Source organism: Xenopus laevis, chromosome 6S, assembly GCF_017654675.1.
Source record: "Xenopus laevis strain J_2021 chromosome 6S, Xenopus_laevis_v10.1, whole genome shotgun sequence".
NCBI classification, from domain to species: domain Eukaryota; kingdom Metazoa; phylum Chordata; class Amphibia; order Anura; family Pipidae; genus Xenopus; species Xenopus laevis.
Genome location: NC_054382.1, coordinates 33,022,610 through 33,166,788, shown reverse-complemented (window position 1 = coordinate 33,166,788; position 144,179 = coordinate 33,022,610). Strand labels below are relative to the sequence as shown.

Genomic DNA, 144,179 nt, shown 5'->3' with positions numbered 1-144,179 from the left:
GTTATATTCAGTAGAATGTGCATTTGCTTGATATTTTCACTGTATATATCAAAGCTGTTAAAAGTTTGCTGAATTGAAATTTGAAACTCCCAGCATTCAATTAAGGGGAAGTAGTTGCCGGGTTGGTAGGCGGAAATGGCGTCACGCGCACACAGGGCCTGACGTCAGTTCCGCAGCGTGTGTGATGTCACACCATACCTCCTGACAATTTGGAAATAAAAAGAGCTACAAAAAAATTTGTCACACGTAGGTGAAATATTTTTGACCATGCCCATTTTTGTGGCCACATCACCTAATTATCATGTTCATTTTATAAAATTTGCCAGGTTATGAATGTTTGAACATATTTCTGTGTTTTTTTTCCAGTTATTACAGTTTTGATAATGAAGTTGAATTGCCCTATATGCTGTGGCTAACCTTTCTCAAGGGACCTCCTCATCTTAAATGTTACAATTGCATATTTCAAAATTGTTACAAAGTATCTTATTTGCACCTGTTAGCTGTTCTGAGCTCTCTGCCAAAAGACAATTAAGTTAGAAACTTGTATCTTTTTCTGGCAGAGAAAGTCGGGACTTTCCAGTACAAATGCGGGACTGCAGGTTGAGCCGTCAAAAGCGGGACTGTCCTGCTGAAAACGGGACAGTTGGGAGGTATGTCACACGCACAACATGCTGACATCACACACGTGGCGTAGGGGGCGTGTTTAGGTCTGGTGCCTAGGCATCAAACCTAAATACAGCCCTGAGTGGACACACTTCAATAAACAAGTGTGTTATTCCACAGAATTCATTTAATGAAACCAAGGAATACAAAAGCCAGTCTAGCGTTTTATATTAACTTTATTATGTAATATATTTACTTATACGAACAAAGGGAACTGCTTTGTATATCTGGCAGACTTCTGAATTCTATAACTTGTACCACTGCAACATGGAGGAACGTCCAAGAAGAGCAGTTAAACACAATATTATATCCCAAATAAAGGTTTATCACAAGGTGATATCACAACATGATGGCTACAATTTTTCCCAGAATTCTGTAATGGATAATACACCTAATAAAGCTTTGTCATAGTTTTGCACATCCACAGAAGCCATGTTTTGGTTGGCATCATCCATGTGACCAGCAAGATACCTCCCCTTCAGTATTTGTGTAAAGGTCACCACATATTTTGTACTGCTCATACACATCACTGCTGGTGACCAGAACAGGACTGAGAATTCTAAGGGCCTGGGGAAAAACTTATACTGGGCCTGTTCTCCAAAAGGATTTAAATATTTTAACAAAACAAGATGATACAATTTGCACAGCAGTGCAGTACATTAGGTAAATGCACTGGCAAATTTGGACACTCTGCAGTATTATTCAACGTAAGAGGTGGAGATCTATACTGCATGAATTGGGGAATCTGAACAAAAGAATTCATATTCCAGAGCCACCAGTCTGCAGTAAAGGGAGATTATATTCAGTGGCGTAACTAGATATTACTGGGCCCCACAGCAAATTCAATTTAGGGCCCCAAAATATTGATAAGGTGGTCTGTTCTACCCTGATATCTTAAAATTATTCATTAATTAGAGCCTCACTGGGCCCCCAATGCTCCTGGGCACCACTGCAACCGCAGGGTCTGCTTCCTCTGTAGTTACACCCCTGATTATATTTACACATCTTGTCACTGGTTTACTTGCATTTGCTAATCCTTTAAACTCTGACCAATGAACACCAGCTCCAGATTAACCTGTTCCTACAATAAAACTCATTATCACTTCAGTCTTTGTATTGACTTGTGGAGACTCTTCTTTTTTTGGGGTAGGGGGGTATTTCCATGTTTTTTTCTTGCCTATGATTAAGTGCCTTTTGATGACATGAAACGCGTAAGGCTTTTTCATTTATATATCCATAATAAAAAAGAATTCTGAATTTGTTTACACTATAATTAATGGCTCCTGGTTTCTACTACTTGGTCCAGTTTGGCGCCAGCCAACAATGATGTTTTCCAAATTCCTAAAAAACGGTCCAGAGCTTGGTATAGAAGATAACAGATGTTAGATAAACATTTGGCTTTAAACTTCAGAGCCTTTTGTCTTCATTTCAGTGACTTGGACTCCAGGTAAGTGCTGATATAATTCTGCCCCAGTTCTATATGACTGTACCATATTTTAGCGCTGTTTTGTTGCAAGCATGACAATCCTATTCAAAACATAAATGCAGCTAAATAATATTGTTTCCTTTGAGCACAAAGGGCTTCTAATAGAATACAAAAAAAGAATGGTACCCAGTATATAATTGACCCACAATAATGTGTCATTGTCTTGCATTGCATTCCATTTAAATAGGCCCTTTGCCTTGTATGAACTCTTTTGAATTGTTTCCCTGTACATTCAATACACATTTCATTTTGTGTTTTTTATGACATAAAAGTAAATAAGACCCTTAAAATTGGGCAGCAGCTGTGAATTCTTCTGGCCTGCCTGACTCATTCACTCTACATAGTAATTGTAATTCTCTGGAACTGATTTGAGTCAGGACTGACCTCCAGTATGTCAGATTCCAAAATGCTAATCTCTGCAAACGCTCGCTTCATCATTATCTGAAGACTTATATTTTAATACATGTAACAGCTTTTTTTATGTCAGAAAGACAATGGAAGCCAGAATATATCCTTTCTTTCCCATGTGCAGGTGGGACTTCAATATAATTATCTTCTGTGGCTGATATACCGTCCACCTCCGCTTTATGTTCAGATAATTAAATGCGCTTATGGATATATTCCAAGGATCAAAACCATGGAAGTATGTGTGTTTGTATGAAACATCAGTTCCGGTGAAATCAGGTTGATAATATAGAGACTGTTTTAATTTCATGTATTCCCAGATCAACTATGAAGGGAGTTTGCTTTCAGATACAAAGATTCTCATTAAGGCACCCAGATTAATAATGAAGTTTATATCGCTCTTTTTGTCTTGGGGGATGTAAATGTATTTACAGAAATCATAGCCCCCTTCACTGGGTGCAATATCCATATTGGAAAAGGGAAATATATTATATTGTCAAAATGATCTGTCCAGCACCTGCCTGTCCGAAGGGAAACAAAAGTATTAATACAAAGTTGATGCTCCTTTTTTGTTATAATATTAGTTGTATTTCTGGGAAGTGTCTCTGTTAGATGTTAATATAAGTGAGTTTGGGCCTTGAGGATTGGTGATCAAACCTGACTCACAGTTAGGTTCTTGTTCAACTGTATTGAGGTTACGGCTCTGAGCAGGACAATTATGTTCTTTCACTTATATTTCAGCAAACAAATTCTCTGCAGGCCTCAATTTGCGCATGGAGAGTATTATCAAGCTGAAACAGGATAGAGCCTTCCCAAACTGTTGCCACAAAACATGAAATACAGACAGTGTCGGACTGGCCCGGCGGGCCACTGACCCTCATGGGCCCCCACCGGGCCAGACCCCCTTTCCTGATGATAAATACTACAAAAAAAATGTCTTTTACGGTGCCGAGCGGCAGTTTGAGCATGCACAATGCGACGTTAGCGCAGGTGTTCACACATGCGCATCGAGCACGCTTTCATAATAAGGAGGCGGCGGGGGGAAGCAGGGAAGGCGGCGGTGGGGTCCAACCCTGAATACAAAACTGCAAGAATGCACTAGCCCAAGCCCTGAGAAACAGCCCTCTAATATTCCTTCTCCAGCAAACTTTACAGTCTATGTATATTTTATTCCAGAGACCAATGGAGATGACCTTTACACCAAACCAGCCAATGACTGACAATGAGCATAGTGATATTAGGCTTGGGGGCACCTGCTCTTCCATAAAAAAAACTTGTGATCTCAACTAAAGGTTTTTGTGCTGATGTTGCTTTCAGAGACAATTTGGAAAAAAGTAGAGTGGTCCAACATGTGATATTAGAAAAGGTGTCCACATACTTATAGTGGTCATACCCTACAATTTTTGACTGGAAAAGGTTTTTTGCAGGAAATGGTAAATCTTTTTATGCTTCTGTTTTTTTTTTTTGGTAGTGTTTTAATATTGAAGAGTATAAAGAATGATACCTTAATTTAGAAACTATTCAACCTCCTGATTACACAAAATTCTAGAAGTGTACTGGAGTAATGTGGTTTCTCAAAATATTGTCCTGACCTGACTTGTTGCTAGCAGTGGACATCAAACACAATGGTTATCATATTGTGATGGCTAAAGGTTTGTGCACTCTGCAAAATGTTGGCCAATGCTTTACAAGTCATAGATCACAGAACTGAGAATGGGAGTTAAGCTCAACTAGAAGGCCAAATGAGCAGTAGAGGATGGAAGAGAGAAGAAGATGTGAGCTGGGGGAAGCTGCCATGGTTAGGAACATTACATGCAGTAGATACTGCTATTTCATCAGATAGGTTTCTTTAGCACTACAGCCATGGTCCCCGGATGGGCATCTTATTGATATAGTTTCTGGTTGGGTAAGGAATAATTATTAAGGGTGCATATCCCTATCAGTGCTAGGGTTGCCACATATTCTGTTTTGACCCGGACAGCCCGGTTTTTTGAAGGGCTACTCGGGTCGAAACTGCCTGCCCGGTTTTCCAAATTAGGAAAACCGGGTACGATTCCCTATGATTGACAAGACGATCGACCAGTCAACGATTGCCACATCATAGCCCCACCCCTGATGTCATGACATGCCTCCTGCAGTGTCACAGCCCAGTCCCCTGCCCTGATTCAAATGGGCCAAGAGGTAGCAACCCTAAGCAATGCCCTTTCTAGCACTCCAGATTATTCTACCTCTCTAATGTGATACTTATCTGCTAGTGCAGGAAAGACCAAAGTCACTCTGTCATTGTATGGAGAGAGAGTAGATATCTGGTACTTGTTAGTACAGTACAGAGCCATCACGCAGTGGTATATATTAATACACCTACATCTGCCCCCACTAGGAAGAATAATATACACAGTATTTTATAACCCAAATCTAAAATGAAATGGGAATTTGGCAAATTCCACATCTGTCTGATGACTGCCCTAAGCCTGATAGTTGTGAATTATATAATATTATACATGCATCCAATTTTCTAGCTTTGTCAGAATTCCTAGCTACAGCAATGCTTAATTTAAGTAGTACAACAGCCTGCCTACACACTACTGCACACTACACACTACAAATGCAACGGGATTTCGGGTTCCATGAAGCGTGAAGGAGATTTTTGATAAGTATGATAACTGTATTGGAAACACAAGAAGAACTAGATTGCTTTTGTGATACTGAAATAAAAAAAGATCACCTGCTGGGGTGGGTGAATATAGTACAGGTATGGGATCTGTTATACTGAAGCCTGTTATCCAGAAAGCTCTGAATTACAGAAAGGCTTTCTCCCATAGACTAAATCTTTTAATCATTAATAGTGTAGTTAAAGGAGAAATAAACCGCTGTAAAGAAAAAAGCCCAATCCACTACCCTCCATTGCTCACCCTTCCTGCATAATTTATTACTTGAAAAAGTGTCTCTGGGTGTATTACTGACCTATCATTGCAGAGTAGCACAGGGGTGCCATCTTCTGTATCGGATTCTTTCCAATCCCTACGGAGCTTTCCAGAGCATGTGCAGTTGGACACTGGCTCAGTGTCCACAGTCCCTTAGCTAAGAAATCCCAAGATACAGAAGATGACAACCATGAGCTCTACTATGCTACTCTACATTGATAGGTCAGTAATACATCCAGAGATACTTTTTCAAGTACTAAACTATGTGGGGAGGAAGTAGGGAGAGGGGCCAATTGAAGGAGGTGGATGGGGGCTGTTCTCTTCATGGGGGGTTTAGTTCTCCTTTAACGATGATCATGAATCAGTTTCCATAATTGTTGCATCTCTTCTTATAACTTAGGAAGTTGTTTTTAAAATCTATTTTTGTATAATTATATTTGAGTCTGCTTCAAGTGGCTGCAACATTTACTGATACTAAGGCCACATCCTCATAGGCAATGTATCTGCACCTGGGCTTTTTTCCTGAGCCCCCACACAAGAGCTTATTCATTGTAGGTTGTGGCTGGAAGATGTGCATATGCAGTAATTTGGTGCATGAATGCTTTTACCTGTGCCTAATGCAGCTACTTTGATACCAAAGTGCTAACCCACATCTTCCTTCCTCCACCAATAATAAATAAACCCCACAGAGTTCAAATACCCTTCTACTTTTTTCACTTTTTTAAATGGAGGACACTGACCAAGCAGCCAAATGAAAATTTTCTGTGAAGTCATAATTATTTTTATGTTACTTTTTATTAACTGCCTTCTATTCAGTTAAAGGTGAACTTCCATTTAAAGGGATTATGTGATGAGAAAAAAACTCATCAGTTAATAGTGCTGTAAACATATTTATATATTTAGACATGTTAGTTTCCCAGGTGCCCTTGGTCATGTGACTTGTGCTCTGATAAACTTCAGTCACTCTTTACTGTTGCACTGCAAGTTGGAGAGATATCATCCCCTTTCCTTCCAGCAATCTATCAACAGGACAATGGGAAGGTGAACAGATAAATACAAGAAGCACTCAACCCATTATCAATATATTTAAGACATTGAGATATTTTGTGCCTTAAGCTACTAAAAAATGCCTTACCCTTTAATCAAAACAGGGATTGTTTGTCCATATATTGCAATATATTTAAGCTGGCCAACTACGTCAAAGTCATCCCATATCTGGCCTGTCCCACACTTGAATTGAATCTGATTCATTAAGAATTCTATTGCTTCATTATACATTTTACACAGGGACTAAGTTTTACCTGCAACTTACTTGCTGCTTTCAAACTCCCACTAATGGCTGATAAAAGGGCAACCAAGTTTGGGAGTTTTGCATTTTCCATTCTCAGAGTGTGAAATTAGTGTTGTGCATTGTTATAAAAGCTTGTGTACATGCCGCAAGAATTCTGAAAGCATGTAATTTCTAAAGCAAAGGCAAAGTTCAGATCTTCAAGTGTTAACAGAGTTTTCCCAATTCTAAAGCTTCTTGTTTAGTTAAAGAAGATCATATACAGAGGACACCAGACATTTCTCTGCAAAAATCTCTTGCCATCAAATAATTTATAATATAATAATTAGGTATATATATGTACTAAATATGATAAAACCCAAACAGTTGTACCTGCTAAGGAGAATTTGCCCATTTGTCAAGTTCCCTATTATTTCAGACCATACCCTGGGCAGCTAGTTGTACCCTCTTCCGGCTTCTTTATTGTGATTTAAAGCACAATAGAAAAGTCCTAGATAGTGATACTGGTCCTACACCGGGAGTCACTTTTCAGTTAGTGTAATTAGGTGGTTATTCATAGTTATATGCTAATTGGGATAATCCTGTGTTGCACAAAGCTTTGTGAATCATACATCAAAGAAATCTCACGAACATAGTTTACATTTTCTCATATATCCGGTGCACTAAAAGCCAGTGAAGATGAAGAGCAGTCTCTTTATTATTAACATGTATTTATATAGCGCCAACATATTGCGCTATATAGGAGCAAAGAAGCACACTCATAATGCCCTACATATACACTGAGGTTATATAATCTATTTATATGTCTGCCTACCGTGGGTTGCATGATCTATTTACCAACCCTGAGGCATCAAAATTCATCTCATTAATGTTTCATTCTTTGTTTCGTTGCACATTTCTTGCACATTTACCAGTATGGTACAAAATAATTCCATTCCAGTAGCCCGTAGCAACCAATCAGCAATTGATTTTGGGTGCTCTACTGCAGTACACCATGTTGTAAGTTGATGATCCAATGACTGAATCTAATAGGATTCCCCATAAAACTTAATTGAATCTGCCCTCTAGACTCATTCTGATAGTAGCTTAAAGGGGAACAGTCACCCAGACACAAAATGATGTATAATAAATGTCCTTTTCAAATTAAGCATGAAACCCAATTTTTTTTTATAAAAACATCCATACCTGTTATACATTTGTTTAAAAGTCTCAGCTGTCAATCATTTAATAGCTGCCCCTCTTCTATGATTTAGGTATAGAGGCAATTGCTTTTACCTTGTATTCTGCACTTCCTAGAAATTACTACACTCCACCTCTCTCCTCGCCATCTACAGTAATTGTAAAGCCAGTGAATGGGCATGGGCATCAGGTGGCCCATTCTGGCACATAAACAAGATTATGGTGTGATGCAAAGCTTGCCTTTATAACAGTGTTCACAAAATAGCACCTGTAATGGCACTTGTGTGATTGTGAATTCCAAGACTAATAAAAACAAGCTTTAAATATTTTTTATAGTGCAAGTAAGGTTTACTTTGCTTGACTAACATCAAAAAATAGGATTTGCAATTATTTCTTAAGGGGACAGTTCCCTTTTAAGGACCAGGAACAAGAGCAGGTATTAAGAAGGGTTAAAAAAATGTATAAAATAATAATTTGTTTTATGAGAGCCTGCATTATTCTCTGTTATATGTTCTAAGCCCACCTGTCTATCTTTCTTGTATTTTACTTCGTTCTGTAAAGTGCTTAAAAGATTTTCTATGGTGTCAGCCTGTGTGGGATTATGTGCTTTATAAAGAGAAATTATTTGTATGGGTGGTGGTAAGTGCTTCATTCTGCTTTCCCTGGAGCACTTGTCATAGTGAGTGATGTCCATCAATATATTTTTTAAACAAACTAATGCATCAGATGGTGTCAGTTTTTTTTCTTCTGTGATCTCTGGGTTTGCCGTTGATTTAAATGTCATTTAAATATTTTCGTGCCAGAAAGGCAGACGGCACATTAAAAAGCATTAGAGATGGCAACTATAATAAAGAAGGGGTGAATCTGAGATGGTCACATAGAGAAATATTTATTGCAAAGTCCTTTTTATTTGTCTAAAAGTACAAGGCCACAAAAATCAACTGTCTTGTGAGATGCTAATGCACAGAAATGCAGGCTTGTATGCTAAAGTGCACATGATAATGACAACAATATATGCTGGTTACTATATTTTGGCCTTCACTTTAATAAAGCTCAGTTTCTTTACAAAAAATATACAGAAAAATAGCAGATAAACAAATCAGGAGCTATAAGTACCCCCGAAATCCTGCTGTAGCTTCTTTTATGAGAGGGCAATGAGTTAAGGGCATATTGTTATTTATTCATTTCGCTTTGTACATTTTATTTAATTTTTTCACTGGTCTAAATAATGTCTTTCCATTTTCTGTTGCAAAAATTATACAATTAAATATGTTTGTATTTTGCCTTTTTTTAACCTTTTATATCTTTTTTCTTGTACTTTGGCCTCTTCGTGACATAGTGGTATGAACAAAGGACATTTTGTAAGTTTTAGATTGATGATCTACGACTTGTTTGTTAACACCTCCAAAAACATATAAGATTTTTTTTTCCCCCATAAGCAAATCAGGACTGGGATCAGGGGTAAGATGACTTTTAACAAACAAAAAAAAGAAAGTCACAGCAGCAAAGACTAATCACTGGAGATTATAGTTTCAGAAGAACCAGGGTGCTGTCCATTTATCAAGTTAAGGCTGAAAATCCCTACCAATTCCTATAAAGTGCAATAATGGCTAATGGCTAAGTGCAGTTTCTCATAGTGAACTCTGTAAGTACATCTGCCCTATACCATTACTGATCATGTCATAGGGGCATACTTCTCAAAGGATGAAAGGCCAGTCCCCACATTTTGCCAGAGGGGAACTCGGCATCTCCCTATGCACCAACAACAGTTTCTATAGCTGTAAATCAGAGGTGCTTACTGAAGAAGGAAAGTCATTTTAACTAGGGGGTTCCAAAACTTAGGCACTCCCAACTGGTTGTATTTACTTACCTGACACTCTGGGCCAGGGCTCCGATCAGCAGGAACAGGGACGATCCTGGTAATTTTGCCGTCTGAGGCGACCTTCCTTTTGCTGCCCCCACCCCTCTCCACGGCACTCACCTCTTCAGTGCCCGAGGCGGTCGGGAGTGGTCCACGTTGCACCGGAGGGGTCAGGGGTGGTCTACGTCACTAGTGCAGAGAACACGATTGCGCTCTCTGCACCAGAAGAGCCGAATTTCCGGGTTGAAAATCGGAAATTTGGCTCTTAGTTACCAGGAGAGCCATTTTTGCTGCCCCTGCCACCTGTCTGAGCACACAGGGTGGGTTTTTTTTTATCTAAAGTGCTTTACAATCTGAAATCTGTCCCATATGTGGGCTGACTTAAAAGCTACTAACTGATGAGCCCACATGCTGCATAGTTAAGTAATTTTTCACTTGCCATAGACAAAGCCCAGACTATTTTGAAAATAATACGCATAGCACTCTCTTGTTATCAACAATATAGAAAAGTTCAGTTCATCCACATTACTGGAAATTAGGACTAGTATTTGGGTTTTTTAACATTAAATCATATTTATTGATCTTACATATAGAAAGTATAATGCAGATATATTTTGGCCCCCTTGCAAAAATCAGTAGCTGCATTTTTACTGCAATTTTAAAGTAATACAGTATAAAAGTAGATGAGGTTGAAAAAAAACTTGCATTCAACCATCAACTCAAAACGTGTGTCTAAGTAAAAGTAAACTAACTGATCTGCTAGCTGACCCGGAGGAATGTGGAAATAAATTAAAGGCATATATGCTATAGGCTAAGCTGTGATACAAATTAAGGCAGCACTCCAGTATGAAGGAATGGTATATTTATTTGGTAAGCAGCTAAGGATACAAGGCCTTTAACCCATTAAGGAAACAGTCACCAAAATTCAATCACAATGGTTCCACTGAACTATTCAGGTAAGTGTAACACCCTCTTGGCGACGCCCCTGGTGCCAAGGTTGTACCATCTTACCAACTCGGGTCCTGAGTCCCCTTTGCAAGGTGAAAGGCTACTGGGAAATTCTTCTCTGGCAGTGCCTCCACCTAATGGGATCTGGGAATACACATGTGGGTGGCCCCATTAGGAAAAACATTCAACACACACTTAGTACTGTGTAACAAATATCTTTATATAAGAGAAAGTGCAATTTAAAGGGTAACTAAAACTATCATAGTACACATATGCATTTCAAATAGCATGACACACTACCCGGGGGATCCTGTAACAGTCCAGTCCTGGCACTTCCCTACCAGGCAAAGTCCCGCACTACTCCATTGGCAGATACAGAGTCTCAGTCCCTTATCCCCAATGAGCACAACTGGTCCCAGGTAGCATTATTGCCCAAATACCTCTCCACTGGGCAGATTTGCTCCCACGTGGCAGGTATACAAAAACCTGTATCTCAAACATGGGTTCCGCTGGATCCTTTCCTTTTCTACCCTCCCGCAGGCAACTCACCCGGGGGCCAGGCCACAACTTGCTTGATCCATATGACAATGGCTCCGAGCACTGTCCATAATGCTGGTCAGAGCCGGGCCAACCCGGCCAGGCGCCCTAGGCAACCTGGCCGGCCACGGCGCCGGCTTAGTGTTTGCTCAATTGCGCATACGCGAACCTACGTGCCAGCGCGCATGCGCGAACGTACGCGCCAGCGCGCATGCGTGAATGCACGCGCCAGCACGAATGTACGCGCATGCGCACAAGCGCATTTAAACGTAAATTACCAGGGGCAGCCAGGGAGACACAGGATCGGACATGGGGTAGGCGAAAGAGCAGGTACGTGCCTGGCGCCCCCTCAGCTTTGCGCCCTAGGCACGTGCCTACTCTGCCTACCCCTAGTTCCGGCCCTGATGCTGGTACACGGTTGCTTAATCCATAGCTGAACTTTAGCTCCCAGAACTGTCTATAGTGTTAGCACTCTGAATCCAGATTTGGAATTAGGGAGCTTCAGACCCTCCTGGTCTAGCACCCAAGCATGGGGCTGCCTACCCCAGCCTCAGAGACCTCCTGCCTCTACATCTTGGCTGCTAAAATCATTCTCTTGTCAGTGAAGTAGTATCCAGCAGTAAGACATTAAGATCAGTAATGGCTGTGTGAGCACATGGCTCTCCTATTTATAGTCAAGTGGTGCAGCAGCGACACCTAGTGAAATCCTCCGGTATCGGCCATGCTGCACATGCTCCACCTAGTCAGGATGATTTCAGATGTAATGTAAAATTGCACATACCAGACAAGCAGGTGGAGGATTAGCAGCTGCTTTTCTCTTGGCCCTGATCACCAGCACAAACAACCATCCTGGGTAAGCTCAGTCACACCTACTCCCTAACTGTGCTTGGCACACAGATCAGCTCTTAAACTTTCCTATTCGAAATCTCCCAGGATTTTCATGGCAAAATCTCAAGATGCCATAACTGGAGTCAGCAGTTAGGGATTTTTTTTTCTAAAGACACAAATCAGCAGCACCCCCTGCCCCTCCCCCCAGACAGGCTCATATAGGCACATTGATCAATCAGGGGATTTCTATGTTTTTTTATTTGAAATTTTCTTTTAATTGTTTAGCCAAGCAGGTTTGAGGTAGGCTTAGCCTCCCCAAACCATGAAAATCTGCAGTTTTATGGTACGATCATTTTCTTTGCTTTTTCATACTTCAAATTTCCCAGGGCAGATACATGTGCAGTAGAATGAAATAGCCGTCTTTTTCATTAAAGTTGGTTTGTAATTCTACTGAGCATGCACAACCACAAGAAGAAAGAAGAAGCAGGAAAAGGATCACTCAGTGGTGCTCGCTGGTAGAAACCTGGGCTGGTACATTTTTTTGCTGTTAGGAGCACTGACCTGAATTTGCCTAAGGCTACAGAGTAAACAAGTTTGTTGTAAGATATTAAACTCTTGCCTCCCTAAGTCATTCCTTTTGCTAATTCTAGGTGTTAGGTAAGATATCCTAGCCGAGAACCTAGCCTGGTTAGGATGAGACCGGCTAAAAGGAGCCAAAAGCCCTTCAAGTGCAAGACATGCAACATAGTCCTACTGATCCTGTCTACATCTTTTAACTCCTCAGCATTTGAATATTCACTTGGATAAAGATGCATCTTAAGAGTGTGCTGATTATAACTATGCTAAGTGGAAATGCGGGGACTATAAGTTCTCTCCACTATTTGGGTTTCCATTAGGGACATTATCATTCTACTACCCAATAGGACCAGAGAGGGAAACTCCAAGTAAACAAATTCAAAGGGCACTCATTTTATATAATATGAAACTAGTAAACCAAATCAACCAGAAAGATGTTTTTATTAGCAAATCCAGATTGCCATCAACTAGTTATGAGTACAATTTGATGCCCATAAAAAAATTTGATGAGCCAGATCGCACAACAAAAAATTTTGATGCCCATAGACTTTCATGCATTTTGGTGAATTTTGCCCATTTCGCAAATTTGTTTCCAAGTGAAATGGGTCAGATTCGCCCATCACTACTAGCAATATCATTGAAACCTTAGAAAGAGCACCTTAAAGTTTGGGTTCTGTAGAAAATCAAGATTAAGACCCTACCTCTAAAGGTATTTATGTTTGTTAAATGGGGGGGGGGTAGCTATGGGTAAAAGAGAACTGGAATGATGTGCTTGAGATGGCTGTACAGTTACCATCCATATGTTTACTAAATAATAAATTCATGAAGCTTCCTTAGCATTACAAAGGCCATTATATCAATACATGCAACGCCGCAGCTCTTCCTTTATCCAGAAATCCCTCAATAGAAGTAAAATCTCTGACGTACGTGAGTGACCCTTTTGCAAGCACGCGTGATACGATTATTCTGTAAACTGTGGTTGATAAGATCACCTAGACAGCTGAGTTATTCCAGGTAGTGGCGCTTATCTTTTATTTGTTCTGCTTTGGGCAAGCAAAACAAAAACAACAGCTGCAGCTGGAAAAGACTCATCCAGCAATTACATCTCACTGAACACGTATATATATTTTGTGGGAAAAAGAAGCAGAAGGACACAAAATGCAAACAAATGACTGTTTTTATGCAGATATCATTTGTGTGGGACAGAGAACAAAACTACGCAGCCACACGTAATATTAAGATCAAACTAATTGCAGTGTATTCAGCTGTTTGCAAAGTAACTCCTCATTTAGAATTAGGGTTGCTAGAATGAAGCTTTACCAGGGAGGACTATTATCAGTGTATGAAAATGTGATAGAGTTCCTCTCAATAAATTAGAACATTTGTAATTGCCCATGAAAGAAATTATACTTTCTCACATAGCTTTCAAGACTTCTTTTTAAAAATCTGAAGCTCTTAAAATATTGTTTCCCATAAGCAGGGTTGGACTGGGCCGGCAGGACACCGGGAAAAAAACAGGTGGGCGCCCGGCTCTTGTGAGCCCAGCCAGCCCAGATCCGCTTCTTAATGCCGCAACCTCCCTTTGTTGGGTGGTTGTGGCAAAAAAATTGCATGCATACTCATCGCAGCACGCAGTTTGCAAAATGAACTGCTGAATGACTTCAAAGCTGTGAATGTGTTCAAATAGAATGCTTACATTGCACCTAATTCATAATCATCTGCACTTTACATTAAAGGGCACCTGTTGACTAAATATATTATCCCCAACCAAAGGTGTGGGCTAATAGAGTCTGCACTCTGGTTGGGGGTAACAATAGCTTTTTTTTTAATTGCCCTCTGCTAGCGCTAGGGCAACAAATGTACTTCTGACTGTTGCTTAAGTACTAATTTTGGGGGTATAGTTTTCCTTTAAGCACTAGCAGTGTCTCTATGACCTAGATGTGCCTCCCATTTACAGGATGCTACAGCGTTTTTTAAACTAATCTCTGGCCATTTCTTTTTATGCTTTGTATTCAACGAGCAGCTGATAAACAGTGTACGAATGTAGCATTGATTTCTTACAATTATGTTGTTGTGCTAGTTATTCCCTGAATTACTGATGAAAATTAATAATTATAGTGGAAATGCCAGAACAACTAAGCTGTCATTCTTCCCCTACTCACCTATTCGAACCAACAAAATGGCAACAAAAGGACATTTAATGTGACAAACTGTCACCAGGTTAATATCAAGGCAAGAATTGGCAGTAATATTTTACAGGATACCTTAAAGCAAAACAATGTAATTAATTCCAACTCATGTTTAGTTTTATGTTGTCTGAATTATAAGATTATAAAACAAATATGATTCTGTCATATAACAAAATATATAACCAATATAATGTTAAGTATAAAAATGAGATTTTGGTTGTTATCATAGTGTACTTATTCTATCTTGGCAGTTTAATGTTATAGCAGCAGAATATATGATTTCATAATGTTTTGGTTATGCTCTGTCAGAAGAATTAACCACCTATTGTATGTCCATATTCCCCTAACAAACAGACCCCTCTCGCTAATATATAATTATAAAGGTGGCCATACACGGGCCAATAAATGCTGGCCCCTTTAGACCGTTATTTAAATAAACTGTTTTGGGAGATGATGTGAGGTGGGGATCACATTGGTATTATGATGGGGTCCACACCAGAATGGTCTGGGACTGCATGGCAGGCTTCTAGGGGAGATTATAATAATAATAATAATGCTCCCCTGCTGGAATACCATGACAGCATTTTTACATTCACCCAACAAGTGATATTGACAGTAGGTTGATTGAGAAAACAATACAGAAAAGTGGAAAGTTTTCAGCTAGATCTAAAGGTGTTATAGCAAAAGGAATCAGAGAGGGGCAACAACCCCCAAAGAATTGGTGGAAAGCCTAACTAAAACAAGCAAGGAGGTGACAAGACTGCTGGAAGCACTGGTGAGACCAGCAAAATTCCAAAAAGTGACTGGTAGGGGCTCAGAGCTGAGTGGGGAACATTAGTACTATTTTAAGACATTTTCTTGAAAGATCTATTTAAAAAAAGGCTCTAATATTTTTTTTACAAACTGATATTTGCTCATATTCAAGTAAAAAAAGTTATATTGGTTTGTTACTCTGAGCAGGGTCAGACTGTAGTGGTGGGACAGGTGGATGGAGAAGGCTTGCCCTGTTTGAGGCTGAGGCAGACACATGCAATGAAGTTGGCAGGGGGCTCAAGTGGGTGCGTATGGCCCCTGATATGGCAGCCCCGGACCCCCTCCAGTCCAACAGTGACTCTTAGACAATTTGGTCTTTATTTTGTAAAATAATTTAGCTTTTTTTATTTAGCAGCTCTCCAATTTGGAATTTCAGCAACTATCCTGTAGTCTCACAGAGCAATAGATTTTGGTTGCTGGGGTGAGTGACACCTGACAACCAGGTAGCATTTTAAATTACAAGCTGGACAGAGGCAAAAGAGGAGGGCAAATAATTTGAAAACAATTAAAAATAATGTTACTAAGAATAGGATGATCATACTGGATGATCGAACATTAACAAAGACATTCATTAGTTGAGTGTTTTTGGAGTTCTGTACCTGCCCAAGACAACCACATACCTTTGACTACTACTAGTTCCTCTTCAACTTTTTATTCATTCACGGCACATGCTCTGTGCTGCTGTCAGTTACCCAGGTCCAGATATGTGGCCACAAAGGCCCAAGGCCTAGGGCGCCATGCTGCCCAGCGCATCTGAATGGGTTCCAGGCATCGGAGACATGTTTGAGATTTGCTAGCTAGCCACTCCCCAGTGCTCTAGACCTGACAAAACAGAACTTGCACATACTGCATGCGTTCACAAGAAGGGATTTGTGGACTGACTTACAATATACTGTATATGTAGAATATAAATTACATGGTTGAACAATAATTAATTAAAATTTTCATTACATGATACTGGCAGGTCATCTTATTTGGTATCGCACACCGGAGTTCAAAAAACTGTAGCCAGGAGTAAAACTTCAAATGTTTAGAACATCCATAAAAAGGTCATAGAGTCAGATGTACATTTCATGCTGACACATTTCCTCAGCGACTCTTAAGATGATACTGGCGGTTTAATTTGCACCAAAATGTAATAATCAGCTGCTATCATGGGGGAACTCATTTTCTAATTTGTAACAGCCCCTAAGCTTAGCTTCTCAAAAGATGCTCAGAGTACACTGAGCATGTGCAGGGTCACTGACACTCCTTACAAAATTTAAAGGGGACCTGTCACCATTATAAAGTTACTTAAAAATCTCAGCTATGCATCATATATTACCTGCCCTGCCTCTATACTTTCACTTTTCATTCAACACTTCCTAGATATGCCTGCAGTTCCTTGCATCCCCCCTCCCTTCTCACCATCGAATTTTGTTGCCGTTGCATGGCCATGAGCACTAGGGCCACCATTGGATGATGCAAAGTTTGTCTTAATAACAGTGCCCACAAAATGGCTGCTGCTTGCTTGCTGTAATTGTGAAATGCAAGACTGAAGGAAACGAGATTTAAATAATTTACATATTTTAAAGTTTATTTTACTTGATGAACACAATAGAAAATAATTATTTTTTTAGGAAGACAGTTCCCTTTAAGATGGTGAGCTCCTATGCACAGCTTCAAAGCCCTGGACATTTACGGATATGCAGATACTTAACTTTTAGGCTAATACAGTAAATTCAGTGTCTAAAATTCAAAATGTCTCCCCATATTCCTTTATTAGGGTTTAGTTCTCCTTTATGGGAAAAACTCAGCTGCTAGTAAATAACCCTCTTAGTGTTACAATTCTTGGTCCTGATCAAGGCTTTATTCTCCATATCCTAACTGTGTTAGCTGGTTTAAACAGTACATTTTTTTTTTTACGTAAGTAAACCAATTCATTATGTAAATACAAATATACTGTAGCATCTGTAAGACATTTTTATTTAAAGGATTCCATAATTCAGACACAAAACACAGAAAAACACAGCCTGCATTATGGATAGTTTTGAAAAATGTTCAGCATCTCCATCCCAGATTTTCAGGAAAGTCTTTTTGTTGACATATTTTCAGCCATTGATGATATATTTCCATCAACTCATCTCTGTAACTTCTGTTTCTGTCATTCTACAGTCCGTTGCCTTTTTCTCATTCTATTTTCTCCTATTCTTTATCTTAACCCGTCATTATAATAGACTTCCTTTTGTGTATGTGATGAGAATTTAAAATAAGATGTAGAAAAAGATGTTTTGTTTATTCATAGTATTTAATATATTCCTCCTAAACATGCTGAGAAACAGATATTTGTAATATTTCTTTACACTTAGCAACATGTATTTAATGACCATTCAATACATGACCTACAACACGTGTAACTGAATGAATTACAAATGTTCCCATAACAAATTTTGAAAATAACTGTTATTGTATTCCTTTGTTTGCAGAGAAACAACACACAATAATTTGGCTAAATCCAGATAAACTTAGTGACAACTTTTAGAATTCAGGCAATTTGCATTGTATGAGTGCACCATGTTATGTTTGGAGAATTGTAAGGCAGAAATTTGTAAGAGTACATGGCTACAAGCTCATTTTCAGAGATCCTAATTTTTTTGTGTCCAAAGTTTTATTGAGAATTAGAGGCCCATGGTACTGTAGCCATCTCCCATGACATAAAAGAGAAAAATGAATAAACATACTTAGATACTGTAATTCAAATGTACTAGTTCAAGAAACTCCAGGGGACACCCATGATCTGAGGTAACAGGCACTTAAGGTAGCCATACATAGACCAATATAAGCTACCGACAGATTAAGTCGGCAGTTTATTGGGAAGTGTATGGGGCCCTCCGATGGGCTTCCCAGATCGATATCTGGCTGAAAGTCAACACGATGTCGATTGGGCCGGTTTTAAAAATCCTGTCGGCCCAAGGACCGCTTCAGTTTGTTGATGGTGGTCCTTGATCTGATCTCCTCGTTACGATCAGATTGTTGAAAATATTGTTACTCCATCTTCTACTTCCATTACGGGTGGTCAGCCTAAGAGTCTGTCTCTGTTTTCAAGACCATAGAGAACCTTTAATAACATGTAAGAGACATGGAGAACAACTCTAGTAGAACATATATAAATCATATACAGCATATAACTGTTACAATGATGTTACTAATATGTTCTATAGCAGGGGTCTCCAACCTTTTTTACCTGTGAGCCACATTCAAATGTAAAAAAGAGCTGGGGGAGCAACACAAGCATGAAAAAGTCCATTGGGGTGCCAAATAGGGGCTGTGATTGGCTATTTGGTAGCCCCTATGTGGACTGGCAGCCTTCAAGAGGCTTTACTTGGCACTATACTTGGACCCTGAGAGCAACATCCAAGGGGATGGAGAGCTCATGAGCTATGTTGCTCATGAGCTACTGGTTGGGGATCACTGTTCTTACTTATATATATTAAAAAATTGTTCTGTGACATAACAGATGTATTTTTATCTGGCTTATTGCTTAGTTCAGTTGCTACAATTCTAACAATTCCCTACAGACAATTTTACCCCTACTGCTATGGGCTGGAAGTTCGGCCACTGTAATGGATGTTATGTTGTTAGAAAATCCCCTGTTACATGTTCAATCTTAACGGCTAAAGGAAAAAAACTAATCTGAATTTACAGTATATGATTTTTGGCTTGCTAGTAGCACTCTTATGCACATTCCCTGCAAATGGTAATTTCTGGAGCAATTGAAGGATGCTTTGGAGTATGCGTTGGTTATATTTAATTGCTTTACCAGGAGATGATTAATTTGTTGCATCTCCTGCTGAACTCTGCCTTCCAGCCATATGCTCTCCATGGGACACACATATAAATCAAAAGCTGAGATTATTTGCTGAATTAATATGAAATACTTCTGGTGGTTTCCAGCGATTGAAGTGTGCTGAAAAGAGACAAGTGGATGTTAATAAAATGTATCAAAAGGCTTTGAATAAACTTCTAAATACATACACCTTTCAGCGCTAATCTCATGCTAAGACCCTAAATCACAGACAGGCAATAATTATCTGGACCTTTATAATCAATGTCTGAAAAACATTCAGCCAAGATGGATGTTCTCTAAGAATGCAATGCATCTTTTATAATAAGGAACACATGCCCTGCAGCAGTGGCATTAAGTGTTTGGTGATAAGTGTGACCCTTTCACAGGAACGCATATTATAACATAATATTCTACTTCACATATCATGTAGGCTATATTATAGTAATCCATTTTAAATGGATTTTGTCTTGTTAGATAACTTTAATGGATGTCAATATGAGTTGGTTAGGGTACAAACCATAGTAATGTATGTATGCTTTTTTGCTACATTTGCTCTAATTAAATTATTGGCATGTACACATAGATTTGCATGTTGTATATATTTATACACAGGATACAATCACTGTTGATCAGTGATTTGTACAGGACCAGACGTTGATTGTGAAATATTGGAAAATCCCTGGCTTGAGTGACAACATTACTAAGGGGCAGAATTACTAACATTCGATTGGTTAATTCAAATTTTCTAATTTTCTTTGGTCAAAACTCACAATTTCTAATTTAAAAGAACTAACTCGGATTTGAATGTGAGATTTATTACACCTCGACCCTAGAAACAGTTCGAATATCTGCCACCTAAAACTTCCTGTAAGTTCCTGCAGAAGTCAATGGCAGAGGTCCCTTGAACTACTTGAACTAGTAGTAATAAGCCAAATTTTTGCAACGTTTGCTGCGAAAATGACCCTCAGACTCCAATGGGAGGCAACAAAAAAAGTTGCATGTCAAAATAATTTGTTGGATTTTTTTTTCCAAAGGAAAACTATTTGAATTTGATTTGAGTTTTTGGATAGGGACTATTTGACTTTTAGATGTTTTAATTTTTTCATGAATAACACCATTCAAATTGTGAATAAAATCTAAATTATTCGACCTTTGATAAAAAAAAAACTCCCTAAAAGGAGTTGCATTAGCCAAAGTATGGGCACTCCTATTCTAAACCATGGGACCAGCCTATTTAGGAGGTCCCAAAGCTGTGGATGGGAGACTGAATGTGAATTAGGGGGAGATTTGGGATGAACCATTACATCTAGAAGTCAAGCAATCCAGAGGCACACAGAACTGATGCAAGCAAGGAACACCTTGCACGTTTATTGCGGTAATGCAGTGCAACGTTTCGGGGTCTGGCCATTTTATCAAGCATGAACCATTACATAGCTTTGGTACAGTAGTTTTGCGCTGGGATATGCTGTCATATTTCCAAGTGCCGTTTTGGTTTTCATACCCTAACAAGGACACTATCTGGCAGTTGGTTTCTATTTAGTTAAAATATGCCACTTCAAAGCTCTCAAAGTTAGTACCCAGTAAGGTGACGACGTGGAAAAGATCTTTGTACTTTTATCTCAGCCGATTATTTATTGTAGCAAAACATGGCAACCACTAAAAATGCCAGCTAGCCCTATAACACTAGTTTGTTTAATTAATGCAGTATCCATTCCAGACAGATAATAACATCTAAATATTTGCATAAAAGTACCAGAAGAAAAACCGCTGCGTGATTACTCAGAGCCCTAAAATGTACATATAGAAATGGCAACCTGCTGTGATCTTATCCACAATTCTTTAAAGTTTTAATTCTGGTCTCTACAAAGCAGGTTATCTCTGCACTGCAGATCGTGATTCCGTAGGGCTGTATCTGAAAGGAAACAGTATCCGGATGCAAACAGAAATTTCTGTATTTTACTGAAGAAAATGAAGGCTTTGAAAACACAGCGTACACAACAGTGGTTTACAAGAATCATCCTACAATGAGGCCTTGGGATTAGACTATAAAACAGCATTCTGCATCTTTCTAATTAAGAATAAACTGCATGAACAACTACAAAATTAGGCATCTTGTTGGATTGCACATTTAGAATGGAATATGTACACAGTATTACCTAGATACATAAGCCTTATACCTTATTCTGTGTATATAGGAAAAGTCAATACCCTCTAGAATGCCAAACATGTTTCCCAATAAGGCTCCTGGCAATTATACTGAAAGGGGAACTATTGCGAAAATAAAAATTTTATATAAGCGTCAGCATACTGAAATAAGAAGCTTTCTAAAAACAATTAAAAATCCTGTTCTGTTTCTGAAATAATCAAGTTTATCTTCACTATTCCTCTCTCAGCATCTTTCTCCTCATTCTGTCTTCATTCAGGAGTTGGGTTTCAGATGAATGATCCAATATATCTTATAGGGGGGGGGGCTCCTTTTATCTAGAAGATGTATGTAGAAGAAATCCAGCCTCTCTGCATGCATAATTTGTGCAAAAGGCAGTTATTTTATTAGATTTTGTTTGTACTGGAATCAGTTATTTGAGTGAACACACATACTTCAATTTGGAATGAATCCTCCCTGGACCAGCACTTCCCTTAGTGAAATCATTGATTTTTATTTAAATACACTGAACAGAAATATATATATATATCAACTACAAGAGGTCCTCTGCACTCAACCCATTATTAATATATTTAAGACAGAGACATTTTGTGCATACTGCTACTGAAAAATGCCTTACCCTTTATACAACACAGGGATTGTTTGTCCATATATTGCAATATATTTAAGCTGGCCAACTATGTCAAAGTCATCCCATATTTGGCCAGTCCAACGCTTAATTTTCATCTGATTCATTAAGAATTCAATTGCTTAATTATACATTTTACAAAGGGACTAAGTTTTACCTGCAACTCACTAGCTGCTTTCAAAGTAAACCTCCCAAACTTGGCTGCCCTTTTATTAGACACCAGTGGGATCACCTGACTATAGTTGGGAAGGGTGGGAGCTACAACATGGAGCTGGTCACTGCTCCTGTATAACTATAACAAACAAGGGAAAGTTGTGCTCACCACTATTTTTTAAAAACCATTAAAACCCCCGCCTAATGGTTTTAAAAAATAGTGGTGAGCACAACTTTCCCTTGTTTGTTAAAGTTATAGTTATACAACAATAATTGTTATATATATATATATATATATATATATATATATATATATATATATATATATATATATATATATATATTTAGCAAGCTTCTTCAGTACATCAGTATGAGGATGCTTATATTAGATTTTCATTTTCGCGATAGTTCCCTTTGAAGATGGAAAAGTTCTGATTTAAATTTTATAGATCAATGTATCTCTTTGGAACACTGCAAGATATTGCATTTTATTCATAACTATGCTCCCATGTTCAAGCTGTTGCTGGATACCTAGCACTAAATCAGTTTTATCTAAAGAGAAAGTATCAATAAGATGCCAGAGTTCCTAAAATGGTTGTTACACTTTATGCCACTGCATGAGTAAAGACCTTGAGCAAATTATCAGATTACTCTGTATATTCAATTGCCAAGAAGCCACAGTTAAAATTGCCTGACTACTGCACTTAACATGTTGAAACCAGGCAAACAGTTCTCCGTGATATGCAACAGACAAAAGCTGACACACAAAGGCTGTCGACAGATCTCGTTCTAGAACTGGAAGGCAGATGTTTGGACATACCTATTCTCAGTATTGGACTACAGGGATTCAGACGAGTCCTGGTCTTAATGGGCCCTTTCTGGAGCACAGAGCATGAACTATATTCTACATTTTTCTGCCAGGGGAAGCAGACCATGAGGAACTGCAATATACTGTAAATTGGTAAAAGAACCTCTGGAAATTTTGGGGGCCCTAAAATAAATTTGCTGTGGGGCTCAGTAACATTTAGTTAAGCCACTGGGTTCTGTTTCCGTTTACATTTATTTCCAGTGGTGAGAAAGATAGGAAAGATGCCACAGATAAACAGGAGAAACAATTACACAGGGCTGGCAAGGAGAGTTTGACTGTTAATAGGAGAGCTTTTTAAGATAGTTTATAATCTCTGCTGTAAGCAGCACAGGCATAAAGAAGTTTGGAATACACTACTGTCTTGCATATAGACATTTTTACCTTATTTTTTGCTGTTGATTTAAATGCATTTTACCAATACTTAAAAACTCATTATTTGTATCTGCTCCACTTAACAAAGGCCCACAGGGCAGTGAAATCTTGCATTGTTATTAAGTGGAAACATGTTGTTCCCCCATTTTTTGGGGAAAAACTGTGAAATTATGGGAAATAACTATGGCAACACAAGTCATGTCAAAATAAAATTCTGCATTCTGATGCTCATACAATAAAGGCAAAAGAATGGCAAAGTCACAACATAATTGATTGTACACAATGCATTCTATAATTAAAATAAGAGCCATAGGACCTGCATGAATTATTAAAGATGACGTTTTAGTGCTGCACGGTAAATGTAGGTTAAAGGAAAATGTCAATAGAAAAGGTGCTGATAAAATAGATTGTGCTGACATCTTGTGATCATAACTAGGTACTGAAGGTAAGGTACTTGAGGCCTACAGTGATCCTTATTTTTAAAATTCCTATTTTTGTCTTATAGAAAAACTATTTCAAAACAAATTCTGAGAATGTACACACAGCCCATACTTTCTCTTTGAATAACAGACTATTTGCATTACTATTGTACAGTTGCTTTAGAAACTGGCTTAACTGGTACACCTCGCAACACAACAAAAAACATTAGCTGATGCTGAAATCACAAACTGGAAAACTGCTGGATAAAAAGCTAAATAACTCAAAAACCACAAATAATAAAAAATGAAAAACATTTGCAGATTGTCTCACTCTCTGCATCATACTAAATGTTAACTCAGAGGTGAACAACCCCTTTAATGCGTTGTATTAAAAATGTATGCAAGAATAATGCATTTAAGTATTATTCCCTATAGAAAAAGCAAGGAGATGCAATCTGATTGAACTCCTGCTTGCCCCCTCTGTGATGTTTTTGTATGCAATGCTTGTCTCAAGCAGCAGATGGTTTCTGCAAGAAGAATATGTGCAGAGCTTGCCTGGGCACAGTGGCGTACACCCCAGCAGGGCCCCCCCCGGCAGATCACGCAGCAGCCGCAAAGAAAATGCACACGTAAGAGGGTGGGGCCCAGCTTCACGCTCCCCCCCCCCCCGTTACTGCCTGGGCAGTCAAAGCAATTGGCAAAAAATGTATTTTAGTGAAGTGATTCTGCAGAGATTTGCTCATCACTATCAAAATTGGTGTTTTATGCTTTTAGTTGGTCATAATTCTACACAGCCTTTTAAATGGGCAGTATCTTTTTTTCAGCATCAGTTATATGGATACGACTTGTGCTTAAAATACTTTTTGATGTTTTAAATTAGGAAACATGTATGGTTTTTGATGTTTCCTGCACTTAGGGCAAAATCAACTGAGAAGCCCTCGTTATCAACAAACCCCTCTCTTTACCACAGCTGCAGCTGGTATTAGGTACTAATAAGTTTTATTGTGACATTTATATTCTGTATATACAGTATATTTTGTGTTGGTCCCTAAGCTCAGTAAATGACAGCAGCACAGAGAATGTGCAGTGAATTAGCAGAAAAGAAGATGGGGAGCTACTGGGGCATCTTTGGAGACACAGATCTTTACTGCTAAAGGGCTGTGGATGCCTTGGGCAGGTACAGAATTCCAAAACATAATGTACAACATTTCTAGCTACTTCTTTAGTTAAGCTTTAGTTCTCCTTTAATATCACCAGACATTCAGCACACTCTATAGAAACATGATGGACAGCCCTTTCTAAAATAAATTTATAGCAGCATGCTAGCAACATTTAGCCTTCACACCTTGAGTAGAACGTTTCCCATTTATTAAAAATGTAAGCAATTTAAGAGCAATGTTAACAATATGTCAATATATCCTGAGAGGGGAAAAAAAACAAAGCTATAAAATACTACAAATTTATCACTGACCTTAACAACTGGTAAGCTAAAGGATACAGTAGTATCATCAGAAGGGCATGGTGAAATAATTCCTATAATTATATCATAAAAAAATAGTAACATATACAGGGCTGATCTGGGATAACATAAGGGATAGGAAGTTGCAAGGAAAAACAAACAATCTTCTTTCCAAAGTAGAGGTTTCTGTGTAGAAAACAACAAGTACTAACATCTGAGGAAAGATAACTTAACAAACCGACATGTGTACTCAAAGTCATTCTACTATTTTGCTAATATATCGCTTCTAAAGTGGATTCTTTTATTTGTATGTGGCCTAGTGACTTGTTTGGAATATTTCCAGGATTGCAGGTACTTCATTCCAGACTATTTACTTCAATTCAAACAAGATGTGTAATTATATAACAGCAAAGGTGCTGGTGACATGTGAGACGTAAAAGCGAACTGAAAAGAGATGCTTAAATCACACACGTTTCCGCAGCTTGTTTAAACTTAGAAATGTCCTTTAATTAAATTTGTGTATACCACCCCATACACAATATGTCGTTACCAGTTCACACATCATTTGCATTTTGCAACAAACATAAGCAATAATGGGAAATGTGATCTTCTCTTAAGGAACAGAAAACAATGAAGAAAGACACAAGTAGGTCTGCCCAATAATAGCTGAATAACTTAAATACAAACAATATATGCTTAAACTAAGCAAACTTGAAAATACTGAAAAAATACTAATACATTGCAAGTTACAAGTAGAAGAAAATTTGGAGAATATTGATTTACTAGGCAGGCTTAAATTCTAAAAGAACAGAGAATGTGAGAATCCATCTAACAAAAATGAAAAGCTAAAGAGCAATTTTTTGTAAGGGTTTGCTTGAACGTGTGTAATACTTAAGCAAAATCTGCTGGGGTATTTTCAGCTGCCTCATCAGAAGTACTAGAATACAAAACAGAGCCTGCTTGAAAACATTCATGGGCTTTGACTTCTTCTGCACAAAGGCGATCTCCACAACAAAGAAGACCAGACAATAGACTTTTCACTTTAGGATCCTGGGAATAAAAGAAAAGTGTTATTATTAGACCTAAAACAGGCATGTCCAAAGTGCAGCCCATTTTCAAATTTACACTGCCTCCATCATGAAATTAATAATAATGAGGCCCCCCAGCACAGTGTGATCAGGAATCCCATAGCAATAATATTAAGCCACATTAGTGAAAATGATCAGCCACTTCTATACTGCTGCCTGTGTGCTGAACGTATTAGCAATATACAGGTACTGGCACATAGTTACGCACCGCTCTCACATACTTCTGTAGGGCTGAAGGTGCAATAGACATACCGACGTGCCAGTTCAGTAGACTAAAGAAGTATGGTGTCACTACGTTCCAGTACATGTCTATTACTAACACCTTCAGCACACATGCAGCAGTACAGCAGTGGCAGATCATTTCACTAATGTGCCCAAATATTATTGTTACGATTAGTCGATTCTTGTAATTTAATGTTAATGGTTCAAAGAATGTCGGGCTGAATGGTCGGCCCCCACACATTTTCACCTCACCAAATCTGGCCCTCGTTGCAAAAAGTTTGGGCACCCCTGACCTAAAATTAGGTATACAACATATCTCAGACAGGTCAAACAAACTCAAAAAGAGATTTAAGAGATGTGCATGAAAATATCAGGCTGTTCTACCATTTCATATATAACGTTTCCCTAAACAAGAGTTTTTGGAGATATATTACTTACATTTTGAGAAAGTTAGTCAACCTCAATCAACTGATTAAAGGGGTCTGCCTCCCAAAAACATATTTTGCATAATGAAAGAAAATATAATTCAAAGAAACTTTCCAATATACATTAATTAACATATTGAATAGTTTTGAAGTTATTTGTGAATGTAAAACACTGAAGGTGAACTACAACTCCCCTCTTGAAAATCTTAGTATAGTAATTGACTATAAGCACAAGAACCATAAGATGTAATGCAGATTTTATTTATACACCACTCATGTTAATGTACCTTGTCCCCTAAAAACCAAAGCACAGTAATAGGAGGGGCCGTTCAAGTTAATACATATATGATATGTCCATATTGCCTAAAATTTGGATAATGGAAAGAGGGACAAAAAGATTTGATGTGCATGGTATGGTGAAAATTTGACCATATCTATTTTATGGGCACACCCCCTGATTACGATGTCCATTTTACAAAACTTGGCAGGTTATTAAAGTTTGAACACATTTCTGGGAGTTTTAGGGCCATGTTTTATGTGTGAAAACACTTAGGGCTAGTCCACACGGGGAGATAGCGACGCGTTTGCGGTCGCGGCGACAAAGCGCCGCGACAGTCGCCGCGACCGGCGCAGGCGACAGTTTTGTATGGGCGCCTATGTAAAAACGCCTGTGCTAACCACACGAGGCGATGCGCTTTTCAACAGTCGCCTGAAAAAGCCTGGCGAGGCATTTTCAGGCGACTGTTGAAAAGCGCATCGCCTCGTGTGGTTAGCACAGGCGTTTTTACATAGGCGCCCATACAAAACTGTCGCCTGCGCCGGTCGCGGCGACTGTCGCGGCGCTTTGTCGCCGCGACCGCAAACGCGTCGCTATCTCCCCGTGTGGAATAGCCCTTACTTATGAAGCTGAAATTTCCCTTTAAGTTGTGAGTCACAATTCTCCCAAGAGACTTGTTTATCTTAAAGGAGAATTCCACCCCCCTCGGTGATAAGTCCCCACTGGGCCCCCCTCCCTGCTAAGTGTTAACCCAGAATTGTGTCCCCTGTAGGATTACTGAAAGCATATGCATATGTATATGTGCATGAGCCGATCGCTTTACGAGAGTTACCGGAGTACCGAAGATGGCGCCCGTGAGCTCCGCAGCGCTCACTCTGCAGCGCTCACGCTGCATGTACGGTCAGTAATTCTACAGGGGGTGCAATTCTGGGGAAACACTTGGTACTTAACACAGCAGGGGGAGGCAGGGAGGGGGGGCTAGTGGGAACTTATCACTGTGGGGGGTGGTTTAGTGCTCCTTTAAATAGTTACAATTGTATTTTTGCTTAGCTTAATTTGTTACAAATGTACTGTACTGTATCTAAGTGCAGGCACTGAATGTGCTGGGCTCTCTGCCAAAAGCCTCTTATTTAATTACGTTTCGGAAAATGTGTATCTTTTTTTCTGGCATCAGTGCAGGAGATCAAAGAGAAACTTTTTTATAAAAATCCTGGACTGTGGGCTGAGCTGTCAAAATCAGGACTGTCCCACAGAAAACAGGACAGCTGGCAGTGGCAGAACTACTGAGGGAGCAGGGGGTGCAATTGTACCAGGGCACCCCCTGCGGGCCCACCGGTAGTTCATGTGTGCTTTAAAAATTTGCATCCAGAGCAGCGCACGCTCTAAAAAAACGCTTTTGGAGGGTGGTGGGCGGTCCTGTCTGCACCTGGACACCCCTCCGTCGTTACGTTACTGACAATTGGGAGGTATGTATGCCCATATATAGCCCGTTCATAATTGCCAAATCATTGTTTTAATAGCTGCAGCTGGTATTGTGAAGTTATTAGTTGGTATTGGGTATCATATCACTTAAAATCTGTCTCTGGCTTTTCTGACAGTGATCAGCGCATGACACTTCTCGGCCATGTAGTTTTTTAATTGCATTAAATGGAGAATAAATGCTGAGTGGTTCAGAAATTCAGTCACTTATTTGTTTGATTACACGTGTGTGTGTATATACAATATATATCATCTGATTTTCAAACATAAAAGTACATGACTGGAAATCTAGCTAAACGAATTAAACAAAAATTATTATATTTGGTCATGAATTTGTTGAAAAAAAAATAAAAAACCACTAACATATCTGCGTGTGGCAAAAGTAAGTGATTCAGCCAATGGGATGACAATCAGGTGTGAGCTAGAGATCCCTGTTTTATTTAAAGAACGTGGACTCCACCAATCAACAGTTCGTCAGATTGTGTATAAAGATCGTAGACCATCAAAGAGAACTCCAATGCAAGGCATCCGATAGAGGTAAGAGAGGTTACAATGGAACCCTGGGTGACTTCTAAGCAACTGAAGACCTTTCTCACATTGGTGAATGTTCATGAGTCCACCATCAGGAGAAAACTGAACAGCAATGATGTGTGTTGCAGGGTAGAACAGAGAAAGTCACATCTCTGTTCAACACTGACCAACACTTACCACAAATGTTTTGTTGCAATTATTGCTGCACAAGGAGACACACCAAATACTGAGTGAATGTAAGTGAATACGGATTCACTTGCTTTGCCCCAAAGAAATGTTATTGGATACGTTTTTTTTCAATAAATAAATGACCAAATATAATCATTTTGTTTCATTTGTTTAACTAGGTTTTCGTCATCTACTTTTAGGACTTTGTTTATTTTTTTGAAAATCAGATGAAGTTTTAGGTCAAATCCATATAAAAATATAAAAAAGTTTAAAGGGTTCACAAACTTGCAAGCACCACTGTATGTACAATATTAACTTGAGGTGCCCCCATATATTACTTTGCTTTGTTTTTATGGGATAGGGTACTTTAACATGAGTGGTGTATAAAAAAAAAATCTGTATTACATCTTATGGTTCGGTGCTTATAGTCAATTACTATACTAAGATTTTCAAAAGGGGAGTTGTAGTTCCTCTTCAATGTTGTTTTAAAGCTGTGATTAGGACTAGTATTCCCTAATTGAACTTGAATCGAACTGCAGTTCTTACATTAGACGAGAGTTAATAGCATTTGTAAATGTAATTGCTGCTGAAAGTAAGGTCTGGCTGTCCCCTTTCTGTTCTCTGGTCTGACTCTTAATCAGTGTAACAGGAGTCATTTCACTTCCAGCTCTTTAAATCAGTGTTTATCAGCTGGCTTGCAACAGTGTTTCAGAAGTCAGAGCCAGGAGTGCAGAAAATGTAAAACAAACACTGCTTTCAATAGCTTTAAAATCATTGGAAATGTGTAATAAATGTATACTGGTACATTTTCTAAAGGGCAGACCGGGACTGGGGTGACAAATCTCCCGAAAATGCCTCTCCATTTGAAATAACTGAAATCGCTGGTGCTATGACCAAAGTTTCCTCCAGAGGCAATTTCGGGCGACTTAGCAATATGTTGGTCATAGCACTAGCGATATCAATTATTTCAAATGGAGAGGCATTTTCAGGAAATTTGTCACACATAGTCACTCAAATAGTTGTGGGCGACAAATCTCCCAATCTGCCACAATGCAAAAAAAAAAAAAAAAAAGCAAAGGACGCTATCTGATAAATCTGCTTGTAAAGTTAGTCCTTCCTTAAGAGATATATAGGACCTAAATGCTCAAAATCTCACCTGACTCCTGCATGAATAGAGATTGCTAAGAGGGGAACTGTAAAGATTAACTTTATTATTTCATAAATGGTACAGAATTCTAATTGATTATATTTAGAATATTTCGTAGTTTCCGTGAGATGAAGTTTATATTAAAATTTTAACCTTTAGAAATTTTTTTTTACAGTGAGAGCTGTGAAATTGTGGAATTCTCTCTGAAGCACTTGTACTGTATAAACTTTTCTTCCAAAGCATACATATAAGCAAATATAAAGAAACATACTTACTAAGGTAAGCTGACTTAAATCAGGCGATCCATCTTGTTTCATTGTAATGTTATTGTTTCCTAAACAAAGCTAAAAATATTAACAATTAGCACAGACATAAGATGACAAAATAAACAAGACTGAGAAGAAAAACAACAAAAAACACCAAAAAAAAGCATTTTTTCGTACTGTGTCAGCCAGTAGATAAGAAAAAAATATCAGTCTGAAGAAGTGGGCCTCAGAATCCTCTAAGCTTGTTTTGTAATATTTCTATATAGTTAGCCAATTAAATGTAAAGTGATTAATTAAAAACATTAGCTTGTTCACAAGGACCAAATCTACAAGTACTTTAGTGAATCATTAGGTTCAGTGATGTTAATCTTACAGCGGCAGCATAAAAGTACCATGATGCAATAAATTATACAGTTCTCGGTTTCCTTTTCATAAATTTAACATGTACCTGCTTACTGGCAACATGTGACACAACAAGACCACAGAAAGACTTAAAGGAACATTTCAGGGTGAAAATAAAAACTGGGTAAATAGATAGGCTGTGCAAAAATAAAAAATGTTTCTAATATAGTTAGTTAGCCAAAAATGTAATGTATAAAGGCTGGAGTGACTAACATAATAGCCAGAACACTAATTCCTGCTTTTCAGATCACTAACTCTGATTAAGTCAGCGACTTGAAGGTGGGCCACATGGGATATAACTGTTCAGTGAGTTTTTAATTGATCCTTAGGCATGCAGCTCAGATCAAACTGTTATGATCCATATGGCCAGGGCAGGGCCAAGCTGACAGGAAGCCCTAGGCATCCCGGTCGGCTACCCCTCCCCCCCGTATGTGTGTGTGCATGCTCTCGAGTGCGCATACACCATAAGAAGAGAAAGGAGGGAGAGCAACGAAGGGGAGGGAGAGGAGAGCAGAGAACTTTCATTTGAAGCAACGTAGAGGGTTCTTCACAGTCAGGACAGTGAGGTTGTGGAATGCACTGCCGGGTGATGTTGTGATGGCTGATTCAGTTAATGCCTTTAAGAATGGCTTGGATGATTTTTTGGACAGACATAATATCAAAGGCTATTGTGATACTAAACTCTATAGTTAGCATAGGTATGGGTATATAGAATTTTAATTAAAAGTAGGGAGGGGTGTGTGTATGGATGCTGGGTTTTCATTTGGAGGGGTTGAACTTGATGGACTTTGTCTTTTTTCAACCCAATTTAACTATGTAACTATGTAGAGAAGCAAGAGTAGCAGGGGATAAACCCAGACTAGGGGTGGGCAGAAGACCTTTGACCTGCCCAGCGGCTCCACATCGTTAGGCCCTAAGCAGGTGCCTCTTCTGCCTATCCCTAGTTCTGCATGTGCCCCACCCCTGCCTTGGTGGGACACATGGGTCATAACCGTTTCCTTTTGAATCTGAGCTGAATGCTGAGGATCAATTGCAAACTCGCTGAACATTCATGTTCCATGTGACTCCCCTTAAAGTCGCTGACTAACTCAGAGTTAGAGAGCCGAAAAGCAGGAAGTTGTGTTCTGGCTATTATGTTAGACAAATACAGTCACTCAAACATTTTATTTTTTTATCTATTTACCCAGTTTTTATTTTTATACTGAACAATTACTTTAAAGTTTCACTTCACAGGTAACAGTATATCAGTCGAATGTCTAGCTGAACTAAAGAAGAACATACCCACAAGAAGAGGCAACCATAGGCATACATATCTGAGGCTTCTGTAGCAGCGTGTCCGAGTTTTAACTCAGGGGCAGTAATGTGAGGGAACCCAACCATGGTTATGGAACTACGCTGATTCTAGAACAGACAAATACAAAAACACAATCACAACTTATTAGAAATAAAATCACTATGGGAAGCTAGGATAGACGGGGAAGTGGGATAAGTAAGGGGTCATGGGGGAGGAGTAAAGGGGGCATACAGTTCACCAGCTAAGAAGGTCCCTCTGTTACAAGGAAAGCAGGCTAATACTAACTTAACATATAAATTCTCCATTAAGTAATGTACATTACAAAAGGAAAGTAGTAACCTCGCTGTATGCCGCCAAATGAGTTTGTCAGGTAAAGTAGGAGAGCTAGAGTTAATTGCAGTGTTTCTCTTACCTTATTTCCATCGCATTTGATTTGTCGACAGCGTTTTGTCACGTCGAGTCGGATTGCTCCAAAAACGTCTGTGTAGTCATACCCTAACTCAGAGCTCAGAGTTAGGGGCATGTTTACTAACATAGGAGAAAAATATTGAGAGATTTCTGGAGATGTTGCCCATAGCAACCAGTCCGATCTTTGCTTTCTAACTTAAAGTTAGCTGTTTTAAATCTAATTGCTGATTGGTTGCCATGGACAACATCTCCAGAAATCTCTCCAGATATTGATCTCCAATGTTAGTAAACATGCCTCTTAGAGAGCTGAAAAGCAGGAAGTAGTGTTCTGCTCTTTTAGACTTCCACTCACTCCAGCCTTTATACATCACATTTTTTGGCTAACTAATTATATTCAAAACATTTTTTATTTTGTACAGCCTATTTACCAAGTTTTTATTTCACACTAAACTGTTCCTTTAAAAGAGTGGAGCCATGCACGAAAGAAATATCCATTGATGTCCTTGGGGAGGGTGTGGAATCCCTATGAGTAGATACAAGTGATGAGTGACAAGAATGAAGCCCAGCTACTTTTACAAAGAGAAGCAGCTCCACAACTAGGTCAAGTTATTATTATGGGTGACTAATTATACAGATATTGACTGGGTTAATGAAGTTGCCAAGACAGAAAAAGATAGCAGGTTTGTAAGTATGCTAAATGAATATACTAGTAATCAGTCTCTTTTGGATCTTGTAATAACTAATAATACCAATATAGAGGCAACTCTATAAGGGAGCAACTAAAACACAAAATTTGAGATGTGCCAATATAAGGGCATCTCTGCAACATATTGAGAGGGAAATGCTTTTTACAGGGTTTAACAGAACAAAAATGGGACGTTTTTTAAATGCTGTTTAAAGGGGTTGTTCACCTTGTAACAACTAGTTTTCAGATAGATCATCAGAAATAACTTTTTCCAATTACTTTCTATTTTCTACATGTCACCGTTTTTCTAATATTTAAGTGTAATTTTTCACCTTCTAAAGCAGCTCTGAACAGGGGGTGTCGCCGACCCTGTAAACCATTCTAAATTGATACATTTAGTTGATACATTTCTTATCTTTGTCCCTGCTGAGCAGAATCTCTGGGTTTCATTACAGGCAGATGTTAAAATTGCTGCTGAAAAATGTTTCAACTAAATGTTGCAAAATTGTAAGTTTGTAACAGTCTGCATCTGAATTACTGAGCTGTCAGACAAACACCAGACAGGATCATTGAACTTTAATCTTAGATTGTGGAAAAATAGTAAAAAAATGGACAGTGAATGAAAAAAAACTATTTCTGGGGAACAATCTGCAAAAAATGTTTGGAAAGTGAACAACCCCTTTAACAAATATACATGTCGGTATATTCCCCTTATGAGTAAGGAACAGTGTTGCAAAACAAAACCTTTGTGGTTCAATAGAAGTGTTAGTGTTGAGGTGGCTAAGAAAAGATGTGCTTTTAAAGGAACAGTTCAGTATAAAAACTTGGTAAATAGATAGGCTGTGCAAAATAAAAAATGTTTCTAATATAGATAGTTAGCCAAAAATGTAATCCATAAAGGCTGGAGTAACTGGATGTCTAACATAATAGCCAGAACACTACTTCCTGCTTTTCAGCTCTCTAACTGAGTTAGTCAGAGATTTTAAGGGAGGGGGGTCACATGGGACAAAAATGTTCAGCAAGTTTGCAATTGATCCTTAGCATGCAGCTCAGATTCAAAAGCAAACAGTTATGACCCATGTGCCCCCCCCCTCATGTCACTGATTGGTTAATACCTGGTAACCAATCAGTGGAAACCAAGAGAGCTGAAAAGCAGGAAGTAGTGTTCTGACTATTGTGTTAGACATCCAGTCACTCCAGCCTTTATACATTACATTTTTGACTAACTATATTAGATATTTTTTTTATTTTGCACAGCCTATTTACCCAGTTTTTATTTTTATTCTCAACAATTCCTCCGTTCTGTGAGCCTCCTGTCAAATTGATCAGTGAGTTATAAGAGTTATCTTTTCTCTCCATTCTCTTCCTGAGCTTCCTACTCACTGCTCACTCGCAGGACTAATTGTGAACACGCTGTTATAACTCAGTGATCGATTTGACAGGAGGCTCACAGAACTAATCGAGGGAAGATGCTGGCAATTTATGAGCGACTATGAGGGCTGGTTGGAAAGTATCGCACAAACTTTTACACGTACTACAGAAGGTTGGCTATATAAAAAGGACCGTGCTTAAACTGAAACTGTGATGTACGCTTCTTATGGGGAGTCAGGGAGAAGGGATCTTGCTGGCCCACAATCTATTAAAATGCTTCCTATTACACAGGGCTAGTGAGTCGGATCTACTGGGTAAAACAGTACTGGTATGGGGCTTGAAAGAAGGGAGCGTTCTGTAGCCTAACAATAATCTTACTGCTGGTAGAAATTATATGCTTGCATATCTAGCATTGAGCACTAATAACAGCGCGATAGTTTCTGTCCCTCCCTTCCCAGCCTCAGCACAATATTTTTCTGCCGTGCCTTGATGTCATATGCCAGCCCACAGTGAGCCCTTCTCCCTAGTCCCTGCCATTACTGTGCCAATTCTGATAATTCAACATTCTCTGTAACTCCTGCTCCCTCACCTATTTTCTTGTTGTACCATTATTATTCCCAACTCCACATGATAACTTTGCACCAGAGTTTCAGTGCTGCCCAGTCTCCTTTGTGCTCATCCATCCACTTGTATCACTGCCAGGGCTGGGCCAAGGTATTTTGGCAAGGGCTTCAATCAGTGCCCCCCACCTGGTCCTGCATTACCATTGCCAGAACCTATCATATGCCCCCATTTGTACATGTGCCAATGCCAGTCAATTCCTCAGATTGCCCCCAATCTGTACCTGTGCCAGCATAAGCCAAAATATCCATCATATTGTTACCCCCAAGCTGCACCTATGCCAGCGGCAGCCAAAAAAGTCTATCATATTGTCCTGTATTTGTACCTGTGCCAGCAGGAGCCAAACATCCATCATATTGCCCCAAACATCTGTGTACCTGTGCCAGCAGCCACCATATCGCCCCATGTACCTGAGCCAGCAGCAGCCAATCTCACATATTGCCCCCGATCTGTACCTGTGCCAGCAAAAGTCAAAAATCCATGATATTGTCCCCAAATATGTACCTGTGCCAGCAGGAGCCAAAAATCCACCATATTGCACCAAACATCTGTATACCTGTGCTGGCAGACACCATATAGCCCCATTGTACCTGAGCCAGCAGCAACCTATCCCTTATATTGCCCATGCAGATCACATTTTGAGATCCAGATCACTGCAAAATGACTTCTGGACTTTAATAGAAATCTTCTATTTCCCATCCTAAAAGGAACCTCACAAAGACTGAATTCCTGTTTTGGGTCACCTATCAACCTACCTTTTTAAATTTTAAAATCTAAATATAGAACACATTTAAATGATCATCTGGGTGAATGCATGAGGCTGGCTTTAACAAACTACCCCTCAGATATTCAAAAACTGGCAGAAAACATGCAGTGCCAGATTTCACATTGATTGATATTATATGCCATTTTAATTTAGAGTATATGCTTAATATTAATGATGTTTGTAGTACTCTTCACTTATTGTGTTGCTCACGGACAAGTTTTTCATCTGAGTGTGGCTCACGGGGTGAAAAAGGTTGGTGACCCCTGGTCTACACAAATGAGTAACCAGTTAATGAAGGTTTCCTCCTTAATAGTCCTGATTCTAGTAATACAACTAATGATGCATGGTTCACACATGAGGAAATTCAAAAGAGACTAGAACATGTTAAGATAAACTAATGTCTGGGACCGGATGGTATTCATCCCAGCGTACTTAATTTTTCAGGATTCATTGATTTTTGGCTAGGTGCAGACAGACTGGCAAATTGCTAATGTGGTGCTGCTATTCAAAAAGGGATTCCATTCTCAGCCTCAAAACTATAGGCCAGTTAGTCTGACATCAGTGGTACGGTGAGGGATATTAAGAGATAAAATACTGTACTTCATAGCAAATTATAATCCTATGAGTTTGTGCCAGCATGGTTTTCTGCATAATAGATCTTGCCAGACTAATTTAATTTCTTTTTATGAGAAGGTGAGCAGGGACCTTGATTCTGGAAAGGGAGTAGATGTGATTTACTTAGACTTTGTTAAATCGTTTGATACAGTGCCACACAGATGGTTACAGGTTAAATTAAGGAATGTTTGTCTGGAACATAGTATTTGTACCTGGATAGAAAACTGTCTAAAAGATAGACTACAAAGATTGATGGTAAACTGAACATTTTCTAGTTGGACCAGTGTTAGTGGAGTACCACAGAACTCTGTACTAGGTCCTTTGCATTTCAACTTGTTTATTAATGACCTGAAAATTAAAATTTTAGCCTCCGGATTTGCTTGTCGGATAACACTTAGAGGGGAGCTCTACTTTGGCAAGTCTAGCTACGTAGCTGGTTAGACCACGCCCCCCACCTTAAGCAATGTTTAATTGTCACTTGAGTGAAAATTCTGATGTGGACTATATGGCATTATTACATTATTATATTAGCTTGATTCACTTAATACATTTACAAAAGACATTACTGTAATGATACATTATTGACCCATTGTTCATCTGTATTGGATCAGCCCAATTTGGCACTGTAAACCCCTAGAACAGCAGCCATATTAATCTGCATATTTGACCCAAACCATAGGCCAAGAAACAGACAATAAGTAATACACACAACAAAGTGAAGTGGGTGGGTGGAATCTGTTCTTGCAGTATTTCAGTGTATTGCCTTTTTTTAGTTCTATTAAAGGAGAACTAAACCCTAAAAATGAATATGGATAAAAATGCCATATTGTATATACTGAACTTATTACGCCAACCGAAGGTTTCAACTTGTCAATAGCAGCAATGATCCAGGACTTCAAACTTGTCACAGGGGGTCACCATCTTGGAAAGTGTCTGTGACACTCACATGCTCAGTGGGCTCTGAGCAGCTGTTGAGATCTAAGCTTAGGGGTTCTTGCAAATGATCAAGCAGACAAAAAGTTTCACCAATAATATAAGCTGATGCTACAGGGCTGATTATAAAATTATGATGCTAGTTGCACTGGTTTCTGTGCTGTCATGTAGTAATTATCTGTATCAATAGCCTTATATTGTGACATTTATATTCTATGTGTACAGTATATTGTGAGTCTGTCCCTAAGCTCTGTAACTGACAGCAGTACAGAGCTTGTGCAGTGAATCAGCAGAAAAAAAGATGGGGACTGAGGCACCTTCAGAGGTGCTAAAGGCCTATGGTTCCCTAGGGCTGATAAAGAAGCCCAAAACATAATGTACATTTATAGCCTACTTCTTTACTTAAGCTTTAGTTCTCCTATAAAATGCCCACATATTTGCACTATTGTTTACCTACCACATTAATGCCAGAGCGTTAATCAGGGCCATTCTTTGGGTGAATGGCAACAAAATGGGCATTTATGCACTCAAGGATTCCATAAGGGCCACAAACAAAAGTAGAAGATCTTTAAAGGACCAGTAACATCAAAAAGTTTTTAAAAAAATTAGTTAGAATACAACAAAAAAAACCCACCAAGACAAATTAAATTTTAAAATAGCAAAGCATTTATTAAGAAATAACTTACCGAAACTCCACTTCCTGTCCTCTACAGAAAAGGCGACACGGCGACCATCCATACTGCATCGCTCGATTTCTTCTCCCTGGCTATTCACTGACAGTGTGTCCTGCAGCCGGTCCCTGATCTTCAGGCGAATATCCCCAGGTCCCTGTGTTTGTCTGTATGTGTATCAGCGCGATGTACGACCCCGCCGTGCTCCTGCCGACCCCGCCGCCTTGTATGTGTCTTTGGTGGAGGATCAGCGCGGGAAGCGGGGCATCAGCAGGTCCCCATCCTCTTCTTCCTCTGCCCGCCGTTCGTCCTGCATGATCTCCTATGCTGTGCGAGAGCCCTATGCGATGTGCTTGGGAGCCGATACCAATTCCTGCGCAGGGTTAGTAGCTCCATGTGATGCGCTTGGTTTCGAGTGATCCCCAACACAGCAGCTCCCCAGGGCTTTTTCTCTGCCTGCCTCTTCTCCCAAAGCTACCGGAGAGCTGAATGAATGAGCAGCCAGAGAAGTGGCACGGGGAGCAAAGGCTCGTCCACTTCTGCTGATCCATAACTTAGCAGTGACTGCAGCAATCCAGCTGGACAGCTGTTTGTGCAAACCCTGCGCTCTCGCAGGAATTGGTATCGGCACCGGTTCGGCTCCCAAGCGCATCGCATAGGGCTCTCGCACAGCAGAGGAGATCATGCAGGACGAACGGCGGGCAGAGGAAGAAGAGGATGGGGACCTGCTGATGCCCCGCTTCCCGCGCTGATCCTCCACCAAAGACACATACAAGGCGGCGGGGTCGGCAGGAGCACGGCGGGGTCGTACATCGCGCTGATACACATACGGACAAACACAGGGACCTGGGGATATTCGCGAGAAGATCAGGGACTGGCTGCAGGACACACTGTCAGTGAATAGCCAGGGAGAAGAAATCGAGCGCTGCAGTATGGATGGTCGCCGTGTCGCCTTTTCTGTAGAGGACAGGAAGTGAAGTTTCGGTAAGTTATTTCTTAATAAATGCTTTGCTATTTTAAAATTTAATTTGTCTTGGTTGGTTTTTTTTGTTGAATTCTAAGTAATTTTTGTAAAAATTTTTTTGATGTTACTGGTCCTTTAACGCTACATTAAAATAGTCAGCATCTCCATGCCTTAAATGTCATAGGCCTATGAAATGTTGACTATTCTAATGCAGCTTTAAATAATAATTCATTTTACTTTTTAGATTTACTTTTATTGTTGTGGGTCTATTGGAATCCTTGAGTGTCTGAATGTCCTTTATTGTTACTGTTTAAGTTTAAACACTGCATTTGCTTTAGGTCTGGGACTGACACACATGACACACTTCTTCAACTTGCTGACTTGCTTACACTTGGAAGCCTACACCCATTTTCTTTTGTCAAATGAACTGTCCATTCTTGGGTGGTCAACCTATGTGGTTGATAATACTGAAAGCTAAAAAGGGAATGGCCATCTTTCACCTAACAGGTAATATGAAAATATATATGAAGCAGACCCTGCAATTGCAGATAGGCTCAGAAAATATCGCAGGGGGTAAGTAAAAGAAAAAGATTACATTTAAGGGAAGACAAAAAGACAGAAAAATATATGTAAAAGATCCAACAGTAGGGTACAAAGAGAGCGGCCCAGCCACTGGGGACCACTGGTAACTCAGCCCAACACCGATTTGTTCTACAAAACTTTCCAAAAATGATCATGGATGATTTTAAAACTCAGGGGACAACCTGTGATTCAAGCACCTCAAAAATCAAATACAAATGGCATCAGAGTATAACTTATGGCTGTAATAGATTAGACTTTATACTTACTGCATCCCTGGTAAAGTCAAAGTCTCCAATTATTCCTTTCTCCCGATTAAGAGCAAATACGTTATTCCTATGCAGGGCCCCAACTATGATACCAGCAGCATGCAGAATCTGCAATCCTTGTGCAACTCCGCTCATCACTTTCAGTATTTCCTAAAAAACATAGAAAATTAGCTGATGTCACTATAAAGCAACGTAGCATGATTATTACTCTTATTTCACACTATACTGTAGTGTATTTATTAACTAAAGACATCCAGCAAATAAGCAGGGAAGTACAGCTACTATACTAAGCAGGGTAACCGTTATACAAGTAAGGGACTCCTTATCCAGAATTCTTAAGCAAGCTGGATAAAGGGCATTCACCCAAATTTAGCAAATGATGCAATCTAACCTAATCTGGAGTAGCTCTGATGATCTGGCAGGATTTTTACTGTTAAAAATCTGCACTGCTGATTTGGAGGATTTTGTCTCCTCTGCTGCCTCCTGCATTCTGAGTGAGCAGGAAAAATTCCTGCTTTGGTCTGGATTTGATTGGTGTGGAATGCAGCGTCCCCATCCACCTAATTTTAACAGTTCTCTAAAATTAGGACTCAAGATAACAGGTCTGACAACTGTACATATTTTGTGTAAATTCTGGATTACCATAGAAAGAATTATACAATTAACAGCAACTATGTTCTTTACTCCATGATCTATTGATAGTATGTACTGTAATTTATGTTGTTTAAATTGCTAGGCAGTTATGTCATGCTGCACTATACATTATAAACACATGTACAACAAAACACTGCATACATGAGACATCAAAGTATTTTTTTCTTGTACAGCACTCAGAGACTCTTCCGGATAAAATGGAACAATCAGGTATACAACTGGGTCAGCCTGTGATGAAATAAAAACATTTTCACTCTGATTAAACAAATCATAACATACAGGGAGATACGCAGAAACAGAACAGCTTCACATAAACTCAGATTGTTTAGGGTGCACTAAAAGGCTTTATTAATGTCTCATACCATCACTGGTGTGACTACCACATTAACTGGCTTGGTTTCAAAATCAAGCAGAAAAGTTTTATTTTTCCTTTATAAATTAGGCTCTCAGCTCAATGGCTCTCAAAAACTGAAACCTTTATCAAGTATCCAAGACCATTTGCTACCCCCTCAATTACAATTTTATAAAATAATATTATGATAAAGATATTGGTCTAATGAAAGTATCTCTTTTATAATCAGTTGATGAGGCGAAAAAAAATAATAAAATGTAATAATGAATGGGAAGGAAACCACAGCGAGTCCTGATCCCTTACTCTGTAATGCAGACCACAGCCTACCACGACCAGGTGACACAGACCTCAAACCCCATATGAAAGCATAGCAGCAATTAGTATTATTGTTAAACAAGTATCCTGTCAACATGAAAAATGTCTAAATTGCACACAAAAATATATTTAGAAGTAATTTACCTTGCAGAAAAAGAGGCAGATCAGTTCCATTAATCCAGAATCATCTTTCAAACTAGACCATACTTGATGATATTTAGCAGCTCTTTCAACCACTTTTTCTTCTGTGTCCACACCAACAGAATAACCCTTATAAGAAAAGGAAGTTCTGAGAATTACAAAATTTTTTAAATCAAAATCACCCCAAAGTTTCTTGCTCTAGATAGAATCACAGCTCCATTCATTTAAAGGGATACTGTCATGGGAAAAAACATTTTTTTCAAAATGAATCAGTTAATAGTGCTGCTCCAGCAGAATTCTGCACTGAAATCCATTTCTCAAAATAGCAAACAGATTTTTTTATATTCAATTTTGAAATCTGACATGGGGCTAGACATTTTGTCAATTTCCCAGCTGCCCCTTGTCATGTGACTTGTGCCTGCACTGTAGGAGAGAAATGCTTTCTGGCAGGCTGCTGTTTTTCCTTCTCAATGTAACTGAATGTGTCTCAGTGGGACATGGGTTTTCACTATTGAGTGCTGTTCTTAGATCTACCAGGCAGCTGTTATCTTGTGTTAGGGAGCTGCTATCTGGTTACCTTCCCATTGTTCTTTTGTTTGGCTGATGGGGGGGGGGGTGATATCACTCCAACTTGCATTACAGCAGTAAAGAGTGATTGAAGTTTATCAGAGCACAAGTCACATGACTTGGGGCAGCTGGGAAATTGACAGTATGTCTAGCCCCATGTCAGATTTCAAAATTGAATATAAAAAAAATCTGTTTGCTCTTTTGAGAAATGGATTTCAGTGCAGAATTCTGCTGGAGCAGCACTATTAACTGATGCATTTTAAAGAAAAATATTTTTCCCAGGACAGTATCCCTTTAACTTTAAAAACTAATAAGGGCAGACAGTCTCTGTAATCAAGGCTTACAATAACTTCCAACAGATGTTTGTCTACTTACAAATACAGGTACGGGATCCTTTATCCGGAAACCCTTTATAAAGAAAGCTCTTAATTAGGGGAAGGACATCTCTCACTCAATTTTAATCAAATAATTATTTTTACAATTTTCATTTTTCTCTGTAATAATAAAAAAAGTATTTTGCACTTGATAGTAACTAAGCTGCATGAACTCAAATTGGAGGCAAAACAATCCTATCGGTTTAACTAATGTTTAAACAGTTTTTTAGTACACTTAAGGTATAGAGATCCAAATTACATTAAGACCCCTTGCCCGAAAAACTCCAGGTGTCAAGCATTCTGAATAACAGGTCCCATACCTACAATCTGTACACCTGCAAAATATTCCAGAAGAATGAACATAACCATGCCCCTAAGTAAGGTTTAACCTACATTAAAGACTGGGTCAGGCAGAGCAATGGTTAAGGTAAATATTTAAACTCGCATACTTAAATCTTGCTTCTGGAATACAGTTATATATGGCACAACAGTGTTCTTTGACAGGAGTATGAGAACATTTTTATTTTCTAAAGAAGGTATACTGCCTATTATAGATAAAAATATATTACAAAAATAAGTCAACTAGAGTAAATTACCTTCAACAAGACCATTCTATTTTCAATTTCTGCACGTACTAGTGGACGCTTGCTACTAAGTTCCTTCATTGGTTCTGCATCAAAAAGGTCTCGCTCTATAGAACCAAACAAAAGACCTCCAGAATTCTATGTACCAAGATATAAAAACAATGTGAAAAAATTATGTGAAATAATTGTTAAGCAAATTGTATTAATTATGGAGCAACATGGAATATTAATTAGCATACAGTTTATCAATTTTAACAGCTGACTTTAATAAAACTCAGTAGGTCCTAACAGTTTACAAAGTTGGTGATCCATCCCCACCCAGAGTTACTCAAGGGAGACATAAGAACAAAAAAATATAATTTTGGATTTAAAAATAAGAAAAACAGTCAAAAGTAAAGTTTACAAACCAACTGAAAAAGTTATTTTTGGTAAACTGAAAACAAGTCTACAAAATCGGACAGATTTAAATACTAGGTAACTGAAACATTGTATTGCAGGGCAAGTGAGGTGAAGTCTTGTTGCAGTAATACATTCATAATTATCACTTGTATCAAATAGACATCAGCAGAATGCAATGATTTTTGTTTTGTTAAATGGTTTTCTTTTGTTAGATTTAAGGAAGGCGTTTAGGTCACAGTTTTATGCCAAAGTCTGTTCCATGAACTATTTTAACTGTGATTATCAATCTGACTGATCATTTTAGTAGATTTAATGGTAGCGGTGCTACATTCTAATGGAATTAATGTAGAAACATTCAAAGATATAGATATTGACAAAGAGTTAATACCGGCCCTTATTAACAAGTATCCTTCGTCTAATGTATTGTACGTAGTACTGTAAGATGGAGCAAAATCCCTGAATTGAAAAGGTGTCCAACCTCACTGGTGCATTTCTGCATGCTGAATTAGAAGCCACTAGATAGCTATTAATAATAGTATGAATAGTTTTTGTTCTCTTAAAACCATATCTATCTACCAATTTATGTCAATCATACAATTCCAACACATTTTTAAATCAATTCAGTTTTTAATGAATTGAAAAGATAACATCCGTAGTACACAGGTAGGAAATACAGTATTCATACAGGCGAGTACATTAGTGTTTATCCATCGATTGCTGAATACAACAGCGTACCTAGAAATAACCTAAGATGTTGCCGTGACTACCTCAGACGATAAGTAGTGGATGGTTGTTGATCAGATTTGTAATCCATGTGGGTAAGGTGGCCACTTACCACCTTGGGTTTATGTCTTGTAACAATTATAAGAGGGAAGGGTTCAAACAATAACTTGGAATAAACTCCTGTCATGGGGTCCCAAATTTTGTTAAATTTTTCAGGGCATCCTCTCCTGATATAGATTTGTTTATAAAGTGGGATAATCGAATGAACCTGTTTTTGCCACATGGCAAGTGTAGGAGGATCCTGTGCTTTTCATGGTTATACACTTTTCTGGCTGAAGTAAAGAGCATAGCTAGAAGGGTTCTCGTCGCTCTGGTAATGGCTAGGTCATCCACTTGATTAAGCAGCATCATCCTTGCTTGAATAGGAGCATTTACAATGTCAGGTCTACAATCAGAAACAAAATGCCAGAACTGCTTTATCTAATTACAGAACAATACCACATGTATGTAGAGAGATTTTGTGCAACCTGGAAGGGGTAAGATATATTATATGTAGAAATTTAAAGTGATGTAATTTGTCTCTGACCTCTACCAGGTATTCATGATGACAGTCCAGAATATGGGGCCAAATGTCTGCGTTGATGGACGGGATATACCATTGGCAAAAAGGTGTGAGTTAAAGATAAATATGCCGAAATCAATTGAGCATAGAACCTGAAAAGCAGTTTGTTAAGTTAGGGATTGTGGGTCCCATCTTCTATATGCCTTGGAGATCCATCAATAGTGTGCCCCGAACTTGGGCGCTCAGCGCATGTCCCAGTTGAAAGAACCCATCACATCATGTGATTAAGTACCTGGAAATTGTCGTTAAGATGTTGGAAGTCACAAATGCCATCATTAACACAGACATCTTTAACATTAAAGCTGGCCCATAATTGGGGATATGGAACCGTTTGTAACCGAGGTAAGGTTGGGTTGCACCACAGTGGGGCATAGGGGGAATTATGGTTAGGGTGTCTCAGGAATAAGTGAAGTGCTGTGCGCCAGGCTTGTACTACAGCTTTCATTAGCAGTGCAGTGTTGGGAGAGTATTTGTTTCCTCTAATAGAAAATTTTTGAGTTCTTCATAGGAGCCCAGCACTAGAGCCTCCAAAGTAGTGGCCAGGTTATCCCTTTCTAAAAGCCAAAGAGAGTCACAAAGAGGCGAAAGAAAAAAAACGAAAAAGTTGTGAAGCAAAGCATATTGTAGAACATGCTAAAAGTTCACTTAAAGGTGAACTACACCTTCAACCAAGAAGGCTCATTCCAGATTTTATCCAGAAAGTGCCGAACATGTCATCAACAGAACAAAATTCAAATATTTAAAGGCTCTTTGTGTAGTTTCATTGCCCAATGTAAAAGGTATTTTCTTAAAGTTCCAGGGTGTGTTTCTACTGTGAATTCACATTTTTACTGATCCTGCCTGTCCTTAGTTCTTTTCATGTCTGCTGCCTGCCCTGATTATTGCCCGTTTTTGACAACTCTTTCGGATTCTGATGTTGTACTGGGAATTCTGGTGTGTTTGACCTGGCCTGTGACCCCGACCATCCCTACATCTCCTGTATCTGTACCGTATTGACTGTTACTGATCTGGCCTGGCTTTTGACTACACTCCTCCTTTCCCATTCTACACCACTATGCTTGGTTTCCTTGCTCGCTCAGAACTCTGTCCTTGGTCCTCCCACAATAAGACCTGTCGGCATCTGAGTAGCTGAGGGCTCCACTCGAAGCCAAAGGCGGCTGCTACAGGCGGAAGAGTGCGCCGAGACTGGAACCTTGGGGTTTGTTCTGGGTTTGGGATACCCTGCGTTACAGTAATTGAATGTGCAGAAGCCTTTCTGATATTACTGAACTCACACTGAGAATAGGCCTTTTAATATTTACTGCACATGTGCAGATCTGAACTTTTTGGAATAACTTTAAAAAATAGGGGAATTGGGTATAGTGATGGAAGGCTGATGCAAGGGTGTCAAGAACAGGTAACACCTGGGATATCCAGGGGGTTGACAGCTCTGCACATCTCCCTGTACAAAAATCTCATCCCTTTATGGATCCACCACTGGAGTTTGAACAGCTTGGACAATAATACCCTCCTGGCATAATAAATGTTTATGCTGAAAACCAGTCCCTATTTTATCTTTTGGATAAAATTATGAATCTTGGGTCAGGGGTGATATATGTAGAATAGTTAAACTTAGGCAAAGCATTTCTTTCAGAATTGGTAGTGATGCCCACTCCATAAAAGAGCATCCAAGATATCCTGGCTACTTACATGACCTGTGGATAGCCACCTACAGCAATGATATCATGTTACAGTATCTATCAGTATTTTGATGTCAAGCACCCAGAAGGACCTCTCTCTGCCAGGTTTCTTGATACTCGTTCACTGTAATGTTCTTGTGCAGAAAAGGAGACCCAGAAATGATGAACTGTCCCAGTAGTTAAAAGTTATGTTAGAATGTATATGTCAATGCTTATACTGTATGCTTATACTGTATGCTTACACATATTGCAGCCACCAAGTGACCAAAGCTATACGGCAGGCTCTGTATTGCCTTGTTTGTAAACCCTCATGTGTGATGTCAGTTCCTCCCATCATCCTTTGTGTTCCATGAGAGAGGAGCTACTCAGATACTCACTGAGGTTAGGAAAGAAATATTATTTCTGACCTGTAGCACACACATCCACTGCTACATTTGTCCATCCAGCTCAAATAAAGCAGCTTTGTGGATTCCAAGTGTCTGGTGAGTTCAGCTATCTGGCAAAGATTGCCCTCAGTGGTTGTTACAACTCCATACAGAACCAGCAGGGGTAAATCAGCCATTATCACAGCAATTGGAGTCATAATAAATGTTCTGAAATGTGCATAGTTTAGGTTTACTTAGGTGCCAGAATCCAATCTCCTATACAACATCATAGTAATACTTTGGCAAGTGCAGAAGTAGTTCTGAAATAATAACCCCTTTTCAAACCATCCAGAGGGAAAGACATTGTTCCCTGCAACCAACTGCCCTTTACTATTATCTTGTCATTAGCCAACTTTACACCAGTGAAAAGAAAAATATGGTTGTTTCCAGTTTTCTTAAACTTGTGCCAATCCCCACATAGAAGTATATAGCAAATATTATCCTGCCTTCAACTTTCATGATCTCTAGTATGGTTATTTATTCTGGCTTATATCTGACCCTTAGAATATACTAACAAGAGTAGTCTACCCACCAATTGCAAAGTTCGGTAATAAAATATCATCCAACACTTTAATGATCTCCCTCCTTTACTTACCATATAGTTTAATATCCCTGCTTCAGGATGAATTAAAGGAAGTTCAGGAAACCACTTCAGGACCAAACTGCCAAGAGTCCTCTGAGACAAAAAAAAAAAAAAAAAAGGTTTAATAGTATTATAAGTTAGGATACCTGGGTGTGTGTCTGTGTGTATACAAAAAAAAAATCTTAGTTTGCTTAATAATCTTGCTGTCATTTAAGTCATTACATATGAATTAACATTTCCAAAACCAGTAAAATCAGTACTTACCACACAACAGTAACATATGCCAAATAACATAACCAAGATAGGGATCCGATTGCCATTGTTACATCAGTTTAGACATTTAGTGGAACTAGTAGATGTTGTGAATGGCTGGTTACCAGGATGTAGCAGCTGAGGATTCAGTACTGCCGTATTTATATACAATATACCTCAAATGCATACTGAATGCTGGATATTTTCAATAAAATCACATACTTTATTTATTCACTTCTCTATGATTTTATTTTACTTTTCACAAACTGCAGGATATTTTTTTTTTTTTTTTTTAATAACAGATTTTTGAATAATTACAGATTATTTACCTGGAATGTATTACAAAATTCTCATAATATCCCCTAAATGACCTGAATGCAAATCACTGAAGATGATGAGCGCACCTTTGTGTTAGAACACAACACACACTGACAAATTTGCTATAACAAATTTTGCAATTTACACAGTTCTGTTCCTCAGCTCCTGCTTTAGTTAAAAATAGGGATGCACCGAAGAATCCTTTGCGAAAGATTCGGTTGAATACCGAACCAAATCTTAATTTGCATATGCAAATTAGGGACAGGAAAAAGTGTGAACATTGTTTTCACTTCCTTCTTTTGTGATGAAAAGTCATGTGATTTCCCTCCCGCCCCTAATTTACATAAACAAATTAGGATTTAGTTCCGCCAGACACAAGGATTAGTGTGAATCCTGCTGAAAAAGGCTGAATCCTGTTTGAATCCCGAACCGAATCCTGGATTTGGTGCATCCCTAGTTAAAAACACCAAAAAAGCATTCCACAATGGGCCACATTCACATTAGTTTTGCACCTTTTGTGTGCACCCAGTGCTAAGACTCAAGTGAGCGTGATACAGTTTGTCCATGTATTACACTGAAAACAACTCTAATTTTTTTTTCAGGTATGAAGAATTGTAGGTGTATAAATTAGTTAAATCATTCAGCAAAAGAATATTAGTGATTGTTTCTTCATATTGTCTTGTTATTGGCATATCAGTAAAAAAGTGAATAGATCAGAGAATACCTTTTAGATATTTGGGTGAATGGAGAACACTGTTTGTAAGCAAGAGATGGATAGAAATTCTCATGTTAACTGTTATAGTAAAGAGTCAAATCAATGTACAAGTGGGACAACAGGTGGCCTGAATACAAAAATGTATGTTTGGAAAGACAATGCCATAAAGACTTGTTAGCAAAAATAAAAAAATTAAATGAAAAAAATAGATAGAAGACCCAAAAACACAAAGTAAGTAAATAAAAATCAAGAAATGAATATGTAAAATTGAATGAGAATAAAGGCATTATGTCTTTACTTAAGACTTTAGTTGTAAATGTGTATCAAAACTTGAGTAACGTAATGAGTATGTTTGTGCTTCAATAAAAAAACACAATTTTATAACACTTGAATCGGAGTTATTTCCACTTTGATTAATTTTTAAAGCAGTTACTTTATGTGCCTTTCTATTCTTTGCACTGTTGTATCGTACTCGTGAAACAATATAGCAGAAACAAATGTATTTAACAGGAGTGGGGAGCATAAAAAAGGATACGTAAAAACTGCATTCAACTGCAATTACGTTAGCAAATAACTGACAAATTTAAGTCTACTTTTATTATTCAACAGGCTAAGTAAAACTAATTTCAGCACAATAATGCCCCAATGCATAATGTGAGATCCATACAAAAGTCTGCACATTATCTGTCTGTTCGAATCATGGCATTATGAGTTGTATACCTACAGTATTAGCCAGCCTATGGCTGCCTTAAAAGGTGGACTTAAACGCAAAGCAGCTGTAAAACTAATGACTAAGGCACAGACATGTTCATGTTAAATATTTATTTTAGGTTTTTATTGTCAAGATTTACAATAATACATTATTGTACTCCCTTATATGGGTATTTGTGTGCAATTCATTTGCTGCCTCATTATGCTTTTCAACAGAAAATAAAATCTAATATGTAAACTTACATATTCTTCTTGTTCTCTCAATATTTCAGAGAAAATTGTGTTCCTCAGTGTTCTGATTTCTTCCTTTAGTTCTGCTAGAATGGTTTCATTGCTTTCATCAGTCTGCAAGACAGTTCAAAATAGTATCTGAAATAACTCAACAGAACAAAGTTATTCATTTTAAATAATACTAAATGCTTCTAACCATTTGGCTAAATTTCAGAAAAAATGAGGTTGAGTGAGAAGAGGAGGAATATTAAGTTTGAAAAATGGGCCCATGGTACAAGGTTTTCTGGGGGGGCCCTGCTATCTCAGTCCGACACTAACACAAATTACAAATTAAGATGGAAAGACTACAGCTAATCATTGTGTAAGTGTTCAATATATATGCACATTAGGTCAGTTTAATTTTGGGTAACGGTACAGGTATGGGACCTGTTCTCCAGAATGCTGGGGTTTTCCAGATAGCCGATCTTTCCACAAACTTGTATCTTCATACCTTATGTCTACTAGAAAATCATGTAAACCTTAAATAAACCCAATAGGCTGGTTTTGCTTCCAATAAAGATTAATTATATCTTAGTTTAGACCAAGTACACGGTAATGTTTTATTATTGCAGAGAAAAAGTAAATCATTTTTTAAAATTTGGATATAATGGAGTCTACGGGAGACAGCCTTTCCATAATTTGGACCTTTCTGGATAATGGGGTTCTGGATAATGGATCCTATACATGTGCTATGAGATACAAGGAGTTCTCAAGGAGTACTCCTTAGATGGACTTTGTCCATCTAAATATTCTTGTCAGGCAACTTCACATGAAAGATCTATTCTTCATTATCTTGCAGTGTATTACAAGTCCACTAATAAAATACCTTTCTCTATTGTATGATGAATTGGAAACCTTCTCTATGCAGTCTTTTGTGCCTATGGAAAAGTGTGCAGCTACCAAATATAATTTCTATCCTTGCTGCTCCTGTCCTTTTTCCTAATCCTGCAGAAATAAACTAAAACCAAAAAAAATTAACCCCAAAATAGTTGGCCAAATGAAAAATGTCATTCTGAGCAACTTTTCAGTTTAAATCCATTACACCTTTTATATTAGTATTTGTAATTTAATTTCTATTTAAATCCGTTCCTTTCTTGTTTCTCTCTGCCCAGTTGCTTCTGAACAAGGGCACAATACAGCACAATCCAGCTGATTAACAGACCTGTATAGAAGCACAGAACATACGTTTTTGTGGCATTCAAGATATTTTTCCAGACAGCCATTTACTAATGTTATTAGATTATTTGATTAATAAAGCACATTACCCCTCCCTTATCTCAGTCTGTGTCCTTTGTTTTTGTTCTAGCACAAAACATTGTAGACATTTATAATTACACATACATCTTCCATATTACTTCTTTCAACTAGCTTCCACCGGAGCTGAGATTTTAATCCTTTGATGGTCTTCTTTACTGACATCAGTTGATTGATATTCGGACTGCGATCAATCCATTCAACAATGCTTTTTTTGAACTATAATGAAATATTTAATTAATAAAATGACATGACAGGTAATACATTTTTAAAGATTTTTTTTTTTAAATTAGGAAAAAAAAAGTCCTATAAATCTTATAAACAGGTTGTATTTAAAAATGCTAACATAATGACTCTACATACAGGCACCGGTCATATTTTGAAGGTATGCAGCTTTCTTTAGCTAAAAGATACATTTTTTTCTTTCCTTTTCCTTTAAAACTCTTACAGGGATTCTCATAAGATGCCTTCAACGCTCAAAAGGCCTTCCAATAATGTGAACACAAAGTTTTTCCCGCTTCTCTCCACCTAATGAATATTAATGAGGCAGAGAGAATTGATTGTGCCGAAATCAGCACTTCCTTTAAAAGAACAGCCTGTGTGTGGCTACATAGAGCTGAGTGAAGTAGAGATCGGCTTTCAGATGCCTGCTTTCGTGTATTTCATGCAGTTCTCTGCTCAGCTCTGTGTAGCCCCACACAGACGGAAAATGTTATTTTAAAGGAAGCACTGATTTCAGTGCCATCTCTGTGCATTGCGCCTGATTCTGAGCTTTGAGATTTTTACATTTTAAAATGTTTTCCCACCACAGTATCCCTTTCAGCACAATTTAGATAAAGGAGGCCGCCAACAGTCTAACTTACTTCAGCACTAGTTGAATACTTAGACACCACAAGAGAGATTAGTTGAAGCTCCTCATGAATACATTGTACAACCCTGTTGTAGGCATGTATTATAATTTGCCTGTCTGCTTCGTCATGTTCCTGAAAATGAAGTAGAAACATAATGACTGTATATCTTATGGGGGCATTCTAAAGGTGTATTTTAATTTGTGTTCAACGGCTCTCTTTGGAAGTAAAACTAAATACATTTGCATCCACTTTTTTTCTGACTACTAAGTGGTAACTGGTGATACATTAGCATTGCTAATTATCATTATTATCGGAGATAAAAGAAATCTGAAAACTTTGTGACTTTTGGCACATGCGAGCTGAACCGGCAAATGCTCCTACTGCGCATGCCGTGTTATCCAGGAAGAATACCGCACGGAAGAAGATGGCGCCTGTGAACTCCGTGGACAGGACCTGCGCCGAGGGGTAAGTAGCAACTTAGGGGCATTTGCCCGGGGGGGGGGAGGAGGGAGGGGCAACACAGGGGAGGGGGGAGGAATTTTAGCGCCAAAGGGGTTGACTTCTCCTTTAAGATCCTCCCCATCATTATTTGTCTCACCTTCGACCCATGGACTTGTTACCTTACCCATTTTGTTTTTGTCAGTCTCCTTTTCCTAATATACTTTTAGCTCTTCGGAGCAGAAACTTCATCCTAACGGTGTATTGAAGCACTTAAGTATTTATTTTCACAGTTTAATTTCTATTACACCCCTCTTTGTGTTTATGCCTGGTAAAGCACTTCTAACATTTATGGTGCTATATAAATACATGCTTTTCTCATGTAGCAGTTACTTTATGTGCCTTTATATTCTTTGCACTGTTGTATAGGACTCGTGAAACAATGTAGCAGAAACAAATGTATTTAACAGGAGTGGAGAGCATAAAAAAAGGATACGTAAAAACTGCATTCAACTGCAATTACATTAGCAAATAACTTTAGCACTGAAGCACTGACAAATGTAAGTCTACTTTTATTATTCAACATAGCTACATTTACATAGTTAAATTGGGTTGAAAAAAGACAACGTCCATCAAGTTCAACCCCTCCAAATGAAAACCCAGCATCCATACACACACCCCTCTCTACTTTTAATTAAATTCTATATACCCATACCTATACTAACTATAGAGCTTAGTATCACAATAGCCTTTGATATTATGTCTGTCCAAAAAATCATCCAAGCCATTCTTAAAGGCATTAACTGAATCAGCCATCACAACATCACCCGGCAGTGCATTCCACAACCTCACTGTCCTGACTGTGAAGAACCCCCTACGTTGCTTCAAATGAAAGTTCTTTTCTTCTAGTCTAAAGGGGAGGCCTCTGGTACGGTGATCCACTTTATGGGTATAAAGGTCCCCTGCTATTTGTCTATAATGTCCTCTAATGTACTTGTAAAGTGTAATCATGTCCCCTCGCAAGCGCCTTTTTTCCCGAGAAAACAACCCCAACCTTGACAGTCTACCCTCATAATTTAAGTCTTCCGTCCCTCTAACCAATTTAGTTGCATGTCTCTGCACTCTCTTCAGCTCATTTATATCCCTCTTAAGGACTGGAGTCCAAAACTGAACTGCATACTCCAGATGAGGCCTTACCAGGGACCTATAAAGAGGCATAATTATGTTTTCATCCCTTGAGTTAATGCCCTTTTTTATGCAAGACAGAACTTTATTTGCTTTAGTAGCCACAGAATGATACTGCCCAGAATTAGACAAAGTGTTATCTACAAAGACCCCTAGATCCTTCTCATTTAAGGAAACTCCCAACACACTGCCATTTAGTGTATAACTTGCATTTATATGATTTTTGCCAAAGTGCATAACCTTGCATTTATCAACATTGAACCTCATTTTCCAGTTTGCTGCCCAGCTTTCCAGTTTAGACAAATCACTCTGCAAAGTGGCAGCATTCTGCATGGAACCTATAGTTCTGCACAATTTAGTATCATCTGCAAAAATAGAAACAGTACTTTCAATGCCCACCTCCAGGTCATTAATAAACAAGTTGAAAAGCAAGGGACCAAGTACAGAGCCCTGCGGTACTCCACTAACAACACTGGTCCAATTAGAAAATGTTCCATTTACCACCACTCTTTGTAGTCTATCTTTTAGCCAGTTCTCTATCCAGGTACAAATACTATGTTCCAGGCCAACATTCCTTAATTTAACCAGTAACCTTTTGTGTGGCACTGTATCAAAATGCTTTAGCAAAGTCTAAGTAAATCACATCCACTGCCATCCCAGAATCGAGGTCCATATACCTTTCCCCATTGGGTTTTCAAACCTACTCAATATATGTTTCCAACTAGACAAAGAATATAATGTTCAATATTTCAACAATATATATTTATATATTGTTCCCATATACAGTATAATAATCAGCCAGGACAGTCTTGAGTAGCCAATATCCACCTATGTATGGTTCAATTCAGCCAACAATTTTCCAGTTATTTAAATGCTAATAAAAGCTGCGATCAAAATGATCTATATTAACATACCATCAAAGAGACATCCAGTTCCTTGGATACATGGCACTCCACTTGGTCCAATAATTCATCAATATTGCAGACGACTTCAGAAGATTCTAATGAGATCTCAGATGACAAGTCAAAAAACTGTGAAGACAAAGTGAATGCAGATAAAAGGTGGATGCAGATAATACAAAAATACGTTTTACTAAACAAGCAAACTTACAGTATTCATCTCTAAGACTAAGAGGCTGGTAGAACAACCATAAACTGACACACGGAACAAGGATTTCCTCTGATCCTTTAAAAATAAATTAAAGCCGCTCAAGGGTTTTGCTCATAAGAACAATAGCATATATTGCTCTCTCTGTATCTTAGAACACTGCATTTTGAAATAGCCCAAACAGAGAAATATATGATAATTACTCCCAAAAACCCAGCTCACCCTGACAAGAGTGAATCAGGCTTTAATTTGAACACTATTTATTAAAATTGGTGGCAAAAATCACTGGTAAAATTGCCCATAGCACCGATCAGCACTTAGATTTGAACATTCACTTACAAACTATAAAACAAAAGCAAAGATCTAAGGGGTTGCTATGTGTAAGCCTCTTAGTCTGTGCTTGGCTGTTCTAAAAATTATTTTTATTTCAGTTTTGGAAGCCCACGCATGTTCTACTGACCACATAGAAAGCCCTTTTTCCTCACTATTTTAGATAACACCAAGATTACTGCTGTAGTTGTAGTAGATCTGAAATTAAGTTTGGAGCACTTACATTTAAGATTTTGGGGTAAAAGGAGTCTCTTTTAGAAAAAATATACAGTACATGAAGTTTCCTATGGAGTTGCACCCAAAACTTTCCTGCATACTCAAGACTCATAGCAGAATTCTACAGTGGCAACGTTACGTTTCATTACATTAGCTTCATATAATAAAGGCGTACACCCAACTTGTGCCCAAATGAATACGTTTTCCTGATCTGCATGAAAAGTATGCCTCTGAATGTGTTTTTTTAAAAATAAAGAATCCATTTAACCATGACATGTGGGTCCTTGGAGAGCGCCTCCGATTGGTATAAGTTGAATCTTGCCTCTATGTGTTGACTCTCCAGGCACTGCACCAGGACCACCAAAGCAGCAGGGTGAGTGACCTATTTGTATGCACAATTTCACTGATGGTGTTGTTGGTACACGATATGCAAGTTAAGAGCTAAACTCTTTATATAGACATCAAAATGTAAAAATAATTGTAAATATAAGGTAAAAATAATTAAAGGAGAACTAACCCACCCAATCTTTAAAACTCTTTAAAAAATTCCGACTCTTAAATGCACAGAAGTGCAGCAGAGCTCCAGGTCGCCATCTTCCTGATCTTTGTGTAGTCTCAATGCCGATTTGCGAATGCGCAGTTGAAGCCGATTGCTGACATGGCCCAACTGCGCACAGGCCAGCAGGCTTTGTGATGGGGAAGAGACCTGGAGACTACACGAAGATCCAGAAGATGGCGACCAGGAGCTCTGCTGCGCTTCTCTGCATTTAAGGGTCAGAATTTTTTTTTTAACACTAAAACACATTGCAGGAAGGGAGTGGGGGGCAATGTCTACAAGATTAAGGAGGTTTAGTTTTCCATTTAAGATTAACACTTTTACTGGGCATACATGCTATGCAGTAGTTGCACAAAATGGAGATAGAAACAGATTTCACAGAATATATTTACCGACCCACCTTCCATTTGATACCCAAGTAGTATAAAGCTACAAGCAGTGCTATACACATACCATGATTTGTGCTGCCAGAATACATACAGTTGTGTTCAAAATAATAGCAGTCACACATCAGTAACCTGATCAATCAGTTTTTGGTAGCAGTTCCAGACATTGTTCAGAAGAGCAGTGTACTTTGAAGTTGTTTGGAGAGGGAAAACTTATGAAGTGCAGAAAATGATAGCATGCTCAGCTAAAATTATCTCAAATGCTTTAAAAATGGCAACCAGCACACCAGTAAACGAGCAACATCTTGATTCCAGACTATAAGATTGAGGGGCAAACTCAATCTCCGGACCTTAATCCGATAGAAAACTTGCGGGGTAATATCAAAAATGCTGTTTGAGGCAAAACCAAGAAATACAGAAGAATTGTGGAATTTAACAGGAGCGAGCAGTTGGTCGACTCCATGCAAAACAGATGTGCAGCAGTTCTCAGAAGCACTGCTTATACAACTAAATATTAGTTCAATTATTTAAAGGAAAGCAAAATCTTAAAACATTTTTCAGTTTACAGTGAATCTTTGCATTTGAATCTTTGCATCCGTATATTTTTTTGCGTCTTTTTTTGATCAGCCTAATATTCTCCTTTTCCCCACTTTTTGTAAAGAAATACCACAAATTAGATAAATAATAAAGCTATTATAAGCATTTTGGGCTTCATTTGCTTTTTTAAACTCATTGTTATTATTCTGAACACAACGGTATATGTTACATATCATTTTTGGTCAGATATGCCATACTGCCAACTCTAGACAGAAATTCTCAGCTCTTTTGTCAGTAAGGCTTTTAAGTCGAGTGTGGAAGTGCATGTAAGAGAGCTCATTTACATAAAATAAAAATAATGTCTGCTCACAGTTTTCACAGTCCTTTTTTTGTACCATGCCAAAATTTCCCAAAAAGTTTGTACCTGCTCTAATCAGCCATTACTCTAATATGTATACCATAACTGCAACCAAAACAAGAAAGTCAACCTACATCTGAACCTGTGTAGGCCAGAACAAAAAAAAATTAGTAGGTTTCAAATTGCTGTCAGTCGAGGAATACATTTGTACATTCATGTGCTCCTTATCCGACAGGTCTCTGAAGGCCAACTGAAGGTGAATTGCCATCATCTGTAGACATATATTAACCAACATAAAGTGGTACCTCCTTAATGCTACAAAACCAAGATGACAGAGCTCCAAGAGAATTGTCAGTATCATTTCTGACGCATTTGAATTGCTCCATTTTGGTCTGTTTCCACTTATGAAAGTCATCAAACACTGCATCCGTTTCTTTGCGGTCACAGGGTGCTCCATAAACAGATTCAAGTGCTAACAGCAAGGCCTATGAACAGAAAAAAAGGCAGGAACAGTGAGGCTGTGAGCATGGGCGTCCACAAATAGGGGCAAGGGGGGCCCTGTACTTAATAATAAATGATTTTCTCTTGCCATATATATTTTTTTGTTTTGTTCTTTGTTATATGAGCACGTTTCTTAAGATTTCCATTAAAGAGCTGCCACAAGATTAAGCAAGGCTTAAACCCTGGGGTTAGCATCCCATCAAAAATGGACCATCCCAACGCTATTCAGCTGTTTGCTGCTTATTCTCATGCAGATCCATCTTAGCTCCACCCCTTTAAAGGAAAACTATACCCTCCAAACAATGTAGGTCTCTATAAAAAGACATTGCATAAAACAGCTCATATGTAAAACCCTGATTCATGTAAACAAACCATTTTCCATAATAATATACATTTCTAGTAGTATGTGCCATTGGGTAATCATATAGAAAATTACCATTTTAAAAAATAAGGGCTGCCCCCTGGGATCGTACGATTCGCTGTGCACACAAACATACCAAAAAAACTATACTTCTTAGGTCACATGAGCCAATAAACAGACAGAGTTGTGTCTTTTGCTTCAACACTTCTTCCTGTTACAGTTAAGAGTTGTGTTATTTCTGGTCAGGTGATCTCTGAGGCAGCACAGAGAACATCATGAAATAGTGGTTCAAGGCAAGAGATGTAAAAGGACAATATTTACTTAAAGTGTATATACCAGTTCATTTCCAGTATCATAGTAAAGTTAGAGTTGTGTTATTTCTGGTCAGGTGATCTCTGAAGCAGCACATAGACGTCTCATTTTTCAGGGTGATAGGCTGAGAAAGATCGTAAATTTTTTCTGGGTTAACCGGCTTCCCCCCTACATTTCCTAACATATGGCACATAAACTATAAACTGGGCTCATGTGTAGGGCAATATAACAACTCTTTTTTATTTTATTAAGGTTCCCTGGGCTTGTGTAGTGTAATATATTGGCTGCAACATATACGTCCATTCAACTTTAACTTCCCACCGTATGCAAATTAGCCAACGCTAGCGTAACTTCACTTTGCTTGCCGCAGTAACGCTAGCGCAACTTCGCGTTGTCCTGGTGAATCTATGCCTGGCGAAGCGTTGCGATGTGAGCGAAGCCGTCGCTGTTGAATTTTCGGAGGTAAGTGAATTTGCCCCCACTTAAACAGGACATTATTGTATTAGAGAGGGTACAGAGAAGGGCAACTAAGCTGGTAAATGGTATGGAAAATCTTAGCTATGTAGAAAGACTGGCCAAATTGGGGATGTGCACGCTGGAGAAGAGGCGTTTATGGGGTGATATGATAACTATGTATAAATATATAAGGGGATCATTTAATAATCTCACTAATGCTTTATTTAACAGTAGGTCTTTCCTACGGACGCAAGTTCACCCATTCCGTTTAGAGGAAAAGAGGTTCCGCCTAAATATTCGGAAGGGGTTTTTTACAGTGAGAGCTGTGAAGATGTGGAATTTTCTCCCTGTATCAGTTGTACTGGCTGATATATTAGATATTTTTAAGAAGGGGTTGGATGGCTTTTTAGCAAGTGAGGGAATACAGGGTTTTTGAAGACAGCTCATATTACAAGTTGATCCAGGCACTAGTCCGATTACCATTTTGGAGTCAGGAAGGAATTTTTTCCCCCTCTTGAGGCAAATTGTTGAGGCTTCAAATGGTTTTTTTTGCCTTCCTCTGGATCAACTGGCAGTTAGGCTGGTTAAAAAAGTTAAAAGTTTGAACTTGATGGACGTGTGTATTTGTTCAATCTAACTTACTATTTTACATGCCAAAGGTACGGATTTCATTAATAAATATGGCTGCATTAGCGCAGAATAATGTGTTTAGGTGTAATGCTGACTAGCTTTGTGAAAGAGCAAAAAGTCAAAATGTAAATCCAGAGGACACCCTTGACCCTTACTAAGCTGGGGTTTAAAAAAATACTCTTTAAATTATAGACCGTTATGAAAGAATTCAAAATAACCTTGTAAATGGTTTGTTGTAGTGGCCATACACTGCAATATCTGCTCGCTTGGGAGTGGTCACTGAATGAGCATATCTAAGCCTGATTAGGCCACCCACATTCTGGAATGATCCAATTGATGGTAAATTGTCCGTAACAGAACGGCATCTAAAAAATTTCCCCCAGCCCCAGAATCCTCCAAGGCCGAAACTTTAACTGAACCCCCAGGCCAGGACAAAACTACAGGTACTAAGTTTTTTTTAGGTGAATTGGGGAGAGAAAATCTCTCTACCCAAATCGAGCTTCCCTTCTCCACTTAGGTTTTGAAGACTTCCAGGCCTCTTGGGACAATGTTTAAGGAAATGCCCCTTATCCCCACAATATATGCATAGACTCAGGGATCGCCTACGGGCCCTTTCCTCAGGGGAAAATCGTGTAGCCCCCAATTGCATTGGTTCCCGCCGGAGGGTTAGGAAATGAGGGAGTTGGCGATTCCTCATTACATATTATAGGGAAGTCTGTATTCCCCTCGGCCCGTCTCTCTCTTTGCCTCCTATCAATTTGGATGGCTAACCTCATGAGGTCATCCAAAGTGGATGAAGGAGGGCAATTAACCAGGCTGTTTTTGACAGAGCTTGAAAGGCCCACCCGGAATAGACTACGAAGAGCTGTATCATTCCACCCGGTCTCAACTGACCAGCGGCGGAATTCTGTACAATACTCCTCAATAACTCTTTTTCCTTGACGGAATTTACGAATAGCTGAATCGGCAGAGCTAGCACGATCCGGGTCATTGTATAACATGGCCATGGTAGCAAAAAATGCTTCTAGGGAAAGACGTGCAGGGTCAGAGGGGGGTAATCTTAGTGCTTAGACTTGTGGGTCACCCTGTAGTAAGGTCATAACAAACCTTACTTCATCCTCACCAGTAGGGAAGTTGTGAGGGAAAAAAAACTGTGGTATAACTTACATGCCTCTTGAAAAACAAAAAATGTACTCCTATCCCCACTGAACTTATCAGGGAAGGGGATTTTTGGGTCATAGGAAAAAACCTATTACCCGGAGTAGATGACGGGGAAGACCCCTCAGGATTCACAGAAGAGAATTGCTGAGCTGCATCCAAACTCTCGGAGAGAGACCGCAGACCTTGAATAATAAAATTCTGTTTTCCCTCTTGTTCATCAAGGCGCTGGAGGAGGGTCGAGTACAGCAGTTCAGAGGTTTGCGGAATAGCGGAAGCTTCTTCCATTTTCTTCCATCTCATGGGCCTGTTGTACTGTCACGTACGGCACCCTATATCCAGAACCCAAGCTAAGCTCCCTGGTCTCGGATCTCACTCCTGCCTCTAACCACTGCCTTTCACCTCGGGAGGAGCCCTTGGCTAATCAGATGCCGCCAGGTCTTATTTGAGAGAGGAGCAAAGCAAACGGTTCTGGATGAGCAAAGGGGCACGATCGTCTCACCAGGATACTGGAAGGAAGTACACCACCAGAAACAGGCAGGCAGGGCCAGCACAAGCAGAGAATCATCAGACAGGCCGGAATCAGCATAGGAGAACATAGAATAGTCAGTGGACAGGCAAATCGTCAGGATTGGAGAGTTCGGAGTTAACAGGCAGGCAAGGGTCAGGATTGGAGAGATCAGAGAAGTCACAAGCAGGCAAGGGTCAATACACAGAAGAACAATCACGATTCAATAGAATAAGCACCCAGGAGTCAAACTGAATTGAATCTAATGGGCAATGTGCAATAATACAAAGCCCCTTTAAATACTTTGAATTTCGTGCGATTGCATGATGGCGTCATCACGCCAGCGCATAAACCCGGAAGCATGCACCATAGGAGAACCGGCGTTGGAAGAAACAGGACGCATGCGGCCGGCGTCCCTGCCGAAATCCCCTGCTTGTTATAAATTAATGCAAAGCTCTGCATAAACTTGCTGGAGCTATATAAATAAATGATGATGAGGAATACTGGGAAGCTAGGGAAAGACGGCAGCGGCATGTTCTTCAGAAAACTATCAGAGGAAGGTATGATTTTTTTTTAAGGAAAAGAGGTTAAAGATTAGAATAATCGTGTGATGATCAACACATAAGTAAAAATCCAACAATTATGCAAAACACTGCACAGGTATGGGACCTATCATCCAGAATGCTCAAGACCTGGGGCTTTACGGATAATGGGTCTTAGTGATGGGCAGGTTGGGATTTTCCCAACTCTGCACCCGCCCGCGCCTGACTTCCCGGGTTCCTTTTATAGACCCGCCGATGGCGTCACAAAAGGGACGGGGCGTGTCTATAAAGGTTCAATCTGGAAGTCGGCATTTGTAAGGTCAGGGATGCAAGGTCAGCCCAAACCCGCCCGACCAGCGGGTATCAAGCCGGCCCGCACATCACTAATGGGTCTTTCCGTAATTTAGATCTTTATACCTTAAAGGGCAAAATTATTATCCCTGACCAAAGGTGCCTGTCATGTTACACATGCATTGTTTGCCTTTTTCTTATGTGTGTCTCATCTCTCTTCCCTTAGCCTCCTCTCATCTCTTGTCTCCTCCCCTACTTCTCACTCTAGCTCATTCCAGCTTCAACCTGCATTCAGTTACATGCTCTGTTAGCTGTTCACACTATGATTTTTTGACCTATCCATTTGTTCATCGGTATTTGATCTACACAGTTTTAAATAAACTTCTTCATGATCTTCAAGGTGTCATTGGATCGAGTCACTGTCCGCCAATCTACCTAAGACTGCAGTTATAGACATCTCAACACAACCGTGAGTTAAGACGAGATCACATTGTAGTGCTTAGACTGGAGAGGCAGAACACTGCCGGCTAAAAGAGCCTGCAATCCAGCACTAGGACACTCGAACCAGGAGGGAGCTCCTGGTGCAAGCGGCCATGACGTTTATGCACATAATGAGCAAGACGTAGCTCATTATGCACATGCCCCAACATGGGCAACTCATACTGGGAGTTCCCTCCCAGTGCGGGTGGCCAAGCACTGGCTACCGTTACCCCCAACTGGAGTGCGGGTTCTATTAGTCCGCACCTTTGGTTGGGGAAAACATTTTTGCCAACAGCTGCCCTTTAAGTCTACTAGAAAGTCATGTAAATATTAAATAAGCTCAATAGGCTGGTTCTGCTTCTAATAAGGATTAAACAACAAAGGTACTGTTGTATTACAGAGAAAAAGGAAATTATTTTAAAAAATGTGGATTATTTGGATAACCTGGAGCCTATACATAACTCGGAGCTTTTTAAATAATGGATTTCCCGATAATGGACACTGCCTCTGAGGTTGGCACTGGTCTTTCTCAAAACTTTTTTTCTATGACAATTATGATATTTCTCGAAGAACAAGGCAAGCTTGGTATACACCTAAACCTGATCAAGTTTTTAGATAATTAGAATAAAATGATAACAGTCACACTTCTATACCTTTAAATCTGCAGCACGAGAATCAAGTGGCATCACTATGTGCATAAACGTCATGGCCGCTTGCACCAGGAGCTCCCTCCTGGTTCGAGTGTCCTAGTGCTGGATTGCAGGCTCTTTTAGCCGGCACTGTTCTGCCTCTCCAGTCTAAGCACTACAATGTGATCTCGTCTTAACTCACGGTTGTGTTGAGATGTCTATAACTGCAGTCTTAGGTAGATTGGCGGACAGTGACTCGATCCAATGACACCTTTAAGATCATGAAGAAGTTTATTTAAAACTGTGTAGATCAAATACCGATGAACAAATGGATAGGTCAAAAAATCATAGTGTGAACAGCTAACAGAGCATGTAACTGAATGCAGGTTGAAGCTGGAATGAGCTAGAGTGAGAAGTAGGGGAGGAGACAAGAGATGAGAGGAGGCTAAGGGAAGAGAGATGAGACACACATAAGAAAAAGGCAAACAATGCATGTGTAACATGACACTCCGCGTCGGAATCTATGATTTCTAATAACAATAATAACTTTAGTTCAAGTCCGGGTATAATAGATATTTTTTCTGCTTGGAAGACCTGCAACAGAAGAAACGACAAAGAGCAACAGGAAACATTACTACAATACTTGTAGAAGTACTTTTCAAGTGTGGACACCGGACTTCAGAGGGGAAGGCAGCAACAGCACCAATCCTTCTTACCACATAGTTACACGTAAGACTCGTGGCGGAATCGTCAATAATAAGCGTTGGGCTGTGCTATTCACCTGTTTGAGTATTCGCACAGTGCACATTGAAGTTATAGAATCAATGGACTCTTCTTGCTTCATTAACGCCTTCAGAAGATTTGTATCCATTCGTGGGCCTGAGTTACTCAGATCCGATTGCGGGACAGGAGCAGAGAAGATAGAGAACTTCTTCTATATCAACAAGTGTAAGTGGGAATTCAACCCGCCTCATTCTTCACATATGGGAGGCTCTTGGGAACGCATGATCGGGATTTCGAGGAAAATCCTGGACTCTATGCTGCTGGACCACAAATATTCTCATCTCACACATGAAGTCTTGGTCACCTTCCTTGCCGAGGTGTCTGCCATAATCAATGCGAGACCTCTTGTTCCCATTTCCTCAGACCCAGAGTCTCCAGTTTTGCTAACTCCAGCCACCCTCCTAACACAAAAGATTGGGATAGATACTAATACACCTCAGGCTTTCGATTGTACCAATGTTTACAAACAACAATGGAAACGGGTTCAACATCTTCCTAATGCATTTTGGAGCCGTTGGAAGATGGAGTACCTTTGCAACCTTCAAAGTCGCAGAAAATGGCAAATCTGTAAACCCGACCTGCAAGTTGGGGACGTTGTTCTCCTCAAAGAAAAAGACACTCATCGTAACAATTGGCCTATCGGTCTTGTCACAAAAACTGTTCCAAGTAACGATGGCAAGGTGCGGAAAGCAGAAGTCAAAGTAATGAAAGAAGGTTCTGCAAGACACTACTTCAGACCCATATCAGAACTGGTTCTGCTTCTGCCCAAACAGGAAGATTCCCAACATCGACCTGATGCAAAGGGAGGTAAGAAGGATTGGTGCTGTTGCTGCCTTCCCCTCTGAAGTCCGGTGTCCACACTTGAAAAGTACTTCTACAAGTATTGTAGTAATGTTTCCTGTTGCTCTTTGTCATTTCTTCTGTTGCAGGTCTTCCAAGCAGAAAAAAATATCTATTATACCCGGACTTGAACTAAAGTTATTATTGTTATTAGAAATCATAGATTCCGACGGGGAGTGTCATGTTACACATGCATTGTTTGCCTTTTTCTTATGTGTGTCTCATCTCTCTTCCCTTAGCCTCCTCTCATCTCTTGTCTCCTCCCCTACTTCTCACTCTAGCTCATTCCAGCTTCAACCTGCATTCAGTTACATGCTCTGTTAGCTGTTCACACTATGATTTTTTGACCTATCCATTTGTTCATCGGTATTTGATCTACACAGTTTTAAATAAACTTCATGATCTTAAAGGTGTCATTGGATCGAGTCACTGTTCGCCAATCTACCTAAGACTGCAGTTATAGACATCTCAACACAACCGTGAGTTAAGACAAGATCACATTGTAGTGCTTAGACTGGAGAGGCAGAACAGTGCCGGCTAAAAGAGCCTGCAATCCAGCACTAGGACACTCGAACCAGGAGGGAGCTCCTGGTGCAAGCGGCCATGACATTTATGCACATAATGAGCAAGACGTAGCTCATTATGCACATGCATATGCCCCAACATGGCAACTCATACTGGGAGTTCCCTCCCAGTGCGGGTGGCCAAGCACTGCCTACCGTTACCCCCAACTGGAGTGCGGGTTCTATTAGTCCGCACCTTTGGTTGGGGAAAACATTTTTGCCAACAGCTGCCCTTTAAGTCTACTAGAAAGTCATGTAAATATTAAATAAGCTCAATAGGCTGGTTCTGCTTCCAATAAGGATTAAACAACAACGGTACTGTTGTATTACAGAGAAAAAGGAAATTATTTTAAAAAATATGGATTATTTGGATAACCTGGAGCCTATACATAATTCGGAGCTTTTTAAATAATGGATTTCCCGATAATGGACACTGCCTCTGAGGTTGGCACTGGTCTTTCTCAAAACTTTTTTTCTATGACAATTATGATATTTCTCAAAGAACAAGGCAAGCTTGGTATACACCTAAACCTGATCAAGTTTTTAGATAATTAGAATAAAATGATAACAGTCACACTTCAATACCTTTAAATCTGCAGTACGAGAATCAAGTGGCAATTCATCCACTTCAAGAATGAAGCAGTCTACAACTGAAAGTAATTCTTGTTGTATATTGTCCCTCCTGTTTATAAGTAAACTGAGCTTCGTCTGTGGAAAAAGGGACAGGTTAACCAAATTTCTGTTCAGATATATGCTAAGGTGTATGGCAATACTGTGCAAGAATCAGCACAGTGTTCACTGTGTGCTGCAGAATCGTTTCACTGGAACGCTGGGGCATAATTTTTGTGGTATAGGTACACAAGGTGACTCTTGGCATTTCCAATTAATTGGCCCATGGTAATTAGTAGGATTAAAAAATTTTTTTATCATTGATTGTTATAGGTGCACATATTCCCACAGTTTATAAATGACCCCTCCACTATCTGTTAAAGAGTTTGGGTCACCTTTAAGTAAATTTTTAGTATATTATAGAATCGCTAATTTTAAGAAACTTTTCACTTGGCCTTTTTTATTTTTTATTTTAAATAGCTTTTGATTTATTTGCCTTCTTCTGACTCTTTACAGCATTCAAATGGGGGTCACTGACCCATCTAAAGAACAAATGCTCTGTAAGGCTACAAATTTTTTGTCATTGCTACTTTTATTACTCATCTTTCTATTCAGGCCATCCATATTCGAGTCTCTTTTTCAAATCAAAGCATGGTGCTAGGGTAATTTGGATCATAGCAACCAGTTTGCTGAATAAAAAGCTAACTAATGCAAAATAATATAAATAGTGCACAAATAGATTAAAAAATGAAAATCAATTGCAAATTATTTCAGAACATCGTTCTCTACAACATAAAAGTTAAATCAAAGGTAATCAACCCCTTTAACCTTTTTGATTGTAATATGTATGTAAATTGCTGCAATACCCCTCATACTGTATATCGGTCTTCACTTGCGTTTTCGGCATAATCCGACGCGCTGTGACAAAAATAAGGTAAGTAATAGAATTGTTGCATAGTGTTGCATCGTTGATCAGACGTGACACGACTGTCGGATGCAGAAGCTGCGTCTGTATCTGACAGTCGCGTCGGATCAACGCTGCGACACCATTACTATTACTTACCTTATTTTTGTCACATGCGTTTTGTCGCAGCGCGTCGGATTGTGCCGAAAACGCAGAGTTCTATCCCAATAGGTTACAACAGTAAGGGCTTTAGCATACGGGCAGATTCGGGGAGATTTAGTCGCCTGGCGACAATCTCTCCAAACTGCCTTCCACCTGCTAAAATGAAAAACTGCACGCAGCAATGCACTAGCGGCACTTCAATTTCCGAAGTTGCTGGAAACTTCGGAAATTGAAGTGCCGCGAGTGCATCGCCGCAGGCGATTTTTCATTTTAGCAGGCGGAAGGCAGTTCGGGGAGATGGTCGCCCCGAAGAAGGGCAATTAGTTGCCAGGTGACTAAATCTCCCGAATCAGCCCATGTGCTAAAGCCCTAAAGTGGCAAATATAAACAAGCAGAAACAAAAATAAACCACAAAAAGTGTTATTAAAGAGCATTTGGTAATATACAGCAATTTGTTATACTGTATTATATCATACAGTATATTTCTAAGCAAGAAATGTCAGTTTAAAAATATTAAATATTTTTTACATGTGTTGTGGTAAAACACGGTCAATACTACAGTTAATAAAAAAATAGAAACAAATGAAACAAAATAACATATTTGTTAGCTTATCTTACCACATCTGAGCAATATTTGATGGTTTCCTGTGCCAGATTGTATTTTTCCCATGTTTCATCTAGATTACTTAGCGATGGTGGAGATACAAGTTTTTCTTCTGTTACATCTATGACGGCCTGCAAAAGATCATCTTCACTGTGCACGTTTGCATTTTCACATCTGTTGGTGAAAAGATTTGTTAAAGTGCACCAATCATGACCAAAATCATTTACTAAGTAAATACACTATGTGAAAATTCAAGAAATACGATTTTTTAAAACAGTTAGAATTGTTTGTATAATGTAAATTATCAGCTCACTATACCTTCTGCAAGATCCCCCCTATCTCCACTGCAGTTCTAGCTGAGGCAGGCATCTTGGATTTCACTGGCTCCTCCTACCTATATCTTCCCAGCCAACTGTAGCTCTGAAATCTCGCACATGCTCAGATGAAATTCCTTGCTTGCTTATCAACCCTTCTAAGCTATTTTCAAATCAGACAAGCCAGTGTGTTAGCTGCTGTTCAGTAGTGCTGCCACCTGCTGGAAGTTAGTGCGTGTCCTTCATTTGCATAAATGACTTTACCAGCAGGGGACAAGAGAGGGAAATCTCATGATACTTCTAGTGGAGGAGTTTACTTAAACAAGGCATTCTGGGTAGAATACTCAAAGCAGTGTTACAATCTGAGTATGCTCCTGAAATTTGCATATTAGAGTCTCTGTTATAGTCACAGTATGACCTCTCGGTGAAAGAACCCATTTGACAAAGTAAGGGATTTTTTTAAAACCTGCAGTTTTTTCAAAAAACTATATATGTAGTTTGATTAAACGTGTTTAGCTTGTACTGGTCAGATTGTTAATATGTGTTTGATTTTGGCTGTGATAGGTGCCCTTTAAAACCGGACACTATAGTGATTAATATAACAGAAATCTGTCACTTAACACCTTATGCACAAACGTTGCAATAACTTGCAATTTACTGGCAGATCAGTGCAAGTTCCAGAATTTGAGGTGGGGATTTATACAGACTCCATCTTTCCTTAAATGTCTGAATTGAGAATAAATACATGAACTCTCTTCCCCTTTACCACTCTCTAAACAAACATATGCTAGCAATGCCATGTTCATTAATTCAAACAAAGGCAGCATCTTATAACTGATGCAAATTTTTTCCTTGCATCATCTTTACAAAGATAGATATAGGTTTTCAATAGGTCTATTAGCAAGATTAAAGCAATGCACATCGTTCTAGTATATAGGAAGATATTAGAAACAGTAGTCATTTTCAAGTATGTGGCACAGAAAGTTAGCTATTTTAACTAAAGTACAGTAGAATTCCTATAGTGCTTTTCAGGGGACCAGAAAAAAAAGCGTGTAACTTCTGGGAAAATGTAAAATCAGGGAAATGCATCATGCATGATTTATTGGTGGAACCACAAAAATGCTGTAAAATTAAGGTACACTCAGGGCATGTGAAATTAAGTACATCTTTAATGTTGCATTTGGTCTCACCATAAACTACTGATGTCCACTGAATATCCATTGAGATGGATGGGGTTTGGAGGGGTCTAGCTCAGTACCCAGCTCAAAAATGAGGTTGGACAGGTACCATCTTGCTCCACTTTGGGTCCTCTTCTTTACAAGCTTGCCGCAGGAGCATATACAGTGAAAACGAATCTAGACCAAGCTCTAACTGTGCATGCTCTGTTCCGGTGATCTCAAAAAAGACCTAAATTGGAATAAGATGGTGCGGGACAACCCAGCTGTGCTAATCTACATTTTTTAAGCCAGCTACAGATATTGTTGCAGTTCTGAGAATCCCCTCGGTGATGTGGTATGGGAGAGGAGAAAGAGGCATGGGGTTGTCAGTAGGCTTTACCCGTCACCACAATTTTATTTTTCATCTATTCAGCATCTATCATATAATTCACCCAAATCATGTATTTCACTAGACCGATGGGTAGAACACATTTAAATATATTCTTCTCTTCTAGCACTGCTAGAAAAACGCATTAAACAATCTAGAAATAAATATGTATTAAGAAATTAGCTGTAGCATGCAAGCACAGCAATAATAATGTTTGTGAATACATAATTGAATTTTGCTATACTGCCATTGTACAATTAAATATTAAAACCAGAAGTATCTCACCTAACAGATCTGAGTATTTCAATTTTAGAAGCTAAACTGTTAAATTTGTTTCCTACTGCAGACTGCAGATTCCCCTCTAGGTCCCGAATAGATTCTTCAGATACCTCCTTTTCTTTCTGTGGTTAAACCAAAAACAGGAGGAGGAAAAAGTGAATAGTCAGGATATTTACCATTTTATGGCAGGTGAAAAAACATGATTAATCAATGAATATGTTAAACATAAAAACAAAGATGTAACGTATGGGGCCAAGAATTAGTCGTGGAAAGGTTTGTTTTAGATAGAACTACTTCTATATAACTGCTTACTTTTTAATTACTTTTAATTAACTTTGTCTGTATTTTACAATAAATTATTATAAACAACAGTAGTGTCTTCATTTTCTACTATTTGTCACAAGAGGGCAGTGTAATGCAAGTTGTAGCACGATGTCTCCATTTAACTAACCACCTCCTTTGATCTCCAGCAGTGGACAATACAAAACAATCCATTAGGATGGTCACTTCCTAAATCTGGTCTTTACTAAAAACCAAAATCTTTCTGCATTTAAAGGAGATCCCTTTCCACTTTCTGATATCCTTCATTTCTCTTTTTCTATTTTGCACACTAACCCCTCTACTAGCCCTCATCCAAAAATGCTGGTTTGTAACACCCACGCCGTTAATATAACTGAACCATGGGATTCCCTCAGTTCTAACTTCTCCATCAGTTCTCCCTCTGATCCCGATTCACTGGTAAATACCTACAACTCAGTTCTGTCTGCTGCTATCAATACCCATACCACGTTCCTGGATGAACTCTCTGCATGGACTTCCTCTGCTATAAATTTCTTTTGGCCTGCCTTTGTACTGCCCTCTCCCAGGCTAAACAACTGTACTATAGTACACTCAAATAATAATCAATCCAACCTACGATGCTTTTCAAAATTAAACTTACTGCTTCATACCTCTATAAATTAAACATTAACATCTGAACAAACCCCCCAGGACTTTGCAGATGTCTTTAAAAGCAAAGTTGATTCTGCCCACAAATTTCCCACCTTTCAGATACTAATATTCTCACTCTTCCTAAATCTCCTCTTTACCTTTTCAAATCTTGATCTTATAACAGAGTTTAAGTCCTTTCCATCAACAACTTGCTCACCTAATCCCATACCATCATCTCTAAGAGAACAGTGTGCTACTGTCCTTACTCCAGTTCCTCCATAACTTCTGCTACTTCCCCCTTGTTATTCAAACAGACCTTTTTTAAGCTCATTCTGAAAAAGCCCAAACTGGCCATCCTGTTTAAGTACAGGACTGTCTCTCTCTTACTGCTAGCCTCTAAACTTATGGAATGTCGGGTCTATTCCCTTATTACAATTTCTCTGCACCAATAATCTTCTTAACCCTATGCAGTCTAGCTTTGACATGCACACTCCACTGAGACTGCCTTATGACAAGTTGCAAACGTTCTCCAGGCTGCTAAGGCCAAAGGACATTACTTTATTCTCATTCTCCTGGACTTATCTTCTGCTTTCGATATGGTTAACCATTCTGTCCTAATGCAAATTCTCCATTTAATTTGTATCCGAGATCGAGCTGCATCCTGGTTCTCTTCCGAACTTTCTGACCGATCCTTCTCTGTTAACAAATGTCTTCTGTTTGGCTAACAAATCCTCTCCCCTGGTGTATCTTAATATGGGGGTGCCTCGGGGTTCTGTCCTTGGTCCTCTGTTCTTCTTAAACACTCTTCTTAGGAGACCTTATATCTTCATTTGACCTTAAATATCACCTCTATGGCGATGACATCCAGCTATAGACACCCCTTTTCTAACCACTGATGTTCAGACCCAAATTGCAGACTGCTTAGTAGCCATTTCCCCCTGGATGAACCAACCTCACCTCAACTTGGCCAAAATTGAGCTCATTGTCTTTCCACCCAAACCTAGCCCATCTCTTCCTTTTAACACTACTATTGATGGCATGACCTTTAACCCTGTTAACTCAGCACATTACTTGGGGGTCATCTTTGACCAGTCCCTCTTCTTCTCTAATCATATTAGTAATACTGCCAAACCTGTCGCTTCTTCCTCCCCAATATAGCTAAAATAGGCCCATTTCTTTCACAAACAACAGCCAAAACACCAATCCTTGCCCTTAAGCCCTTCACTCCTCTGCTCCTCACTACATGTCTTCACTTGTCTCACTGTACATTCTGGTTGTCTTCTCGGCTACTCTCAGAGCCACCTTCTTTTCACACCATCCACTGCCACCTCTCAAGCAGCAGAGTGTCCATCAGAAGTGGAACGTCTATTTTTAATCAGAAAAACAACCTGCCCCCAGAATAAATGGATTGGGGGTATTCCCACACAATGTGAATAAAGCCAGCTGTAGAGTGGTGACACCTGGGGCATTAAACACTGGGTAGGGTTCAATGTAGTGGGGTAAGATACACATGATGGCGGTAGTTTTGTTGCATCATTTTGACTTTTGAATCAAGAATGGCTTCCCAGTGTTCTGCTGTAATCTGAGGGATATCCTGTTGCCACCTTGCACATAATTTATATAAGTCGGTGCCTTCTACCTGAATTAGCGCGGTTTAAAATTGCCATAGGTGTTTATTAAGGTTCTCGTTGCACACTCCTATCTCTAAGGCTCTTGGGGTAACGTCTATTGTTCTCTGTCCAAACTGAGCCTTAATAGCACCTCAACCCCATATTTGTGGGTCTGGATTTTCTTTAGATGTTGTAGGTGAGGGTTGTACCACAATGGGGTACAGTATACCCAAACATTGGTGTTGCGGTCTGGGGTAGAATTAGAGTATAGTCTGCCACACCTGCACTGATGCTATCATCAAATAAGGTGGTACCCTGTAAAGTAAATTTTTAAGCTCCTTAAAAGAGCTTATTCATTTTGTCTGTAGGAGGGTCGTGGATACATCACTACTCATGAACCAGACATGTCAATCTGGTTCATCTTCATTGGTAGAAAAAAGATAACATACATGTATATTACTTCCCATGTGCAAAATTGCCCATTGTTGATAAATGTGCCCCACTAACTTGTTTCACATGCGCTTTTGGCACATGTAAAGGCACCAACTAAAGCGGACGTCTTCAACTCATTTATATGTTATTGGCTAGATCAAGCAACCCGATACAATAACTAGAGAATAATGTATAGTAACTCCATAATTTACAATTTATGGCTGGGACTACAGGGGTTGCCAGGTATGTCCTTATTTGAGGTGGCTAGCTTCAACACCTAGAGGCACATTTATTAAAACTTGAATGTCAGGAAGACTAGTAAAATTTCCAAATTGGTCCCTGGACCTCTTCCATTGACATGAACTCAGCAGGTTTTAGGTGGTAAATAGTCGAATTTAAATTAAGGGCCAGAGTATGATAAATCTCGAAACTCGAATTGAAACTCAAATCGAGTTTGGATAATTCACAAATCAAATTTGAGAGTTTTGACGAAAAAATATTTTCTTGAAAATTAGAATTCTAATTTTAAATTTGAAACATAATAAATCTTCCCCCTAATATCCAATTAACACACTATAACAAAAAAATCTAGTTCCAGCAGCAGTTACCTTACTGAACAAGTGTTGAAATGAAAATCAAATAGCCATTTAATGAGGCATAAGAAATAGCATCGTGCAATTAAGTAGGAATCATTGTTGTATTTTAATCCAATCTACTTCTGTACAAGCAAGAGCGAACATAATTTCCATTCTACTTTCTATTTCTACTTTTACATGTTAGTCATGAATACTTACCTATTCTTTTCAATATTTTTAGTTTATTGAAGAACTTCACACATTTCATGATATTTATGTACCTGCAAATCAAGTTGTAGCTTGTTGATCTGAGACTTAAGCATATTTGATTTTTCTATTAAAGAATCTCTCTCATCTTTCAACAGTTTATTCTCTTCTAATAATCTGGAGTCATTTTTGTTTGTATTTCCAAAATTTACATCAGGAGACCATACCCTAAGCAGATGCACAAAGAAAAAACATTAAAGGAAAACTATACCCCTCAAACAATGTAGGTGTCTATAAAAATATATTGCATAAAACAGCTCATGTGTAAAACCCTGCTTCATGTAAATGAACCATTATCATAATAATATACTTTTTTAGTAGTATGTGCCATTGGGTAATCATAAATAGAAAATTGCCATTTTAAAAAATAAGGGACGCCCCCTGGGATCATAGGATTCACGGTGCACACAAACAAACCAAATCATACATGTTAGGTCACATAAGCCAATTAAAAGATAGTTCTGTCTTTTGCTTCCTCACTTCTTCCTGTTACAGTTACAGCTGCAGTATTTCTGGTCAGGTGATCTCTGAGGCAGCACACAGATCATCATGAAATGATGTTTTAAGGCATGGTGGTTCAAGGCATGGTGGTTACTAAATATATATTCCAGTTTATTTCTATAAACTACCTGTTGCTCAAGTATTCATTTTGTCTACATTTCGATACCTTTTTTTTTTATATCAGCAGTTTTACTTGGCAAATGTCATATTTAAGAAACAAGAGTGCCCAGTTTTGGATTGGGGACCCGAAAAGAACGACAAAAGCTTAAGTTACTGATACAGAACAATTTCCTGACACTTTTTTGCTCATTTCTTTGGCACTACAGGGCAGATTTATCAAGGGTCGAGTTTCAAAATTTAAAAAAGACCAACCAAAATGTTGATTTGAAATTTAAAAAAAAAAAAAAAAAAAGCTAAAAGGTCTAACTAAGAAAAAAAAAACGTGGTTCTCTGCCATTCACACTCACTGTGCTTCTCATTCCCACCAAATAAAATGGATGGAGTTCAAAACACCTTGTGTACCCCAAACCTAAAAAGAAGAGAGATTAAACTGGGGCTATTGCTGAAACCTTCGTGCAGACACATCAGATTTAAATAAATGTCACAAAATATATTTAAAGGTTTGGGAATATATTTGAACATGGACTTTTATAAACAATTAATTGCTATCTTAGATTCAAAATCACCTGAATAACAGTGAATGAAACAGTCAACATTGGATTACCTTGGTCCTGTGAAATGGTTACCACAGTTGACTTCCTTCCAGGTGTCCGATTCTTTATGATTAATAGTACTTAATACAGGTAAAGTTTTTGGTTCACGCATAGGAGGTCTTTCAAGTTTTCGGGAAACCCATTGAGGTGTTTTTAAACCACATACAGAAGAGCCTGTATTCCCTTCTGGACTGCTCACATTTTTGCATTTTTCTGCAAATCCTTTATTTGCAACCTCTTCCCCAACATCAATGTTTTCATGCAAAACCTGGCCAGCTATAGTTCCATCTTTATAAGTCACTTTCTGCTGTACAGAAACTTGCTTGTCTGCAATTAGTTGGTTTAGAAATTTCAGGCCCTGGCAGGGGGTAAAGACATTGAAGTGATCAAACTTTAACACCAATTTTATTATCATTTATTTCAAATGTACTTAAAAAGAGGGAGGGGATAGACCAGATTTTTACAAAATGCCTTAGTTAATATCATTCCTCCAGCATAATCCTGCATTCTATTTTTGAAAATAGCAAACAAATGTTTTATTTTATTTTTTACACGGGGCTAGGTTAGAAACCTGCATTGCTAAAAATGGACCTAGTGGTAGATATGAGAATAGCACTCATCTGTGAAACAACTAAGCCCAATCACAACTCCTTCAGTAACATTGAGGAGGAGAAACAATAGATTATCTGAAAGCAATTCTATTGTCAAGTGCTGGCTCTTTCTGAAAGATCAGGACCTGACCTGAGATCATTATAATAACTAAATCTAATTAATTTATTGGCTCAAGAATAACAGTTAAAATGTATTATTATTTTGCCATCTACATTCGTGTGTGCAACCTTTTTCATGAAAAACACAAAAAAAATCCACAAATATTCTGCCCCCGTTTTCTCTTAAATAAACTAGTGCTCGAGGAAAGTAAATTGTTAGTTTTGTCCTTTTTTTAGGATTTCTATTTTTCCCATGAATTCAAAAACTGATAAATCATCCTCACTCTATCTGTAACACTTAAAAACTAAGCATGTCTTCCAAGTCAAGCCAGAAATGTTTTACCTGTTCTATGTTGTTACATTCCTGGAGCTGAAGTCCCCAAAGTCGATATTTCTGAGCGAAAGCTGGAAATTGTAAATCATCAGGAAGCTCAACAATGCTGGCCTGATTTAAAATTTCTGAATTTCCATAGTCAATATATGTTGCCAGATACTAGGGGATATGAAAATACAATCCTCAATATAGGCAGCAGCACACACGCTATGCATTCAATTTATCCACAAGCCCCAAATGTAATTAAAGGCACTACGTTTGCCCAGGGGCAGTAACCCATAACAACCAATAAGATGCTTTTAAACAGGTTACCGTTAAATGCTACTTGCTGATTGGTTGCTATGGGTTTCTGCTCCTGGGCAAACTTAGTGCCTTTTTATATAACCCCCAAGGTGTTTTATGCATCAAAATATGTGAATGCAAGGGAAAAACAAAAATCTGATTCCTATGTACATAGATGTACACACCGGGACTCATCAATACTTCTTGAAGGAGAAGAAGTGCCTTTACTGACTGTCACCACACAACTGCTTTTCTAGCATTTGGAGAATGTATATTGCCAGGAAGCCTCAGTGACAAAACAAGGAAGAAAATGGGAGTTTTCATTTTTTAGTTAAGTCTCTGTATATCATGGGCATGACATTGCTGCAAAAGCAATTAAATGTGAAAGGTTTGTATATTGATAAATGTTTAAGCTTTATTTTTTTTAATTCAAATCCTGCGAAGGCTCTCTCTCTCTCTTTATATAGTGTGACAAAACAACAACAACTGTGTTGTGGTCTTATGTGAATATGCCTTTTTTTCCCACATATCAACTACATCAGTGTAATTTTAAGTACAGGTATGGGATCCATTATCCGGAAATCCGTCAGAAAGTTACGAATTACGGAAAGGCCACTATAATCAAATAATTCAGATTTAAAAAATTATTTCCTTTATCTCTGAAATAATAAAACAGTACCTTGTTTCCTTCCTTATTGAAAGCAAAACCAGCCAACTGGGTTTATTTAATGGTCACATGATTTTCTAGTAGGCATAAGGTATGAAGATCCAAATTACAGAAACATCCGTTACCCGGAAAACCCCAGGTCCCGACAATTCTGGATAACAGGTCCCATACCTGTAATGGCTTCATTTTGCTACTCTCCCAGTAAGTAAGCGGTCCAGAAGTTTATCAAAGGACAAAGAAACCAGGTATAGAAACCCATCATAAAGAACACAGTAAAATATTTATGAATCCAGTTACTTTTCCCCCTCTGGTCACTTGATAGCCTTAATTTTCAGTCTGCAACATGTTTATTACTAGTACAGGTATGGGATCAGTTATCCAGAAACCCATTATCCAGAAAGTTCTGAATTACGAAAATGCTGTCTCCCATAGACTCCATTTTATCCAAATAATCCACATTTTTAAAAATGATTTCCTTTTTCTCTTGTACTTGATCCTAACCAAGATATAGTTAATCCTTATTGAAAGCAAAACCAGCCTATTGGGTTTATTTAATGTTTAATTGATTTTCTATTAGACAAAGTATGAAGATCCAAATTACAGAAAGATCCATTATCCAGAAAGCCCCATGTCCTGAGCATTCTGGATAATAGGTCCTATACCTGTACTACACATTATAGGCTTGCATAAGCATGCAGGCTCTGGCTACAACAAAGACACTGATTCAATGCAGACTTTTTAACCTCCCTTTATACCTTACAAGGGGAGGGGGCATTAATATGCTAGCTAATGGCAAAATATGGTTTGCAAGATTAACTTTTACCCTATAATAGGCATTATGTTTTTTGTTTTTTTATTAATTTCTCCTAAAATCCCCCACATGACGAGAAAATAATCTTTAAATGCTTAAAAAGAACACCTGCATGCATACAATTTTTTCATATTATCTTACCTGATCATCATTTAGCATTCTCTGCAACTTACACCTATACCAACACTTGTCAGCTGTAAACATTCCACCATATATCTAAAATGGGAACAGATACAGATTTGAAATGTTTTCAACAACATTATCAAACAAACATTTTTTCATAGGAAATGAAGACCACAAACTTGATCACAAATGTGATCTTAACATCTACATTTAGTTAGTATAGCTATTGGTATATATAGTTTATATATGCGAGTAGGGCTAGGTATATATGGCCAGAAATTGGCTCTTAAAGGAGAATTCAACCTGTAATGAAAAAAAAAACTCCCCCCAGCCTACTTGCCCCCGCCCGGGCAAATGCCCCTAATTTATTACTCACCCCTCCGTGCAGATTCTGGCCTTGGAGTTCACGGCAAACTCAATAATTTCTCCAAGGCATGCTAATAGGTAAAAAAAATATACTTTATTTACATCAATAGTTAAAAGACATGGAAAGTATCCCCTCTAACGCCTAACGCGTTTCATGCTTACCCAGCACTTAGTCATGGGCAGAAAGGAGTTCACGGCAGCATCTTCTTCTTCTCCGGTAATCTTCGTGTCTTGACGGTATTTTCAGCGCATGCGCAGTTGGGAGTAAATTTCTGGTCTCAAGCAACTTCGCATGCGCCGAAACTTTCGAAAAAGACAGAAGAAAGAAGATGGCGCCTGTGAACTCCAAGGCCAGAATCTGCACGGAGGGGGGGGGGGAGTAAAAAGTTAGGGGCATTTTCCCGGGGGGCAGGTAGGCTGGGTTTTTTTTTTATTACAGGTTGATTTCTCCTTTAAAGGGAAAAACATTTTAGTAGCTTTTTTTCATAAAATATCTTGTAGCGTTTATCCATCTTCTCAAGCTATAGTCTTCTTCGGGGTCCTCTTCCTTCCTTTCGGCAATTTTCGCGCATGCACACTGCTCCAACTGCGCATGTGCCAATATGGAGCTCACTTACAGAAGAAGAACGGAGATCCAGAAGATGGCAACCATTAACTCCGCTGTGCTTACTCTGCACTGTTACGTAAGTAAACTCTCACAGGCAATTTTAGGAGTAACTAACTATGCGGGGGGAAATCAAGGAGGGGGGACTACCTAGGGTAGTAGGTAGGGGATTTTCTTATGGGGGGGGGGGGTTATTTCTCCTTTAAACCATATCTGATTTCCTGAAGGTAAGAAGGCCTGAAATTAAGAAGCCTCTACACCTAGTCTGGCTTCTGAGCTTGGGTATTTTATTTTAAATTTCTGTTTTCCTTTCTGTGTTCCTCTCAGAAACAATGACATTGATCCTCACACTCTAGTCCACTCAGTCGTTTCTGATATAACTGAATGGTCAACACAATGCCCATGCCACAGGCATCATTAGGGAATGCTGAACTGATGAGAAATGTTCTCTGAACATAAGGAGATATAACAGCACCATTTACAATTAGTGACCATATCAGCCGCAATCTGCACCGGCCTGGGGTACCTTCAGCGAGCACCACGGATTGATTCTCTTCCTTCTTCAGTTTTAAAATTTCCCAGGGCAGACAGATGCGCAGCAGAAAGAAATCGCCATCCTTTTTGTTAAAGTTAGGCTTTTCGCTCTACTGCACATGCGCAGCAGTGAGAACACAAAGGAAGCAGGAAGAGGCTCACTCTGTGGTGCTCATTGGTAGAACCCCAGACCGGTGCAGTTAAAGGAAAACTATACCCCTAAAATGAATACTTAAGCAACAGATACGATCCCACGGGGCGGCCCTTATTTTTTTAAAATGGCAATTTTCTATTTATGATTACCCTATTTATGTTTTCTACTACTAGAAAAGTAGTATTATGAAAATGGTTTATTTACATGAAGCAGGGTTTTACATTTGAGCTGTATTATGCAATATCTTTTTATAGAGACCTACATTGTTTGGGGGGGGTATAGTTTTCCTTTAAGTAAATATAATCCCTTAGGGGTGCCTAATTTTTTTGATCTCCGTCAAGAAATAATAGGGAACACTTTTCCTGTATGGGAGGATGGGATTAACCGAAAAGTTGCAAGTTATGGTGAGGCCCATTATAAGCAAATAATTAACTCCATTTTACTCTTTAATAATAAAACCATATGCTTCTGTACATTTCTGTGAGACAATGTGATACTAAGCAATTCCCCCCGTCCGAGCACATGTAGCTTTGGGCTAATGTCACACTGCTTATTTTCTACCCCGACGTATATATACCAATGGAGAAAAGCTGATCCGCTGCCTTCTGTACCCCATGTGTGATCCCGTGCCTGTCAGTGAGCACACGTGCAAGGTGTAGAATGCTTTGAATTTACTTTTCTCTGCTTGCATATAAAAACCAGAGAGAAAAAAAAATAACTGCTGCCCAAATATTTTCATGCAGTGGCCTAGTAACCATATAATAAAACAAGGACAATGTAATATAAAGATGGCTATGGATTGTTTGAGCAGGGGAGACATAAAAATTCTTTGAAGGGCCTATCATCCTCCAATGGGATAGTCTTGCTGCACAGCATTAGCTTAGTCATATTGCTGCTGTCTATAAAACCAGACCAATAACCCTTAACAATAATCACAGCTGTTTGCAAACTGGCTGCTTCAGGTTACTGGTGCTTGATGTTAATATATTATGACTGTAAAGCTTAGGCCTATTATATCAAAGATGCTAAATTACTGGAAACCAGTTATCCAGAAAGCTCTAAATTACTGGAAGGTAATTTCTAATAATGGTACCGTATATACTCGAGTATAAGCAGAGTTTTTCAGCATCCAAAATGTGCTGAAAAAGTCTACCTCGGCTTATACTCGGGTCAGCGGGCAGTAGCTGAGATTGCAGTCACTTTTAATCATTCCTATACCAACAGTTCACTTGGGGAGAGACTGCAATATCCCACAATGCCCTCTGTTGGTTTTATTAAAGAATAACAGTGCGCCCTCTGTTGGTTATATCAAAGAATAACAGTGACTGCAATATCACACAGCGCCATCTGTTGGTTGTATCAAAGAATAACAGTGACTGCAATATCACACAGCGCCATCTGTTGGTTATATCAAAGAATAACAGTAACTGCAATATCACACAGCGCCATCTGTTGGTTATATCAAAGAATAACAGTGACTGCAATATCACACAGTGCCCTCTGTTGGTTATATGAAAGAATTAACAGTGACTGCAGTATCACACAGCGCCCTCTGTTGGTTGTATAATGGATTAACAGTGATGGCAATATCACACAGCACTCTCTGCACAATTCTCTGTCACCATCAACTTTGCAAAGAAGTCCGGTTGATCGCTGGGGGAGTCTCTTTGGCGGAATGTGCGCTGCTGGGAGACAGGGCTGTAGTTGTGTCTAGGCTTATACAAGAGTCAATAAGTTTTCCCAGTTTTCGTAGGTAAAATTAGGTACCTCGGCTTATACTCGGATCGGCTTATACTCGAGTATATACGGTAAGTTTTAAGAAAAAAAAAAAAAAAAATTATATATATATATATATATATATATATATATATATATATATATATATATATATATATATATATATATATATATATATATATATATATATATATATATAAAATCCATATCAGTGGCAAAAATATACATACACGGTAAGTGGGGGGTTGTGGGGGTATGTTTCAAAAGATGGGTGGGCGCATACCTTCTTTCTTTATTTTCTACTCCTTCCATGCAGCAATGTACAGCACTGGTTGCTGTTTGCAATTGTTGTACAGCTTTAATTCTAGATGAGGAAGATCTTACACACAAATTTAATAAAACTGTAGCACAGCTACAATAATAAAATACATTAGTTAAAAGATTTACCTTATCAGGGTCAGGAGTTGCAAGAACAGGGTTCATTTTAGGACAAGTCCTGGCCAATGAATCAGACAGTTTTGAAATATCATGTATTTTGCCAATTGCCTGTAAGAAATAACAAATATGTTTATGTAAATAGAAAGATTAATTTCTTTGCAAGCAGCAATCATATACTTTATATACATATACATATTTTTTTGGGGTGAAAAAATAATTGTTGCACATCAAAAAAAAATAAAAAAATTTGTCAACCATAGACTACAACACATTTGGTGAATTGGTTGCCCTTTTGTTAATTTTCAGGCAAAGCAAAATGAGTCAGATACACCAATCACTACTTCTAAGGACTCAAAGGCATAGATCTTATCAATAGTTAAAAAATTATTTATGATTGTCACGGACACAGTACTTCCAACCGCAGGTGACTTTAGGTGTGACTATCAGGGGTCACTCACTCAGTCTCTAACCCACCTTGCACACAGGTTAGACTAACACGAAAGCACCCCAAATACCAACCAACACCCACAAAACTCATTCGCTGCCACCATCTATCATTCACAGGCGATAGAAACCTAATGTGACTATTCCCCTGTTCTCTCTAACAGGTAATAACTTACAATACACCAATGCATTAAACACTCTCACTATAGTCAGTTAGTTCCTACTGATTCAACAATTACTTCAGCATGCAGAGGGTTAAGGCTCACAGTTACACTCTTTCAGGCTAGGTTCGTTTAGAGCACCAAAGACAATCTTATTAAATTCTCTTTAATATTATAAAAGGTATAACAGTGCAATTAACAAAAAGATGTTACAAAAAGAGACATATATTCAATAATGCAATTACAAACAGTTGTAAAAACTATAAAAACATGGAAAACCTATACTTAACTCCAAAGATATAGAATTCCTGGTCCTGGAGGCAAGAGGAAACAAATGGGATAACTTCCAATCGCAATTGGTCCTCCAAAGTAAATCCAAAATTTAGTCAGAAGAGCTGACGATTTATTAGTGATTTCAGGGCATCAGGTAACTGCACACTCCCCCCTCAGGAATGTAAGGGGGCATGGCCTAGCAGGACACAGATTGAGTTTTTATGACCTCCTGTGAGTAGGAACTGGACCAAGAATATATAGTGAATAAAGTACCCCCTCTTGTAAAATATAAGGATATTATAAGTTACCGAAGAGTTTCATGACCATATAAAAACACGAGGCTGAAGGCCGAGTGTTTTTATACAGGTCATGGAACTCCAAGGTAACTTCTAATATCCTCATATTTTGCAACTGGGGGTACTTTATTTATTATAATACACAAATTTCAGTGAGTCATGTGACAGAAATTACATCAGAACTCACCGTTTATAACTGATGACATCAGAACTCACCGTTTATAAGGATATAATTTACAGGATATTCATGGCTTTTATGTATTATAATGAACATAACGCTCCATTGGAACATAGGAGAGAGATGATATTATATTCATAGGTTATTAATTCTCTCAGGGATTCCATAGATACTAAACATCAATACTGTGTGACCTGCCCCTGCCCAGATATTCACATCTAATATACAGAGTACCAAACCTAGTCATGTTTGGACTCATTGGAAAGATGAAATTGCCTTGAACCCTTAACCAGTTAGGATGTTGGTACAACAGGTATGGGTTCTGTAAGGATAAATATATTTGAGTATACATTATATGTGACCTTCACTTCACCTTTGAGGGTCTTGCTGGGAACTTTAAGTTGTCACTCCTTGTGCTTCCCTCTCCCCATTGAATGGCTCTTATCAGCCAGAACATGGAGGAGGGCATTACAGCTCTGACCCCTCTGACCATAGTGAAAAGAGGCCTGTTATGTGTCTGATTTAGATGTTGGCAGAAATATTTCTCATGATACCTTTGCCTGTTTTATTAACTATTACAGGCCTGTATCATGACAATGATTGATAATTTTTTGCCACTAGCTATCATTTTTTAACTTAATAACCTAATATTGTGCAATGCCACTCACAATCACTACTTCTGAGGACTCAAAGGCATATATCTTATCAATAATTAAAAAATTATTTATGATTGATAATTTTTTGCCACTAGCTATCATTTTTAAACTTAATAACCTAATATTGTGCAATGCCACTCACAATTACTTTTTCTATTTACTATCTTCTGTGCATATTAACGCTTACCTTATTTTTCCTTGTTTATATCCTACAAATCATTGTTTATAATAGAGTATTTCGCTGTATTATTTTAGGAATCATAATAATCTTGCTTTCTGAACCTAATTTCAGAGAAATTGTATACCTAAAAAGTTGTTCAATAAAAATAAAGAAAAAAGAGAAAATATAATAATTGGAACTATGCAATGTATATGCTAAACATATATTGGGGCAGCAATAAGAATCACAGCAGCATATATAAAATGTATGCTAAATTCTTTGTAATTAGAAATAGCTGTTGTAATCCTTGCACTGTGAAGAGAAGCCTATCACAGGTGGTATTCACAGAATGCATGTAAAGAGGTGCCTACTATTTGAGTCAGCTCAGGTCTGGACTCTGGCATTTCAAGTACACAGAGGCGCATACAGTCACCACAGAGTCGATAAATAGTGACTGCTTATGACATTTTACAGCAGCCCCTCTGGCAACTGCCAGAATCCACAGATTGCCAATCTGGCCTTGAGTCAGAGCACAATATAACCTATTACAAAGGGCAAGTGAAAAGGCAAAGATGTTACAGCGAAGTCTTACACACTAACACTGACTGTAAGAAAGCTTAATATGTACAGAATTTGAGCCTTTTAAGAAGTAAGCTTGACCTATAAACATTGTTAGCCATATTATCTTGTGTCATCTTTGCATTTGTCTTATACTATTTAGCCACTAGAGGGCAGCAATATTTTTTTTCTTTGGAAACGGACAATGTTGTTTTGCAGCTATTTTACAAATATCAATGAGCAGATTTTGCAGGATAATTTCCAACTGTAATTAATGAGACACACAGGGGCAGATTTATCAAAATGTGACAGAGCTCACCACAGAAAAAACTCACTCACTTTCTGTTCATTCCTAAGGGATTTTTAAAAGCATATTTATCAAATGGTAAACTCCATTGATAAATACGACGCCCCTTAAATAGAAAGATGGGCAACATTTTTGAGGAATGTTGTTATGTATGTTCCTAATTCACAGCTAACAGTTAGACAAGGCTCCAGGAAAACAGGATGCAGGATACTGTGCATAGGACACCCACTGTGACTGACCTCTAGCTCTGCCCAAGGCCAACAATGAATAATAGCAACACAGTTTCCACCTTCCCAGACTTAATGCTGCATAAAAGGGAAAGATCATCTATGCAGAGCTCAAGAGGAAAAGGCATACTTCATGTTTTTTCATTTATACAAAAAGGAAAAAAGTGTCAGTGCCCCCAGTTTATCAATGTGCATATATATATATATATATATATATATATATATAGATGCACCGTATCCACTATTTGGGATTCAACGCATTACTAGTCCGAAGACAAACCGAATGCTAATTTGCATATGCAATAGGTATAAGGGAAAAAGTGGAAATAACATTTATTTGTGATTTTCCTTTCTGCCCCTAATTTTTATATACAAATTAGAAATCGGTTCGGCCAGGCACAAGGATTCGGCCGTATCCGAATCCTGCAGAAAAAGGGTGATTTCTGGCCGAAATCCAAACCCCATGTTATAGTGTGGAGTTATGTTGTCCCATAAGGTGGTAGGTAACCTCTCGGCTGAGAATATTAGCAAAAGTCTAAGTGCAGGTGTATTGGGGGGCACAAAAGTGCTTTTGTCTCTAACCACAGGTCTGCTGTAATCTGGGGAGTTCTTAAAGAATAGTTTCAGTTTCAATTTCCTCTGAAATTTGTATACATCTACCAGTAAGTCAAAAGTGTGGTGGAGCGCTGGGGACAAAAGAAAGACCCTTGGATAATAGAGATATTTCTCCGGTGGAAAGTATACGCTTAAAAATTATATTCTCTTGCCCTGGGGGGGGGGTTTCCCTCTTGAATGTATGGCCCCCCATCTTATATGTCCTCACTGCCTTCTATTTTCTTAATTTTGTTTCGACCGCTAAAAAAAAAAAAAAAAAGATTTGGAAGGCCTATTGTCAGGTCCTGTATCTGAGTCTGTAGACTGGTCCAAACTGTCCATCGTTTGCAGCGTTCTAGGTATATGTTTTCTTCTCTGTAAGGGTGTCCTATAGTTGTCGGATCTAAATCCCATTAATCACCCATACACCCGCTTGGTTTTATAGTCATCTGAAACTTTTTCAATTTGTTTTATTTGAATACAGTCCTTTTTATATTTGTCCACCACCTTTTGAAGTTTCTCCAACCAGTCAGCGACAGTGTCAGTTTTCAATGATTCTAAGTATTAGTTTCCTACTCCCGTAATCTCCTCCCTTGTCACAGCCAAGTCTTTACCTACCTGTTCCACAACATATAAAATAAGGTCAAATGAACATCTGTTCAGAATACCACACCATTTAGCACAAAAATCTGGATTGCTATACCCGAAGGTAGGGATACTGTTAATTCTAAAACCCCTGGGAATGAGACGTTGTCTGTGTGAGTTAGAGAGGTAAATGCCATGAAGTTGTAAGTCCAGTTCTTTTTTTCTTGAGATTTAGAAGATCATGGTTAATGTCAATATTTGGTTTACTCACGGCTATACTGTATATAGCGGTGTTTCTGTAAAGAGAATCCTGTCTGCACCCTGTATGGTAAAGGCAAAGTCCGAATTAGTGTCAATGTCAAATGGCAGTTGTGAAGAACTCTCAGCCATGCCACCAAGGATTAAGCTTCTAAGCCAAAATAGAACACTCCTGTCATACATACTGAATCAGTGTCTCTGTGGTCGATCCGTTGCTAAGACTTTCTTGTTGGAAACAAGCAGGTTCTCAAGTATAAACCCGTCACAATTTACTCCACTTTTATTTCCCAGGAACATCTGAGTTCTGGGGGTTTTTCTGAACAAAGATTTTTAGTGAAGCAGTATTCAGTTTATGAAATTAAATCAAATGTGAAAAACTGGCCGTGCAAAAGTGTGGGTACCCTTGTAATTGTGCTAATTTGAATGCATGTAACTGTTCAAAACTGATTACTGGCAACACCAAATTGGTTGGATTAGCTCGTTAAGCCTTGAACTTCATAGACAGGTGTGTCCAATTGCAAGTTGTGCTTCTGTTTGACTCTCCTCTGAAGATTGATAGCATGGGATCCTCAAAGCAAAAGTTCTGAAAACAAAGATTGTTCAGTATCGTGGTTTAGGGGGAAGGCTACAAAAAGCGATCTCAGAGGTTTAAACTGTAAGGAATGGAATCAGGAAGGCCACATGCACAGTTGCTGTAAAACCCAGATCTGGCAGGCCAAGAAAAATACAGGAGCGGCATATGTGGAGGATTGTGAGAATGGTTACAGACAACCCAAAGATCACCTCCAAAGACCTGCAAGAACATTTTGCTGCAGATGGTGTATCTGTACATCGTTCTACAGTTCAGCACAATTTGCACAAAGAACATCTGTATGGCAGGGTGATGAGAAAGAAGCCCTTTCTGCACTCCACCACAAACAGAGTCACTTGTATGCAAAAACTCATTTAGACAAGCCACAGTCATTTTGGAACAAAGTGCTTTGGACTGATAAGACAAAAATGTATCTATTCGGTCATAACAAAAAGTGCTTTGCATGGCGGAAGAAGAACTGCATTCCAAGAAAAACACCTGCTACCTACTATTTGGTGGAGGTTCCATCATGCTGTGGGGCTGTGTGGCTAGTTCAGGGACTGGGGTCCTTGTTAAAGTCGAGGATCGGATGAATTCAACCCAATATCAACAAATTCCTCAGAATAATGTTCATGTATCAGTCACAAAATTAGAAATCTACAAAGGCATTTATGCAGAGGGAGAAGTACAATATTCTGGAATGGCCATCACAGTCCCCCAACTTGAATATCATCGAAAATCTATGGGATTATTTGAAGCAGGCTGCCATAAAATTTAATTGAACTGGAGAGATTTTGTATGGACGAATGGTCAAAAATACCGCCATCCAGACACTCCTCAAAGGCTATAGGAGGTGTATAGAGGCTGTTACATTTGCAAAAGGAGTCTCAACTAAGTATTGATGTAATATCTCTGTCAGGGTGCCCAAATTTATACACCTGTCTAATTTTGTTATGATGCATATTGCATATTTTCTGTTAATCCAATAAACTTTATGTCACTGCTAAAATACTACTGTTTCCATAAGGCATGTTATATATTAAAAGGAAGTTGCTACTTTTATAGCTCAGCCAATGATAAACAAAACTCCAAAGAATTAAGAGGGGCTCCCAAACTTTTACGTGTGTATATATATACCCATTCTATTACCATTTAGCGACACGTTTGCAGACTTGAATGGTGGATATATATATATATATATATATATATATATATATATATATATATATATATATATATATATATATATATATATATATATATATATATATATATAATAGATCGATAGAGAGAGAGAGTGCGTGCGAGAGAGAAAAGGGTGTAGCTAGAGCTCAAAATTTTATATAGAGGTAGAGCTAAAATGGATTCGGACTCTTGATACAATTGCTCCGAAGTGACTCAGTGAAAGTATTCTCTATCATGCTTCTTATAATCTGATTAATTATATTTATGGTTTTTAGAAATTTTAGATGAAATAATATTTATATATATATATATATATATATATATATATATACACACAAAATATGTAATATATACACACACACACGTACATACACACATAAATACATACATACACAATCAAAATCAATCGATTTTGGAAGACTGAAGCAACACACGGGTATTACCACCTGCGATTCGCCAGTGGGAAAGCATTTACAGGAGATTAGTCGCTCGTAGAAAAGGAAATTTATCGATGGTGATTAATCCCTCATTATTATTCACTAGGTGGAGACAACCAGAGCAAACAAATGTGTGCCCTCAGGCTTATTAGCAATTACCATGCAGTAACCATCACCTTTTATGCAGATACACATGTATTTCCAAGAGAATGCAAAGCACCATGGAATAACAGGGCAACTCTGTCAATCCATACTACCTCATTAGACAATTTACATTAAATGAAAAAAACAAAACAAAAAAAAAACACATCTGAATTCAGTGAAGAAAATTACCTGTCCCCAAAATGTCACAGCATCTTCCACGTGAGACACGCACACACTTTCCACTAAGGGGGAAAAAAAAGAAGAGATGTAAATAACTCTCAGAAATGTAAACATGTCTGGAGATAATTTTGTTTCACAAGCTGAAGAGGTCATCAATTAGTGTTTAAAAAGTGTGATCGCTTACAGTCTGGAGCAGCATGAGAGAACTCCATGCTACTATTCTCTAGAACAGTGATCCCCAACCAGTAGCTCGTGAGCAACCTGTTGCTCCCCAACCTCTTGGATGTTGCTCCCAGTAGCCTCAAAGCAGGGGCTTATTATTAAATTCCAGGCTTGGAGGCAAGTTTTGGTTGTATAAAAACCAGGTGTACTGCCAACCAGAGCCTCCCAGTCCACATAGGGCTACCAATAGTCAATAACAGCCCTTATTTGGCACCACCCAGGAACATTTTGCATGCTTGTGTTGCTCCCCAACTCTTTTTACATCTGAATGTTGCTCACTGGTGAAAAAGGTTGGGGACCCCAGCTCTAGAATAAACAATTGCATTCAAGTTCTTCAAACTATAAACACTGAACATATAGGTTCAAAGTGAACAAACATGAAAAAAGAATATGTAAACTATTTTATAAGCATGTTTGCAAACTACGTTTACATTTATAAAATATCTTGAACATTTTATAGATACTGCCGTGGGGTTTGTGTGAATCAACTCTCTTTGAGAGCTCTCACTGAGTTATTTAGGGTCTGGCCACACGGGCAGATTCGAGGAGATTAGTCGACAGGCGACAAATCTCCTCTTCTTCACGGTGACTAATCTCCCTTCGCCAGCCTTCCGCCCGCTAAAATGTAAATCGCCTGGGGGCAGGCACACGGAACACTTGGTTTTCCGAAGTTTCTTTGTGAGGCAATTACGGCTGACTTCGGAAAATGAAGCGCTCAGTGTGCCTGCTCCCAGGCAATTTTCAGTTTAGCCAGCGGAAGGCAGATCGGGGAGATTAGTCGCCGCGAAGAAGGAGATTTGCCGCCTTGGCGACTAATCTCTCCAAATCTGCCAGTGGCCAGACCCTTAGTGAAACCCAACATGAGTGTGGTATTTAGCAATCTATACAAGGCTGGAGGAAAGCAGCTACTTTTCTCTGGCTGACAGTACAAATTAAAAATCATCTAGAACAGTGCTGTCCAACTTCTGTGGTGACGAGGGCTGGTAGCCCACATAGTGGAAATCAGTGTTAACTACGCCCCCCTTTTAAAGCACACCCGTGTTGTCTCAAGAACTTTTAAGTGTTAAAACAGAGACTTACACCTTCTTATTCTTATAAAGTCTTAGTGAATAGTGTTCAAATGTAGAGAAAGGATACTTGGATGTAACTTTGTTGTGTTAAATGTCTTAATACCGATAAAGTTTGTACTGGAATGCAGGCAGAGACACTTGGGAGTTCCAATAAAGTTTTAAAGTTCAATCGTCGTGGGAAAATAAAGAGTGGACATTCAGAAAGAAGTCATTGCTCCTGGAGGAAGCTGTACAGGCAAAACACGTAAAGCGGTGAGGAATATGGAAGTGTGCAGAAGCGAACCGGAGACATGTGCATTGAGTTTTCAGAAACGCTATGAACTTGCGCATCTACGGCAGGGACTGTTACTATATTTTAAAAGCGGATGTACGAAGACACTTTTGCGAGTGCAATTTTATTACTATTTATTAAAGTGTAAAAACGTTTCTGGACATGTCTTTCTATATTGTCTACAAAGGAGGAATGAGAATTGGAAGTTAACTTTAACCCTGTGAAGTGCAAGAGATTTTTTTATGTTTGTGAGTATAATATAACACCAGAGCTTTCGTGATTCAAAGTGTGGGTATTTATAGTAACAAAATCGTCCATTCTGGTCAATTACTAGTAATTTGATGTTTAATAAGACCACTATTCACCAATAAGACTTTAGAAGAATAAGAAGGAACTCTCTTTTTTAACACACTGATTTTCTATATATCAAGAACACTGGGTGTGAGATTAAATCAGGAACGCTACACTGTATTTTTCTGTTTTTCTCATATCCTTTTAAGTGATACAGCTACCTTTATTGGAATTCGAACTGTGTTGAAGGCAGAAGAGAGGCTGAAAGGTTGCTGGACTTGGGATATATTTGGTTTGGGATTCTTTTGATAATCTCAAGAACTTTTAAGATCATGCCCACATTAACGGTGGTAACATTCTAAAAATGATTGGTGCTCACTGCAGGGATATCACTCATGTAAAAAATGCAAGTCATAGCCGTAAATATACCATAAACATACCCTTAAATCAATATGCCGCTGCTTCTACCCTGTGGATAACACAGCAGCACCCCCAGCACATGAATAAACACCTTAGACCCCCTAAGAACAATTTACAAATTCTAACAAACCCCCCAGAACAAACCCTACCAGGCTCCTGTCCCACAGGGTACAGAGTAGGGCACACACAGGGAGCATAGGGCAGGCAAGAGTCGGGCTGGCAAAGTATGTCACACACAGGCAAAACATGGCACACACAGGCAGAGCATGGCACACACAGGCAGAGCATGGCACACACAGGGTGCATTGGGCAGGTAGACTATAGCACACACAGGGAGCATAGGGCAGGCAGTGTGAATGCAGGAGCTTACAGTCTGAATTTGAGGTGTTAACTATGCAAGGGCCAGTTAATCTCAGTACTGATACCTTTTAAAGCTTACACATGGTAAGCGATCATGGCAGGCAGACTTTCATGTGGGGGGCCACTGGCCACCACCAGTTGGACAGCCCTGTTCTAGAAGGTAGCAAGCAATATGCAGAGATGTAGAACATCAGGAAAGCCAAAGAGCAGATTAACCGTTGTCTGCGAATGTAGGAGTTCCACCAAACCCTTAACAGCATAAAACTGCTAATATCTGCAAAATGTTTACATTACAAAAGTGTGCAGGACTTTGTACAAGTTAACACTAATTTTTGTAGTATTAATGACCCTTTAAACATGAACAGCAACAATAGATTAGCAAATTGCATGACAGAATACAAAATAAATAACCCTGTTGCAACTATATAGCATTTTACATTTTAGTTGGGATGTGCTGTATGTTCCTCTTGTCTCTGCATTAGTTTCCTCTGGATATGTGTTGGATTTCCTCAACACAAATGCATGCATGCAAATGGTTCATGATTAAAAACAGACAATGGTTTGAGTGTGTATGCAACAGAGACCTTAGATTGTAAGCACCGCTGGGGCAGGGAATGAGAATGATGTAAAAAAAAAAAAAAAGTCTGGACAGAAAGTGTATTTATAGTTTTTGAATAGAGGCAGGTAGAGAATCGACTGCTGTGAATCTTCCAGAAAGTGGTGCTCAAATCAACAAAGTGGCATTGCCTTTACAGGGGTTGCAAAGTTCACAAATTACATACATGGATTCTAACAGAATCCCTTAAAAGGAACACTTTTCCAAATAGCATTTAATTTTTATGGTTTTTTTTATACCTTTATTGACATATTAGCACCACTTTTCCAGTTACACCGGACAGCTGCACCTGGAAATTATTAAAATCAAAGTGTAACAAGCCTTGCTCTGGAAATCTATTAAAATCAAATTGGTAACAAGCTGCTCTCCCATGCCCGTTTCAATTCTTCTTGCTTTTAAATGGATTATTTATTTTTATGAAAGTTTGAATGAAAACTCCATGGTGGTCCGGTGAAGTGATCCGAAGGTGCAGCTTTTAAAGGGGAAGGAAACCTAGTTGGCGCAAAAACCCTCCCCCCCCTCCCTCCTCCCCCCTGGCCTACCCGTCCCGCTGGGCAAATGCCCCTAACTTGTTACTTACCCTTCTGCGCAGGTCCAGTCCAGGGAGTTCACAGACATCTTCTTCCACGCGATCTTCTTCCTGCCTTGACCGGCGCATGCACAGTAGGAGCATTTTGCCGGTACGATCTACTGCACATGCGCCAAAAGTACATCGTGACTTTTGGTGCATGCGCAGTAGATCCGTACCGGCGAAATGCTCCTACTGCACATGCGCCAAAACGCTGTTCAAAGCAGGAAGAAGATCGCGTGGAAGAAGATGTCGTCTGTGAACTCCTTGGACTGGACCTGCGCAGAAGGGTAAGTAACAAGTTAGGGGCATTTGCCCAGCGGGACGGGTAGGCCAGGGGGAAGGAGGGAGGGTGTGCAACAACACGGGAGGGGGGGAGGGTTTTTGCGCCAACTAGGTTTCCTTCCCTTTTAAGTCTTGGATGTATATTCCTGTGGCCAGGGCAGAAGTGGAAGTTCAGCTGGCTAGAGTGTTCTTCCCCTCCTGGAAGCGCATCTACCCTTTTCATTACTAATTGGTACCAACCTCATATCTCACAGTAAAAGCCAATCTTATAGTAGAATGACGTGTATCATTGACATTACTCTAAGGGGCAAATTATATAACCTCCGAAAATTCGCCAGCGACAGCTTCAATCACATCACTTCGCCAGGACAACGCTAATTCACCAAAATCCGAAGTTGCGTCTAGGGCGCTGAACGCTGGCGAAGTTGCGCTAGCGTTACTGTGCCAAGTGAAGCAAATTTGCGTTAGTGTTCCCTAATAAGTTTAGCCTATCACCCCAAAAAAGGATAAGACACTAACATGTTTTGGGAAAATTGTTCAACTATTTTTTTTAGGAACTCCTATCTAATCTATTGCACTTTGCCTGGTCTGAGGTGGTGAAGGCAAGTCTGGGGCAATGTTAAGTAAAATTGTAAAAACGTGTGCAAATTCGCCAGGCATTAGGGAGCGAAGTACCACTAGAGTCTATCGCCTTTGCTAGTGAAGTTACACCAGCGACCTTTAGTAAATCAGCGAAGTACCGAAATGATGTCACGCTGGCGAATTTTTGTCCGTGCTTGTCCCTTCGCGCCTTTAGTAAATTTGCCCCTAAGCTGGCAGTAGTACTCGTTTCCAATTTTCTCTCAGTGCAGAAAGGAGAGCGAGTTGCCCGCAGCCTCTGATTTCCATAGAATGCCAAGATAAAAATGCCCAAATCAGTATGGTGAACGGGAGACATCATCGTAAAGAGAGTTACCACGGTCAAACCAGAAAATATGTTTCTACAGTTTGGAATTATAAAGGAACAGATCATGTTAAGGGGCGGTTTACCTTTAAATTACCTCAACATGACGTATATGCTGATCTTTTTTGTTTTTTTTATATACACAACTTTCAGTTGGTCTTCTTTTATTTGTATCCAAATTAGGGATGCACCAAATCCAGGATTAGGACTTTCTCAACAGGATTCAGCCGAATCCTTCTGCCCAGCCAAACCGAATCCGAATTTGCATATGCAAATTAGGGGAGGGAGCTCACGTGACTTCACGTCACAAAACAAGGATGTAAAAAATGTTTTTCCCCCTTCCCACCCCTAATTTTTATATGCAAATTAGGATTCAGTTCCGTATTCGGCCGAATCTTTCGTGAAGGATTCGGCCGAATCCAAAATAGTGGATTCGGTGCATCCCTAATCCGAATGCTTTAGCTTTCTGTTGGGCAGCTTTCCAGTTTGAAATTTCAGCAGCTAGTGGGTTGCTAGGCTGCAGTTTACGTTAGCAACCTAGCACCCTCCCTTCCTTGAAAGCTGAAATGAGGTCAAAGAAGATGGAAACAAATTTTAAAGCTACATAATGAAACACGAAGGCCATTTGAACAGTTGATGTGAGGTTTTTTTTCTCTCAAGGTTCCAAGGAAAAAGTAACTGTTCTAGAGATTCTGTATGAGGTGGGGGGGGGGGGGTTGTGGGCCACAGCCTAAAAATCCCTAAAACTCAGAGGTGCCATGAAATAAAAATCTGTGAACTGCAATTTTGTATCACGACGCACGAATACAAAGTCAAGCGGAATCAGCAATGGGTTTCCTTGCACTCACTCACATTGTACGAATACACGGACACATGGTTATTAAACGAGCCGGCTGATTGTATAGGCCTAACTCAGGGAAAGCAGACTGTGACAAAACTAATTGAGGGGGAAGAAAGGCAAACGTGACAGCTCTGATTGTTATTGCCCCCAACTTTGGATACTCCAATAACCAATAGCTCCTACTCACTTATGATCACTTCTCTGAAGCTCAGTCGCAGGCAAAACCAGCAGTGCAGCCCCACAGACGACAACCACACCCTTGCTGCTCTTTACGCGGTGCTCACGGCTACTTGATTGAAAAGCACTTCCGCTCAGACTTTCTGACTCCTCCCCCGCGTATTTCGCGCCTTCCGCTCTGACTGCCTGTGCTGTGCTCCGACCTTGCCGCCTTGGAAACAAATGGCCCAAGTTCCAACGCGTATGTGTGTTGCGAGGTGGCCCACAAAGAGGTCTCGAAAAGAACGTCCTCACTTGTAGGTTAGTAAAGTGTGAGGGCCCAGTTATACAACCAGTACGAGGACTCTACACTTTCTGTATAAATGCACATGGACTGGAGTTGCTACATCTTATAAGGCGCTATTCTGTTGATAAGTGAGTGTAATAAGGCTACTGTACTACCAGGGTAGTAACCTATAGCAACCAATCAGCAAGTGGCTTTTTTCATACAGCTGCAGGTTGCGTAATGAAAGCAGACCTCTGATTGGTTGCCATGGGTGACTGCTAGGGTTGGCACCTGGCCGGTATTTTACCGCCTAGCCGGTAAAACACCTGGCAAGGCCGATACTACAAATATACTGGCAATGTAGCTGCAGCTAAATTTATAATACCCTTAAAAAGACCCCCTCGGCCCACCCCCAATCCCCTGTAAACTACTTTTGTCCTCCGTTTGGAAATCTCCACCCCCTTTTTAATGTTATAGCCCCGCCCCCTTTGACATCTCACCAGCCAGTAAAAAAATTAGCAAAAGGTGGCAAACCTAGTGACTGCCCAGGTGCAAATTTGCCCAATGTTTATAAATGAGCCCCACTGTGCTATAAGGAAACATGAGTTGTATTCGAACAATATAGTTTTGTACACACCCGTGCCTATATAAGGAAGGAGCTTGCATTGAACAGGGCTGGATTGAGGGCAAGGTATATAGGGCTGGATTGAGGTCAAGGTAAACAGGGCTGGATTGGGGGCAAGGTAAACAAGGCTGGATTAGGGGCAAGGTGAACAGGGCTGGATTGGGGGCAAAGTGAACAGGGCTGGATTGAGGGTAAGGTAAACAGGGCTGGATTGAGGGCTAGGTAAACGGCTGGATTTAGGGCAAGGTGAACAGGGCTGGATTAGGAGCAAGGTGAACAGGGCTGGATTGGGGGCAAAGTGAACAGGGCTGGATTGAGGGCAAGGTAAACGGCTGGATTGGGGGCAAGGTGAACAGGGCTGGATTGGGGGCCAGGTGAACAGGGCTGGATTGAGGGCAAGGTAAACAGGGCTGGATTTGGGGCAAGGTGAACAGGGCTGGATTCGGGGCAAGGTAAACAGGGCATTTGACTGAACATTCTCCATCAGGAGGGGTCTTAATGGTGGGAGGAAACTGGAGGGCAAGGTGAACAGGGCTGGACTGAGGGCAAAGTGAACAGGGCTGGATTAGGGGCAAGGTGAAGAGGGCTGGATTGAGGGCCAGGTGAACAGGGCTAGATCGGGGGCAAGGTGAACAAGGCTGGATTGGGGGCAAGGAGAGCAGGGTTGGGTTGGGGACAAGATAAACAGGGCATTAGACTGCACATCCACCATCAGGAGGGGTCTTAATGGTGGGAGGAAACTGGAAACAAGGAAATATAGTATTATTTAAACATCAGGGATGTTCACATGCAACTCCCAATCAGCTGTGGAACTCTCAAAGTTTGGCTCTATCATAGGGGTAGGCAGAAGAGGCTACAGAGTAGGGTGCAATGGTGTGGGGGCACCCCTGAAATGCAACGTAATGCAGAATAAGCAAAAGCCTTGGGTCGGGCTTAAGTGGATAGGGTGTGGAGCTGGGGTACAGCCAAGTGTAAATGAGGAAAGAAAAATTCTTATTTGAAATATTACCATATTTAGAGAACTACATTTTACAATTGATACATATTGATACATATTAGTGAGAAAGTATTCATATAAGCATTACATTGTTTGTAATAAGATGATTAGTGAGATCAAGCACACATATACAACTTTCTAGTGGTTCCAGTCTGACTCAACTGTGTGAAATCAGATCCAGAGACCTGAATCATATTGTGTCTAGTACTGATTTTATGTGTACACAAAAAAAAAAGCTGGATCACAGAACCCTGTGAATATATAGTAAATACTATAGCATGATAGAGACCTCTAGTGACCAAACAGAGGTAAAACTGCAAATTCAAAAATTCTCTATATCCATGCTTTTTATTTTAAAAAAAAGTTTTTTAAGATAAAAGCATGGATATATAGAATTTTTGAATTTGTAGTACTGATTTTAGTCTCATCATTTGGGCTAAACTGTCTGACTGAGGAACCTGGTTGAACGGTATTGGACATTATTCAGATATGGCTGCAGTCTGAATTCCGACCATTGAATATAGCTTATAAAAATAGAAATTCATTTGACCAAAGACAAAATTGGCATCCACATGTAAAGGAGCTGTGAAAACCTGAACATTTGTACTTGATTTTGGTACGTGGGGGGAAGTTAATGTTAGTACATATTTTGCATTAGAAAGACGTCGCCAAGCAAGTGAATATCCAGTGAAAGAGATGTGTTCAAAACAATGATGATTTTGTGTATATTTGTTTTTTGTTTTTTTGTAAACAGTTGAACTCCAGGAAAAACTGCGTATTGCTGCGGTAAGCTATTTGCTATCTTAAGAAAAGCTGGATAAATGGGTCCCTGAAGTGAATGGAGGAGAGCAGGGTGGGCCCTCCATTCCATTTTTTTTAGGATTCTATAGCTGCCCAGATAGAGGTAGCTAATCTGATTATGCTGCAGATAAGATGTATAGGATTCCACACCAGAGTCCTGGGGTACCTCCTTGTGCTGGAGTAGGTTGTGGGTCCCTGAAGACCATCTTTTGCTGGAGGGAGTTATGGTGCTGCCAGAGGCTGGAGAGTTATCCCTGGAGGGGAGAGTAAAAGGGGCTTGGTGGAAGCCATCCTGAATGGTGAGAACCCCAAAGAGAGGGGAAACGTTGTCATTGCATGCTGTGAAAATGCTAATGAACTGTGTTTCTATAATCGTTATGTTGGGAAGACTTGCCTGAATAAATCTGTGTTTTTGACTGAAGACGTGGTTTCCCTGTTGTTTTGCTCTTGATCATCTGCTGAACTGCCTACAATATCTAATTTCCCCAAAACATTGGTGTACAAGCAGCCACACCAGCTTTAAGCTTATAATATCCCATTGGTCACATGCAGTGAATTAATCTGCAGCATCTGATCAACTCAAAGAAGTTAATTGTTCTCTCTCTGTAGCTAGAACTCCCAACTGCAGCATTCTGTGGTCATACACAGGACACCTCCCTGACAACTACTGGATGTATTCTAAATAATATAATTTCACACTTGCTTACTTACATTTTCTGATAAACAGATTTTGAGGACCAATGTGCAGATGGAGCAGTCATGGTTTGGAAAACGGGCTCATACAACACCAAATAAGTGCGGCAAAAAAGTGTGATATGTGTATACAAATCAGATCTTCTGTGTGTGTTTTACTTTTCCTACAAGTTCATTTGTTTTCTGTCAGCTGTCAACCAAACATTATTTTGGATCTCCTATAAACTGCACTATCACAACATATTCTTACATTATACATATGTTACATTCATGATTATGTTACAAATCACTTATAAGTTGATTTTTTCTTTAGTAGCCTGTGGTTATGTTATATGTGTCTAGAAGCCTACAGTCTCTACCCAAAGAAGTCTTACATTTGGTGAAATGATGGGTCCCGGCCAAGCTGTGTTCATCAGCAAAGTGTATGCACCTGCAGCGAATGGGACGCGATCCATTGAGCGAGATATAATGAAATGACTTAAGATGGCATGCAGATATACCTTCGATGTCGGACGAACGGTCTTGCGGTGTAATCTCCTGCCCTGCGACTAACTATTGAGATTAAATTAAGTAGTAAAAGATCAGACAATGTTCTGCCCCTGACAGCAATCGTATGAAAGTTATGTCCGACAAAAGCTGGTGACAGTCTCCCACTGATATCATTAGATAGGTAATACATGCAGAGATATTGGTAGCTGACAAAATTTTAACCTGTCCCATCGACTAAACAACCGATCAGCATTGCACAAAAAATGTCGGGACACTCCACAGACGGCCCGAAAATCTCGTACAATCAAATCTTTGCGTCTATGGCCATCTTAACATGGAAATTTACTCACTTTACAAGACAAAAGTACTGGCCTTAGGAAGTTCCTTGAAATCTTTTTTGTGCTGTTTGTATCTGAAATAAGATTTAACAGAAGAGGTTTGCACTAGGAAAACACTTTGCTATACTGGGAAAATGCAGTGTTATTATTTCCAGCAGTATTAAATATACATGTATTATATATTATTATTATATTAGGGACTTCTCAGTCTGGGCTGTTTATGGGAAGCCCCAGCTTCAGTTGTTACAATGTATTGTAGTCTTCCTGCCTGAGCCTGATGAGGAGAAATGCAGTGCCAACATGGAACAACCAAAGTAAAGCAGGTCAAGTAAGAAAACTCAAGTTTTTCCAACTAAATGTACTCTCGTTGCCAATAAATGTGCACTAGTTATTATCACCATTTCCCGCTCCCACATTACTGACAGATGCTTTGAAGCTGCTTATACTGTTTTGATGAAAATTAAGCAAGCATATTGCTAGTAATTGATGTTGATCTATAACTTCAGACACATTCTAGAATGTAACCCAGCTGTTAGCCATGTTCCAAAGACTTACGCTATATGAATTAATGCACTCACTAGGTTATATATGTCAGTATTGGACAAAAACAATACTGATTGTGTGTGTGTGTATTTCATGTGGTTTCAAGCTTCTTTGGTGAGGTGTGCACCTTCATGCCAACCATTCAGTAAACCATTCAGAGAAACTGCACATACATATATAAGATCTCTGTGTAATGGGAAACATATCCTTATGTGGCACTTATCTGTTAAACACAGGCTGCTTGCACATAATTCTTTGGCTAAAGAACATAGTGTCAAGTGCTGCCAGGAAAAACTACAGCCGTCAGAACACCCTTAATTGTCTTTTCATTGAAATGCTCGTCCTATGGCAGACACTGCAGACTTCAGTGTAGTTAAAGGAGAACTAAACTGAATATGACTGAAAATGCCATATTTTATATACTGCACTTATTGCACCAGCCTAAGGTTTCAGCTTCTCAATAGCAGCAATGATCCAGGACTTCAAACTTGCCACCATTTTGGAAAATGTCTGCTACACTCACATGCTCAGTGGGCTCTGAGCAGCTGCTGAGAAGCTAAGCTTAGGGGTCGTCACAAATGATCAAGCAGAAAATGAGGTTTGTCTATAATATAAGCTGATGCTACAGGGCTCATTATTAAATTCTGATGCTAGTTGCACTCAGGCCCGGATTTGCGGCAAGACCGCATAGGCCTGGGCCTAGGGCGGCATTAATTTAGGGACGGCAGTTTTTTGTCGGAGCACACAGCAATTCATTTAAATGCATGGCTGCACATAAATCAGTTCAGTCTGCATCATGCATCTAAATGAATTGCTAATTAGCCAAGCAGGGTGTGGATTCCATATGTATTCAGTTTTAAAGGGGTGAGGTGGCAAGCCTACTCCCACACCATACCATCCACCGGGCCCCCCAGTCACGAATCTCTCCCCTAGCCCCTCCCATATGCCCGCTTACCTTTATCCGTCTCATTAGGGACGTGACCGAGTTCAGGGAGGGAGGTGGGGAGAAGAAGTCCAGGGAGCAGGTTTGGGCCAGCAGGGCCCACCGGGTTTTTTCCCGGTGTCCCGCCAGCCCAGTCTGATCCTAATATTATGTATTTTGTTGTAAAACTCCTGTTTGTTTATTTTCTTTACTATATATGGAGCATTATATGTTAACATACTGTTTGTTTTCCTGACGCTTTTGCTTCCTAACAGGTGGTTGCGGCTGGGGAGCCTGGAGGGTGTGGGAACCATGTTTCTGGGATATGATTGTTTTGGGTTGTACAGGTGTAAGGTTTCCTTGACAATGCTTCCAGCATAAAACAACTAAGATTGGTGGGGGCTTGTAACAGTTTAATTCTAACAATTTTGATTGATTGAAACAAAAATATATTCTATTTAAGAGCTAAAATTCGTTAGGAATAAAGAGTAGTGATGAGCAAAATTTCAACTAAATGCATTGTAGTCAATGGGTATGGCTCCCATGTTGCCAATTTCTTCCAAAGACGTATTCCGGCACTTATTCACAAAAAATGTTGGTGCTGGCGATACTGCATTTTTTTGCCACAAATCTGTACCAGGCCAAAAAAGTTCCCTCATCCCTCTGTGCTGGACTGGGAGAGTTTGCTCTATGCATCAGTACAGTTGCATTTGCATAATATATTTACAGTATATTGGGAATGCTGGAAACCGTAGTTTAAAGCTTCACTCTTGCAGATGTGTTTGTGCAGTACTTTAATAACCATTGCTAGATAATAACTTAGAGGAAAGGATGCCAATAGATGGCATTGCGCTAAAAGCACAAGTGTGCATGAGGATTAATTTTGCCATTGATAGCAGGATCAAACCCACCACTAAAATACATATCAGTAGCAATAGGAAATACAGACCCTGTATCTTTTATGTGGTCCTGACTAATGAGCAATGTCAACATATGTCATATATAGAGCCCAGCAATTTAAAGGGGTGGTTCACCTTAAAGGGATCCTGTCATGTAGTTTTTATTTCTAAATTACATTGCAAATAATTCACTCTATGTCACTGCGCACGCGTGTGATGCTGCGAACAACATCACACATACACACAACATCACACATACACGCAACATCACACATACACGCAACAACACAGCACATGCGAGCTAGCCACAGGAGGGGGCAAGCTGGCCAGCTGGATTGCCTAGGGCACTCGGCCGGCTTGGCCCACCTCTGTTCTATTCAGACCTTCTCCTATTCATATTCCAGTCTCTAATGGCTGGTTGCTAAGAGAATTTGGACCTTAGCAACCAGCTTGCTAAAACGGCTAAATAACTCAAATACAACATAATAAAAAATGAAAGCCAATTGCAAATTGTCTCAGAATATCACTCTCTACGTTAGTGATCCCCAACCAGTGGTTAATGAGCAACAAGTTGCTCACCAACCCCTTGGATGTTGCTCCCAGAGTCCTCAAAGCAGGTGCTTACTTTTTAATTCCAGGCTTGGAGGCAAATTTAGGTTGAATAATAACCAGGTGTACTGCCAAACAGAGCCTCATGGGCAAAAAAGGTTGCTCTACGTCATACTAAAAGTTAACTCAAAGATGAACAACCCCTTTAATGACACTGCTGCCACAACACAACTGCTATTATGATTATCTATTGATATTGGTTCAGTCCAGGAACATCTTTGAACAACATTGAAAAAATACAGGAATTAAGAGCACAAGTTTTTCACATCTGCTTGTTGAATAAGACAAGTACACTTTGGCTTTAGATAATGATCAGTATTACTTTTATTGCACGTGAGCAGAAAAAATATTATATGCCAAGGACATCAGTCATCATAAGGCACAACAAAACTTACTGTAACCAACAGATAACACTGGTTAGCCAATATGAGGACAGAGAACAAACAGAATGTGTTATTGGAATGGGTGCAAGGAGTGGAACAACATAACCGAATAACATTTTCCATTTAAAAGGGTTTAATCATTTAATAATGTTACGTTAAAGGGTAAGGCATTTTTTAGTAGCAGTATGCACAAAATGTCTCTGTCTTAAATATATTGATAATGGGTTGAGTGCAGAGGACCTCTTGTAGTTGACTATATGTATTTTGTGATCACACCCTCATTGCACCCCTGCCTAATGGTTTTAAAAAATAGCGGTGAGCACAACTTTCCCTTGTTTGTTATATATATATATATATATATATATATATATATATATATATATATATTTATTAGTCAGTACAGTAAATAGAAACCTACTAAGGATAAGGGGAGTCCAGTGTCCTTGTATGTGCCTTGCTGGGTAGACAGTCATAGCCATTGTTTATTGTTATATAGTAAACATAGGTATTGTTACCCACCAAATAATATAAAAGCAGACAACAGTCTCATAAGCCCAATTTATTTGATTAAGACCTGGCTGAAGAGGCATAAAGTTCCTAAAACATTGGCTGAGTATTTGCTGTTTTTATGGAAACATTTTTGCCTATGTCAGCAGTTGGGGATTTAACAAGAAATCCGGGGATAACAGCACAGCCTTTGCCTTGGGTCAGGAGCTTCGCCTCGGACCCATGAGTGGGTGCCAGGATTTGGATCATTGCTTGATTATCGGGAACCTAAGGGTGGGTTGATGTGTGTGTGTGTTATTGTGTTATTGCTCACATGCAGATTATGAAAAGGTTTAAGTATTGATCTTGTATATTTGTATTCATATTTGTATTAATACAATTATTATTATTGATAAAGGTTCACCCCTTTATTACAAGGATGTAGCTTAGTTTTATCAGTTCGCCGGTCTGAGGTGGTGAAGGAAACTCTAGCGAAAGAGGTAACATTCAGTAAAATTTGCATCTTAGCGACAGTTCGTTAGAGCAAAAAGCCTGGCAATAGAGTGCGAACGAACACTAGCGAATTGTCGCCTATGCCTGTTAGTAAATTGGCAATGTCCCTGCGGATAGGATTTCTGGTGAAATGTCGGTAGTTAGCCAATTCGGCCTTTAGTGAATCTGCCCCATAAAGTAGCTGGCTGGGCCCTGTCATTTTCTTTTGCACTAAGCACTTGTGAGCCTTCATATGCTTACAAAAAGGGCAGAAAATAGATACAGAGTCTCGTAAAAACTGTTAAAAGTGACCCCCTACAGTAGATTCCAATCGGGCAGATCCGTGCATGACCTGGACCTGCACCCGCCTGCCAGACCCACTACCCGACACAGACGGCACACAGCCCCCCCCCAACCCAGCGCCTGTGAAAACGGAAGTGGCATTGTATATGTACGCTAGGTACGGAAATAAATCTTATCACAAACTCAGGCGAGGGTAGGAGGGACCTATATGTTGATGTGCATGTAGGTTTCAGCCCATGCCTGCATTTTGTCTGCCAGCATTTTTCCAGTGTAGAATAAAGAGCATAGTATGCCACAGTCCTTAGGCTAGGGCTACACTATTGCGTGGCCCTCTGCTGCTGTTCTGTGAGGTCTCCACTTATGTGCAGGCAGAAACTGCAGATTTTGGCAAAAGAGTAAACACTTTACAACCAATATCCACTGTATCTGCCTGCACTAGAGTGGACACAATGCTTCTGGCTGCAGGAACATCAATCAGGAGGCGTAGAGAAAGCCAGGCCAAATCTGCCTGGTCTGGCCCAACCTAAGGTGACTAGCTGGCCGATCACACTATATGATTGTAAAAGATAAACCGTGATAAGATTCATAGTTTAGAAACAAGAACTATAAAGCATTAACATAAGCAATATCTTGGAGATGTAACTGTATGAAAGAAAAAGCAGTCGGCTAACCACTAACGAATATACAAACACCAATCAGGAACATTATCCTCTACTGTTCTATCATTTTAGTTTGACTATTCATGAAGGAATAAAATCATATGAACCAAAGTTAGCAAAAATTTCACATCTGCTTGATCGACTAGAGCAGGAATGCCCAAAAGGTATATCGGGCTCTACCAGTAGACCTTTAGCTGGTGATCAGTAGATCTCACGACATTGTATCCAAACAGCTTGTCTAAAGGTGGCCATACACGGGCCGATAAAAGCTGCCGACAGACAGTGTCGGCAGCTTATTGGCCCGTGTATGGGGCCCCCCCGACGGGCTTCACCGATCGAGATCTGGCCGAAAGTCGGCCAGATCTCGATCGGATGGGACAGAAAATGCCGTCTGCACATATCTCTGCACATGGAAGGCCAACATAACTGCCTCAGGAAACCTGTCTGCCAATCACTTTGAAGGGAAATAAATCTGGTCTTCCAAAAACCTCTCTCCAGTTCAAATTGGTTTCGCTTTCAATAAAGACTGCAAACTGTCCCTATAAGGACTTAAAATCAAAGAATCAATTCACAGAACTTACTTGTTTGTTTTTTAAATCTCATATGACATCCTAAACCCAGCAAAATCCATTGAAATAACTGTAGTAACTATATATTATTTGTCAAGTGTTCGCAAAAAATAATCAGAATTACAGCAAATAATCTATAATCTTGCTAACAAATAGTGCAAATAAATACATTCTTTGGGTCAAACCTCGAGCTCAAACATAAATTTTCAAGTAGCAAAATATAATATACAAGTCTATCATTTATATTATAAGTTCTTATTTTTAATTTAGAGTACTAAGGTTATAATCTCTAGGACAATGCATCAAAACTCACTTCTACAAAACATACTTTATAGATGGGAAAAAAATAAAATATTATAAAATTAATATGGCCGATATTGTCTATGCTCTTATAATGCCGTTAATAAAAACCCTTGTGTTTGCACTATATTCTACAGCTGCTTACTTGGCAAACCAAAATAAAGAACAGATCTAGCCAGAAATTCCAATTTTCGGAGCACATAAAGTTGTTCTTAGAGTACTGGGCCTGATAAAATAGCTGGAATTGCTATCTCCTGTTTACTGAAGAATTCACACGTTTGCTTGTAGTTAGTGGGACAAGGTTTCCACCAGTGCTATTAGTATTGCTATTGGATGATCCGTTCACTACAAAGTAGTCAATTTTGTTCTCTAGCTTTCCAAGTCGGTATAGAATATCATCCAAGAGGACAGCAATCGTTCTCTTCAAGTCAGCTGTGTTAAAGTAAAAGAAAGAAGGCATTAGAAGAACAAAGACAAGTACAATATTCTACAATATTATTCTTTAAAATATCCAGTATTCTGAATCCATATTGCTGGCAATCCGATTGGGTTTATTTAGGGGCAGATTTATTAAATGCCTAATAGGAAATTCGAATTTATATTGGTGTCAAAATTCACACTTTAGATTTTTAATCCCCTAATGTAAATTATCACACCTCCACCATGGAAACAGTCCTAATTATAATATTCACCACCTCAAACCTGTTGAATTCCTTTACAAGTCAATGGCAGAGGTCCGTTGAGCCATTTGCAGATGTTAAAAGTCTTCCTGACATTCAAGTTTTTTTGAATATGAAATGAATTTTTGGATCGTTCCCATTTGATCGTATATTAGACATTCAAATTTTTTCTTAAATAACCTCCCATTCAAGTATATTCGAATTTATTAGCGTAAAAAAAATGAATTCACACGAATTTGAAAATTGACCTTTAATAAATCTGCCCCTGAAAGTTTAAATTGTTTTTTGCAGACTTAATATACAGTGAACCCATAATGGTGGCAAGACAATCCTATTGTGTTTATTTGATGTTAAAATTATTTTTTGCAGACTTAAGGTAGGGTGATTCAAATAAGAAAAGAAAATGCCAGGTCTGTTATCCATGGATAACAAATCATATACCAGAAATACCAAAATTGTCTACTATTATATTTATAGCCAAGACAGTCAGTCCACAAGTACACTTAGGGGCAGATTTACTGAGGGTCGAATATCGAGGATTCGACTGCCAAGTTGAAATCCTTCGACTATCGAAGTCGAAGGATTAAGCGCTATTCCTACGATCGAAAACGATTTTCCTTTGATCAGAAAATTGTTAGGAAGCCTATGGGGATCTTCCCCATAGGCTAACATTGGCCTCGGTAGGTTTTAGGTGGCGAACTAGGGGGTCGAAGTATTTTTTAAAGAGACAGTGCTTCGAATATCGAATGGTCGAACGATTTTTACTTCGAATCATTCAATTCGAAGTCGTAGTCGAAGGTCGAAGTAGCCTATTTGATGGTCCAAGGAGCCATATTCGACCATTCGAAATTCAAAGTATTTTATCTTCCAAGCCTTCACTCGAGCCAAGTAAATGGGCCCCCTAATGTGCACCTCACACCAATGGGGCTAGTGACAATTACAATGGTTGCCAATGAAATGTTAGGTAATTTACAGACAGTGGACAGTGAAAAAAGTTTAGAAGAAGAGTCAATCAGTTTAAGAAGATAAATACAAAATGAGGGAATAGATTGTAATGTCTGAATTTTACTTTACCCCATACCAGTTATTTTGCTACATATTTATTGCATTAGTGACAGTTGTGTTTTGACATAGGTCTAAAGAATTTCCTGAAAGCATATATTAATTTGACTTTCTGCTGTTATATCGGTCATTTGTTAAAGCTAGCCATAGGCTAAAAGATCTGATCTTTCTGGTTAGGAAAGGTCGCCAAACAAGAGGATGTTTTCCCAGTATCAACAACAGCATCAGATCAGCCTGATATCAAGAGCTAAACAATCAAATCACTACAATGGGAATGCAGGCTGTTTGTTTGGCAACGTTAAAGTGATACTGATTACTGACTCTTCAAAATATTAATGTATGTTAAAAGTTACCTAAAGATTGTGTTAATCATTTTTCACTGATAGGTCTACTTTTGTAAATAATTGTTACTTGAAGTTCATAAACTTGACTGTTCTGCCAACCTGGCTGTCCTTTCTCAACCTGTCAGTAAAAAGGTTTCTAATGGTAATAGAATACTGCTGTACAAATATGGCAGCCTCCTCACAGAGGAACATATAGGGGGAGGGTCAGAAGGTTAACTTAAAAGCATTGAGCAAATACATTTATGGCAAAATGATAAATAGCACACAAAGTAAATGTTATGACAGATGTAAAAAAGTTTTAGTTTGTGGTTGTCAGTATCTCTTTAAATACTAAGCAGATCTTTAAATTGTTTTCTAACCTGCCTGGTAGATATCTATATAATGATATATGTCGTTGAGGCAGACCCATTTTGTAGGAGTTAGCATGTGGCTGGGCGGTGCGAATGCTGCATGAAGGGAAGGGGATTCAATGATGAGAACACTGAGGTGGGCGAGGCTTGGAGGAGTGTCTTGGCCAATAGGAAGAGTTGTGCATTCTGGCTCTGTGATTCAGGTTCTGTGGTGGGTAAAGGAGGCCTGAGCAACATAAGCAAACTCCCATGGGTGCATTGGTATGACCCCCGTCACTGTTACTTACTATTGAAGTGGTGCCAAGCCACTGAAACTTATTACTACTTTATGGGAGGCGGGCTCTATCGGGGTGCAGGGGCTACGGACCCTGGTGCAGTTGCACCTCCTTCACCCCTGGTAGTTAAGCCACTGATGTGTTTCATTCCCCTGTGCTTTTCAATATATATGTCTCCCTGTAGTACCTCTGCTCCTGTGTTGTAGCTGCATTTCTGTCATTGTGCCTTCTGTGGCATCCTCACCATATGTTATATTGCAGAGGGAGGAAAGTGCACATGCATGGGAGCAACACCAGAGAAGAACAGAGAGTAGGAGGGGCAGAGGGTTTAAGTGGCAGTGTCAGCAATACAGACAGGTGATTGATGGTGAATGTGCAAATAGGAGAGGCAGAGGGCACAAGACTGGAGAGGGACCTGGGCTGGCGGGACAGAGTGAGCGAGACTCATTGTAAGCAACTAGATTGATAGATGGAGGTTGGGAGCAGCAGGTGAAACAAAACCAGAGAGTGACGGAGGGTGGATGGGACAGAGGGAGCATGACCAGAGGTAGAGGGGGTGGAAGAGGGAGAAAGACAGGAGCAAGACCGGAGATGAAGTAGGGGGGATGGAAGAGAGACTCTAAAGGAGTGTGACCGGGGTGGAGGGGGCGGAAGAGGGAGAGAGACACAGAGGGAATGTGACCGGAGATGGAGGGAGGGGAGCCGAAGAGGGTGAGCGAGTCTGAGGGAGCAAGACCTGAGAGGAGCTAAGAGGGAAGGAAAGACAGCAAGATAGAAGAAGAAGGAGGAGTGAGTGTGTGCACCATTAGAAGTAAGGAAGTCAGATGCGAGGTGGAGAGCCTGGAGGAGAAGATTTAGGGAGAGTACGGCAGTAACAACTGCTGTCTCTTTAAGATATAAACAGCACATTCTGACGTAGAAACGCGCCGTTTATAAGGATATAAATTACAGTCTGCCCCATAGGGATGCTGATCTGTAGATTATATATATCTTACCATATCCTGTCATGGATCCCCCATTTCCTCCATTCATTAGATCTTTGTTCTCTTCAGCCAAAGCTTTGACATATCTTCTGCTCAAGTCTAATATTTGATCTCTGAGCTCCGCGCTGCTCTGGTGTCTTGGATACTGGAAGGTATAGCGCAACAACATCAGTCCCCAGATGAATCCAAAAGCAAGGAGTAAAATACTCAGTTTCTGTGAGACAGACTTTCTTGAAAACGCTACAATCATGATTTCAGCAAGATCAGGAATTGGGTATGTCCCCAGGTTTCACAAAACACAGGGACTGTCACATCTGTCTATGTAGTTCATCCTGGAAAAAGACTCTCATGGTGCCTGTCAATAACAAACGAAATGGCACAGAATTATAGAATAATATAGAATTACAGTGTATATTACATTATTATAGCATTAAAGTGTATATTACATTAAGTGTTTCTCATCCTGTAGATGTGTACAGAATCCATGCACTTTACGGATGCCTGGTTGTGACAAATCGAGTGCTGATCCATCTGTATTTAAATAGCTTATCTGTTCTTTGCAGGTAACTTGATACCTTTCCAACTGTCCAGCTTTTCATAGGAAAATTCTCAATCCTACCTGTAAAGGGTGGACACCTATCAGATATCAGCATTTTGTCAGACTGGAAAATATTCTGGATAGATAAAATGTGATCTCAAATGGCAGAAAGAAGAAAATTTAAGAGCCTTTTATCTGTTCCCCACATACCTGTGCTCAGAGCTGTGCAGGTGGGTTGGCAGCAAGCATATATTCATGTTTGACTTCCTCTCCTCTGATCTCTAGCACAAATATGTGTTTTCAGCACAAGTACAAGGATCATTTTGGGCCCCCTTCAGGGGTATGAAAACCAAAGGACATATGTTATGCTGCAACCCTCATCATCCTACAGACTGGGTAATTAGATAGGCTGTGCAAAAAAAAAAAAATGTTTCAAATATAGTTAGTTAGCCAATAATGTAATTTATAAATGCTGGAGTGACTGGGTGTGTAACATAATAGCCAGAACACTACTTCCTGCTTCTCTTACGGTCACTGACTCTGAGTTAGTCAGTGACCATAAAGGGGGGGGGGTCTACATGGGACATAACTGTTCAGTGAGTTTACAATTGATCCTTAGCATACAGCTCAGATACAAAAGCAATAGTTATGTCCCATGTGGTCCCCCTCAAGTCACTGATTGGTTACTGCCTGGTAACCAATCAGTGGAAACCAAGGGGCAAATTCACTAACCTCCGGAAATTCGCCAGCGTCAGCTTTACTCACATCGTCACACTTCACCAGCGAAAATTCGCCAGGACAATGCTAAATCAGTAAAGTCCCGAAATGACGTCGAATTTTTCGCCAGCGTTAGCGTTAGTCACTTTGCCCTTTAGTAAATTTGCCCCCAAGAGAGCTGAAAAGCAGGAAGTAGTGTTCTGGCTAACTATATTAGAAACATTTTTTATTTTCATACTGAACAAATTCTTTAAGGCTGCTGGAATGCGAGTTACTGAGTGCATCCATTATCCATATAATTAATTTTTTTTCCATGGTGTTTTTTACCTAAAGCAATTTGGCTTTTCCTAGAATTCAATTATGGATAGGGATGCACCGAATCCAGGATTCGGCCTTTTTCAGCAGGAATCAGATTTGGCAGAATCCTTCAGCCCGGCCGAACCAAATGCGAATCCGAATTTGCATATGCAAATTAGGGGTGGGGAGGGAAACTGCATGACTGTCATAAAACACCCACCCATAAATTGCATATGCAAATTAAGAAGGATTTGGTGCATCCCTAATTATGGAATCACAAATGTGTATGTTGGGGGGAAAGTTTCCCCATATGAAAGTGGGTAAATCGAATAATTGCAGGACACTCCTCATATCTGTTTAGTAACCCATTAGACAAATATGTAGCTCTGGTACTAAGTTTGGGAACACATGTCTACTGTTGTATTCTACACAAAGCTGCATAAAAAATCATCAATCATTTATAGCTTAATAGATATTATGGGCACAAGCATGTGTAAGAATGGGTTAAAAAAATAGAATGGTGTAACAGTTCAGCTGCTGAACAGGTTAAACTAGAGCTCAGTACACCTTTTTATTGCCTCAAAACTTTATAAGAGAACAGATCCAAACTGCAGATACATGTCCACATCAGGGAGTACCTCCAGGCTAAATTGTATTTAAAGAGGGCTGGCTGCCACTCTTTAGCTCCAATACATCTTTTCCATTGGTTTTCATTATTTATTTTAGATAGTTTTATAATCATTTGCCTTTTTCTTCTGACCCTTTCCAGCTTTAAGATGGGCGTCGCTGACCCCATCTAAAAAGCAAATGCTCTGTAAGGCTACACACTTTTCATCATTACTGCTACTTTTTATTGCTCCTCTTTCTAGTAAGGTCCTCTCCTATTCATATTCCAGTCCCTTATTCAAATCAATGCATGGTTGCTAGGGTAATTTGAACCCTAGCTACCATGCAGTTCATAATGCAAATTGAAGAGCTGCTGAATAAAAAGCTAAATAACTCAAACACCTTCCAATAAATCCAATTGCAAATAGTCTCAAAATATCACTCTCTATGTCATAATAAAAGTTAACTCAAAGGTGAACAACCCCTTTTAAAAAAAAAAACCTTTCAGTTGAAGGGCCCACAGCGAGGAAAATCAATGACGTGCTAATGTTGCCATACAATACCTGCTATTGCTCACTCAGCTCTCCTGCTACTGCTCCCCTTCAAGTTGCAGGGAGTTACACCTGTTTGCACTTCCCTAATGACAACTTTAATAGTTCTATTGATACAATGGAACATTCTGTGCTAACTGCATGGGGCTTGCTTGGCCAAATTATATCCCTGTCCTCAAACACTTCCTGTATGTGCAGATACAAGTTCTGAATTAAAATATCTATACCCACAAGTCAGTGCCAGACAAGTTCCTTATAATGGCCACCAAAAGCCCCACGAGAGGCAGATGCAGGGTTGCCAGGTTGGCGGGATTCCAGCTAAATTGGGCTACTAATTTAAAGCCCAGGCGGGTTTTGAAAGTACAAACTAACCAATGTATGGATTTGGGCTACTTTTTGGGCCTTTAGCTGGTTTGTACTTTGGAAACCAGCCAAAGTTTTTTGTTGCCCTAATGTGCCAAGCCTGCATCTCCCAATGCATGTTGGGTAATGTAGTTTTTGTTTAGCAATTTGCAGACTGCCAAGTTTAATGTAAGACTACAATACCCAGCATGCAATGGGACCGAGTTGTGTAGAAATCAGGAGTTACCAGCTTTTGGGCTCTGTACCCCAATCTCCCATCCCTCTAAAGCATTCTCACGTTTTCTGGTGACTTTTCTCAATTTTAGACAATTTTGGGTCAAAAATCTGATGGCCACTAGCAAATTAGTAAAAATTTGAAAAAGGTGTATTTTTACTATATTAATTAATTTTTTTTAGACTTTTTCCACTGCAGTTATTGTGATATTTTTGGGCTACTTTTGAAGGGATTTTTGTCTAGTTTTGGGCTGGTTTTGTAGTTGATTTTGAAAATTACACCTTGCAACCATGGGCAGATGTGGAGTCTCAGGTTGGTTGTTGTGTTGCAGATACAAATAAACTGCAGCTAAAAGCAGATCAGGAAGTTTATGCGACTGTGTCATGCACCAAGCACATTGACAAGCTTACAAGCCCCCCACAGGAAACATACACGGTCATGGTGGCAAGCTTGGTGGCTAGCCAGGCTTGTGTCACATGATCTGTCAGTTCCAGACACAACAGACAATGGGCACGACTCGTAGAAAGTCACGTGTAATGAAGTACTGACGGGCAGCCCTCATTATATACACTCACATAAGGTATATGTACCGATAGGCTCTGGCTCCATATATATATAATGAGCAACATTTTTTTAACTCCCTGTGGGTGACTTACCCGGTCCTGACAGGGCAGAGTCCGCTTCCTCGGTCTGGGTGTTGCCCTCAGACACCCCCTTCCTGACATCTCTGTGCGACAGTCCCGAGTCCTTCGTACATTACAGCAGCTCACTGACTACAGGCTGAACAATGACAACTGCTCACCAGTGAGGCCAGACATCCTAGCCTAAAGATAAGAGCGTACCTGCTATTGGGTCTGCGAAACTACTGCGTACAGTTATTTTGCAAGAGAAGCTTTGATTGGCCAGCGGATGCCCACCTCTCCACAGAGCGCGACTCTTATTGGCAAGTGGTGTGCAAAGATTCCCTATGCGCCTTTTTATATTTATCTACTGTCTGATGTGGGGAAAAGGTAGCCGCTAGTTCCCAGTAGATAAGACGCTGTGGGTGACGTCACGAACGTCTCTGTCACGTGACATTCGGCGCCTTTGTCAAATGGTGGTCACGCGGGGATTGGCTGGAGCCGTACGCTACTACAGTGCTCCACTAAGTAGTTGTTTACGCTGACTAGTTTTAGGATTTTTCTTTGTGGCAGGATTTTATTCAGTCTTCCCTTGCGGCTGCGAACCTGTTACATACTTGCTGGTCTGTGTAAGGTGTGTGCCCTTAATATTAGGGGGTTATTGGAGGCTGTTTACACATAATGCTGTTGTGTGGTAACTCGGAGGGCCCAAGAATAATCAGAAGCCACCCACACGTCACGCAGTTCCATTAGTCTGATTTATAGCGGCCATTGGCCCTGCTGCATCAGGCAACACGTGCTCCTAATGACAGAAGAGTTTTATTAGACATGTTGGACGAGAATAAACCTGGGTATTGCGCTTTATAGCCACCTATACCCTAATACATACCTACATGTGAATAACAGCCACACTGTACAATGATCAAGAAGTGAAGACATATAAATATCCCAATATAAAGTGTAGTGGCACTTGAAGGGGTTGTTCACCTTTAAATTCACTAACCTCCGAAAATTCGTCAGCGACGGCTTCGCTCACACCGCCACACATCGCCAGGCGTAGATTTGCCAGGACAATGCTAATTCATTAAAATCCGAAGTTGCGTCCAGGATGTCGGGGAAGTTTTACTAGTGTAATTGCGCCAAGTGAAGCAAAGTTGCCCTGGCATTGCCTAATTTGCATACGGCAGAAGTTAAAGTTGAATGGACGTACATGTTGCAGCAAATACATTACACTACACAATCTCGGGAAAACTTAATAAAATAGAGTTGTAATATTGCTCTACACGAGCCCACTGTATAGTTTGTGTTCCATATCTCAGGAAATGTAGGGGGGAAGCTGGTTACCCCCAAAAAAATTGATGCTCTTTTTCAGCCTATCACCCTGAAAAAGTAAAAGTCGCCAGCGTTTTTTGGGACTTAAATTAAATGAAAAAATGTTCAACTATTTTTTGAAGAACTCCTATCTACTCTATTGCACTTCGCCTGGTCTGAGGTGGTGAAGGCAAGTCTGGCAAGAGAGAACGTTCAGTAAAATCCTCATATTAGTGAATTAGCGTAGTTACGTCCATTCGTCAGAGCGCGAATTCGCCAGGCATCAGGGAGGGAAGTACCGCTAGAGTCTATCTCCTTCGCTAGCGACATTACGCCAGTTAGGAAGTTAGTAAATCGGCGAAGAACCAAAATGACGTCACGCTAGCGAATTTTTGCCCGCATTAGTCACTTCGCCCTTTAGTAAATTTGCCCCATAGTATGATGTACGGGTGATATTCTGAGATAATTTGCAACTGGTTTTCATTTTTTGTGGTTTTTGAATGGGGGTCAGTGACTCCCATTTGACATCTGGAAAGCAGGAGAAGAAGGCAAATAATTCAAAGATTATAAATAATGAAGACCATGTTGCTTAGAATTAGTCATTCTATAATATACTACAAGTTCATTTAAAGGCGAACCACCCCTTTAAATAAACAGTATATGTGCCATGGTATAGAAGAATATGACTGAATTTAAACATCCAAATAAAAGTTTCTTGTGTAGGATATATTACATATTAACTGGCTAGATTCTAATAAGATTAAATGGGACATTTTACATAACCTTCATATTCAGATATATGATTAATCTTTCCTAAAACAATGTAGTGATGCAGGAAAAAAAAAGTTTTGAATGCATTTTACCTGCTAAAAGTGTCATTATATCAGAGCTGCAATGAGAGGTGGGAGTGTCTGTTCATTCTCTCACAGGAAATGGTCACAGCACTGACTGACAGGCTGAGCTCTGCTGTAGCTTGGAAAACTCCTCCCATCTCCCTGCCTGTGTTTCTGTTCCCAGTCTGCACATAACTGTCCTATGTCCATCTCTCTGCCATATCCCTGCCACCTGGGAGCTGTAGTTTAGGAACTTAAGGCTGCACATTTTGGACACCTGGGATATGGGGGGTAAACCCCTTTCTACCACTTTCTAGAAACATAATAGATGGATTTTTCCCATTTTACTAAGTCCAAGGCTGCTTCATGCTAGTTATATGCAGCTTGGAAGTCTTCCAGCCACCCTCCCCTTACGTGCACAGATTTATGCTGAAGCCGTTTGTAAAGCAAGCGTTCTCCCTCTATCTGATTATCATTGCTGCCCCCTGCGACCCACCCCCTCCTCGTTGTGTAGTGCAGGGAAATTCATTGGGGAGGGGGGAGGAGCGGGGTGGAGTGAAATCTAAACAGTTTCAGCGTTAAGCAGGCTAAATGTCTCACTGCTGGGATACAGCTGCTTTAAATCAGTGGATCACTTCTTCTCCTAGCTCCTCACTTGCCTGCCTGTTAGTGCTCCATTCTGCTCCCCTCACAACCTAATTGTTCGATGCCCTGTGCTTGTGTGACCCGCACCTAACCTGCCCTGCTGCAGCCCGTGCCCACCCGCGCTTCCGGGGTCCTTTTATAGGCCCGCCCCGCAGATGACATCACAATGATGTCACAAAAGGGGCGGGTGAGCAGACGTGAGACTATAAAACCGGAAGTTGGATGCCGGCATTTGAATGTGAGGAGCAGTGCGAGGTCGACCCAAACCCACCGTCCCGCGGGTATCGGGTCGGCCCGCACATCACTATTGTGTAGTGTGGAAAATACATTGTCGAGAGGGAGGGGAGATGAGTCGCTGGTCTCCGACCAGCTCCTGAGCTCCATTGTTCAGTCTGAAGGTGCACTGAGTCTGTGTGCAAGGGTGCCTGCCCTAAACTGGGCAAGTGGGCGGGTCAAGCGCAAGCAGCCCTGAGAAGGACCCAGGCTTGATTGACGTTTTTATCTTATAGGGTTACTTGATTAATTAGCCTTTAAAAATTACCTAATCTATTACGATATACTCAATTCTCCACATTATTAGTTAAAATTTGCATATTTGTTACATATATATAGGGAGGTATTTTTTTTTATAAAATTTTTATATATCAAGATGCTATATTATACATAAGTTTAGATAAAGACTTCTCCTAAAAAGGACCTTAGATTGAAGTCTATGTTGAGGCCCTTAGGTTCCAGTGTTCCCATTTTATATATCCTTCTGCTTTTGCATCTTAGAGTATCTTCTACAATGTTTACCCCCCTCCACTTTCTGGTTAATGTCTCCACACCCCAATATGTTAGACCCTTGGGGTTACATCTATGTACCGCCTTAAAATGTTTAGATACACTATGGGTTTCTATACCTTTCTCTATATTTCTCAGATGTTCCCTAATTCAACTTATTTTGTCGTTTGAATACTAAGCTCAAGGAGAACAGACCTTCCTGTGGGTCGGTTTTAAAAGGGGATTTCCCCGACGGCTGCCCTGGCTTGCTGTAACAGGACAGGAAATCAGGAAAAAGGGAGGAGCGTGATAAGAAATGCTAAGATAACAAATAAAGTGGACCCAAAAGGTATCTAAAACGTGTTTTATTCAATTTTATTGCAAAAAGAATTGATTAAGCTACAGTTCAAAATTATGGTATATGTCCCCTTTAAATATCTATGGAGCAGTAAAGGATGCCATTTATCCTATCTTTCTCATTCATCCATGTTTTGTAAAACTATTTTCAATTTTAATCGGTTTTGTATACTATGAAGCCTGTAATGCGATAGCTATATTTGTAGAAAGTTTTTTTTTTAATACAGATAAAGTCTTACTTAAAGGGTGGTTCACCTTTGAGTTAACTTTTAGTATGATGTAGAGAGGGATATTCTGAGACAATTTGCAATTGGTTTTCGTTTTGTATCATGTGTGGTTTTTGAGTTATTTCGCTTTTTATTCAGCAGCTCTCCAGTTTGCAGTTTCACCAATCTGGTTGCTAGGATGCAAATTACCCTAGCAACCATGCACTAATATGAATAATAGACTGGAATATGAATAGTATAGAGCCTGAACATAAAGATAAGTAATAAAAAGTAGCAGTAACGATACATTTATAACAGAGCATTTGTTTTGTAGATGGGAGTCAGTGACCCCAATTTGAAAGTTGGAAATAGTCAGAAAAAGAAGGCAAATAATTCAAAAACTATAAAAAAATAAATAATGAAGACCAATTGAAAAGTTGCTTAGAATTAGCCATTCTGTAACATACAAAAAGTTACCTTAAAGGTGAACAACCACTCTTGCTGCAGCTAGAGTTAATTTGAGGTATTCTAGTACCGTATATACTTGAGTATAAACCGAGTTTTTCAGCATCCAAAATGTGCTGAAAAAGTCTACCTCGGCTTATACTCGGGTCAGCGGGCAGTAGCTGAGATTGCAGTCACTTTTAATCATTCCTATACCAACAGTTCGCTTGGGGAGAGACTGCAATATCACACAGCGCCCTCTGTTGGTTATATGAAAGAATAACAGTGCGCCCTCTGTTGGTTGTATGAAAGAATAACAGTGACTGCAATATCACACAGCACCATCTGTTGGTTATATGAAAGAATAACAGTGCGCCCTCTGTTGGTTATATGAAAGAATAACAGTGACTGCAATATCACACAGCGCCATCTGTTGGTTATATGAAAGAATAACAGTGTGCCTTCTGTTGGTTATATAAAAGATTAACAGTGACTGCAATATCACACAGTGCCCTCTGTTGGTTATATGAAAGAATAACAGTGACTGCAATATCACACAGCGCCCTCTGTTGGTTATATGAAGGATTAACAGTGATGGCAATATCACACAGCGCCCTCTGTTGGTTATATGAAAGAATAACAGTGACTGCAATATCACACAGCGCTCTCTGTTGGTTATATGAAAGATTAACAGTGATGGCAATATCACACAGCGCCCTTTGTTGGTTATATGAAAGAATGACAGTGACTGCAATGTCACACAGCGGCCTTTGTTGGTTATACGAAAGATTAACAGTGATGGCAATATCACACAGCACCCTCTGCATATGGTAGTGGGACAGTGGGACAATGCACACAGTAATCCGTTTGGCATATCTCTCTCACCATCAACTTTGAAAAGAAGTCAGGTTGATCGATGGGGGGGTCGCTTTGGCGGAATGTGCGCTGCTGGGAGACAGGGCTGTATTTGTGTCTAGGCTTATACTAGAGTCAATAAGTTTTCCCAGTTTTCGTAGGTAAAATTAGGTACCTCAGCTTATACTCGGGTCGGCTTATATTCAAGTATATACGGTATGTTGTCAAGAATGACGTATTACAGAAAATAAACCAGTTTTTATTATCAATACCCATGAGATTAAATCGAGAGGATAATGAAAATTGAGAATATCTTTCCAAAATGTTTAATTAGAGGACATTCCCAGGGTAGATGTAAATAATTAGGTAAAGAAAAAACACATTTGGGAGAGCTGTTAAGGTATTTGCCATTATTTGAATGAAAGTTAAATCCTTTGTATGTCAAAGGGATCAATCTGTAATTTTGTTCTCTGAGTACTCCAGAAAGTAGTTTATAAAAGTAGAATTTACTAAGGATTCTGCAGAGACTTCATGATGCATTTTTTGCTGTGGATTCTGTGGGATGAGAATATTTTTCCATAGATGGGATTGAATGAACCAAATTTTGATACGAAACACAGAAAGAAATTGCCGGAGCTTGGTCTAACCCACTATGGAGTTGAGAAGCTGCTAGAAGCAACCTTGTGCCAGCGCTCAGTCTAACCCACACTCTGGAATTGACCAGCTGCAATAAACGATAAAAAGCCAATATTTGTACAGAGAGAAAAATTACCAGCACACAGTTTGCCTTTAATATTAATTGTGTGTATTACAAAAAAATGAGGTGTTAGTACCACATATTGGTCAAAATAGGTAAGCTCATGTGCCACGTAAAGGCCCCTCATTGTACGCAAGTCCAACACTAGCCATTAGCATTTAAGTTTTTAGTGCATTTAAAATCAAGTGCCCCAGCAAACAGTGTGACTGAGAAGTAAGACCAACAGTGCACTTACCATTTACACAGAAGCTCTAGTGAGAAAGCAAGGAGCTTTTAGGGCTCTTACAGACGAGTTAGAGTTACTTTCCGGTTTCATTTGTTCAGCCGCAGGGGAGCGCATGAGTAGACCCACTGATTTCTTTTCAATGGGGCTGTACTCACACAGACGCATGTAAGCACCGAACGCAGTTTGGGATGCAGCATGTTGCATTTTACCTACAATCGGTGCTTACATGCATCTGTGTGAGTACAGCCCAATTGAAAAGAATTCATTGCATCTACTCCTTGCACTCCCCTGCGGCTGAACACCTGAAACCAGAACGCAGGGGAGCGCAGGTAAAAATGCTCATCTGTAAGAGCCTTTAAGCCCCAGCCCATTAAAATACACCTGTAAATCATACCTTGTTTTAATGTCTCAATGTCAGCTATAGGCAATTTTTGGCTGCAATTTGTGCATAAAACACAGAAAAAAATCACCAGCGGTCGGTCAAACCCATGCTGTGGCGTTGACCAGCTGCTTTGTGCCAGTGCTCAGTCTAACCCACAATCTGGAGTTGACCAGCTGCTATGAATGATTTGAAGCCAATAATTGTACACAATGAGAAAGAGAAAAATTGCCGGCACACAGTTTGCCTTTAAAAACAATTATTACCAAAAATGAGGTGTTAGTACCACACTTTGGCCAACATATGTAAGCTCACGTGCCACGTCAAGGCCCCTCATTCCTACACTATCCCTTAGCATTCTGAGTATGTAGTAAATTTAAAATCAAGTCCCCCAGTAAACAGCGTGACTGGGTAGTAAGACCAACAGTGCACTTACCCTTAATTAAATTTTTCTCTCAACCAAATTTTATCTGATTGAAAGGAGATGTATTTGTTGTTGTTTTTTGTTAAAAAAATCTTTATTTGCACAAAACAATACATACAAAATTTAATGAAATATGACATTACAGTCGTGAATAGGATTACATATGTAAATTGGAGTAGGCCTACACATTCCTCATCCTACACCCAATAACCAGAAACATACACTACACATCTGATTGTCCTAAACAGTAAAATAGTTACAGTTTTTTTTCCCTGGGGTTAGAGTTGCCTCCTCTCGTATAGATTTTTCTGGCCTGAATGAGAAGTCCCTGCTTGGTAAAATCAAGGGAAATGGGCAAACTGGTGATGTCACGGAGCCGGGATTGGGCAGGTATGGGTCATTGGGGTGCAGAAATAGGCGTATTGGGCAGTGGGAGATGAGAGGGAATGTTTAAAAAGGAGTTTTTTCAGCGAACCACTTTAGGGAGGGAAGGAGAAGATTCTCCTTATTTCTGGGGAACAATCTAAAAACAACTGAATTGAAGAAATTATTTGGCAGATGAACCACCCATTTTATTGCCGGTAAATTAGTAATACTGGCCCCGGTTCTAGCTGGTGTTTTTCTGGCTAGCCAAGTCAAATATCAGCTGTGTGGCAACCTTAGGGGCTATACCTATTTTCACTCGGCACTGTATAAAATAAAATGCTATCAGGACATTTATAAGTATTCTTTTGTGTTTAAGTTGTTATTGGTAAGGGATTTCTCCCTACCAAGTCCTCGGACATACTGTATACCAGGTAGTAAGATGAAAGGTTGTATTGTGACCAATCAAAATAAGCAATCGTTTGGGTTATCGATTTCCTCTGATAGAATGTTACAAATCACTGTTTGTGCATAAAGCCTAATTTGGAGATATATTTGTTAAAGAATGAAATGGGGAAAGTGTAAATGAGAGAATCCTTTAAACTAGGCTTGTTGAACCAGAGGGGTAGTTGAAAATAAAACAATTTCTCTTTGTCAGAGATTTGACATTTGCTTATACAATCACCCCAACAAACAATATTTGTAGGGGAATTGAGATGTTGTAACCAATTAATATTTTTTCTTTTCCATTTAGGAGACTGGAGGCTAAGCCGAGCAGAGGAGACTCACGTTCCTTGTTAAAGGGGAAGGAAAGTCTTTTTAACTTGGGGGTGCCACAATTTAGGCATCCCAAGTGATTTTATTTACTTAACTGATAACCCAGGCTGCTGCTGCTCCTGTCAACAGAAAACTGCACCGGCCCAGGGTTCTTCCAGAGATCACCACAGAGTCATTCTCTTTTTTCACTTCTTCAGACATAACTGCACAGTGGTGTGAAATAGCTGTTTTTTTTTGTTGTTAAAGTATGGCTTTTCACTCTGCTGTGTATGTACAGCTGCGGGAATAAAGAATAAGCATGAACAGGATCCCTCTGTGTAGCTCACTGGGCCTCTGCAGTTTTCTGTTGATAGGAGCAGCAGCCCTGGGTATATACAATCACTTAGAGCTGCCTAACTTTTGGTACCTTCAAGTAAAAAACATGCTTTCTCCTTTAAAGGTAAGTAAGGGTAACCTGATAATCATATTTATGTAATCGGTATAGTATTTGCCATACTATAAAATTGTTTCTATAAACTTTCATTTCTAATATATTTTCCTTAGATTGTGTAGTTATTTTTAGATCTATATTAATATATTTGCCATTTTCAGAGATGTGCCTTGTTAATGCTGACTAGTTAAATCTCTGTAACCAGGTACCCCGAGACTATCATTTATTTTTGGACAGTAACATCAAAAAAATTAAAATGTAACAAAGTAATAACAATATGATGAACTGTGGCCCTACTTTGATAGCACTGATGTGCTTGTTTTAGAAACACTACTAAAGTTTATACAATCAACCTGCTGTGTAGCCATGGGGGCAGCCATTCAAAGCTGGAAAAAAGAAAAAAGGCACAGGTTTACATAGCAGATAACAGATAAACTATGTAGAATACAATGGGATTCTACAGAACTTTTCTGTTATCTTCTATGCCACCTGTACCTCTTCTCCTTTTTTCAGACTAAATCGCTGTCCCCATGTTTATCTGTATAAACTATAGTAGCCTTTCTGAAGCAAACACACCAGTTTTACCAGTACAGGGCAACAGTACATTACATTTTAATTCATTGTAAACACTTTTTTAGTTTCGGTAGAACAATTTTTTTGATATTTTTCCTTTCCAAATGAATTAAAAGTATTGAGCAAATTCACCATAGGATAGATGCATTTAAGAAAGATCAGCATTTTTTAGAAGGCAGTCCTTCCTTTTAAATTTAATGGTGCATTTTTCTGTTTATTATAAAAATGTGCCATCTTTTTTTTATCATTGGAAGTCATCAAACATAGAGCCAATAAAGATCTGCTGGAAGTTATATACCTAGATTTTAGATGTAATATTGTTTCTTTTCGATGCCTAGTTGCAATAGGACTTTAGCAGAAGAAAGGCCTTAATATATTTATTAGTTCAGTCTTTTGGGTTTAAACCCAGAAATAGACTCAAAGTTTGTAATATTGAGAAGATATTTTTTATATCATATATATTATGAGAAGGATTTTTCACAATTAAGAAAACCCAAATGCTGGTAAACACAAGGATAGATTATTAATATCCAGAGCAGGTAATCAGGAGGACATCTTGAGATATCTGATGAGGGATTCCAATGTTATGTTGAACAGTAGGAGTGAGAGAGGCCAACCCTGTCCAGTCCCTCTTTTTAGGTGGATTACTCCTCACATTTCATCAGCTGCGATTTTATGTGTCTTCGAAGAAGTGTATAGCAGCTGAAAAATATTCCATCACTAGCAGATGCCATAGCGGGCACTATTGCTACTTCTATTGTGAAAGCTATGGCAAAGGTTCAGGAGGTTCCAGTGGAAAAACACAAGCGCACACTATCTAAGCGTGACGAAATACCCTCCCGCACTTCTCACTCTCCGGATGTATCTGAAAGCTAGGGATCCAACAGGGATGTATTTTCGTCCCCTGCCCAATCAGAAGATGACGACAACGACGAGGAAGGAAATACCAGAGAGAAGGATACCTCTCACAACATTGATGGCATTATCATGGCCGTCATTGAGGTGCTAAAGCTGGACTCCAACACAGATTCCTCATATCATAAAGGTCTTTTTAAAAGAAAGAAAAAAATCTACAACCTGCTTTCCCTCGCATGAACAGCTGACAGCGGTAATCCAGGATGAGTGGAATTTGCCAAAAAGGGTATTTCAGGCATCACGCAGGTTCTCCAAGTCCTACCCCTTTCAAAGGAGTTTGTGGAGAAGTGGTCCATTCCACCACTAGTAGATGCGCCAGCCTCACACCTTTTCAAAACAACTACTCTACCAGTCATGGACGCAGCCACCTTCAAGGATACTACAGAGAAGAGGTTGGAAGGATCCCTAAAAGCGATCTTCTAAGTTGCAGGATCAGCTCTTCGGCCATCCCTAGCCTCAGCATGGGTGAACAGGGCCATAGAAGCATGGGCAACCTCGCTCATACTGGGCACACCCCAGGTAGAACTCATTCACACTGCTCATTGCATAGCAGAAACCAATGCATTCTTATGCAAAGCAGTTCTGGACACGGCGCAGCTCATAGAACGTACCTCGGCACTATCAGTGGCAGCACCGCGGACCTTATGGCTAAAGAACTGGTCATCCGACATCAGTTCCAATAAATTCTTTACAATTTTACCCTTTCAGGGTCTTCGACTGTTTGGGGAAAAAATTATCAGGCGACAGGGGGTAAGAGGGGTGATTTTTTTTGTGGCCAAAGCAGCAGGTCGACAAAAAAATCAAACTTTAAAAATCAAATTCAGGTCATTCTTTCGCTCCAAACCATCAGACAAACCTCGTTCAGGATGGATACCGAACAAGCCCCAAGGCAAGGTCACCCATGACAAGCCCTCATCGGCATGACTGGGCACCCCCTCCTGGGTCACAGAAGCACATAGGGGGACAGCTTCTCCGTTTCTGGGAGGCGTGGCTACGCCACTCTTCAGATTCCTGGGTGAAGGATATAGTCACAGACGGCTATCACATGCACTTCGCTTCTCTTCCCCACAGGAGATTCTTCATGTCAAAAGTCCGTCCACTGCAAGCAGAGCTCAGGCCTTCCAGGAATGTGTCAGATCTCTTTGGAACCTATGGGTAATCGAACCAGTCCCATCACAAACGAGATTTTACGACTACTACTCCAATCTCTTCATAGTTCCAAAGAAGGACAACACATTCAGACCAGTGCTGGACCTCAAAGAATTGAACCTCTTGATCAGATTTGTGCAGTTGAAGATGGAAACCTTGTGCTCCGTAATCTGGGGAATGGAACCAGGACAACTGCTGGTGTACTTGGGCATCAAAGACACTTATCTCCATGTCCCCAACTGGCCACCACACCACCAGTACCTCCGATTTGCCTTTGGCAAGCGGCATTTCCAGTTTGTAGCACTCCCGTTCAGGCTAACCTCAGCGCCATCCATCACACAGGTTGGCTTTTTCAGCTCAGATTGGCTCTTGATTCTGTGAGAACGTTCCTACATAGTTCCAAAGAAGGACAACACATTCAGACCGGTGCTGGACCTCAAAGAATTGAACCTCTTGATCAGATTTGTGCAGTTGAAGATGGAAACCTTTTGCTCCGTAATCTGGGGAATGGAACCAGGACAACTACTGGTGTCCTTCGGCATCAAAGACACATATCTCCATGTCCCCATCTGGCCACCCCACCACCAGCACCAGGCATTTCCAGTTTTTAGCACTCCCGTTCAGGCTAACTTCGGCACCTTCCATCACACAGGATGATTTTCCTCGGGTTGGAATGCGACACGCTGGAACAGAGAGTGTTCCTACCACAAGAGAAGCAACTCAAGCTCCGCAACCAGATTCAGCATTCCAGACATTCTCTCCTTTTTACAAAGAGGGATGGACGTAGGCCTTAAGCTAGGTTCACTGAAGGTCCAGGTATCGGCATTGTCTCTACTTTTTCAGCTCAGATTGGCTCTTGATTCTGTGAGAACGTTCCTACAAGGGGTGGCCCATATAGCCCCCCCCACGACAAACACTAGTTCCCACAGGGGATCTCAACATTGTTCTGGACGCACTCCTGGACCCCCAATTTGAGCCACTAGGCTCAGTTGAACCATCATGGATGATCTGGCACTTCGTACCAATCTGAAATTCTCGCCAAAGGTCGTTTCATCCTTTCATCTCAACCAAGACATAGTAGTGCCATCCCTATGTCCGGAGCCCAAGAACGGCTGCACGGCTTTGATATGGTCCGGCCCCTAAGAATATATCTGTCACGATCCAAAGTGTCTCGCAAATCAGATTGTCGGCTCGTCATTCCAGCCAACCAGAGCAGTGGGGGCAACATGGGCCTGGTGCAATTCTGCCTCGGCTGAGCAGATCTGCAGAGCGGCCATGGTCATCAATTCACACTTTCCGAAATTCTACCAAATTCATTCCTTTGCCTCCTCAGAGGCAGCCTTTCGTCGCAAAATACTGCACACAGCTGTGCAGGACTAAAGGCAACAAAAATTCAGTTACTATTTTCACCCTCCCTATTGTTGTTGGGGCTGCTTTGTTAAGTCCCCACTGGTCTCCTGTGTCCCCCGGAGAGGCCAGAGAAAATAGGATTTATGTACCTACCGGTAAATCCCTTTCTCTGTCGTCTATGGGGGACACAGGATTTCCCACCCTCTGTAAATAGTTGATTGTTGAAATAGTGTTACTGTTCTCTGTACCTCTCTGTGTCCAGTTACTTGGTACCAACTGAGTTGAATAGGAAAGTACTAGGGGTAAAGCTGGAACATCCAGGCATGCCCTCTTTTTCTTATCAAATCAAGTGTCCTGCCTCCAGGAGGATGGAGCTCAACCCCACTGGTCTCCTGTGTCCCCCTGTTGACTACAGAGAAACAGATTTACTAGTAGGTTAGTGATGTGCGGGTAGGCCCAATACCTGCGGGTTAACACATGGGTCTGGGTGGCAGTTTCTGACTTCCTGCATGATTTTTTAAAGATGCACGCCTCCCCTTTTGTGATGTCATCAGCTGAGCTGGACGGGTCGGCGCAGGGCCTTAAAATGGAAGCAGGGAGTTGGGCGGGTTAGGGTCGGATGCGGGTAAAACCCGACCCGCACATCACTACGGCAGATACATAAATCATATTTTATGTGCCAATTACAACCAATGCATTTTTTTTAACTTGTTTTGCTATGTAGATAATCTTTATACTAGTACTTCTTCCCAGATCTTCCTTTTTCAAGGCTCTTCTTTCCAGCGGTGATATGCTTCAGAGGAGTTTTATTAAACCATTTTGGGATCTGTTATCACCTTAGTAAGAGAAATTAGGCTTGATGTCAAAGGTTGTTTTGAGAAACAACGGTATTAAGCAAATGGGTCAAAATAGAGAAATTCAATTGATTAACTATTTGGTAAAGGGGTTGTTCACCTTTTAACATCTGTCCAAACATAAACAGTCTGGTCATTAAAGCATTTTACTTAACCATCTTTATTATTTAAAATAAACTCTTTTTTTTTTAAATTACAGATCACTTTAGCTGCAGGTCAGAAGCTCTTAAAGAGATACTGACACCAGAATTTAAACTATTTTTTACATCTGTCATAATATTGCCTTTGAAAGCTACTTATAACTTTGCCATAAAGTATTTTCACAATGCTTTTACAGTACCTGTCTGATGCCCCATGTTCCTATATGAGGGGGCTGCCATATTTGTGCAGCAGTAGTCCATTAGCATTAGAAACTTTAACTGACAGGCTGAGATGGGACAGTCAGGTTGGCAAAACAGTCAGGTTTAGAAACTTCAACTTACTTACAAAAACAATCCTCTCCATAAAAAACGATCAACATGACCTATAGGTAACTTTTAATATACATTCATATTTTAAAAAGTAGTTTTTAGTGTCAGTATCACTTTAAGTTTCTTTCTGTTCTCCACTTAGGGAGGGGATCTCTCACATCTTTGCCTGTGTGATGTGATGAAAGCCCAAGGAGGAAGTTCTGGACTGAAGAGCTACTGCACATTCCTTTCCTCTCCTGCTTCATTTGCATGTCTTCGACCCAACTGGCTGGCAAGATTTTACATAAGAGAATTAATTTCATTTATGTTCCAGAATATGACTTTGATTTTATCATTATAAACAATTGAAATGTACTATGCCACAAAAGAGATCATATTCAGTTAATCTATCCATAGAAAAAAAAAAATATATATAAATGTCAGCACAAAAGAAACCAAAAATAAACATTAAGAAACAAGTATTGCTCACCACAAAAAAAAAACAACTTTGTATTCATTCCTGTGATTTTTAAGAAGCATATTTATCAATGGATGAAAGTTACAGTTCACCATTAGATAAATACACTTATAGGAATGACTAGAAAGGGGGATGAGTTTTTTTGTGGTGAGCTCTGATGTCACATTAAGGGGCCTATCTATTATGCTGTGTAAATTGAGTCTTGCCAAAAAAGGTGATAAGGGTGAAGACACGCAGAGCTACTAGTAGCAGCTACTTGTCACATCTACAAAATAGACAATAGTGATTATTGGCTTATCTAAGACACTACGGGGTCCGTTTACTAAAGTGCGGTAAATCTGACTTTAAGTTTCCGCATGTTATCGCTGAGAATATTTTTACGCCAGAATATTCGCAGCGACTAAGTTTACTAAACAGCGATGCGCTCAGAAGTCATTGCTATCACTTGCGGTAACTACGTTAAGGAACGAGCTTACGTTGCGGTAATTTTAGTGAGTTGCGAATTTTCTGGCGAAAAATTAAGTTTTTGCGAATATTTATGCTATAAAATAGTCTTGTTTTATGGCGGTTATTATGGCAATTTTTACTGTGACATTTATGGCCAGAAATGCATCTTCAAAACTCATAAACTTTATTGACTGATGATTATACCATCCAACAACATCACCAGAGTGACACCAATCAAACATGTCTGCATCATATAAACCCTTCTGCCAATAGAATCATAGGAACAAGAAATGATACCAGTCAATCTCTTTGCTTCATAGAAATGCACAGTTTAATGTAGCCAATCACAATGAAACCAAAAAAACGTAGAGGCTGACGAATCCTTGGACTGTGATGCCGCTGCCAATAATACGACTCTGAGCTGAAACTGCTGCTGTTGCAACAGATAGAAGCAGAAGCCAAAACATCCTGACAGCAATAGCTACAGATCTCTCTCCTGTCAGCAAAGAATGATGGGTAAAAAAAAACAGTATTATGGGATATTTCCTGCCCCTTGAGAATTTTCTGGCGAAAAAAATACTTTTACGCCACTACATAGGTGGCGGTAAAAGTTTGCGAATATTCTGGCGTTAATTTTGTCTTTAGCACATTTCGCTGTTTAGTAAACCATGCGTTAATGTGTACGTAGCGTTATTTTCAGCGAATGCGATAACTGGCGAACAATTATTCTTGCGCAAGAAAATTCGCAAATTTATATTTACCACAGGTTAGTAAACTGGCGATAACATATTTGGCGAAAATTCTGTCTATATATTGTGCGAATATTTTTAACGCACTTTAGTAAACGGACCCCTACGTATGTTTTAGCAGAGGCAAGTCTTAGTATTGTCTATGGCAGGATAATTTTTTGGCTTTTTATAGCTGCTACTAGTGGCCCTGTGTGTTTTCACCCTAAACGTTGTGTAACATAAACAGCAAATTCCTCAGCTTTTGTGCGCCTTCCAAATTCCACATTTGGCGGCATTAGAAAAGTAGAATGGATGAATGTTGTTTCTTTGCTGTATTTTTACACAACAGTAAATATTCCCCGTAGTGTCAGTCAATCGTCAAGTCAAGTCATTATAAAGTTCAAGAATGCCATTGAAACATACAATTTATCTTCTGGACCTGTTTACCCAATACTTAGCTTTTCTTGCTAACTGTTTAAACTTTTTTTCCTAGAAACGATTTATTTTTTGTGGAGGAAGAGTTATCTTCTATGAAAGGAATGCTGTCTTCCATCTCTAAAATAGTCATTTTGGAGGTAGGGCAGTTGATTATCTCTATAACTCTGTGACCTATCTCTTGCTTTCAATACATAATTCTCAATAGTCATGTCAGCTGTCTAGGTATAATTCAACTGTTTTTGCATGACATGACATGCGGGAGAGACTTATAATTGCACGTTGTCTTTTGGTGTTTCATATTTTATGCAGTTCTTTACACAGATTATACCCCATTCACGTCTGTCATCTTACAATATAAGCTTCCTATCACGTTCATTCACAGTAAAGTCAGTTATATGTTAATCATATCACACACATACACAGAGCTTACAATCTAAAGATCCTATCCTTTCATACATAGTAGGGTCAGTTGTAGCGTGTGGTTGTATAAAGGAGTGATTGGAAACAATGTGGATTTAGTGAATCTGGTGTTTGAACTACTGAATTACATACTAGTGAAGAAGCACAGAATACTGAAGTGTTTAACTCATTGCATGTTGGGAGGGACACCGTGATCGATAAAGCTCGGCTATACCCCTCAATAGAGCAGTGAAACCCTTTATCAGACGGGATAGTAGCGAACAGCTTAGCTTCTGGCTTGTGAGTGTGAAAGGGTTTTTACCTTACAAAATATATAATCACTAGAAAAGGTCCTACCTTCTGTTCTTCAAATGTGCCATCATCATTTGTTTCAAGTCATCTGGCTTCTTCTTCTTCTTATTTCTATAGCGCCGTCACATTTTATGCAGTGCATTTTACAGATTATATATCATTCACATCAGTCCCTGCCCCACAAGGAGAGTTTACAATCTAAGGATCCTATTACGTTCATAGACAGAAGGGTCAGTTGTAGCATTTAGGTTGTGTAAGTGAGTGATTGCAATCAATTTGGATGATTTTATGAATCTGGTGTTTGAACTACTGAATTTCATACTTGTGAAGAAGCACAGAATGCTGAAGTGTTTAACTCATTGCATGTTGGGAGGGACACCTTGATTGAGAAAGCCTGGCTTTACCCTTTATTAGAGCCGTGAAACCCTTTATCCTTCATGCTCCGAGTGAACAGGCACTACTGTCTGTCTTCCGTAATGAGGTATGCCTTCTTCCCCACATTACAGTCGAGCGTGCACTATCAGACGGGACAGTAGTGAACAGCTTAGCTCCTGGCTTGTGAGTGTGAAAGGGTTTTTACCTTACAACATAAATAATCATTAGAAAAGGTCCTACCTTCTGTTCTTCAAATGTGCCATCATCATTTGTTTCAAGTCATCTGGCTTCTTCTTCTTATTTCTATAGTGTCGTCACATTTTATGCAGTGCATTTTACAGATTATATATCATTCTCATCAGTCCCTGCCCCCCTTTTAGAGCTTACAATCTAAGGATCCTATTACGTTCATAGACAGAAGGGTCAGTTGTAGCATTTAGGTTGTGTAAGTGAGTGATTGCAATCAATTTGGATGATTTTGTGAATCTGGTGTTTGAACTACTGAATCGCATACTTGTGAAGAAGCACAGAATGCTGAAGTGTTTAACTCATTGCATGTTGGGAGGGACACTTTGATTGAGAAAGCCTGGCTTAACCCTTTATTAGAGACGTGAAACCCTTTATCCTTCATGCTCCGAGTGAACAGGCACTACTGTCTGTCTTCCGTAATGAGGTATGCCTTCTTCCCCACATTACAGTCGAGCGTGCACTATCAGACGGGACAGTAGCGAACAGCTTAGCTCCTGGCTTGTGAGTGTGAAAGGGTTTTTACCTTACAACATAAATAATCATTAGAAAAGGTCCTACCTTCTGTTCTTCAAATGTGCCATCATCATTTGTTTCAAGTCATCTGGCTTCTTCTTCTTATTTCTATAGCGCCGTCACATTTTATGCAGTGCATTTTACAGATTATGTATCATTCTCATCAGTCCCTGCCCCCCTTTTAGAGCTTACAATCTAAGGATCCTATTACGTTCATAGACAGAAGGGTCAGTTGTAGCATTTAGGTTGTGTAAGTGAGTGATTGCAATCAATTTGGATGATTTTGTGAATCTGGTGTTTGAACTACTGAATCGCATACTTGTGAAGAAGCACAGAATGCTGAAGTGTTTAACTCATTGCATGTTGGGAGGGACACTTTGATTGAGAAAGCCTGGCTTTACACTTTATTAGAGACGTGAAACCCTTTATCCTTCATGCTCCGAGTGAACAGGCACTACTGTCTGTCTTCCGTAATGAGGTATGCCTTCTTCCCCACATTACAGTCGAGTGTGCACTATCAGACGGGACAGTAGCGAACAGCTTAGCTTCTGGCTTGTGAGTCTGAAAGAGTTTTTACCTTACACGATATATAATCATTAGAAAAGGTCCTACCTTCTGTTCTTCAAATGTGCCATCATCATTTGTTTCAAGTCATCTGGCTTCTTCTTATTTCTATAGCGCCGTCACATTTTATGCAGTGCATTTTACAGATTATATATCATTCAGATCAGTCCCTGCCCCACAAGGAGAGCTTACAATCTAAGGATCCTATTACGTTCATAGACAGAAGGGTCAGTTGTAGCGTTTAGGTTGTGTAACTGAGTGATTGCAATCAATTTGGATGATTTTATGAATCTTGTGTTTGAACTACTGAATTTCATACTTGTGAAGAAGCACAGAATGCTGAAGTGTTTAACTCATTGCATGTTGGGAGGGACACTTTGATTGAGAAAGCCTGGCTTTACCCTTTATTAGAGACATGAAACCCTTTATCCTTCATGCTCCGAGTGAACAGGCACTACTGTCTGTCTTCCGTAATGAGGTATGCCTTCTTCCCCACATTACAGTCGAGCGTGCACTATCAGACGGGACAGTAGCGAACAGCTTAGCTCCTGGCTTGTGAGTGTGAAAGGGTTTTTACCTTACAACATAAATAATCATTAGAAAAGGTCCTACCTTCTGTTCTTCAAATGTGCCATCATCATTTGTTTCAAGTCATCTGGCTTCTTCTTCTTATTTCTATAGCGCCGTCACATTTTATGCAGTGCATTTTACAGATTATGTATCATTCTCATCAGTCCCTGCCCCCCTTTTAGAGCTTACAATCTAAGGATCCTATTACGTTCATAGACAGAAGGGTCAGTTGTAGCATTTAGGTTGTGTAAGTGAGTGATTGCAATCAATTTGGATGATTTTGTGAATCTGGTGTTTGAACTACTGAATCGCATACTTGTGAAGAAGCACAGAATGCTGAAGTGTTTAACTCATTGCATGTTGGGAGGGACACTTTGATTGAGAAAGCCTTGCTTACCCTTTATTAGAGACGTGAAACCCTTTATCCTTCATGCTCCGAGTGAACAGGCACTACTGTCTGTCTTCCGTAATGAGGTATGCCTTCTTCCCCACATTACAGTCGAGCGTGCACTATCAGACGGGACAGTAGCGAACAGCTTAGCTCCTGGCTGGTGAGTGTGAAAGGGTTTTTACCTTACAACATAAATAATCATTAGAAAAGGTCCTACCTTCTGTTCTTCAAATGTGCCATCATCATTTGTTTCAAGTCATCTGGCTTCTTCTTATTTCTATAGCGCCGTCATATTTTATGCAGTGCATTTTACAGATTATATATAATTCTCATCAGTCCCTGCCCCCCTTTTAGAGCTTACAATCTAAGGATCCTATTACGTTCATAGACAGATGGGTCAGTTGTAGCATTTAGGTTGTGTAACTGAGTGATTGCAATCAATTTGGATGATTTTATGAATCTGGTGTTTGAACTACTGAATTGCATACTTGTGAAGAAGCACAGAATGCTGAAGTGTTTAACTCATTGCATGTTGGGAGGGACACTTTGATTGAGAAAGCCTGGCTTTACCCTTTATTAGAGACGTGAAACCCTTTATCCTTCATGCTCCGAGTGAACAGGCACTACTGTCTGTCTTCCGTAATGAGGTATGCCTTCTTCCCCACATTACAGTCGAGCGTGCACTATCAGACGGGACAGTAGCGAACAGCTTAGCTTCTGGCTTGTGAGTCTGAAAGAGTTTTTACCTAACACGATATATAATCATTAGAAAAGGTCCTACCTTCTGTTCTTCAAATGTGCCATCATCATTTGTTTCAAGTCATCTGGCTTCTTCTTATTTCTATAGCGCCGTCACATTTTATGCAGTGCATTTTACAGATTATATATCATTCAGATCAGTCCCTGCCCCACAAGGAGAGCTTACAATCTAAGGATCCTATTACGTTCATAGACAGAAGGGTCAGTTGTAGCGTTTAGGTTGTGTAACTGAGTGATTGCAATCAATTTGGATGATTTTATGAATCTTGTGTTTGAACTACTGAATTTCATACTTGTGAAGAAGCACAGAATGCTGAAGTGTTTAACTCATTGCATGTTGGGAGGGACACTTTGATTGAGAAAGCCTGGCTTTACCCTTTATTAGAGACGTGAAACCCTTTATCCTTCATGCTCCGAGTGAACAGGCACTACTGTCTGTCTTCCGTAATGAGGTATGCCTTCTTCCCCACATTACAGTCGAGCGTGCACTATCAGACGGGACAGTAGCGAACAGCTTAGCTCCTGGCTTGTGAGTGTGAAAGGGTTTTTACCTTACAACATAAATAATCATTAGAAAAGGTCCTACCTTCTGTTCTTCAAATGTGCCATCATCATTTGTTTCAAGTCATCTGGCTTCTTCTTCTTATTTCTATAGCGCCGTCACATTTTATGCAGTGCATTTTACAGATTATGTATCATTCTCATCAGTCCCTGCCCCCCTTTTAGAGCTTACAATCTAAGGATCCTATTACGTTCATAGACAGATGGGTCAGTTGTAGCATTTAGGTTGTGTAACTGAGTGATTGCAATCAATTTGGATGATTTTATGAATCTGGTGTTTGAACTACTGAATTGCATACTTGTGAAGAAGCACAGAATGCTGAAGTGTTTAACTCATTGCATGTTGGGAGGGACACTTTGATTGAGAAAGCCTGGCTTTACCCTTTATTAGAGACGTGAAACCCTTTATCCTTCATGCTCCGAGTGAACAGGCACTACTGTCTGTCTTCCGTAATGAGGTATGCCTTCTTCCCCACATTACAGTCGAGCGTGCACTATCAGACGGGACAGTAGCGAACAGCTTAGCTTCTGACTTGTGAGTCTGAAAGAGTTTTTACCTAACACGATATATAATCATTAGAAAAGGTCCTACCTTCTGTTCTTCAAATGTGCCATCATCATTTGTTTCAAGTCATCTGGCTTCTTCTTATTTCTATAGCGCCGTCACATTTTATGCAGTGCATTTTACAGATTATATATCATTCAGATCAGTCCCTGCCCCACAAGGAGAGCTTACAATCTAAGGATCCTATTACGTTCATAGACAGAAGGGTCAGTTGTAGCGTTTAGGTTGTGTAACTGAGTGATTGCAATCAATTTGGATGATTTTATGAATCTTGTGTTTGAACTACTGAATTTCATACTTGTGAAGAAGCACAGAATGCTGAAGTGTTTAACTCATTGCATGTTGGGAGGGACACTTTGATTGAGAAAGCCTGGCTTTACCCTTTATTAGAGACGTGAAACCCTTTATCCTTCATGCTCCGAGTGAACAGGCACTACTGTCTGTCTTCCGTAATGAGGTATGCCTTCTTCCCCACATTACAGTCGAGCGTGCACTATCAGACGGGACAGTAGCGAACAGCTTAGCTTCTGGCTTGTGAGTCTGAAAGAGTTTTTACCTTACACGATATATAATCATTAGAAAAGGTCCTACCTTCTGTTCTTCAAATGTGCCATCATCATTTGTTTCAAGTCATCTGGCTTCTTCTTATTTCTATAGCGCCGTCACATTTTATGCAGTGCATTTTACAGATTATATATCATTCAGATCAGTCCCTGCCCCACAAGGAGAGCTTACAATCTAAGGATCCTATTACGTTCATAGACAGAAGGGTCAGTTGTAGCGTTTAGGTTGTGTAACTGAGTGATTGCAATCAATTTGGATGATTTTATGAATCTTGTGTTTGAACTACTGAATTTCATATTTGTGAAGAAGCACAGAATGCTGAAGTGTTTAACTCATTGCATGTTGGGAGGGACACTTTGATTGAGAAAGCCTTGCTTTACCCTTTATTAGAGACGTGAAACCCTTTATCCTTCATGCTCCGAGTGAACAGGCACTACTGTCTGTCTTCCGTAATGAGGTATGCCTTCTTCCCCACATTACAGTCGAGCGTGCACTATCAGACGGGACAGTAGCGAACAGCTTAGCTCCTGGCTGGTGAGTGTGAAAGGGTTTTTACCTTACAACATAAATAATCATTAGAAAAGGTCCTACCTTCTGTTCTTCAAATGTGCCATCATCATTTGTTTCAAGTCATCTGGCTTCTTCTTATTTCTATAGCGCCGTCACATTTTATGCCGTCCATTTTACAGATTATATATCATTCACATCAGTCCCTGCCCCCCTTTTAGAGCTTACAATCTAAGGATCCTATTACGTTCATAGACAGAAGGGTCAGTTGTAGCGTTTAGGTTGTGTAACTGAGTGATTGCAATCAATTTGGATGATTTTATGAATCTGGTGTTTGAACTACTGAATTGCATACTTGTGAAGAAGCACAGAATGCTGAAGTGTTTAACTCATTGCATGTTGGGAGGGACACTTTGATTGAGAAAGCCTGGCTTTACCCTTTATTAGAGACGTGAAACCCTTTATCCTTCATGCTCCGAGTGAACAGGCACTACTGTCTGTCTTCCGTAATGAGGTATGCCTTCTTCCCCACATTACAGTCGAGCGTGCACTATCAGACGGGACAGTAGCGAACAGCTTAGCTCCTGGCTTGTGAGTGTGAAAGGGTTTTTACCTTACAACATAAATAATCATTAGAAAAGGTCCTACCTTCTGTTCTTCAAATGTGCCATCATCATTTGTTTCAAGTCATCTGGCTTCTTCTTCTTATTTCTATAGCGCCGTCACATTTTATGCAGTGCATTTTACAGATTATGTATCATTCTCATCAGTCCCTGCCCCCCTTTTAGAGCTTACAATCTAAGGATCCTATTACGTTCATAGACAGATGGGTCAGTTGTAGCATTTAGGTTGTGTAACTGAGTGATTGCAATCAATTTGGATGATTTTATGAATCTTGTGTTTGAACTACTGAATTTCATACTTGTGAAGAAGCACAGAATGCTGAAGTGTTTAACTCATTGCATGTTGGGAGGGACACCTTTGATTGAGAAAGCCTGGCTTTACCCTTTATTAGAGCCGTGAAACCCTTTATCCTTCATGCTCCGAGTGAACAGGCACTACTGTCTGTCTTCCGTAATGAGGTATGCCTTCTTCCCCACATTACAGTCGAGCGTGCACTATCAGACGGGACAGTAGCGAACAGCTTAGCTTCTGGCTTGTGAGTCTGAAAGAGTTTTTACCTTACACGATATATAATCATTAGAAAAGGTCCTACCTTCTGTTCTTCAAATGTGCCATCATCATTTGTTTCAAGTCATCTGGCTTCTTCTTATTTCTATAGCGCCGTCACATTTTATGCAGTGCATTTTACAGATTATATATCATTCAGATCAGTCCCTGCCCCACAAGGAGAGCTTACAATCTAAGGATCCTATTACGTTCATAGACAGAAGGGTCAGTTGTAGCGTTTAGGTTGTGTAACTGAGTGATTGCAATCAATTTGGATGATTTTATGAATCTTGTGTTTGAACTACTGAATTTCATACTTGTGAAGAAGCACAGAATGCTGAAGTGTTTAACTCATTGCATGTTGGGAGGGACACTTTGATTGAGAAAGCCTTGCTTTACCCTTTATTAGAGACGTGAAACCCTTTATCCTTCATGCTCCGAGTGAACAGGCACTACTGTCTGTCTTCCGTAATGAGGTATGCCTTCTTCCCCACATTACAGTCGAGCGTGCACTATCAGACGGGACAGTAGCGAACAGCTTAGCTCCTGGCTGGTGAGTGTGAAAGGGTTTTTACCTTACAACATAAATAATCATTAGAAAAGGTCCTACCTTCTGTTCTTCAAATGTGCCATCATCATTTGTTTCAAGTCATCTGGCTTCTTCTTATTTCTATAGCGCCGTCATATTTTATGCAGTGCATCTTACAGATTATATATAATTCTCATCAGTCCCTGCCCCCCTTTTAGAGCTTACAATCTAAGGGTCCTATTACGTTCATAGACAGATGGGTCAGTTGTAGCATTTAGGTTGTGTAACTGAGTGATTGCAATCAATTTGGATGATTTTATGAATCTTGTGTTTGAACTACTGAATCGCATACTTGTGAAGAAGCACAGAATGCTGAAGTGTTTAACTCATTGCATGTTGGGAGGGACACTTTGATTGAGAAAGCCTGGCTTAACCCTTTATTAGAGACGTGAAACCCTTTATCCTTCATGCTCCGAGTGAACAGGCACTACTGTCTGTCTTCCGTAATGAGGTATGCCTTCTTCCCCACATTACAGTCGAGCGTGCACTATCAGACGGGACAGTAGCGAACAGCTTAGCTCCTGGCTTGTGAGTGTGAAAGGGTTTTTACCTTACAACATAAATAATCATTAGAAAAGGTCCTACCTTCTGTTCTTCAAATGTGCCATCATCATTTGTTTCAAGTCATCTGGCTTCTTCTTCTTATTTCTATAGCGCCGTCACATTTTATGCAGTGCATTTTACAGATTATGTATCATTCTCATCAGTCCCTGCCCCCCTTTTAGAGCTTACAATCTAAGGATCCTATTACGTTCATAGACAGAAGGGTCAGTTGTAGCATTTAGGTTGTGTAAGTGAGTGATTGCAATCAATTTGGATGATTTTGTGAATCTGGTGTTTGAACTACTGAATCGCATACTTGTGAAGAAGCACAGAATGCTGAAGTGTTTAACTCATTGCATGTTGGGAGGGACACTTTGATTGAGAAAGCCTGGCTTAACCCTTTATTAGAGACGTGAAACCCTTTATCCTTCATGCTCCGAGTGAACAGGCACTACTGTCTGTCTTCCGTAATGAGGTATGCCTTCTTCCCCACATTACAGTCGAGCGTGCACTATCAGACGGGACAGTAGCGAACAGCTTAGCTTCTGGCTTGTGAGTCTGAAAGAGTTTTTTACCTTACACGATATATAATCATTAGAAAAGGTCCTACCTTCTGTTCTTCAAATGTGCCATCATCATTTGTTTCAAGTCATCTGGCTTCTTCTTATTTCTATAGCGCCGTCACATTTTATGCAGTGCATTTTACAGATTATATATCATTCAGATCAGTCCCTGCCCCACAAGGAGAGCTTACAATCTAAGGATCCTATTACGTTCATAGACAGAAGGGTCAGTTGTAGCGTTTAGGTTGTGTAACTGAGTGATTGCAATCAATTTGGATGATTTTATGAATCTTGTGTTTGAACTACTGAATTTCATATTTGTGAAGAAGCACAGAATGCTGAAGTGTTTAACTCATTGCATGTTGGGAGGGACACTTTGATTGAGAAAGCCTTGCTTTACCCTTTATTAGAGACGTGAAACCCTTTATCCTTCATGCTCCGAGTGAACAGGCACTACTGTCTGTCTTCCGTAATGAGGTATGCCTTCTTCCCCACATTACAGTCGAGCGTGCACTATCAGACGGGACAGTAGCGAACAGCTTAGCTCCTGGCTGGTGAGTGTGAAAGGGTTTTTACCTTACAACATAAATAATCATTAGAAAAGGTCCTACCTTCTGTTCTTCAAATGTGCCATCATCATTTGTTTCAAGTCATCTGGCTTCTTCTTATTTCTATAGCGCCGTCACATTTTATGCAGTGCATTTTACAGATTATATATCATTCTCATCAGTCCCTGCCCCCCTTTTAGAGCTTACAATCTAAGGATCCTATTACGTTCATAGACAGAAGGGTCAGTTGTAGCGTTTAGGTTGTGTAACTGAGTGATTGCAATCAATTTGGATGATTTTATGAATCTGGTGTTTGAACTACTGAATTGCATACTTGTGAAGAAGCACAGAATGCTGAAGTGTTTAACTCATTGCATGTTGGGAGGGACACTTTGATTGAGAAAGCCTGGCTTTACCCTTTATTAGAGACGTGAAACCCTTTATCCTTCATGCTCCGAGTGAACAGGCACTACTGTCTGTCTTCCGTAATGAGGTATGCCTTCTTCCCCACATTACAGTCGAGCGTGCACTATCAGACGGGACAGTAGCGAACAGCTTAGCTCCTGGCTTGTGAGTGTGAAAGGGTTTTTACCTTACAACATAAATAATCATTAGAAAAGGTCCTACCTTCTGTTCTTCAAATGTGCCATCATCATTTGTTTCAAGTCATCTGGCTTCTTCTTATTTCTATAGCGCCGTCACATTTTATGCAGTGCATTTTACAGATTATATATCATTCACATCAGTCCCTGCCCCCCTTTAGAGCTTACAATCTAAGGATCCTATTACGTTCATAGACAGAAGGGTCAGTTGTAGCGTTTAGGTTGTGTAACTGAGTGATTGCAATCAATTTGGATGATTTTATGAATCTGGTGTTTGAACTACTGAATTGCATACTTGTGAAGAAGCACAGAATGCTGAAGTGTTTAACTCATTGCATGTTGGGAGGGACACTTTGATTGAGAAAGCCTGGCTTTACCCTTTATTAGAGACGTGAAACCCTTTATCCTTCATGCTCCGAGTGAACAGGCACTACTGTCTGTCTTCCGTAATGAGGTATGCCTTCTTCCCCACATTACAGTCGAGCGTGCACTATCAGACGGGACAGTAGCGAACAGCTTAGCTTCTGGCTTGTGAGTCTGAAAGAGTTTTTACCTAACACGATATATAATCATTAGAAAAGGTCCTACCTTCTGTTCTTCAAATGTGCCATCATCATTTGTTTCAAGTCATCTGGCTTCTTCTTATTTCTATAGCGCCGTCACATTTTATGCAGTGCATTTTACAGATTATATATCATTCAGATCAGTCCCTGCCCCACAAGGAGAGCTTACAATCTAAGGATCCTATTACGTTCATAGACAGAAGGGTCAGTTGTAGCGTTTAGGTTGTGTAACTGAGTGATTGCAATCAATTTGGATGATTTTATGAATCTTGTGTTTGAACTACTGAATTTCATACTTGTGAAGAAGCACAGAATGCTGAAGTGTTTAACTCATTGCATGTTGGGAGGGACACCTTGATTGAGAAAGCCTGGCTTTACCCTTTATTAGAGCGTGAAACCCTTTATCCTTCATGCTCCGAGTGAACAGGCACTACTGTCTGTCTTCCGTAATGAGGTATGCCTTCTTCCCCACATTACAGTCGAGCGTGCACTATCAGACGGGACAGTAGCGAACAGCTTAGCTTCTGGCTTGTGAGTCTGAAAGAGTTTTTACCTTACACGATATATAATCATTAGAAAAGGTCCTACCTTCTGTTCTTCAAATGTGCCATCATCATTTGGTTTCAAGTCATCTGGCTTCTTCTTATTTCTATAGCGCCGTCACATTTTATGCAGTGCATTTTACAGATTATATATCATTCAGATCAGTCCCTGCCCCACAAGGAGAGCTTACAATCTAAGGATCCTATTACGTTCATAGACAGAAGGGTCAGTTGTAGCGTTTAGGTTGTGTAACTGAGTGATTGCAATCAATTTGGATGATTTTATGAATCTTGGTGTTTGAACTACTGAATTCATATTTGTGAAGAAGCACAGAATGCTGAAGTGTTTAACTCATTGCATGTTGGGAGGGACACTTTGATTGAGAAAGCCTTGCTATACCCTTTATTAGAGACGTGAAACCCTTTATCCTTCATGCTCCGAGTGAACAGGCACTACTGTCTGTCTTCCGTAATGAGGTATGCCTTCTTCCCCACATTACAGTCGAGCGTGCACTATCAGACGGGACAGTAGCGAACAGCTTAGCTCCTGGCTGGTGAGTGTGAAAGGGTTTTTACCTTACAACATAAATAATCATTAGAAAAGGTCCTACCTTCTGTTCTTCAAATGTGCCATCATCATTTGTTTCAAGTCATCTGGCTTCTTCTTATTTCTATAGCGCCGTCATATTTTATGCAGTGCATCTTACAGATTATATATAATTCTCATCAGTCCCTGCCCCCCTTTTAGAGCTTACAATCTAAGGATCCTAATACGTTCATAGACAGATGGGTCAGTTGTAGCATTTAGGTTGTGTAACTGAGTGATTGCAATCAATTTGGATGATTTTATGAATCTGGTGTTTGAACTACTGAATTGCATACTTGTGAATAAGCACAGAATGCTGAAGTGTTTAACTCATTGCATGTTGGGAGGGACACTTTGATTGAGAAAGCCTGGCTTTACCCTTTATTAGAGACGTGAAACCCTTTATCCTTCATGCTCCGAGTGAACAGGCACTACTGTCTGTCTTCCGTAATGAGGTATGCCTTCTTCCCCACATTACAGTCGAGCGTGCACTATCAGACGGGACAGTAGCGAACAGCTTAGCTCTTGGCTTGTGAGTGTGAGGATTTGTAGCTTACAATGTATTTAATCATTTAAAAGATCCTACCTTCCCTTTTTCAGATGTACCTTCTTTTATTTTTACCATGTCTTCTTCTCCATATTAAGTCCAACTGGTTCTGCTGGATGGAATAGTAGTAGATAATATAACTTCTGGCTTCCTCTTTTTATTTCTATGGCATCATCACATTTTACACATTTCATTACACAAATTAGATGTCATTTAAACAAATTTCTGCCCCAATTTACAATTTAATCTTCCTATTGCGTTCACTTACAGTAAAGTCAGTTATACGTTATTTCTATGGCTCACACGCACACATTATGCATTGGTTTCCAGAGAGTTTACATCATTCACATCACTCCTTTCCCCATGGGGGGAGCTTACAATCTAAGGATCCTATCATATTCATACACAGAAGGGTCAGGTTGTAGCGTGTGGGTTTTATAAAGGAGTAATTAGAATCATAGTGGATGATGGAGTGAATGTTGTGTATGAACTACTTAAATGTATACTGTTGGAGAGAAGGATTAATGAATGGTAAGGTGTTGCTGTCTAGATGTAGAATTATTGGAAGGTGTAATTGTGTTTGAGATGTGATGAAGTGGAATCAAGCACACAATGCTAAGGTATTTTCTTCTGTGGCATTTTGAATTGGGTGCCTGCAGGTTAGGCTCTGCTTTGGAAGAAGAAGCAGGGCCAACCACACTCGGATGGATCCACATGACCAGAGAAAATTAGTTAAAAAATATATATTTTATTTGGACAAAGTTAAAAACTGTATATTTGCATCTCCAACCGCCCAATGCATTTCGCACCCACTTGGGGCACTTAGTCATGGACTAACTAAGTTTCTCTGGTCCTGTGGATCCGTCTGAGTGCCAGTTGGCCCTGCTTCTTCTTCATACCTTTGACGTACTGCTCCCTAAAGCTGGGGGGCTGGGGCACCCAGACCATATTTACTATTCGGTGAGGCATTTATAATGTATTCTGGGGCATCTTGTATCTCCCAACTATAGACTCTGCTTATACTGTACCTCCAACACTGTTGGTTCTAGCCCCACCTCCATGCTGTGTCTGGAAAAGACCTTATTCACAAAATCGGAAAAATAGGGACAAGCTAAAGAGGCTACACAGCACTCAGAAATCACACCAACCCCCCCATGGGAGACTCACCACCTCCACAAGACTCAAACTACATTCACCATACGCTTCAAAATGCACAAGAGATGTTAGACTTTTAATAATCTACTACGCTAAGTTTGATGTGCTACAGCAAACCGTAATCACAACACCTTTTAGAATTTAATCTAATACTCAGGGACTGAATACTGGAGATTAGAGGATAATTAATGTAGATTACCAAATTAACACAACAGAAAACGAGATCAGATATAGACTTAAATACTAAATTAACTTTAAGAAAAAATAGATAATCTAGATAATAGATCTTGGAGAAGTAAGTTACATTGGGGTACCAGTGTCAATACGTCTGGCAGACATTCCTAAATTTATCCTCAATATTCTGTGCAATTCTCTGAGTTTATAACATCAGTTATCTGACAACAGCATTGAAAGGGCACACGGGCTGGGGAGTGAGTGATTCTAGAATAGGAAAAGAAGTCACCCAGTTATGGCAGAATTGATCTTACAGGCATGTAGAAAAGTAAGAGATCTCCAGGTACAAGACCATAAGATAAAGGTCTTTCAGGGCTTCTCAGCCAAAGTATCACAGAAGAGAGAGAATTAACACAAATTTGCAGATACTAATTTCAAAACGGCATGCACTTTTCGCTTACATACCCAGCAAAATTAAGCATTATTTTGAATGGTTAAACACACATCTTTCTCAACCCCCAAACATCAAGGGAGCACTTGGGTTTATGCAGAAAGAAACAAAAGGAAACTGTCACAGTGGGCAGAGGCCATGCAACTAACAGACATATGGCGATGGAAAAACCCAGAGGAAAGTGTTCTCATGCTACTCCGCTACGCACAACACAATGTCCAGAATAGACCTGGCCCTAACCACAGGTGACTTATTACAACATGTACGAACAGCACAATATTTACCCTGAGGTATTTCTGATCATGCTCCTTTACTTGTCAACCTAGGACTACTTTCATCCAGGGAAACCAAACCCTGGAGATTAAGCCCACTATGGCTAGTTAATGACTCAGTGGCAGAGGCATCAACCAAGGCTATAACAGAATACTGGGCCCTAAACACAGCAACTGCAGCCCCCCCATGGTTTGGGATGCATTTAAAGCCACAAT

At 39.7% G+C, this 144,179-nt stretch overlaps 2 protein-coding genes and 1 long non-coding RNA gene across 7 annotated transcripts; 1 reads left to right on the top strand and 2 right to left on the bottom strand.

Annotated features, from left to right (window-relative positions):
- Positions 1–26,071: 26,071 nt before the first annotated feature.
- Positions 26,072–95,548, bottom strand: stk31.S (serine/threonine kinase 31 S homeolog). Of its 3 annotated transcripts, XM_018269226.2 has the most exons (23): positions 95,217–95,545; positions 89,152–89,204; positions 81,938–82,036; positions 78,114–78,188; positions 76,222–76,371; positions 75,180–75,526; positions 73,969–74,122; positions 70,147–70,262; positions 68,017–68,176; positions 66,309–66,431; positions 57,975–58,154; positions 55,094–55,210; positions 52,569–52,688; positions 51,793–51,924; positions 50,425–50,526; positions 48,198–48,278; positions 43,767–43,892; positions 42,233–42,358; positions 41,563–41,649; positions 40,768–40,917; positions 32,873–32,992; positions 31,199–31,267; positions 26,072–26,636 (listed from the first exon to the last, which is right to left on the bottom strand). In XM_018269226.2, coding segments are annotated over exons 1-23 (2,847 nt in total). In that variant the 5' UTR covers positions 95,218–95,545; the 3' UTR covers positions 26,072–26,477. The 3 variants fall into 3 exon arrangements, with proteins under 3 accessions (XP_018124715.1, XP_018124716.1, XP_018124717.1); XM_018269227.2 differs by lacking the exon at positions 57,975–58,154 and having other exon boundaries at positions 95,217–95,548; XM_018269228.2 differs by lacking the exons at positions 57,975–58,154; positions 66,309–66,431 and having other exon boundaries at positions 95,217–95,548.
- Positions 95,549–103,122: 7,574 nt separating this feature from the next.
- Positions 103,123–113,514, bottom strand: ccdc126.S (coiled-coil domain containing 126 S homeolog). 3 transcript variants are annotated; one of them, XM_018269222.2, is made up of 4 exons: positions 113,216–113,514; positions 109,720–109,892; positions 109,286–109,628; positions 103,123–106,011 (listed from the first exon to the last, which is right to left on the bottom strand). In XM_018269222.2, the coding sequence occupies exons 3-4, from the start codon at positions 109,521–109,523 to the stop codon at positions 105,827–105,829; spliced, it is 423 nt and encodes a 140-aa protein (XP_018124711.1). In that variant the 5' UTR covers positions 109,524–109,628; positions 109,720–109,892; positions 113,216–113,514; the 3' UTR covers positions 103,123–105,826. The 3 variants fall into 3 exon arrangements, with proteins under 3 accessions (XP_018124711.1, XP_041423438.1, XP_018124710.1); XM_041567504.1 differs by lacking the exon at positions 113,216–113,514 and adding an exon at positions 110,022–110,040; XM_018269221.2 differs by lacking the exon at positions 109,720–109,892.
- A 215-nt stretch (positions 113,515–113,729) lies between these two features.
- On the top strand, positions 113,730–127,690 carry LOC121395021. Its single transcript, XR_005962179.1, has 4 exons — positions 113,730–113,813; positions 116,931–117,079; positions 121,496–121,957; positions 127,402–127,690. It is a non-coding gene; the product is annotated as an uncharacterized LOC121395021 (long non-coding RNA).
- The last annotated feature ends 16,489 nt before the right edge of the window (positions 127,691–144,179 follow it).

Excerpts from the sequence above, each read along its gene's own strand:
- stk31.S (XM_018269226.2), bottom strand. Across the intron at positions 66,432-68,016 it reads TCAAATATTGCTCAGATGTG|ACGAAGCTCAGTTTACTTAT; the intron begins GTAAGATAAGCT and ends CTTTTTCCACAG. Across the intron at positions 32,993-40,767 it reads TTGACTTTACCAGGGATGCA|AATCAGCGTAGTTCCATAAC; the intron begins GTAAGTATAAAG and ends TGTCTGTTCTAG.
- ccdc126.S (XM_018269222.2), bottom strand. The coding sequence starts at position 109,523 with ATGATTGTAGCGTTTTCAAGAAAGTCTGTCTCACAGAAACTGAGTATT. Across the intron at positions 106,012-109,285 it reads GGGATCCATGACAGGATATG|CTGACTTGAAGAGAACGATT; the intron begins GTAAGATATATA and ends ACTTTAACACAG.